The sequence below is a fragment of the Centruroides vittatus genome, unplaced genomic scaffold, assembly GCF_030686945.1.
Source record: "Centruroides vittatus isolate TY-2023 unplaced genomic scaffold, ASM3068694v2 contig_409, whole genome shotgun sequence".
NCBI lineage: Eukaryota > Metazoa > Arthropoda > Arachnida > Scorpiones > Buthidae > Centruroides > Centruroides vittatus.
The window spans coordinates 465,689-609,867 of NW_027122221.1; the positions used below are offsets into that span (position 1 = coordinate 465,689).

At 31.2% G+C, this 144,179-nt stretch overlaps 7 protein-coding genes across 12 annotated transcripts; 4 read left to right on the forward strand and 3 right to left on the reverse strand.

The window, feature by feature from the left end:
- The first annotated feature begins 7,053 nt into the window (after positions 1-7,053).
- Positions 7,054-58,118, forward strand: LOC136976603 (uncharacterized). 5 transcript variants are annotated; one of them, XM_067271937.1, is made up of 17 exons: positions 7,054-7,145; positions 21,306-21,486; positions 23,577-23,795; positions 23,875-24,125; positions 24,516-24,627; positions 30,157-30,331; positions 30,754-30,814; positions 34,193-34,328; positions 38,010-38,198; positions 41,376-41,504; positions 46,814-46,887; positions 48,621-48,714; positions 48,795-48,856; positions 48,935-49,061; positions 54,337-54,470; positions 57,514-57,684; positions 57,743-58,118. In XM_067271937.1, exons 2-17 carry the CDS (start codon positions 21,309-21,311, stop codon positions 57,998-58,000), a joined length of 2,370 nt encoding a protein of 789 aa, XP_067128038.1. In that variant the 5' UTR covers positions 7,054-7,145; positions 21,306-21,308; the 3' UTR covers positions 58,001-58,118. The 5 variants fall into 5 exon arrangements, with proteins under 5 accessions (XP_067128038.1, XP_067128037.1, XP_067128036.1 ...); XM_067271936.1 differs by lacking the exon at positions 7,054-7,145 and adding an exon at positions 12,571-12,617; XM_067271935.1 differs by lacking the exon at positions 7,054-7,145 and adding an exon at positions 15,093-15,167.
- Positions 58,119-62,710: 4,592 nt separating this feature from the next.
- Positions 62,711-102,657, reverse strand: PIG-S (phosphatidylinositol glycan anchor biosynthesis class S). Of its 2 annotated transcripts, XM_067271942.1 has the most exons (17): positions 102,558-102,631; positions 99,809-100,002; positions 99,057-99,132; positions 91,825-91,960; positions 89,866-90,052; positions 89,290-89,436; positions 84,406-84,515; positions 81,274-81,394; positions 78,021-78,082; positions 76,774-76,888; positions 75,877-75,966; positions 73,472-73,647; positions 69,014-69,064; positions 68,155-68,283; positions 66,563-66,665; positions 65,756-65,813; positions 62,711-62,877 (listed from the first exon to the last, which is right to left on the reverse strand). In XM_067271942.1, the coding sequence occupies exons 4-17, from the start codon at positions 91,936-91,938 to the stop codon at positions 62,757-62,759; spliced, it is 1,584 nt and encodes a 527-aa protein (XP_067128043.1). In that variant the 5' UTR covers positions 91,939-91,960; positions 99,057-99,132; positions 99,809-100,002; positions 102,558-102,631; the 3' UTR covers positions 62,711-62,756. The 2 variants fall into 2 exon arrangements, with proteins under 2 accessions (XP_067128043.1, XP_067128042.1); XM_067271941.1 differs by lacking the exon at positions 99,809-100,002 and having other exon boundaries at positions 102,558-102,657.
- LOC136976591 (uncharacterized) lies at positions 94,414-95,727 on the forward strand. Its single transcript, XM_067271919.1, has one exon. It carries the CDS (start codon positions 94,414-94,416, stop codon positions 95,725-95,727), a length of 1,314 nt encoding a protein of 437 aa, XP_067128020.1.
- Positions 102,658-104,088: 1,431 nt separating the features above from the next.
- Positions 104,089-104,881, forward strand: LOC136976606 (histone H2B). The gene has a single exon (XM_067271943.1). It carries the CDS (start codon positions 104,237-104,239, stop codon positions 104,609-104,611), a length of 375 nt encoding a protein of 124 aa, XP_067128044.1. The 5' UTR covers positions 104,089-104,236; the 3' UTR covers positions 104,612-104,881.
- An 18,611-nt stretch (positions 104,882-123,492) lies between these two features.
- On the reverse strand, positions 123,493-123,864 carry LOC136976592 (histone H2A-like). Its single transcript, XM_067271920.1, has one exon. It carries the CDS (start codon positions 123,862-123,864, stop codon positions 123,493-123,495), a length of 372 nt encoding a protein of 123 aa, XP_067128021.1.
- Positions 123,865-129,256: 5,392 nt separating this feature from the next.
- LOC136976593 (histone H3) lies at positions 129,257-129,667 on the reverse strand. The gene has a single exon (XM_067271922.1). It carries the CDS (start codon positions 129,665-129,667, stop codon positions 129,257-129,259), a length of 411 nt encoding a protein of 136 aa, XP_067128023.1.
- Positions 129,668-130,769: 1,102 nt separating this feature from the next.
- On the forward strand, positions 130,770-131,081 carry LOC136976594 (histone H4). Its single transcript, XM_067271923.1, has one exon. The coding sequence runs from the start codon at positions 130,770-130,772 to the stop codon at positions 131,079-131,081; it is 312 nt and encodes a 103-aa protein (XP_067128024.1).
- The last annotated feature ends 13,098 nt before the right edge of the window (positions 131,082-144,179 follow it).

The window sequence follows — 144,179 nt, forward strand, 5'->3', positions numbered from 1 at the left end:
GTATCGTCTTGTTTATCGTCTGTTTCACATATTTTTGTCTAGGTGGTGTTTTGTCGACTTAAAAAATTTTAATTATCGATGGTTTTTCCTTAATTTTTCATTTTCTGATTATTTTTTTATTTTATTTATATTTATGCAATAATATTACTATAATAAGTTCATTAATGCTATAATAAGTTTATTCAGCTATAATACGTTTTTTTTTTTTTAACTCTTTCCGCCCTGTGGGCACTAAGAGGGCCTCTTTTAGTAGGCCCATTATGGGTTCGGCCAGGCCCACAATAGGGCGACCGGGTGGTGAGGAACGGGGCCCGACATATCCGAACGGACCACCCCCCGAAAAATTCCTGGGGATTATTCGACCCGTTTGGATTCGATCCCGGGTCCCCCAGAGCGGTAGGCTACCACCTTTACCGCTCGGCCATCCGGCCGTCAGCTATAATATGTTAATGCATCATAAATATTCAAGTTATGATTTACAGTTCTGATATTTTATATATTTTTTTAATTTTTAATTTTTAATTATTTTTTAAATCTAAAATATCCGAAAATGTTACATCTATTGCTACTGGTAATCATATGTTTATTACGAAAATAAATAATCTTGTTTGATATAAAATGAATAAAGTATATTAGTTCATTATATTAGTTGAAAGCAGAATAAAGTTCAGATTTTAAACAAATGTTTGATATAATGTGCGATAATTTCACAACGAATAAACGTACTACATGCATAAATGTTATATCAAATTGTACAGAACAATATTGTACGTCGTATTGGCTCAGTGACAATAAGAATAAAGTAATTAGGCAATGTTAATTTTGACAAATAGTAACAAATTTTCAAGGCTGAATGTCAGATATCATATATTATTTTTTTTTTCTCATAAATTTTTCAAACAAACTTTATTGAAATATGTCGTATTTAAAACTAACTATATTGATAAATATATGTGATTTTTTTCATATGAATAAAATAATAATTTAATTTTTAGTGAATTTTTAAAATAATATTGCCTGATTCACCTATTTTGACCTTGGCCGTTTTACAAAATAAGGGGGCGTGGCAAACGGCAGGCTAAGGGTTAAGACTGCAAAAGGGACCTTTATTGAAGCCCCGAATACAAAAAAAAAAAAAAAAAAAAAAAAAAAAAAATATCCATCAAAGCTAAATCAGAAGGAAGATGCGAAGACGAAGGGCCGAATTTCGTCCGAAATGCCTTCCATGTCTATTTCTGACGTTGAACCAAGTAACGAAAGGAAATTCAATAAATCATCAGACAAAGTATCAGAAGATCAGAAGATAGAACTGACAATGGCCGCCAAAGATGGAAAATTTTGAAGAATTCGTACAAAAAGTATAATTTAAATAGACGTATAAAATCGAATAACAAAATAGACGTTATCAACAGGAAAGTTTTGAATAGAACAACAATAGAAAAGTCGTATCGTCCTCGACACAAAGATCACTGGAGAAACGACAACCGAAAAATGTAAAAAGACAATTCGAGGAAAAACAAATTTGAGTGTTAAACGTCTCACACTCGACCGTACTGGCAACGATATACCTCGCACTCGTAATGAAAGCGACAGAAAATCCAGAAGTTACGAAGAACAATTCGACTCAAAATATTCATGGATCATCAAACATCAAGTAGGCCTATCGATCTACACGATTGGTTGCTCGATAACGTTTATGACCACTGCTCTGATAATTATTATAATAAAATGGATTCTGTCACGCAAACATCAAGCTGAAACTTGGATATCGAGCGTTGCGTTATCAGAAATAAACAGAAGATTTTCCGAATCTTTTGGAGAGAAAAATGACATCGATTTGTTGAAACCATTTCTAAACACTCACGAGAACCTGGTATTCCAGAAAACGTTTTCTCGTCCAAACAAATATAAAGTTGATAAAGAAACTCGAATCAAAGAACATTCCATAACACACGACATTGATCAGTCGGCATTTTCTGAATATCCGATGAAAGTTACATCTGAAAACAAAATGAAGCCACGACAAACACAAAGCGAACAACTTTCTATCAGTTCGTATATTGTGGAATCAGGAATTACACCAAAGAAAGTTGCAGGAAGATCATAAACCACGTTCAATACTAAAAAATTCATGGAATTCAAATTGAAAAGATTAATAAACAAAGTTTTTCGAAACTAATAAATTGCGAATTAAAATGTAGTATTCCCACCGAAAGATTTTATATCAATTTAAAGAAGGATTTAAACAAATTTTCAAACTGTAGTTATTGTTTTAGTAATTTGATAACTTCTATTAAATAATTTCACAAATTTTGAAAATGTTATCACAGTATATACACGATTATCCAGAAGAAAACTCATTGAAAAACGAAAATCTATTAACATTTTTAAATTTAAACGGTAACAATTGATAAAGGAAATTTTAAAATGGGTTAGCCGCACGATGACAGTTCATCAGTCTTCAACATCATTGGCACAATCGGGTTTGTGTAAAGTTTTTTTCTCGATCAGTAGAATGATGTTTCTAAGTTCGTCAAATGGTGACGCTTTGTCTTCTATGGTCACAGTTCCACAACAGTTCTATTGGTCACAGTTCCACATAAATCCTTTGAATAGGGGAAAAAAGTGAAATCCTGCGCTAGTATCGACGAGGTTGTAAACAGACTAAGCGATACGTTGTCGGTTCTAAAGTACGATTTGTTAATTCTTTAAACGAAAATCCAATAATTATTTTAAGACTGGGTAATGGCTGATAGTTATTCCTGAATGTTAAAACCTCTAATTACTAAAGATGTGGTAAATATACCCACTTTTATGAGAGGAAAAGCACAGCTGAGCAGCAGTTTGTCATCTCGAGACAGAAAAATATCTAGTAAAAGAATACATATTGAACGTATTATAGGAATGGCTCGTACTGTACATATAAAATTTTGAGGCAACACATGCATCCGGCAGTAACCAAACTTGGCAGTGAAATTATATTTATATGTTTTATGTTATGCAATTTTAGACCATGGATTGTTGGCAGAGATTCTTAATTTGTTTCACTGTTAGTCTAGCTCTCTATTAATACCGTATATAATTTTTTTTTCCATTCTAGACCCTAGCCTAATTTAAGTTTTCCATCTATAGTATTTTTAAATTTTTGTCTGTTTATAAATTCTAAGATTAAGAATGTATACTATCATACACAGTAAGGTCTTCATTGTGGAACTTCAATTCAAAGTAATATAGTGGTTTTAAAATTTGTACTATAGTTGAATAAATACTTGTAAGCTAATAAAAGAATTTTAATCTTTAAAACAAAATCTCTTTTTATTATTTAAAAAAATTCACACTATACACCATTTAGAAAAATTTTACATAAACTCAAATTGTAAAATAACAATTAGCTCAATTATTTTATAAACTTAATGTTTATAAAACATTTTTTTTTAAAAAAGAACTGGCTTAATATGCTCATGGAAAAACATAATTAGTGTTTCAATCATGTCTGCAATGAATTTATTATCTCTTGGAATGATACAAACTTTGAAGTCACTTTTTGTGTAAATAAACAGATGAGCAACTTGTCTATTTGTCACTGCTAATTGTCCTTGGATTTGATGAAAATAATCATGATTCCGTTTTAAAGTAATTTTGTCATCAGTACATTCCAAATATGGTATCTTTAGCACATTCACAGGAAGTTTAAAATTGGAGTAAGGACATTTAACTTCTAATATTTTATCATCATCCACTAGCCCATCTGGACTTGCAGCTAAGAATGGGTATTTTGAATGAAGAAACATGTCACATTCTTTCACAGGAGTATTTACAAAAGAATATGTTTCAATTGCTTCTTTTTCATACCTTAAGCCGTGAGAAATTGCCTTACTTTTTATTGGCCTACTTGACAGTAATGAGCCACACAATTTTACTCTGTCTGTTGATTTTAATTTACAAACTTTTCCAAAGTTTGAAGATGTCAAATGCAACAAATGTTCCTTCTTCCAAACTGCACTTTTTCATTGTAATCTGGTCTCTTTTTCCAAATGTTTTATGTACTCCCTACTTGCTTCAGTTACATGTAAAGCACTTAAAAAACATTTCAGACATTGTGCTTTTGCAATAATCATGATCTGATTCTAAAGCCCTCATGTTTGCTGGTTGCCTTAATTGCAATATCGGTATTGCGCAACCACTTTGCATGTTCATTGCCAAATTAATAACAAAGTTTGTATAATCAGGGATTGTACTGCCAGATGGTCTGGGGTCAAATTTTATGTCTTCCAATAATTTTCTTTTCATTCCTCTCTTCTTAAATAAATGAAATGGAAGCTCACTAGCCTTAACTGGGGAACCTTTATGTTGGCGGGTAGGCTGATGGAATGTTTGCAGAACCTGTGTGCATGTTTTGTGACACTTATATGTGCCTGTTCTTCCATATTCTTCTATTGCCAATAGTGTTACACATACATGTTTGCAATACGCTTTAGGCCCTTTACCTGCTGTACATTCACATATTACATTTTCTATAACCCCATCATCTGTAATTACTAAATCTGTGTAAATCTGTTCCCCTTGATTAATTCAGATTTTACATTACCTTTAAAATATAAAAAAATGTTTCTCTTTTGTTCCTCTTATTATTAATAAGAATTCATTAAAATACATCTGCACAGCAGACAGTGGCATTCTTTGATCTGACATCTCCATGTAGGCATCAATTGTCTCTATAGTCAAAACTGGTATTTGTAAACTTGGAGAGAGATCCTTATATTCAGATGAATCAGGAAGTTTGAGTTCAGGAGAGCTATCACAGGATATAGAAAAATTATGAGTTTCCTGATTCCTCTCATATGCCAGTAACCTGAAAATTATTGTAAACAAGTTTAATAACTAGTTAAGATATGATCACCAATATTTTATTTAGTTTTTTCTGTCTCATTGACAGGAAAGGCAAAAATTATTATTATATATTATATTCTTACCTTAATATATTACATATAATATAAAAATAAACAGTATAAGGTAACTGAACAGTATTGACAAGCACCTAAATATGGCATATATATAGTGTATGCCAGATTTAGTAAAAGAAAATGGGCAAAAATTCACTTGTACAAAAAGTTTATTGGTGAAGAAATTAGTCTTATTGCATTAAATTATTGAAACAAGATGACTTGTGACCAATAAAAAAGACATTTTGATTATATTTATTTTAAATACTCCAAATATTGTTTTCTCTTGGTAAAAGATTAAGATATATATCTCTTATATTGTCTTAGAACTTCATAGAAAGTAGTTTTGTTTGTATTGATTGTTGTTCTAAATTACAGTGATAACCTATTGGTACAGTTAACATTTCAGATACTGATATAAATTGGTTATAATATATCAGGCTCAGTACATGACCATATTCCAAAGGAAAAAAAATTTATTTTAATTAAAGTTTTGACCTTATGTATTGGTTAGACAAATGTGAAAGGAATCAATGAGAACTTTACTGATCTTTAAATGTTTTTATAGACGAAAAATGTGCATTTTGTGAAATCTTATTCTTAAAACTTTCATCTACTGGTAAGTTACCTTATCATGTAATAGTTATAATGACTTGAAATTATAAATGTAATAATTAACGATAAAAATATAGATGTAGATTATTTTAACTTACCTTTCTATTAAATCGGCTTTTCTACCAGCTAACTTGGCATTGTACTTTTTTAATTCTTCCTTTAATTGTACCGTTGTTAACCTTCCTAAAAAATATTTTCGTTCTTCCTTTATTATAAAGTAAGCTATCCTTCGAACGGAACAGCTTGTTTACAACCGTATCGATATGCGCGACACCTATGTCACGTGATCACTTTTTTTCCCTATTGTTTTTTGCGTCGTCAACACCTAACATTTCCTGTGAATTTTCTCTATCGCCCGATCCAAGATGTCTTTTTGAAGGACGTGGTTTATATATGCTAGGAAGATCTTTTGTAAAAATGACAAATGACGTTCGGATTAAATCGAACGTTTTCGTTTTCCTCTAATTTATCGTCACTTTTTCTCTCGAATGAATATTGGATTGCAGAGTATATAATGGCCAAATTAAAATACTTATGTTGTCGGTATTGTAACCTTATTTGATTCTGTGGTAGGGCTTAGAAGATTGGTTGATTTGTCGACCGATTATTTAGATGAAAATAATCTGAAATTAAATCTGAATAAATCTACGGTTTTCATTTTCCGTAGGGGTGTTAAAAATTTAAAGGTGCATAAATGGAGGGATTTCCAATTGATGTTACTACTTCTCATTACAAATACTGTATTTAGGTGTTACTTTTTCGGCTAATTTCTGCGCCATTTAGTAAATATACTAAATGTACTAACTTTACTTAACGTATATTTACTACTTACGCGACCATTTCTGCGCCCCCAGGATCTACGCCCTGTGCCTGGGCACCGCTGGCACCGCCCTAGTTACGGCTCTGATCATACGTAAGGATTTATCACACCGAATAACCAATCTAACACATTTTAAAAATTCTTTATTCTTCTACCGTACACAATTTAAAGAATTTTTAAAATGTGTGAGATTGGTTATTCGGTGTGATAAACGCTTACGTAACCTTTGTAAATATAAATCAAATACTATAATATAATATACTAGAAGGATTATAAGTACGAAATAATTAATACTCTAATAATAATCTTAATCTTTTGCTGTTGTTATTTTTTGTCCGAGCAACGCCGGGCTCATCTGCTAGTTGTTTTCATATTCTAGTTTAGTAAAATAAAGGTGCACGGGTAACATTTTAATTTGTGAAACTTTCCTTTGAAGTACCGCGTTGTTTTAGTGGCGATTTAAAACCGTACTAACAGTTTTCACTCCGATATTTTGGCGTTAGACAACTATCAGACTTTTACAGCCAAATAAATCTCACTTTTAGCACACCCAATATATTTAAAAAGTTGGCATCAATATAAGTTCCTTTATCACCGAAGTTCAGTGTTATCGCAGTTTCCTCCCCTTTTCGCTTTCCGGTAGCTTATGATAATACTTAGATACATCGCGATTGACGACGTCATCTCGTCTTTCGTGAGGTCATTTTCGATCAGATAACAAAGGAAAATGTTTGTTTAGTAGATCAAGATTTTACGAAATTCGAATCGTAAGTAGAATTAGTAACTTAGATTTTTTAATAAGAAATTAAACAAATTAATATACAGCCTAATTATACGATACTGTACTAAGTATACGTTCTTTGATTTGTCTTGACAATTTAACACGCATCTACCTTTAAACGTGCGATAATTTGAATGATTAAATGAATGAGTATCGGTAATCATTCTTTAAATAAAATACAGCCTAGATTGTTTTTAAATTTTATTTTTAAATTCATCGTAATAATATATATAAAAATTTGTTGATTTTGTCGAAACCGTGTTGTGTTTGATTAGTGTGTACAGGCACGACTAACTAAATAAAGATTCAACTAGCCTAGTGTTGAAAAAATAAACGTCACTTCATCGTGCCTGTACACAATAATATATATAAAAATATATTAGGTCTATATACTTGCATTATATGTATTATTATATTATTAATTTAATAATAAATAAGTATTTAGTTTCCTGTATAAATTAAAAGACACAGTCGTTTCTAAAAATTCTTTAGACAATCACCATTTCCTTTCTTGTTCTAGAACAAACTGTTGACGACCAGACCTTTCTTTTGAGGCTACTTAGCCGTCCAGTTAGAAACGACTGTGTCTTTTAATTTATTCAGAAAAATTTAGAAGTATTTAGTTGTTTATAAATATCACGACAATTTTTTATATATACTGTACAGTAGACCTCGCTGCATCAGCTATCGATTTTTTTTAATTAACCACTCCGGTCATTGAAAATCCTCAAGAATTTCTCACGGGCGGTCTATCCTGGATATTTCGGGCCTCGTTTCTCGTCATCCAAACCCACGATCAAAGTTTCTTTCAGGAGTACAGGAACGTAATTTTGATTGAAGATTGAAAAAATATATCTAGATATATAATCGAGACGAGTTGATAATAATAATAATAATCAGCGCAGAGCCCAAACGGTTAGGAGTTGAAAGTTGAAATTTGGTACACAATTAAAGTACATTACGAGAACGCACACTAAGAAAAGATTTTTCGAAATTCCTCCCCACGGGGGAGAGGGACAGGATTAAGGCTTAACACATCCATCAAATGGAAGTGTTAAGTAACAATGGAAGTGTCAACAATGGAAGTGTTAAGAGAAAGCGACATGCAAAACGCAGATGCAGTTTTTTTCGTTTTTGCGGGAAATCGAACATATTTTTAGATCCATCTAAAAATTTTCTAATTCGTCTGGAAACAAGGAGACCCAATTCTTGCATTCTGTGAAAACGGGTAAGGTTGACTACAACGTAATAATCTTAATATTCGCTATCGTTACTTTTGTCCGAGCAATGCCGAGCCTACCTGCTAGTTTTATATATTTAGATTAAGAATTAATTAAATTAAATAACGAATTTAAAAAATTATATCTATCAAACTATGTAGCTTAATATATTTACAGATGTACAGGTACTTATATTTAAAAATTAACAAATGACACTGAACTATAAAATTGCCAAATATTTTTCTATAAACTCAAACAGCTTCTACATAATATAAAATCTTGCACTCGTTATCACCAATGACGTACTAGCAAGAATAATGCTATTGTAATGAACCGCCCTTTTATAATTAAAGGTAATAAACGAGTCGATGCACGATATTCCTTCCTATTCTTGTATCAGTAGTCGGACACGAGCTTCTAGCCTATATCGCCCCGTAGTAAAGTTTGATGTAATTGTCACGTAATAACAGCGTATGAACAGCGTCGTTACGCGGAAAATAATCCTTCCGGGAGGTCTTTTAAGGGTAACTGGTCCCTATTCGGGCGTTACGGACGTGGAGAAAACCCGGAAAACTTCACGTGGCCAGCCGTCCGTAGAGAGGAGAACCCACCACCCAACTCCCAGTGTTCGGAGAACGGAACCTCTCGGCCACCGACGGGTCTTTCTATTCCTGTTTCAAAGAAGTGTAGGCAGCGCCCTGTGTTGTTCTATGTAGTGCGCGACTTAGATGCCTAGCCTTTTTTTGTTATTTAATGAAACGTGCCGCTCTTTCACGATTGTTTCCTTGGGAATTAAGAATTGCAAATATTTTTTTTAGCTTTTACGCAAAAATAGTAAATACGAAATGTAAATTTCATGTAATTTTAACCAAAGAAAAACCGACAAACATAAATTTCGATTAATTAAGTATTGAACTTATAAGTATTTTGTTACTTTCACAACCAAAATGCCATTCTTTGGATTTCTCGGCCCGGACAAATGTCAAGAAAAATGCAGACGTAAATGTATGGACAGCCCTTTATCCTTTCTTTCTCGAATTTAGACGAAACTTAGATACCACTTCCTACAGAATGACGTCACGCTCGTTTCGTGTACCGTTTAGACGCGGCCGATGCGTAATAGCAACGATAACTCGCGACTCATTCCCACGTGGCGAAAAATGAATATTCTACAGAAAATGGAGAATTTACTTTCTGGTGGAGCGTCTAATTTACGGCATTAAAACGACGTTTAACGCGAGGATAAAGTACGGTCGTGGGATAAATTCTGACCAGATCGAAGCGACTTTAATGCACGAGGAAACGGAGGCAATTCGAAAGGATAAATACTTTTCTTCTGATCGAGCCATGCGTTTAACGACAGCATAAAAATAGCTCTTAAGAAGCTAGTAGAACGGACTAACGGGTAGCCTGGCGGTACAAAATCTGGTACAAAGTTCTCACGTACACGAGTGAGGGTTCGCGTCCGTCAGAAATTCGGTGACGAAAAGTTTCTTTCAGTTCCCCGTGAAAAAGTGAGCTCCGGTTGAGAATTTCCTTTTTATTATTATTATTTTATTTTTTACTTTTCTGGCTTTTATAACAGAACACGGGAAAGTATTGTAATCATCTCGAATTTTAATTTTCCTGGTTATTTTAAAGTAACATGGGTTATATTTCCGACCGTTATAATATATTATTGTGATCGTATCGTATTTGACTCTCCGGGGTTTCAGAATCGTGATGTTTGGACGTTTCTGAACTGAAAAAAGTCCAAAAACTCATCCCCGAAATATGTGTGTATGTGTTGTGTGTATTTCGTTTAATATATCGGGATCGGCACGGTAAATTTCTCACGGTAGGGGCGTATATAAGGGCATTGATGCTATTAAGTTTTGATTATGAAAGGCCGACGGGAAGAAGAAATAGAGGAATGTGTGTCGTACTTCGAAAGGGGTCGGACTTCACGAAGATTTTACTCGTTAGAAACATTTATACTTTTTAAATAAAACGCCTTTCTACCCTCAAGATTAAGCTTTTCGCCATTTTATAATTAAAACTATAAGGAAGATTTTGTAACAAGATCTGACGACAGATGGCGCCATACAAATTACGGTATTAGAGTACCTAGATATCTTTTTTTTTTTTTTTTTTTTTTTAACTCTTTCCGCCCTTTGGGCACTAAGAGGGCCTCTTTTAGTAGGCCCATTATGGGTTCGGCCAGGCCCACAATGGGGCGACCGGGTGGTGAGGGACGGGGCCCGATATATCCGAACGGACCACCCCCCGAAAAATTCCTGGGGATTATTCGACCCGTTCGGATTCGATCCCGGGTCCCCCAGAGCGGTAGGCTGCCACCTTTACCGCTCGGCCATCCGGCCGTCAGTACCTAGATATCAGAGTAGCGACACGCGAGTCATCGCCGCCATGTTCTGTCGACTGTCATCACGCGGTCTATGGGTTTACATTAAGAAATGACGATTTTTTTAGTTTAATAAAGCACTTTTACGAATAAAATGCTTTATTAAAGTAAAAAAAAATCGTCATTTCTTAATGTAAACTCATAGACCACGTGATGACAGTCGACAGAACATGCTCTTTATTGAGTTAAAGGGGCCTTAAACCACAAATAAAAAAAAATAAAAAAAAGTCGACAGAACATTAGCGGCGATGACTCGCGTGTCGCTATTCTGATATCTAGGTACTCTCTACGATATATTTTTAATTTTAATAAATCTAACTTTCTTTATTTTGATCTTTAAAGTCACACCTCGTCCTATACGCGAGATCGTCTTATATTCGAGTAAATAAGGTATGTACTGTACCTTACAACAAATTGATAGAAAGTAAAGCGACCGGAGCAATCTGAAGTTAATTCCAGTGACAACAGCTATTGGTGCGGAAGTTAGGGACAAAAGTTCAGTGATTTATCGGTGATGTTTCCAAAAATAACCGCAATATTACTACAAGAGTGAATAAGTTATCGTTCGCACCACAGACGGCGGAAAGGTTCAATTTTTAATTTTTGACCTTTATTACGGCAGAGCGTATCTTGTGATGTGGAAAGGTAAGTTTTACCCATTGACATTACCAGTTCTAAACCACACTCGTACCCAGCAAAATTCAATAAATAAAAAACTTAAACCAACACCTTAATGTTTGCTGAGAGATTTATTAAAATAACAAACGTTTTTGATCTAATCGATAGATCATCTTTAGGTTAAAAAGAATATTCCTTAAATGGAACACCAATTTCCTTTGGAACAAGAGTATTCCTTTGGAACACCAATTTGGTGTTCCATTTAAGGAATATTCTTTTTAACCTGAAGATGATCTATCGATTAGATCAAAAACGTTTGTTATTTTAATAAATCTCTCAGCAAACATTAAGGTGTTGGTTTAAGTTTTTTATTACCAGTTCTTTTGGAAAATTAATGTCTTAAGATTGCGAGTGAGCCTGTTTCGTATTACTCGAGTGTTTGAAAAGTTTAGTGTTTCAAATTATGTTATTATTTAAGGTTGGAAAACGCAGAATTTCTTAGCTAATGCTAATACAATGGCAAAAGCAGTATTGCTATTATATCGTTGCTTGGTATTTTTATTCATTAAAATAACGCTTTGGGACCGTTGATCTTCAAATGAATTTTCCTTTTTATCGTGCTATAAAATACAAAAAGAAATGCCGATTATATTCTGTGATCACTAGTAATTCGGTTTAATTCTTATGTTACACATACGTGACAGCGAGTAGCAAAATGTGCAAATAAAACGAACGCGAAAATGCTTTTTTGATAAGATATTTTACATTTGGCAGTGCACTGAGAGCACTGCCAAATGTTATTACCACTTTCTTTTTATCTCGTACTTAGTTGCAATGTTCTAACTACATAGTCATTTCTGATTTATAATATTCATTCCAAATATCTTATGTCAAAAATAAGAATGCGCTATGATAGCTCAAATCGAAAACTTTCACAGAATACTATCATTTTGCACATTTTGCACTTATTTGTTAGTACGGGTATTTTCAGAATTTCAGTGAAGACCTTATCCTATAATTTTCATTATTTTGATAAATAACTAAAAATATTATGAAAATTTTGACTATTTTAATATCTACATTTACTGCCGTTAATATTTATTATTATAAATATCTGTAAAAAATTTATAATAATGTTTACCAACGAATGTTTACTAAAAGAAACTGTCTACGATGGTTATGAAAAAAGGCCCACTTAATGCCAACAGGAGCAAAAGAGGTTTGCTTTTCCATGGTTATTGTAGGTTACCCACAATAAAGATCTCTCTACAGATGTTTACATCTGTAGAGAGATCCTTAGAGGAATACATGATTATAGATCTCTAATTATGCATGGAGTTAATTTACTAAAAGCTAAGTTCACATTTAGAATAACAAAATCTATAAATTATATAGTAATAGATTTTTCAGTTTATATGGTACTTTTCCACAAAAAATGACTTGCAAAACCGAGTTCCAGTTATTGTGTCATTTCCCGTTTCTTCACATAGTAAATATTGCTAAATGACAATTCATTAACGCATGTATAATTGTAAAACACAATTATTACATCTGGAAAATTCAAACGAATAAACATTTATTTGCTTTAAGACTAATCAAAACTATTTGAATAAGGGGATAACTTTTTTTTTTTTTTTTTTTTTTAACTCTTTCCGCCCTGTGGACACTAAGAGGGCCTCTTTTAGTAGGCCCATTATGGGTTCGGCCAGGCCCACAATGGGGCAACCGGGTGGTGAGGGACGGGGCCCGACATATCCGAACGGACCACCCCCCGAAAAATTCCTGGGGATTAACATTTATTTGCTTAAAGACTAATCAAAACTATTTGAATAAGGGGATAACAGAAAGTGAAGGTTATCAGTAAGCTTTTCTATTCTAGGAGATTCGGGTTCGAGTCCTAAGCTGAATGGTAAGGTATATGGTTCGATTGATTTTATTGATATACAGAGAATTGGATTGATGGGATATGTTAACGCGACACATGGGCGATCTGCCGAAGGAAGATGCATCCTGGGAGGACTTTTGCGGGAAGTTGGCTCCAATTTAGGTGTTTTTTTTTTTTACTCTTTCCGCACTGTGGGCACTAAGAGGACCTTTTTAAGCGAGCCCATTATGGATTCGGCCAGGCCCACAATGGGGCGACCGGATGGTTAGGAACGGGATCCGACGTATTCGGTCGGACCACCCCCCGAATAATTCCTGGGGATTTTTCGACCCTTCCCAGAGCGGTAGGCTGCCATCTTAACCACTCGGCCATAGGTGGGCAGCCGTGATTTGATATATTAAACTTTTAATTTTTATTAATCTTCAGATTTTATAAAATTGAAAATTATGTAATGTTGTCTCGCATGTCAGAACAACAGTGTTCTACATATAACTTTAAAGAATAAATACAACAGTTACGGTATCTTTTTCATAGTGTGAGGTTAGCCGATTGAGTGAAAAGACGTCACGACAATCGAGCGGTCAACACTGTCTTGTAGGAGTGGAAAGACTCACTGAGGCAGGTTTTCTATCTTAAACCTTTTATTAAATATAAAAATGGCGCTTACAACTACTTTTAAAATTCGGCGTAAGGACTATCCGAAGGGTGAACCAGTCCGTGAAATTGATCCGACGATCGTTTCTCTTCCGGCGAAGGTGATGTGAAAAGCGTCGGCCTCGGGGCGCACAGCACAACATGAAAGGATGATTTTCGTCGACGGGAAATACCTGGGCGAAACTTGCCGGGAGCGGATGTCGAAGACAAGTCCCGAAACATCGTTGAACAGCAGCAAAACTCCAGGAGCGGAGCGCACTGAACTAAGAATCAAGAATTCCGAATGTCCTTGAAACTCGCGGTTTTAAAAGTTTTTCATCCAATGTCGCCTCTGCATTGGTCTCTTATCGTCACCTGGTGACAATTGGAAACCCGATGGAGGGCGCGGGAGAGGTCAACGTCGCGACTGAATACGACTTTTCTCCAGCCGCGTCTTCCTCGACTTTAATCTTTTCTATTGTTTAAATAGTTTACAAAAAACTTCCATTGTTCAATCGAGACATTCAATTAATCCTATTCGCGTCTGAAAAAAAGATCTTTAATTTCTCGACCCGAACAGGGGACATTCGACCCCCATTCACAATAGCAATAGTAGTAAATTCTCTATGTAATATGATTGCATGAGCACCAAGCGATACGTTAAGATCAAAAGATACAAAAACAGAAAAAAAATTTTTTAAGTTATTCGCTTGACCGATTGTTGCATTTCAATTGTTTTTTTTCGGTTCCTTTACTTTTTCCATTATATGAATTAATATTCAAGAAAGTTTTTAGTTTAGTTTCACTCAGTTTTCAGAGCAGATTGGGCATTCAAATGAATCCCAGATTTACCATATTTAGTCCTGATTTTTTTTTTTTTTTTTTTTTATTCTTCCGTTTATTGAATTTACGAGCTATAATATTTTATGTATTAAAAAATACTTCGTCTTTGCATTGTTTTTAAAAAACACAAAATTACAAGTTAGAAGTCTTTAAAAATCTTTAATTTTAAAGAACTAAATATGGTGGCACCATACTACTATTGCGAAACCTGCCGGCATTTATCCGAACGAAAACACGACACTAGTGTATTTTCGTTGGTTTTATTTGTAAACGGCGCCGTTTTTAAAGACTTGATGTAATTATACAAACACGCAATATATGTGTATTTAAAACAAAAAGTGACATTACGACAAATAATTTTTTGCGAATAAAAAGATGGCAGATGACTTGGAACGAGAAAGAATCGAGGTGATCGAAAAATTGATTCTACATTCGTTTCGTATCTAAGACGAAATATTTATACATTAATATTGAATATTTCAGTAATTTATTAATCTGTAAATTAATTTTCTCTGTCGTGATGATGTGGTCTGTTTCATTTGTATCAACTTTGGTAAATCTCGGGCCACGTTTTCCGTTATTCAGCGTAGCGTCTGCTATCTGTTAGCGGACATTTAACTTGTTAGAAGGAACACAACAGCTAGTAAACACGGATCGCGTTTTCACAGCATCTGTTATAAATATTTTGAGTATTTGTTCGGAATCCGTTGTAAATTCCAATTCGAGGTTTTTCAAAAATGACTACGATGAGCCACGAGACTCATAATTAACAGCTGCCATTGATTCTAATAAAGAATATAGGGAAGATAGGTGGATACGTTCGTGACATCGTAGCTAGATACAGAGTGACGATATTTTCAAAAGCCATTTTCGTCTAACAAGAAGCACCGTCGAGGTGAGTGACAAAAGATATACTTATTTTGGTTTAATATATTTTACTTTTGTGCACGGATTATACGTGATTTGTCAGGCTGTAATTTCGTAGAATTGTAGACCTATATAAATTCCAGCCGTCGTCCGTCCGTCTTTCCTCTATCTCCAGAATGGAGTTAGACGGATGAAAGCCGAGACCGGACGGGGTGGGACGCCCCGACTGACTACGTACAAACTTTTCCTGCAAACCGGAAATCGCATTATTTCCGTTCAAAAATTTGCCCCGAAATGAGTTAGATAGACGACCGGCAGGACTCTATTGCTAACGGGAAAATTACGATACAAAAGGGCAAGACGCTACTAATTCGAGGTGGCAAGCGTATATTTTAAATTAAATAAATTAAAATTATGATTAAAAATTACACTTAGGCATTGTGACGACGTCACAATAAATAATTGCTTGTTAATAATAAATAATGGATTTTTCTTTCGTTTTTCAAAGCCGTAAAGTTTTACGGTTGTGGATTAATAACAGGATAAATTACTTTTATTTAATAAAATATTTTAGGTTTATATAGAGAAGACGTGCCATGAATAAAACATGCCTTTAATAATCCGGCAAATAAATATTAGCGACATAAAAACGTTTTTGACCGTTTTTAACCGTCCTCTTCGGTTAACGGTTTTATTCTTATTATGGTTATCTGGTATGTACTGTACATTATATGTAAGAAGACGTGCCATAATTCTTTCTTTTATTTTTAATTTTACAAACTGTGATTATAAAATATATAACTGTTAATTAGAAAAAATAACTAGTTAAAAAGTTTTAAAAATTTTATTTATTTTGTTAATGTGCCGAACTGTAAAGAACTGTGAGGGTGGGGGAATTTAAAACAAAAATTTAAGTAGGAATCCTGACATATTTCATACTGTTTTAAATTTTATAGATTTACATACTAAATTTTGTGTTATTTTTCCAGATTTTTCTATCTATGCTGTCACAGGAACCAGCAAGAAGAAAAACAAATTCCTAAGGAAACATCTGTTTTATTTTCTCTTGGTGTATGGGGAACCGGGAGAACTACCGTGGTGTATGTGACCACTTCAAGTTAGAGTTTGCTAGTGGCCGCAGAGAATTTACAAAATTCTGTACATTAATCTGTGCCTTGTCAAACTCGGTCGTTAGGATTCCACATTTGAGATTGAGAGGATAAGACGAGGATTCGAGAAACTTGGAGCGAAACCATTTCCGGGAACAATCGGTTGCATCGATGGCACCCATATTGCCTTTTCTGTGAATAAAGAAGAAAAAAATGATCATATAAATAGAAAAGGTTATCCTAACGTAGTCCGATAAGGCTGTATGTGATCGTGAGTTAAAAATTTTGGACATTTATGCAGGTTGGCCATGCTCTGCAAATGATACTAGAGTTTTTAGGAACAGTCCATTATTTAAAAATATGGAAGAGAGAGAGGATTTTATCCTTTCAGACTGCCGTATTCTTGATGACTGTACCTACCCATTAAATAATAAAATAATGACACCATATAAAAACAGTGGTCATTTAACAAGAAAGCAGAAGTTCTTCAATACAATTCTGAGTTCTACACGAGTCATAATATAACAAGCCGTTGCACGTCTGTTTGGATAATTTCGGAAGCTAATTTACATCTATGTACAAAGAAGGGAATTTGTTCCAGATGTGATTTTAGCTGCCTGCATTTTACATAATCTATGTATTATGCATAATGATTCTACACCTGATGTATACGATCAACTGTGTCGACGATTTCTCTTATTGTGTTTTCGTGCCATCTCGTCCTTCAGTTTTGTTATCATCATTATTTTTTAGGTACTATGGCCAAATTATGCCTTTTTCAAGTGTCAAAACAAACAAACAAAACATCTAAACCAGTGGTCTCAAACTCAAACATGGCAAAGGGCCATGTTTGAGTTTGAGTTGTACATGTATATTGGACATGGGCCATATTCAATATTACTTGGTAAACTGAAACGTACTGTAATTTTAAAAAAGGATTTTTTTTTGCTGGCCTTTACGACTTACGTAAATGGTTGGATGTTCAAATTTTTTGTGTTTTAATCCCTACGAGATGTTCTTTGTTTTTATTGATTTTAAGAAAGGAAATTGTCAAGGCTGCGGACCAGATACGAAGCTTTAACGGGCGTATCCTACTGGCGAGCTGCCAGTTTGCAACCCCTGATCTAAACAAACAAATTATACATCGATGTACTGTTTTCCAGGATGGACTGATGAGGGCTGTAGCTCAAAATGCATTTCTATTAAAACAATAAAAATTATTATCTGTTTAAAAAAAGTAGTTTTTCTTGTATGATAGATCTGTGAAGAAGATGATAATCAAATTATCAGAGAAATAATAGAGGTGTAGCTAGAGGTGAGTGGGGGAGGTGATCTGCCCCATGGTGGCATTTTTAGCATTCAAAAAATTTTTAATACTTTTTAATAACAAGAAGAGTAAAATTATCAACTATTCTGAGAGTTAACAATTACAAAAATTATATGACTTCATTGAAAAATGTTGTCTAAATAGATTTGATATGTATTATATATTTCCCGAATGAAAGTGGCAATTGACGGATGACCCCTGTTGGCTCAAACTGTAGCTATACCACTGACTACCTAAACAAATTATCATTATTTAGCATCATGGCTGTCAAAGAAGGCTGTTGATAAACAATAATGCTGTTCACTGGCAAGTAAACAAAACGTTCTTTGAGAAACAATATAAAAGTGATGATATAAAATACAGCCAAATAATAAGTATGGGGCAATTCAAATATTACCAGTATTATTAGCAAAATTTGCCTTTTTTTGATTCCCTCCTCATGATCATCAGTCATCAGAAATTGAGATATTCCCTCCTGCTAATTACATCATCAGGTGAGAAATTAACCATTTGGAAATAGACAAATTATTTTCATAAAATTTTGATGATTGGGGAGAAAAATAAATGATGGATGCAATCTAACATCAACAAAGAATTGCCTTTCCTCTCCATCATTAGCAATAGTCAGACACATGAATTCCCCTCCCCATAAACTGCTAGTAAAATTTTGTCCACTTATAATTGTCATCCTTGCAGTGCTACATTTTTTCCTGGTTGTGAAAATTTCAAATAATTTTTTTTTCTGTAAATCTTTCCCCATGAGCTGCATTATATGTGTATGAAGTTTCATGTGATTCAGTTCAGTAGAGCCAACTCCAGGCATGTCTGAGTACCGTCGGTTTAATTCTAACCACTTTATATTAGCTTAAGTGGGCATAAAATTGTTTTCTTTCATATGTCTTCTTTTGTGCAATTATTAGAGTAAAATGAAGTTTTTAACAATATAAGGCAAAAATAAACACACAACTTTATGAATTTTTTTAGCATTTATTTCATAGTTTAAATGAGTATGCTGGTTTAAATTATGCTGAGTATGTAGTTTAAATTAAAAGAAATATATAGATACGTTTAAATCAAGTTGTGTTTACATATTTATGTCTAATACATAGTATAAAGGACATTAAAAACAAAGATTAGAAAAACAATTAATGTAAATTATTATTGCAATAAACCACTTAACAGCCTTTATTTAGAAGTCAGTTTATTCATGGAAGAAAGGCTATCAAAAATATTTTATGAATGAACTAAAAATATTTATTTTTCAAATGAATTTTTTACACATTGAAAGTTCATACAAATATTTGTTAGTTTGTAAAATAACTAATGTTGCAGCCTGATTATGTAAGTGCAGAAAAAGAAATTTTTCAAAAATCATCTTTTATTAATAAGGATTTGCACAAAAGATTCTACTATCAATTTTTAATTTTTTGCTAAAAGCAAAACAGGTATACTTTGAAATAACTCAAAAAACTTCCTATAAATATTTCAATTGATATATTGTTGGATGAATGGTTGTTGCTTCTCAATGAAAAAGAAGTCTTTCAAATGTATAGTACTTGCAGTAAGAATTGACCATTATTGGGCTCAATTTATGAACCTAATAACATATCGGTAATTTGAAATATGAAAATATTTCAAAAATTTTGAGAGTTGCTCTAACATTGTTACATGGTATTGGGGGTAATGAGGATTTCCAATTTCTACACAAACTTTAATGTTTGTGTAGAAGTTGGACTTCAATAGGTGATTGTGTATTAATTCAGTAGGTGATTCAATAGAAATTGTGTATTAATGGACTTCAATGGATAAACATGTGTCTTACACCTTGTGAGATTTCCCACCCTGGCTGTGATGGAAGGACCAATGTGATTGAAAGGCTCCTCAGGGGGAAAAGGGTTGAGGGTAGTAGAGTTTCAAGAAGGGAGTGAGAGAGTGAAGTTTAGAGTGAGGAAGAAAGGGGGGCCTGCTACGAATAGCCAAGTGAAGAAAAAAAGGATCATAGAAGAATATTGAATGAAGGTACAAGGGACTAAATTAATAGTAGTAGCAAAATCGTCAAATCAGTTTCAAGTCCACAAGATAGAAAGGTAGTGGGGACTCAATTTCAACTTTTAAGCTCTACCATATTAATCTCTGGAACAAAAGAGGACTTTTCATACTATTGTCAGGCCTTTCATGTATTACACATGAAACTTTTTGTGCAAATGTGCATTTGTGTTATTTTGATGTGTTTGTACCTCCTTTGGGATAATTAATTGACTAATTAAATTTTCATGCTCTTACACTTTGACTCTGTCTTTGTCCTGTAATGCTCGAGAACAGTGGATTAACACCCACAGGTGACCAGATTATACTGTTCACTTGTTCCTTTTTGGCCCGTTGTCAAAATTAACAATTTTTGTTTTTGCATTCGATTTTGTTCTATTTCTATTTTCACACATGCATGTCATTAATGAATTTAATGTAAGTGCTTTAAACATTTGGAGCCAGAGTTAGTTATTGTAAGTAAAGAACTACCATCAATAACTTAAGCTACTTGTGTTAAATACAAGGAGTATTTAGATGATAAGATGAAGCATAGTTAAGAAGAAAGACAACAAATTAAAAGTGACAAAATGTTGTTAGAAAAAGATGAAGGAAAACTAAAGAATTTTAAAAATTCAGATGTATGTAGCCTACCATTACTAAAGCAAGGAATCAATACTCTAACATAAGTTGGAGGCAACTTAAGAAATTTGAGCAAGTGTATTGCAGAACATCAAAAGGACATGCAATACTGATTAAGAATGACAGCCATCTTGGCTTCAGATGAGAATTACAAACTGAAATGAAATAAAGTAAAACTTCTATTTTCATCACAATATCAACAAATTTTATTCTTAGCAGATATCATTGTATATAAAAACATCCAAAACATGCAATATTTCCATGTTTAAGATTTCAAATGTATGGAATCATGTTATTACTTTTAATTCAATAATTTACATTATTTATGAGTACAGTAAATTATCTTTGTAATTATTATTATATTTTTGACCTATTAAAATTTCACTAAGACTAGATACTCCTGGAAGATATTACATAACAAAAAATTTTAAATATATTCACAGAATTGGAAGAAATAATAAATGTCTTCATGTTTTGTCTTTGTTTATTTATTAATTAAAAAAATTTATCATAATTTTTTTATAACAAAGCCATTTTTACTATAAATCTGAAAATTAATATTATTTTACTTTACAGAAAATGGACAAAGAAACAAATTTTTCTATCAATAGAAAATCTACTGATGAAAAAATAGACATTAGTGAAGAAGATGAGAAATCAGATGTAAAATATGTGCTTCCTGTTATACGATTTTCGACAATTTTCAAAATTATTATAGTTATAGATTGGATTGTTTGCATTTGTCTTTGGCTTGCTGGTAAGATTTTTGTTAATAATAATGAAATTTTCAGTTTTTTAATGAATTGAATGAAGAAAATAATTTATTTGAAAATATACTCTAAATTTATTATATTTTATTTATTAATAGTAAATAAAACTAGTTATATATTTATAAACAAACAACTATACAAAAACCCGATACATTATAATAATAAAGCAAACTGCTGCCGTATGCCGTAATGTAGCCCGATGACATACGGCAGTGGTTGGTTTTATTAATTATATATTTGCATAATTAATTGAGATGCAACAATTTAAATTACACAAAATTGTCATTTTATAATCATCTTATTTTACATCATTTTACAATCATCTTATTTTACATCATTTTACAGTTTAAAAAGTATAGAAGAAACTAAATCATCGTCAATTTTATTACGTCCAATCGTCGGGAACAAAACAGTCTTCCTTCCCACCGACAACCTTTTATTATACTATTTGCTACATTCTGCAAAATTATGTAAAACAATTAAAACATTCACTGATGATAAGTCAATAATTAATTAAAGAAATACGTAATTATTTTAAAATAGCAGTTAATACTTTAACAATTTAAAAAATATGTCATTTTAATTTTTTTCAAATTTTAAAGATGAGTAAAATAAAATAATATTCATAAATCACGATGATAAATCTTTCTGAATTTACATTTAGGTGAAAAATTTATATCCATACGCACCTACATCATGCTATCTGCTATAATGTTTGAAAATTTTTTGATTCTATTTTAAGGTGGAATCACACATTTAGTATTTTCCAAATGCTGAGCAAACAGCATTACTGAGTAATGTGGATGATTTACTCGTGACTTCACTCGACAGATATTCAATACTCAATCTTCTTTACACACCGGAAATTCATACAAAAAATACACTTACATAAAAACCAGATAACTGGAGTGGTTAGTATTCGGGTCGCAAACGTTTTCGTAGCCTCGTCTAGGCTCTTCGAAATTCAACGATCGGCGTAGATTTATTACTACAAAGCCTGAAGAAGAGCCTAGACGAGGCTACGAAAACGTTTGCAACCCGAATACTAACCACTCCGGTTATCTGGTTTTTACGTAAGTGTATTTTTTGTAGATATTCAATATTTGCCATTTCCCATTCTTTATTAGTATAAATATAGTGTGCCAAATCAAAAGGAACAAATCTCAGATAAACATTCATAATTTCCACAACAAATCGATGCTTCACAAATAATCGCATGTGCTTGCCAAATGGTAAACACTTCGGCAAATACTTTGGTGAAAGGCAATTATTTGATAATTGGCAAATACAGAATGAGGCTGCTTTTATATACAGTACCAATATAATAAAAGATATTTGAAATGACTTTTTAAATTGAGATAATAAAGGGGTTTTTTTTTAATAAGTATACAAGCATTAAGTATACAAGTTTTTATTTTTATGTAACTCTACATTATTAAACTAAAGACTTTTGGAGAAATTAAACATAGCATTATTGAAGTAAGCAACTATATCATCTATTTTTTAGTTGATTGTAGTAGAGCTGGATTTATGTATAAGCTATAAGCTAAGTAAGCTATAGCTTAGCACCTCTTTCTATTTTTAAAAGACAATCTATACATATTGCCTATCAATTTTTTGGTACACTTAGTTCCAAAATTTTGCCAGATCAGTCAGGATCATGCAAAATAACAGAAAATCCTGGGTCACTAATTATATGCCTACTGTGTCTCTAAAGCACTTTGGACTACTAGAAAATTAAATTAAGCATATATTAAATTTGAACTGGTATTTACATTTGATACTGCTAATATTTACATGTTTACATGCTACAGTTAGGATTAAGTATATATAAAATAAGCTAAAAATTGCATAGAATAGATGGATTCCCAATAACTTCAATGTAGATTATCCAAATGAACATGTGCCTAATGCCATCTGTGGATGTTCAGTGAACAAATCTGATGATCAGAGAAATTTAAAGTGCCCACTTGTCTTATCTATCCGAATTAAAAGAGATGCTGGAAAATTAGTGGTAAAGCTGTATAAATATCTATTTAAGTTTAATAATAGTAATAATGTATTTTGTTTATTTCAGGTGGTCATGGGACATATTTTATTAAAAACATAACCAGCTTTCATTTCACACAATCGGTGCTTGATTTAGCCTTGATAAACACATTTCAAGCAATATTTCTTGTCGTGGCCATTGACTACTTAGAACATTTATATCTTCTGTTATTGGATAGCCCATTTAATGGAAGTTTACAGAAAAAGAAGAAAATTGTAGTTATTTTAATTATTTTTCTTTGTATAGGTAATTAAAATATATTTTAGTCTTTATAAATTTATTATTTTATATTAATGTATATTAATTATTTATCATTTATATTTAGGGTGTTTTGCTTATTCTGTTACTAAAGGAATTTGGCTTGGATTAAATTATTTTCGTTCTGCATCTTATGTTCTACCTCATATTAGTTATATTATTTTAATATATTGGACTGTAGTTTTATCTGTATGTAAATTAATAAGCATCAGTATTTATCCATTTAATTTGAGACATCTTGGAACTTTACGCAGAATTGTTACACCAAGAGATCCAAAACCGGTGACATTAAAACGATTATTTCTTCTTGTTAAACCAGTAAGTAATATGAAAATTTCATTTATGTATTATTAAATAATTTTCTTTCTCACTTTTAACTCCACTAAGTTAGTGCAATATATAATTCAGTTCAGTTATAATTCAGTTTAATTCAGTTATGTTAAATTTATCTATTAAAATCATATTTAACATAGATGCAAAATAAACTAATTTCTGCCTAAATATTAATTCTTCAAATGCTTTTCTGAAAAGTTAATTGTGTTTTTAGCAATTATAATTACTTTGATCTTTAGTACTAATGCTTGTAAGTTATACTAATAATATCCACTTTATAAATTATTTCAGTGTAAACATATTTGTAATATTATAATTTGTTTTTAACTTCTCTTGGTAGACAATTGAAATAAAATTATACATTATATATTTTAGGAAATGAATTTAATTTTTGCTGGTACTTTAGCATTATTAGTATCCAGTGGAACAACTACGATAGCTCCTTTCTATTTTGGAAAAATGATTGATGCTGCACAGAAATCTTTAGGTAAATATCAAATTTAATATTTGATGCATTTTTTTTACAATTATTCTTGAAACTGTTAAAATAATACATTGAATAAGAAATAATATAGAATATTTGTTGTTTGAATAAAATTAAATAAGTACCATTCTTTTGTTAATTTTGGTTAATATTTTAAATTTCTATAATTTGTAATGCTTTCCTATTGCAAATACAGTACTTAATTTGAATTTTCTTTTCTCTTAAATGGTATTCTTTGTTGAATGGAAAATTAAGTAGAACTAATGATACTGCTTTATGATGATACTGTAGATACCTTCATTAAATAATTCAGTGGTTATTTAAATAACAGTGATTATTTTAGTATGCTTAACGAAATACCATTTTTATTCACTTATCACGGCTTCAAATTTCTAGGTTGTCCTATACACGCAAGCGAAAGATTCTTTGCATTTTTGCAAATAATTTTTGTGAACCGTGTATTCACATTTTGTACCGGATGCTTACCCTCTTGTATTTAAAAACATAAGTATTTTATCTGAGTCGTTTGAATCGTTCTTGTATATTGTCAGGAGTGAAGATGAATAGCAATAGGAAAAGCAAAGCTTTTGAATTGAATTCTGGATTGAAATTCCAAAACCACACAGGAACATGATGTAAATTTTAATCTATTTCCACTTGAAAACAGATGATTATGTGGAAATCAGAATTAAGTCAAACTCATAAGTGTAATTGATGGAGAATTGATTCAACTGTTAAAAATTGCAAAAAAGGTTTCCGATTGTCCAGCTTTACATGAACAAATTATGCTGTCAATTTTACAAGATTATTTCTTAAAGTTTAAAATGCCAGTAATTTTTGCAGGACAATGTGTGCATTTATGTTCATTTGATATTTTACTTATGATTAAACGAAATTAGAATTGTATTAATAAATCTAATTTTCTTTATTTTGATCTTTAAAGTCACACCTCGTCCTATATGTGAGTAAATACGGTACATAGTGATAAGCAACTAAACTGTTTTTCAAATGTATTATTTCTCTATGAAGTATTCACAATTTCACATTAAAAACATTATACCCTGTTTGCACCGAGCATTTTAATCTAGATTGTGACCAAGATTGGCGACTATGCCTTGGCGCAACCTCCCTCGACCATTTCGATCTTGACTGAAACGAGGTTCAATCGTGATTGACTCAAGAGAGTTCTTGAAACTAGATCCAGTCATAAGAGCGATCTCACAATCCCACGCGCACGAGAAAATACAAGATGGTGGCAGAACATGTGCTGGGCTATCGACAGAGAAATAAAAAAGATACTGTATTTGGAGAGACGATGACATCTATCTATTATTAGATAAATGGCAAGAAAAAGTACTGTATTTATTTCTAACTAAAACTTCCATTTTGTTTGTTGGTGTTCGTGACTTACTGCATAGTTATGTCAGTTTTATCGTCGCGTGTAATCCAGATTGTAGGTAAATCGAGATCGAAGCGAGTCATGGATTGTGTGTGAACGTAGTATTACACTAAACATTATATATTCTTACATTTTATTAATAATATCAAAATTAAATTTGGAGATTTATTTGTGAATTATTAATGTGCTTTTCTTAATTATCACATGCACAATTTTGTTACCAAATTTTTCATATAATCAGAATATGGTTGATTGTTCCTTATTTAAAACAAAAATCTATTGTCTTTCTTTTCAATCAGGGCTATATTTAGTCACTTATTATTGGGAGGCATGGAGATCGATTTGTAGTACTCCTCCACTTATCGGTTGTTGTTCAGTTTAGTATGTATATATATATAGTATATATAATTTGTACATAGCTTTGCGTTAGTTTTATGTTCATTATTGTATCAGGTTTTTTTTTTTTTTTCGGTTTTGTGTTGTAGGTTGTGTTTGACACATGACCTTCTCTTTCCAAACCACCTTTTTAGAGGTGTGTGTGTAAAGGGGCTTGTAGATTGGTCGTAATAAGGTCACACGGGGACAGCACGAAAGGGGTATAAATAGAAGATCCAGGTGTGGAAGAGACTTTTTTTTGTTTGTTTGTCTTAGTTGGTGCTATTGTCAGGATATCAAAAAGACACGTGTGTAAGGAAGAAGGAAACCATCCGGAACATTGGAAAAAGGCAAAGGACTATAACCCAATTCCATCTGAGGTGGTTGAAGTAACAACAGAGTGAAAGGGATCAGAAAGGAAGTGGAAGTGTCTGAGGTATCGTCTTGAGAGTTATTTTTGTCTTCACGCGTGGTAACTGTCGGTTAGACATCCCCGTTCAAGTACAGAATTACTGTGAATTTATGGTTCTCATCAAACCTTCCTTGTTAATTAAAGTTTTGTGTAAACTTTGTTACATATCAACATAGGGGGACAGAGAGTGAAGGTACGCGTGCTATTTGTACTCGGAACATGTGAGAGAAAAGGAACTTCACAGAGGAGGTTGTATGAGTCCTCTGTTGCTAAGCATTTGTTAGTTCTAAATAAATCCATTTCTGTAAGCTGACTCATTGTTATTTGTGGACTAGTAGACCTAGGTCTAGCTCGATGGTCCCAATAGATTTTACCCCAACTGATAGCAGTACTTCATGCAAAGTATCAGTCAAGAAGGATGGCTCTCCTTATGCAATTTCTTCATCCCTCATGCTCCTTCTTTATATTTCTGAATTTCTTGTAATTCTGGAAAAAATTTTAAATGTATTTGGTTTTTTTCTTTTTTGTTTTGGTGGTGTGACTTTGCCAACTATTCAGTAAAATTTCTCACAATGGAGGAGCAAGATGACTCACAAACCCTACAGTTTTGCCCATTTTCAATACAGAAGCTCAGTTTCTATAAGTTCATCTTTTATATCAAGTTGTGACTTTTGTGTGTATTTTATAAAACAATTCAATAATTTAATTTTTTTTAAATAGATATACTACATATATATATATATACTGAATAAAGCTTTACATTAACACAATAAGCAACAATTTGTCCATTTATTTTTTGTTTAATATCTGTTTTATTACAAACATAAAATGATTTGGAGACTACAACATATTATTGTAATAAACTAAGAAAAAATTGTTATGTTGTAATTATAAATGAACATCCATTCTTCTAAAAATGGAAGTTTTAGATTATTGTCATTTACTCAGGCTTCTGTACATTAATAGGACTTATTATACTGGTGTAATTGATTAGACACAAAGAGGAAGCAGCAGTCAAAATTAAAACAGTATTTCTTAGATAAGACAGTAAAACAGATGAAAATGAATACTATTTTAATTTTGACTACTGCTTCTTCTTTGTGTCTAATTGATCATACCAGTATAATTATACTTAGTAGACAATAATAATTTAAAATAGTATTAAGGACATAGAGGCATAATTGATGGAAGTTTTAGCTTTACACACATATTTTTTACTATTAGCACAATTAGATTTACTTAAGAAACAAAATTTATTTAAACAAAATAAATAAGACTTTTTGAGCAGGAAGAAACACTCCATCACTGTAAATTCAAAGTTTGGCAAAGTATTTTAAAATAACTATTTTTTTTAGACTATATCTTAAATTTATAGTTATGGAGTAATTTTTCATGCTTGAAAATCTTTAAACATTTTTTTATATACTACTATTTTTATATACATTATTATAAAGAAATATAAAGTAATATAATTATAATTGGGACTAACACAAAACTCATATAGTAGTTCATTAATTCAGAACCCTCTAAAAACTAACTGATAATTGAATTTGTCCAATAATAATCTGGCATCCTAGTATACTGCACATTGTGGCTACACACTGTATTGTCTGCTTCTTACGTTTTTCTTGTTCTTTGTTCTTTTCATCTTCCAGGACTTTCTAATCTCCTTAATTCTTCTATCTTGGAGATGAGGGCCACTTCCTAGAATCACCAGCATAATATATACAAAGTTACCTGAGGACATAACGAGGTGAAGGAAGGCCACTTCTGAGCTGGTGCTCGAAGAGACAGGATGATGATAGAAGAGAGATGTTATAGTGTCCAGTGCCCGAGTAGACAGGTAAAGTAATAATTTTGAGCAGGAATCCGAGCCAAAGTTGGCATTCAATTTGACCAGTTGCAAGTTTTGAAGAAGCAGCTGACAATTTGGATACAAGATAAAACCCTCAGGCCCAAGGAAAAGAAGACGGAAGTGTGTATTGTGTGTAAGAAGTTTCCACATGGTCCCTCGTGACAACAGAAAGATGTTTGTGCGACCCGGGTACTTTTCTTCTGTCCTATCTGCCATCTTTGTTACTTCTCGCCTCCTATCTTCAATTTTCCTTTCTTTGTATTAGTTAGTATCATGGATTAGTGATAAGAAAATCTTTTTGTAATAAATATTCTCAATTTTTTGTACGAATCACAATATTTTTGTAATTATCTGGCCAATGGTCAGGTTTAAGATGACCTCTGGATAAACCACCCTAGAGTTGGAATCCATTTGAACCTGTATATAATTATATGACACATAAATAAATTTAATTTTCTAACATCTACTGCACATTGTTGGGTATTTGCCTTAGTCAGCTAATGGAGATGGTTTCTTACTTATCACAACGTTTGTAGCTTTTGTGAAACTTAAGTATACAGTGCATATCTGGAAAATAAATATATACACATGAATCATTGTGAATGTTGATTTTGTGCAATAATGTGTTTATTAACATTTTACCAGGCTTTTCAATCAATCTTAACAAAGTTAATTATGTACTATATCATCATTAGACTGATTAAAGTGCATTTGCTAATACAATGTCTGCAACATTTAGATTGCCTGTCACTTAGTAAATTTTTCAAAAATATAAAAACATTCAGTATCTGGCATTTTTGATAATCCAGCATAACTGGTCTGGATTAACAAATTTCTATTGTGTGTTAATGCTGGAAAAATTTATAATAGGTTCTAACTAAACTATATGATCGTGCTTATCTGTAAATAAAAGAAAATATAATATATTCATACATTATTATATTTTCATTTATTTAAAAATTAATTTAAAATTTAAATAGAATGATGCACATAATATTTTAACAAATATGATAAGAATTGTTATTATTATTATTATAGAAGTTTATTATTATCAAAAGTATTAATCATTAATATTTTTGATAATAATAAAGTTTTAATAATATATATGTTTTTAGAAGTTAAGACAATGAAGAAAATATACATTTTCAAGTCTATGTTTTATCCATTTTCACCAGCCACAGAAGTAACAGTTAAAAACACATGAAGAAAAACTTCACAAAAAGACAAACAATAAGTAGAAAAATCACATAGTTAAAACGATATCAACGTCAGCCTTTCTATGGAGGATCTGACGTTTTTACATTAAAAACAGAAGTATAATCTTCTTGCCATACCATCAAGTCCTTAACATACTTATAACTGGTCTGCCTCTCTAGTGGTGGTTCCGAGTATTCCAATTTCATTTACATATGTAACAATATATGTTATTACAATTATAACAATTAATGTAACAATATATGTTTTGGTTAATTACACTATTTTTATTTTCAGAAAAGTTAAATGAAACTGTTCTGATTTTATTAATGATATATCTAGTCGGAAGTATTGCATCAATGGTGAGATCATGGCTTTTTACACTTGCCGGTCAAAAGTTTGTAGCGCGACTTCGTAACACTTTATTTTCTGCTATGATAAATCAAGAAGTTGCATTTTTTGATACTAACAGGTATGTATTTGTTTTTCTTTTGTTCTATAAAAATAATTTAAAAATTTATTACTATTATTTGTTTAAGACTAATAATACTAATTGCTTTTTGCTTTTTTTTTTTGTTCAATTGCAATTGATGCAAGATTTTTGATCATTCAAATTGTTTTTCATTTTTTGGTATTTAGTTTTTCTTTTAGTAAAACTCAATACATCTTCCTTAATACTCTTTTTACTAATTTGATATTTTTTTCAATTTTGTAGATTAAATAAATGGAAACCTAAAATGAAAAATAATAGTAAAAAGTTTAATACCTTCTGCATTTACATTTTAAATAAAGAGATAATACAATATAAACAGCTATACATATTATGTTAATGGAGCATATACGTTGTTCTGTTTGTTATAGCAGATTAATTGAAATTCATATTTTGTATTTCAGAACAGGTGAATTGACAAATCGCTTATCATCTGACACACAAGTTATCCAGAATTGTGTCACAGTGAGTGATCTTTGATAAGATAGAATATGTTCATAGAAACCTTTTATATATATTCTATGTAACGTTTAATATTTCTTTACGTATTCTTGCCTGATATTTCAATTAAAAAAAGTCTTAAATTTTTAATATTCGTTTAATACTAACATGTGTTCATAATTTAATTTTGTAATACTACATTCAAAATGTTGAAACTTGTTTTCAAATTTATTCTGTTATATTTTATAAAATATTTTATTATTATTTGGTTTTAGACCAACTAAAATCAATTTCCCCCATTTTTTTTATTAATTTCAATTATTTTCAAGTTAACATTCATTATTATGTTTAATATAAATTCAATATTATAACACTGTTCTATTATTCCTTATCTATGTAACTTCTTTTTAACTTCAAAGTATAAAATGAGAACTTTTTTGTTTTATTTAATTTGTTTAAATAAGTTGTTCTATTTCATTGATATTTGATAGTTTTGAGAATTTATATATTTAATTGTCAGTTTGATTTGATTATGTTCTTTACACTTCTATTATAAATATTTTTATCTTCATATAATATTTTCACGTTATTTTCAATCAATATTACAACTACTCATTGTACAATATGTACAGTACAGTATATAGAACAATGACTGAATATGCTTAAAGTATTATTTTTATACTCTTTAAATCTTGTTTTGAATTTTCTCACTTTTTCTTTAATATAAAAAATATGTAACCATTTGTTGCATTCCAAAAATGTGTAAAATGCTATAAATCATTGTCTCCAAAGGATTAATTGACATTTTATCAACTCCCTCTTTTTTTTGCCAATATAGTTAATAATAATAAATAAATCTGGTGAGACTGTGTTAATTTAAACACCATTTTCATAGAAAAGGTCTAGTTAGTGTGCAGATTTATAACATCCTGAACTATCATATGTAACCCATTGGACTAATTTTTGATGAACGCTTTCAATCAACCCTTGAAAATCCCTTATTAACCATTTTAGGGACCCCTGTTAAAACCCATTATTTATTCATTCTGTATCATTAAAATTTGTTCATTGAAAGTTTAAATGTAAACTATCAAATCTCTCAAATATCAATAAAATAGAGGTTGAGTACATCGAATACTATAAATTATTTCCGATTTCTTTTAATATATTTCAAATAATAAAAATTATAATCTGTGATTTTTTTTTCCCATATTAAAATATTATATACAGTATAACCTCTGAATAGTGGACACCGTCGGGACCGAGAAGTTTATCTGCTATTCGGCAGTACATGCTGCTGATCATATTGTATTTTAACAAGGTCATTATAAAGTGAAGAATACAATGAATCACAAGAACATCAAATTTGCATTATGAATGTGAAAGTACCAAAAGTATACATAGAGTATATAATTAACATATATAAACAGTATATTATTTATCTTTTCAGCTGTAAAAATCACATTTTAATTGAATTCTAAATAGTAAACAGATTGAACAAGATAATTCAAATGGAACATAAAAATTACAATAAAATATAAAAGTTGATTTATTATTAATTCATCAAAAACGACCCGAGCAGAAGTAACGAAAAAGAAAAATGCAACTGTTATTATGAACAGAAGGGTGGATGAAGATCGGTTTAGGTGATGAGAGTTCAAATGTCGTGTTATGAAGGCAATCTGCTAGCCACTTCTAGGAGTAAGAAATGCATTCAGTATTTTTGCATTCATAATGTGGTTTATGATCTAAGACAGATCATAAACCACATTATGTCACTTAGATTCTAAATGACTAATAAAAATTAATGTATGGATTTGTCGGTTTTGTAGTTATCAAGTAGGTGTAATTTTTCAAACATTTTTGCTTTTTTCAATAAATGATTTATTAAAAATTACTTTAGCCACCACAGAACTGTTAAGAACATAAATTATGTCATAAATGCAAAAAAACTGAATATCTTCGTACATTTTAAAGTGGCAAATCACCTTTATAACAATCTTTGATCTTTCACCAAATAAACTCTGCTGTCTTAACCTAAAAACTGTTTCTTTTTCATTATTACTATACTACAGTTCTTGTTGAATGATTAAATAACTTCGAAAAGTTTATGGTTTCTTTGTACTGTAAACTTAATTCCAACAATAAGACAGAAGTTTAATAACATTAATATGTATGACAATAAATGGTGATTGACAGCTTAACCAGATTAGTATTTTCTAACACATAAAGAGTATTGTTTGATTTTTTACAACTTGCCCTCCTCCCCTGTTCCTATTTTAATCCAATCTTTATTCAACACATATGGTCAAAACTTGCCCTGTAAAAGATTATTTGATCTGATTCTTTGTTTTTGTTATAAAATACTTTGTACATAATTAATTATTTCATAATATTGAAGGTGGGACTGTGTGTTTTGTAAGTATAAACATCTACTGAACCCCAATGCTTAGTAAATTTACAGCAATTGTGGGTGTCTGTTTTTGTAAGGTAGGTTATGGATGATGATGTTCGTTATTAATAGCATGTTCTATTTAGAAGTAAATATTATAGATGTTTAAAGGTCTGGAGATTGTAAAAATGTCTGTTAAGTAGCGGTATCAGCTATTCGGGAGTGTCTGTTAATGTGGGTTTCACTGTATATTTATCTATTCATAAGTATATTATATATTTTTTATTTGGCTGTATTGATATGTGTTATTGTTAATTCAACCAGTTTTAGTCCTTTATTTAATGTTATTTATATAGATGTGTCAATAACATTAAATAAAATCTTTTTACCTGTGGTAATGGACTTTTGTGACACTATGTATATAAATGATGATGATAAAATCTATAGAGTTCTCAACAGTTCACAGGAAAAATACATCTAAGACACATATCCAGACAGAAACTTTATTTTACATAAATAGGACAGATGAATACTATCGAGTCCAATGCAAACAAACAAAGCATTGCTAATTGGGCCCATTAATTCATAAATATGTCCAGCCTTGCCTCAGGCTCTTGCAGTCCTCTTGCTACTTGAGCAACATCCAAAAATAAATCAATAAACAACAAAATCTTAATAAATAAATGATTTAAAATAATGTAGAAATACATAACAGTATAATTATTGAAAGAAAATTGATGCTTTTACTAATATTAAAAATTTTTTAAAATATTTAAATAAGCAAACATTACTGCTTGAAATGACTTGTACGTGAAAGCATTTCAAAAGCATAAAAGTGGGAGAAAATTCATTTCAAACAAAACATTTGCCTGTTAAAATATTTGATAAAGTTTTAATATAGCAAAAGTATTGATTTTCTTCCAAGTGAGATAAATAATTTATATAAATTGATTAAAATAAAGGTAATTTTAAATGACTTAATTTTCATTACTAAAAAATTTTTTTTCTAGGTAAATATATCCATGTTATCAAGAAATGTTTTTCTAGCAATAGGATCTATTATATTTATGTTTGTTCTTAGTTCTCGACTGACTGGAGTCTTATTAGCAATTATTCCTCTTGTATCTATAGGAATTGTAAAATATGGTAATTATTTTATTTTATCACATTTAAATATATTAAAGAAATAACTCATAATTCAACACACTAAAAACCTTTTTTTTGTGTGTCAGTATGAACAGCTTTAGATAAAAACTAACGTTTTCAACCAAAAACTTGGTCTTCATCAGGCTATTGACCAGTATAAAATTTGAAACTGGAATTCGAACAATGTGTTTAAAATTATTTTAAATTCCAAATTATTTAAAACTTGGAAACTAATTTTCAACGTACATGCTACTGAAGTGATAAAAATATTGTTACATTCCCACAAATAAATAATACGATGTATTTGCTGGTGTAGAAATGTTAGCAACGTGCTAGTGTTGTTCACACTTTTTTTCTCACAGCACCACCTCCGTGCATACAAAATATTGGCAGCATTTTTCGCATTAATACAGTTGCCAGCCAGGCCGGCTTTATATATTTCCAATGAAGGTGTTGAACCTGATCTGACATTTTTACCAATTTGGCCCTATGGAGGTTGGCTTGTATTTTGGGGTGTTTGCTTATAATTTTGATGTTTAAAAATATTGAGAAGCTTTCCGATTGATTGCTGACGTAATTGCCAAAATATTATTTGAAATTCCCCATGCTAATTACTGTTTTGAAATTTATCACTCAAATTTTATAATATTTATTTAAAATTGAATTACATATCATTTAGGACTTGAACTTCGATAAGTTCTGTACATTAATGGACAATACTTTGCTTTTCTGAAGTGTTTAATGATCAAATATATTAAGGTTATTAAGAATAAATTGTTAAAGATGTTACATCCATAATTATGATACGACGATAAAATGTTTATGCAAAATCTAGAAGAAAAAATCTAAGATTCCTAAAGGCAAAAAATTCTTTTGAAATTAAAAATGTTTTAAATAAATGTGCCATCGGTATATTGAACGTCGGGAATATAATAAAAAACAACTGTGACGACTTCAATTTGTTTTGAAAATGGCTAGGCTGAGCTGTCTCCAAAAATATGTCTGTGTTTATCCTGAAGCCAACACAAGGTGTCATCTTCTACTGCCTGTCTACAACTCGAACTATCAAAACATTCCAAGCATTGAATCTATATTTGTTGCTCTCTTTGATATTTGATGTATAAAACTCTGGAAGATCCAAGCTGTAATTCATTGCTCAAATGAAAACTGTAGAAGTATTTCACCCACTCCTCTGGTGGGTGAAATAATTCTACAATTTCCATTTCTTTGGCTCATGCTTTGTTTTATAAATTTTCAATTTAAAAAATTTTTTCCAAAATATATTGTGAATTTGACATTATTAATAAGAATTGAACTGAAAGAATAAATTATAACTTTATAAGTCTAAAAAAAGTACAGTTTCTGATGGATTTTTTTTATTTCCAAGTTGCAGTATGATAGTCAGAATCAGTCTGTTTAGCTTACATTTATTTTTTGACAGCTTTAATGATATTATTTTGAAAATGGATGAACTGTTTTATAGGCCAAATATCAATGTTTTAATGAAAAAATAGGACAGTTTTTCAATTGACTTGGAATAAGGACAGTTATGAAGAGCAGGAACACAATGAAATTTGAATTGAATCCATTAACAATAAGAAAGAAGATATGAGTATCTTATAATGATTAAAAGACATGTCAAAAAGCATTTTAGAATGAAAAAGCAATTAGGAAAGGCCCTCCACAAAAAATGCTAGCAAAGAAACTTTTGAACATATAATTTAACATGTTTTATTTTTACTGTTGCTCATGGGAACTAAGAAAGCTTTTCTGCATATTCATCAAAAATTTGGCCAGGACAAGGGAGATGGCTGAGTGATCAGAAATAGGGCTCAACGTATCCAGGAAAGACTGTCTATGAAAATTTCCTGGAATTTTTGCCTTTCTGGATTCAATCGTGTCTCCCAGAGTAGTAGACTGATGCCTTAACCAGCTCAATCATCCAGCCACCTAAATATTATATTGATAAGTCCATTCATATCATCTCATATTTATTCCTACTATTTTGCATAATTTCAATGTATAAAATATTTTGACTAGGGAGATTATTTACATATTTAAAGAGTTCTTTAAATAGAGCCATTCTTGACAGGTGATATCAGAAAGCTTTCTAATCTTTCAGAAATAATTAAATTGCAGAAAAATTATCATCTTGGACAAATTGATGAGATTATGATACAATTATCTCAATAATTGTATTTAAATTTTATTTTTTCAACATTTTCTTTATATTATTCAAATTTATTTCTCTAAAACTGTTGTTTTAGAGAAATTTAATTTGAAATTATCTGGATTCTGTCTAGTTTTATTGGAATTAAATGTTAATTTTTTTTTAGTGTTTTACCTGCGAACACATCTTTCAGTAGCCTGAAAACATTTAGGATAACTGTATAAAAAACTGTAAGGTTACTACCTGACAGTGGTCTGCCTTGCAGGGAAAGACAGATGTACTTGCCTTTCTCACAATCTGTCAGGATGATGCGAGAGGTTTGGACCATATGGGGTAGCAGTACTGGACACGGAGATTCACACTGACATGGATTAGCAGTGATACTTGCATTTAATGAGACAATGGTTATGCTTACAATAGGTACAGCGGAGAGTTTTGACAATTGTGACACAAAAGGAGAACTCGTTGCTGCCAAACTGTTTCTTTTGAGGATGTGCAGTTGAAGCATCAGTCTCATAGGTTGAGGAGCACCAGGGTGAAGACATCCCATCATATACTATTGGAAGATGCTTTTGATCACAGGAGAACAGTCTTTTTCAGACAACTACAGGAGGGTAATTCCTCGATGTCGGCTACCACGGATGATCTTCCGATCTCAACCACCAAGGATAATCTCAATCTCAACAACCTCGCATGTCCTTGAAAACCCAGGCCTTTATACAATTTTACCCCCAAAATTCTGACCTTTGGTTGGTCAAAACTGTTGGTTTCCCCCTTCCCCATTGGTCCCCATACTGTTGCCAGGGACGCAATTTGGATCGTAGGATGTTGACCACCCTCTATCACCCCCAGTATGGACCACTCTCCCTGAGGGTAGGATAATGCTCCTTCTCAAGCGATTGTCCTTTAAATTACCAAAAATGTGTTTTTCTTCTATCCTGGAGAGAATGCAGCTGTGTCTGCATGGTCCCAGCTCCATCCCTGAGGAAACATTTGCTTTTTTGCTTTTAACTCAGTGTTGGGTGACTGCAAAACTCCAATCAATGTCACTCTTATCTCCCCTGCAATCTACGACCAGAAATGTGACAATTAAATCTTACAGTATCCAATTTCTCCGCATCTCTGGCTCCATTCACAAAAACAAATCACCCGTTTATTTACGTTGATTTGACGGCCCATCTCCTGCATTGGCAGGTGAGGTCCAAGCCTCACAAAACTTTGAGTAAAAACTTTTTGAAATTAAAATGTTAATTAAAATTATTGTAATGTTTTGCTTGTAACTCACAGCAGAACTCTTCAGAAAACTGTTAGAACAGAAATAAAATCTTTGCATTGCCTGCATCTGCTTTTAAGTTAATATTTAAAAACATAATCTGTTAGTTATTTACAGAAAATTACAGTAATTAAAAAATAATAATTATTATTTTATATATATATTTTTTTATTAATTTATAAGTATTTTTTTAATTTAAAATAAATATTTTACTATAAAACTATAAAATTATATTTAGGTTCATATGTACAGAAAGTCAGAAAAGATTTCCAAGATGCTTTAGCTTCGGCAAGTACTGTGGCCGAGGAGAATCTCTCCAGTATACGAACAGTTAGAAGCTTTGCAGGAGAAGATAAAGCTAACAAATTATATTCTAAAGAAATAGATGTTAGTTATGGTTTGGGAAAGAAACTAGCCTTAGTTCAAGGTAATTATATTGTATATATTTTTTACTGTAATGCATACAATGACAGATATATTCACCTCCTTAAACATTCATAAACTATTAAGAACATTTAAAAACTGTATAGTTTTTAAATGTTTAAAACAAACTCTTTTCTATTAATATTTCTCATTATGTAGATATCAATATGATTACTACAATACAATCATTTTATCTAAAATATCATCAGGATCATATTTAAATTTATAATTTAGTAAGTCTTCAGATTTATTGAAAGCTTCGTCTTTCAGTGACGTTAGATTATTTTTTATGTTAAAAATATAATTATATTTATGCTTTTTTAGGACATCATAGTTGCATTTTAGGTGTGTAGCAAAATGCTGAAATGCTCAGATATGTTAACCAAAACTATTTTGCTTCTTTTTTTCCTATTTTAGACTTATTATGTATAAAACAGATATGATCAGTTTGAAAGTTTCATTTTCTAATTTCAATAATAAGTGCATAAATAGAAATGGTATTATATTTAAATTCTTAATTAAAACTGAATGAGAATTGTCAAAATTCTGTATGTAATGTAAATATATGAGAATTAAAGTATGAGAATTAAAATTACAACTTTGCTTTCTTCGGGAAGGACTTTTTAATTTTGAAGCCAGTAGCCTACAAAGAAAGGTCAGTCATCAGAAAAAATTGTATTCTGGAACACAAAGTGAATAAATGGTGGTTCCTTTTGGACAGACTTTGTCTTCGAATTTATTTTTACATAATTGCCATTCGACAAAATTCTACAATTAAAAAATTTAATTTAATAGGTATAAAGGATGGTAAGTGCCATAAGGAAAGTTTAGAGAAAATAGGAAAATTAAATGTCTGAAGAAGTTTTCTGCTTTATTTTCTTTAATCAGAATGTTGTTCATGTTAGTTCATACTTATGTGTAATATTTAAACTGAAATACATTGCTCTTTAGTTGTTAGCATGCATATAACATACTAATGGAAATGACGCTTATGACCTTTACCTCTGAACGCTTCATATATTTAATCCAGTGCCAATAAAATATCAGCGTAATAGGTTTAATTAGTTGAATCTATTACACTGATATTTAGAGTCACAATATGATGATAGTTATAGATCTTGATTGGGTTCAGAATAATGAAGCATACCTTGTATGGTTGTTTATTAAATTCTAAATTCTTATATCTAGAGTTTCTTAAAGTTTCTGATTCAAACTTAAATGGCTTGACTGATAATGTACCTATTTGAATCTGTTTGAAGTCAAGATGTTTTAGAATAATTAATTATCGAGTAAATATATTGTTGATTAATTATTTAAATTATTACAATGATGATGATATTGTCAAACTCCAATGTTAAATTCTTTCAGAATTAATTTCTGATCAGCTAAGAAACTATTCTACTTTAAGACTCTAGTATTTTTTGATTTATAAGTGCTTTAGTGCCCAACAAAGTTTATTTGTACAAACCATTTTTCCATTACCCAATAAACATTGAAATATCTTTGTGCTGTATTTTCACATACATAAAAGCATACTCTTATAGATGGGACATAATTGGGATTATATATAGAAAACTATCTGGAAAATTCACTATTGTTTAATTTTATAGTTGTCAGAAGCATTTTTTTCTTTTGGCTTTTTATTTTAATAATGATTACCATAGGGATGTTACTAAATAGTTACGGCATCAGAAAATTTACATTTAATTTACACTATATCGGCACAGCAGTGCAGTGCTTTTATAAGCTAAAACAAGTTGGTGCACATAAGAGTTTGCTCTTACCTGTTGGATATGCCATTATAAGCAAAAATTTTCAAATATAAGAGCATTCTCTTATTTGTGAAGAAATATGGCATATACAACAGTTTCTTATTTAACAAGTGCAAGCATGAAGTCGCTCATTAATTGAAAATTTCATTAAATGAATTTGTTACTTTATTAAAGTATGAGATAATTGGTTCCAGCTGATAGAAGTCCCTTAAAATTAATTAAAATATCTTACTGCAACTTGGAAAGCAAATTACATTACGTAATATCATTGGAAAATCTCTGGAGTGATTGATTTTTTAACTTTGTTGGTTACCTTTTGCTCTGTTGGGAACAAGACTAAACTGAACACCAATTCTTCAGCTCCTCCTCCTCTTTCACATTGGAAAAAATACATAATGAAGTAATAGTTAAAGTAATAAAATAGTTCAAAATCCAAATAATCAAATTAATTTCTTTTAATCAGATGTTTAACTAAAACTAATTTATTACCATGCACAACTGGATGCAAAATTCAAATAATAAATTTAATGTCCAACAAATAATTTAAAAATAAGCTATTTAGGTTACACATTCAAATTGAAGAGAATTTGAATGTGTAACCTGATAACAGCTGTTGAAAGTAGTTGAAAACATTGTTCACTTCTAAATTATTTGCTGGACATTAAAGGTTTAATATTATTCATAAAATAATATGAGAGTTTGTTCACTTAACTATTTGTTTGACTTTAAAAGAATCTTTAACAAATCGTGAGTTAAATTTGAAAAAATTTTGTGCATGTTACTCTCCCTTACCATTTAGCTGCCCCCACCATAGTCTGGCTGAACCCATGACGATCACAGGGAAAAAGAAAAACTATCCAAAAATATTGCCGAAAAGGATACAATGAAATACTGCTTGTTTAACATCACTGAAGATAACTTTATCATCCAATGCTTTTGGTTTTCCCACAGCCATCAATATTTAGAGAACTATTTCTGAAACACTGTTCAAACTTTGATATTCAATTTTAATATATTAACATTTGATAGACATTTGAAATTCCAATGTTCTATAAACATTGATCAAAACTGATGGCTGCATGAGAACCAAAAATGTTTTGTTGGTCGTACCGTTATCTTCTGTTGTCTTAAAACCTGTCACATCCTTACTTGACAGTGTCTAGTTCTATACATTGATAATATTATGGTTAAAATGTTCTATTATTGAATAAAGCATGAATTTTTTTTTAAATTTATTAAGCTCCTGTGTATTATTGTTATGAGCCAAATTTATTTTCTATTTTTTAAATGATCTTATTCATTTTAAAATTTGTTTTCCAAAAATGGAATTATAATTAATCCTATTTTTACAAATCATTATCATGATATTCAAAGCAAATTTAAATTTGTTTTAATTTATTTTTATTTAGGTGGCTTTGAAGGTGTTGTCGGATTCTTTTTTTTTGGAGCAATAGTAATAACTATGTGGTATGGTGGACATCTTCTTTATTCCTATACAAAGGGTGAATCGGCGGGAATTTCTCCTGGAGTACTTACATGTAATGCATTCTATTTATGACCTTGTTTTAATCATTAAGAATTCAAATTTTTATCTTTGTTTAAATATATCATATTTTCATATAATATAGTATATAAATGTGCTTTTCAAAGTTATATGTCTAACAGTAGCAAACTATAGTATGATGTTTTCTAGGATGTACATAAATGCATAGTATGCCCAATCTTTTAAGTTTATATTTTATTTTATTGTTTAAATTATTATTGTCCTACTTATCCGTAAATCTTTTCCTTTGTGTCATATTTTCTTACGTATGAGTAAGATAATATGACACAAACCCTATAAGAACATTTTCACAGGCTGCGCTCCTATATGAATAATAAAGTTCATATGTAATACTAACCCCCAGCAGATTGAAAAAATTTATCAATTTACTATCTCAGATAGTTTGAAAAATGCTGATATATATAATTTACAATTAAACAAAGATACAGGATGGTCCTGTATTACAATATTTTTATTATAATATATTATATATGTTACGAATCTATATTTATTGCAATACATCTTGAAAAATTAATAAACTAGAAATTAAGCATGACAAAATCCTTCATATTTCAGAATAGCATGCATTAATTTTTAGATGATTACGAAATGCTATTTTAAAATTACTGTATGGAATAAACAAAATAAGGAAAGCTTTACAATACTATAATGATGAGATATCAGGCAATAATATACTGTTAAAATAAAAGAAATATACTGTTTCAAATTAATATTAAATTATCAGAAAATAAGTCTTTTTCGTGAATAATTGAAACAGTTTTCAGTGGTAAATGACTATAATAATCATATAAATTTACAGACATCATCACCATCGTCTATATATATAAATGAGGATGTTTGTTTTGTTTGCTATACACTTCTAGACCTTTCGACCAATTGCTACAAAACTCGACAGTTATGTTCAAATACTTCTAACTTAGATAATGTCGTTCATCCCACCCCAAAATATTGATTGCATTTTTATAAATCAATTAATTTCTATCTACATTCGGTTTGCTGAGTTACACATAGTGGCAGAAAGTTAACAAAATAATGAACTAAATACAGTAGAGAGTTGTTTATCCGAAACGTCGGTTATCCGAACGCTTTCCAGTCGGACTGTGTCGTGCCGAATCGAACTTTTTTGATACTAGATTTACTTCTAAAGTATAATTTTTATGTTTTTATATTTTTCAATATATTTATTTTGTTTGTACAAAATAAAGAAATAATTTTTAATGATACGATAGCCTCGATTATTATTATAAAAATTTTCGTTAGGCTTAAAATTGACGAAAATTCAACAAGAAGTGACATGCAACGGAGAAAAATTTCAACATCGGACAGGTTAATATATTTTTTGTACATAATCGGTTATCTGAAAAATCAGTTATCCGAACAACCCTAGTCCCCAATTGATTCGGAAAAACGACTCTACTGTATAATTCTTACAAAGAATTTGTAAGAATTATATTCACTTAATTACTGGACAATGATATAACGTAAAATAGACACACAATATCATTACTGAGACAGGTAGCATATAGCACTTGCCTGTGTGGAATCAAAATTGTTTAAGCCTGTGAAAGTTTGTAAATAGTCTATACTGTCAGTATTTAATTTTCCATATCTAACAATTTGGTTTCTTTTTATTTCTGATAGGTATTTTCTTAATTCTAATAAGTGCCTCCAGTAGCCGAGTGGATAAACTCACCAAACACTAGTTAGTTAGTTAGTTAGTTAGTTAGTCGTGGGTTCAGGCATGGCCAATCGGCCAACCTCATAAAGCAAACTCTTGCCCTGCCCCGCCGAGTGGCATCACAGGGTTAGAAGAGACTATGCCTTAATCATGAGCTTGGTCTCATACCATTGGTAATCCTTGACATCTTTTAGTTGGACCGCCGGGTACTTCTTTCGGGCTCCCATCCGTTTTCTTAGGTCCAACGCTCTAACTTGGCATAACTTTTTATATATGCAGTCTATACTGCATTTTAGTATTGCTCTGTCGATAGCTCGTAAATATCGTATTTTACGGACTATAAGATGCACTTAATTTTTAAGCAATTTTTTAAAGAAATACCTATAAGATGCTACGGACTATAAGACGCACCTGAATTTTGGAGGCAATTTTTCGAAGAAAAAAGTGCGTCTTATAGTCCGTAAAATACGGTATATAGTAATTTAAACGTTCAGACTTAGTAACAGGCGATAGGGCATCCCTCCCTACAAGAGGTACCCTTCCCAGTGCGTCCACTGGGCTTATGGATCATGTAGGTCCATTATTTTAACCAACAATTCCTTTAATTTCTTTAAGTTTCCTTTACTTGCTGCTAGCGTTCTAAGTACTTGTTCAGGCAGCTTGGACCAGTCAACTTGGCCAGCCCCTCGGCGGAAATCCTCTGTAAGAGGACAGTCAAGTATGTAGTGTCTCGCGTCGGCCAACTACATGGAATTTTCCAAGTTTAAGATTAGTAACACCTAAATAGCATACAGCTTCCCATCAAACTCTTCCTGGATTCATTCCCCCGGCAGATCACTTGCATATCATGTTGCTGTAACCAAATAAACCAAACTAATTCCAATGAGCGATTATTTATTGTGACATCGTCACAATGTTAGGCTGCAGCTCTTTGTCACAATGTTCTCAATTCTTTTAGCAGTGTCTTGCCCCTGTACATCATATGTTTCCTGTTAGCAATAGAATCATGCCAGTTATATATTTAACTCTTTTCGGGGGGAATTTTTAAATTGAAGTAACGTGACTTTCAGTTTGCACCGGAAGTTCATCTATAGTTAATCAGGGCATCCTGTCCCTAAGCTTTCCATAGCCTATTCTCAACTTTCATCTATCTGACTCGGTTCTCAAGATTAAGGAAGGCCAATCATTCAGGCAAAATTTATAGACTACAATTTTTTCAAATTTTAGCCCAACAATTTTTCTATATACAAAATATTTACAAGAACATACTTCTCATATAGTTGATATAACCTGTTGCCAAAATATAAATACTTTATCATCACATAAAAACAATTAGTCTTGCATTTTTACAAGTTTTTTTTTTTTTTATTTAAACAAATTATATGAAGTCTTTCAGACGTTAAGATTAGCAACTTCGATCACACGTGGGGCCATCACAACCTGTCCAACATGAATCATTTTTCAAATAGTAATAGTACACCAGTATTAATTAGTAGTCGTTGACCATCCTCTCTTCTGGGAGGTCAATGACTAATTTTGGTCAAATTACTTCAATCATCTTCCACAACAATTCCTCTATCTATCGAGCCAGCATTATGGTGACATTCAAATAGGAAATTACATAATACAAGGCTACCGGCAAGTGCAAAATGTGTTTTATGTGATTTTCGAGGGTGCCAAATTTAAAATATTTGATCTGTTTTTCACAAAATTTGATTGGTTGGCAGATTATTGTTTGATATTCAGTCTTTGAATGGTACAGTTTCTTAGAGTTGACATTAGAAAAAAATATATCTGAAAAAATTTAAGATATATTTTCAATTGTTGTCTACTGACCGATGAAATTATGCCATTTCTTACCATCCAAGTATCACAATAAACATGACAATGATAGGCTGAAATAACCAAACTCTTTATATGGTTTTTATTTTAATGTTTATTATAGTATAGTATTTGATTTATATAGCCACAAAGATTATCTTATACAGTAGAGCAACGATTATCCGACTTAATTGGGGACTGGGGTTGGTCGGATAACTGAAAAGTCGGATAACCGAAAAGTATGAAAAAATACATTATTAGTATAGTGTATTAGGCCTGGTTTAAATACTAGCCTCTCTTTCATGGTCGAGCCAGTGCTGCCAGCTAAAACATGCAAAAATTTAACAAAAATAATATTAAAGTAGCCGAGACATAGCCAAATATTGTAGCGCCACATCACTAGCGGACATTTGAATTTGCCGACTAGAACGCGGTCGGTTAACCGATAAGTCGGTTAATCGGGGGTCGGATAATCGATGCTCTACTGTATAAGGATTTATCACACCAAGCACCCAATCTAACATATTTTAAAAATTTTTTGTTCTTCTACTGTACACAATTCAAAGAACTTTTAAAATGGTCACTCGGTGTGATAAACCACAGGGTTTATCACACCGAGTGACCATTTTAAAAATTGATATTGATTTATAAAACTTTAAAGGTTATCTTATGTAAGATAACCTTTGCAGTTATATAAATCAACATACACTAATGTAATATAACAGAAGGGTTAAAAGTATGAAATAATCTATTAGATTATATCATACTTCTAATCTTAATTTTTGGTGGTGTTATTTTTTGTCCAAGCAATGCCAGGTTCATCTGCTAGTTATTATATGTATATAAAATGTCACAATTAGAATAAATGATGATCATTTGAAAGCACAAAAACTAATTTATTAGCAAAGAAAAAAATAGCTAAATTATATTTGTTTTCATTTAAAAAAAAAAACTTTAACTCAAGAATAAGGAAATGGAAATCTGCTCTTTATAAAGTTTTGGAACAGAAATATATATAAATACAGTATTGGGAAAATGCATTGATATGTATTGTATGTATTTTGTATCAAACAAATCCATACAACTGTATATAGACATATTGTATTTGCTTCCCTTATATCATTTTTCTCTTAATGTATTTTCTTTTGTTTCTTAAGTTTTTATCTCTCTATGTCTAGCATTACACTTTATTATTTTCTTCTCATTCTCTCAACATTCAAATTAACTCAATACTGATATGCTGACTTGTTCAGACAGCTTACTTTACACTCTCTCAATACACTTTCATTTCTAAAAATGACCATACCCTGTTGCAATGCACAAATTTCTCAAATGGTGCATCTTGCAACGGTGATGACTTTTATGTTTGTTTCTTCTTCAATATCTATCCACATCTTACTACTGTATTAATCTAAATAAAGATAAACTAGCCACTGGGATAACCCAGCTGAATTAATCAAGATTTCTGGTACTGTACCTGATATTGGTATTTTACTTTCAACTATCCATGCCTGATGATGACTTGTTAACTAGCATTATTAAACTTCATCCATTGATAAAGGTGCATTGATTAATTCAACTTTAACTTAACATATATAGATAATTATATTCTGTAACTTTAGTCACCATTAACTACTCATTACTACTTAAGTATAGAATCTAACATGTAACAGTAGAAAAATTTTTTATTTTATATTATTATTCTAAATACAGATGCTTTATATGTAAATTTAATCTGAAATAATATTTTTACAAATTATATTTGGTTATTATTATTATTTCAGCCTTTCTTATTTATGGACTACAAATTGGAATGGCATTTGGAGTAATATCTTCACTGTTTGGAGATTTCATGCAGGTATTTTCCTTTATAATTTGTCTGTAACTATCGTAAAATAACATTAATTTTTAGAATAAGTTATTTTTATCTAATTAAAAATGTTATAAACACAGGAAGAGAGAAAAAATAAAAATTATTTCGTGCATAAAATAAAATAATTTTTTCATTTCATGTTTTATTTAATAAAAATACAGACTATATCATTAAGGAGTGTTGTCTTATCTTCTCAATACTCAGATTGTAACTGTGGTCCCAGTATGCATAGAATTATCCATCAGGTCAAAAATATTACAGTTACCTACCATAGATATATGGTAACTCTTTGTATACCAACTCAGAATTTTTGGATGAAACAGTGGCACAGCTAAGTAGTTGCAGGAACAAATGCCCTCCTATCATAAATTTTGTTCTGTTCGGCATCTAGCGTATTTACTCCCTTTACTCGCCTTCACACAAAACTAGGCTCTGTCACTGTTGGCAACTTGATGCTTTTTAGAACAATATCTGAAAAAATGTAGGCTATGGAGCCTTTGAGAGATGAGAGTGTCCATGGTTGAGTTAAGCCATATAACTGAAAATAGTATAGTTTTTATTTGAAGTCATTGCATTGTTTTTGAAGCTAAGACTAACAAGGAATATCACTTAAGTATCCTTCTCTGATTTTAATGATTTTATTTGTGTTGTAGAATTTCAGAAATTAAGCAAGATATATATATATATATAGATGTGATTTAACTGTTAATCTTTATTGATATAGTTGTGAAAAGAATCACTTTGATATGATTACATGCCTTACAGTGTGGAAGACATTGTCACTCTCGAGGTTTTTTATTTTTTTTTTGACAAATAAGCAAAAACGCTTAAACTTACTTTTGAACTGTTTTACAACATTCATGAGCCATTCAGTAAGTAAATGGAACACATTATTTTTCTTGGAGCAGGTTCATTTTATTCTAGTTTTAATACATCAACCTGTTCCCCAATTCTTTGGGTACAAAAACCTATTGTTTTACATAATCTTCAAGTCTAAACATTATGCCACCTAAATGTGAGAGCCTTCGCACAGTGTCATTCCATTGGTCTGTGTTTCGGCCAACTTCTCACTTTATCGATAACTTCCTGGTTGTTGCTGTAGCTCTTCCTGTGGACCAAAGAGATCTAAGTCTGAAGGCTGCAGGGTGGGTGAGGAAGGTCTGTCCATCGAAGATCTGTGATTCCCATTTGGGTGTGCAGACGTAAGTGTGGCCTCGTGTTGTCACGGAGGAAAATTTCGTTCAAATCTTAGTGGCAATGAACACACTAGAATTGTTTCTTCAACTTCCCAAAAATCTTAACAGGCTTTTGAGTTGATTTTAGTGAGTCAGTCAATAAGAATATCTCAAGTCCCCAGACTCTGGGGCTCTTATTGCAATATCTTTCACCCTGTACAAGGCATGGTACAGGTTGAAAGATGTTGCACTTTCATGTGCAATAGCCTTAATCCAAAATATAGAATTTTTCCAACAATAATTGGCTGAGAAGAAGAATGTGTTGCATTTATTTTTGAATGATCCTCATAAATAAATATATATATAGCCTCTGAAAACATTTTCCCCTCATAGAAAAGATATGCCTCTCTTAGTTTCTGATGTTCTATGTGTACATCATCAAAATCAGAGGACACAATGATGATGATCACTATTACTTGTTTATAGTTAAAAATATCTTACTTGGAATGGGAAACAGTAGAATTGACAAAGTTTATTTTAAAGGCAGTGGGTGCATCTTTCCGAATATTTGAGTTATTAGACCGTCGACCGATCATCCCCGTGAAAGGAGGGCGGACGTTAATCTCTCCCGAAGGAAGTATGGCAACTTTTAAAAGTTTTATGTAAATTTAAGTTATCCATATTAAAATAAATGTCTGTATCAATAAATATTTATAGAAGTTGAACTAAAAGATGTTTATTTTACTTACCCGAGTAGACCCGAATGCCCCGTTTTAAATGTAAGTTTGTCTTAACTTTAAATTAAAGCAGAATATGTTTGTCAAGAAAATAATTGTAGTAAATAATTTTTACTAAAGGGTATATCATTGACTCTAATTCCCGATAAAGTAATCGCTTTGGTGGGTCCTTCGGGAGGAGGAAAATCGACCATTGCCACTTTGATCGAAAGATTTTACGATCCCGATTCCGGAGCCGTTCTCTTTGGTAAGCTTTGTTCAGTTTGAAATTTTCTAAATAGAATTTTTTATTTACAATATTTAATTTTAATTAATTATAAAAGGTTTTGACTTTTTAAAACACTTTCTGCTCTGAGTGCATTAAAAGGATCTTTATTTGACTAAGCTCAAAATAGGTAACTGGATGGCAAAAAACAAAGTTTGATATATCATAGTGAAATAATACTCTGAGTTCATAAGGATCCAAATGAGGTCCTAAGAAATTTTCAGGAATATTTCAGCCTTGTTCCTCATCCTCCATCCACAGTCAAACCCACAATGGGCAAGACTTCAAGTGATGAAAATGTGGATGTTGTGTTGGCAGCTATTCTGCATAAACTGAGGTGCTCTGTGAACAAACAAGTAGCTGTTCTTGGCATCCATCCTTGGTTCATCAGATTACGTTGTTAAGTGAACCTACACCAACATATAAAGTTCAAATCATGCAGGAAATAATGGATTCAGATTTTTGAAAAAAAAAACAAATCTTACTGCAAGAAAATGCTGAAAGATTTTGTTTGCAATAGTGACTTAAGCAATGTTTTTTGGAACAATGAGGTCCACTTCCTCCTAAATGGAAACAAAACAGTCGTTATCATCTCTACGAAGCCCTAAAACTAATTATCAGAGACATTACACAATCCTAAAGTGATTGTTTGATGTGCAATATCCATGACAGGAATTCTGTCCATATTTCTTTGAGGATGGCTAGTTTGACCCCACTTAGTGTCAACAGTACATTTATTTTAAAATGATAAGAATTTTTCATACCAAAGCTTCATCAGCATCCTGCCTATAATACATATACCTGATTTAAGTAGGACAGAGCAAGAGTGTCAATGAGCACCGTTCAAGAAGTTATCTCAAAGTTCGGTGACATATTCCAGCCCCCAAGATCACCCGACCTTACTTCTATTGACTATTTCTTGTGAGACTACCTCAAGAGCAAAGTGTACATAAACTCCCCGAGCAATATTCAACAGCCAAAAGAAACAATATCCCAGTGTACATTTTTCGGCAGGTTGTCGGGAATACAAAGGTTAGATTGGAAGAGTGTTATTGCCAAGATGGATGACGTAATTTTTAAAACATGAAATCTGCATGTTCATTACAATATTTCACTAATAAAAAAAATTTTGCGATTTACTGAGAGAAGAAGCACCCCGGTCAAAGACACTTCAGTTGTTTATTTTAATTTTGCTCTGGTGTTTATCCTTTATACTTTAAAAAAAATTTTAATTATAATTTTTAAAAAATAAAACTCCAAATCTAAATTTATTCTGAGACACTATGTGCAGTACTAAGCTCATCCAGAAAGTGAGTATCGTTTAGGTATTAAAAAAGATTTGCAATTTGTTTTCATTTGTATTTTATTACAGAAAAATCTACATACCTTAAACTACTTTTTGACATATTCACCATGCAAATTAAGGCACGTGTCGTATCTTGGCACTAATTGCAACGTACCCACTTCGTAGAATTCGGCCGCCTGCGACCCGAACCGGTTCTGGACGTTTACCTTGATGTCTCATCGCCACTTTGCAAGTGGCGATGAGATCTACAGCTTACTGCAAGACATTGAAGAAGTTACGGCACACGATACAGAACAAAAGGCGTGGACTACCGACTTCTGTCATTGTGTTCGTGCACGACAACGCGCGACCGCATACCTTACGCATAACAACAGCGCTGCTTGATTCATTTTGCTGAGAACAATTCTGTCACCCTCCTTATAGTCTGGACCTAGCTCTATCCGACTTCCATTTGTTTTCTCATCTCGAGAAATTCCTTTGCAAGTGACAACGAGATCGAGATAAATGTCCAGAACCGGTTCGGGTCGCAGGCGGCCGAATTCTACGAAGCGGGTACGTTGCAATTAGTGCCAAGATACAACAAGTGCCTTAATTTGCATGGCGAATATGTCGAAAAGTAGTTTAAGGTACGTACATTTTTCTGTAATAAAATACAAATGAAAACAAATTGCATATATTTTTTAATACCAAAACGGTATTTACTTTCTGGATGAGATTAATGTTTTCACGCGTGGAAAGAATTTATTATATATAGCTGTCTAGAAGTCAGTTAACCATGATATACTTATGACTCATTTCTTTGGAAGCTATTTAAGTCATTGATAATTAATACAGCTATTCCAAACCAGTTTTAATCATTCTTAAAATATACTGTAGATATACACAGCAGTGTCTGCAAAACTGTGTGCCGTGAAAGATTTAAAAATGTAGGTAAAAGTGTGCAAAGACATCACAGGCTGTCTAAGAGCGAAAATAAAATTTTCAAAATCTATATTATATTTTAAGTCTTGATGAAAAACCGTTTTTGTTAATTAACAACAATTTTCAGCATTTTTAATTATGCATAATTTAATTATTAAATGATGCATAATGATAAAATTTAATATTAATTAATTATTTAAATACTATATATATTATGAAATGCATTAACTTAATTTTAAAAAAAGCACATTCTGATTCCGAAAACATTATTTTACCGGCCTTGGAGATCACCGTTGGCACAATGATTAGTGACAAAGCCGTCAAAGAAACTAAGACCATTCCTTTGTCGACCCACACGATTTCTCATAAATTTCAAGACATTTCGCGAGACCGACGATCGGCTCTGCAAACATTTTGCCGATGCAAAAAACGAACTCGAAAACTCGCGGGCCTTACAAATTGACAAAAGTAGAGACGTTGGCAACAAAGCTCAACTAATTACATTTCTGCAAATAATCAGAGGTGATAAAATCATAAGTCAGTTTTTCTTTTGCTGTGAATCGAAGGAAAGAACGAGAGATGTCTTTAACCCGGTAAACCAAAATGTCTTATTGAAAGGGATGCAATTGGCAAACTTGTATTAGCATTTGCATTGATGGTGCTCCATCTATGCTTGGTAAAAAAAAAGACTTTGTGGCTTATGTATTACAAAATAATTCACAAGTTAACATTGTAGGGGAAACCGGGATTAGTTGTGACAGTTTTTACTTAAAATTTTTTTATGAAAGTTTGACTTAACATAGAAATCTGTAAGTCTGCTGACAGGTCAAGCATTCTCTTAGCTATATATTGCACATTTTTGTACTTTTCTATGAATTTATTAACATTCCGAAATATTCAGTTTTCTGAAGAGTGCGACTTTGTAACAATGTACCCCTTAGTGGGGTAAGTTGTTACATTTACTTTTTTCATACCAACAAAACAGATTAATTGAAAATGTGAAAGTAAACATGATGTAAAGTTTAAAGAATATTTATTTTAAAAAACTTTCACAATGAAACACAGTTATACATATATATATATATAATAAGAGAAAAAGCCATTGCACCAATTCAGAACATGTTTCTTAAAACAAAATGTGCTCTTACAAAGCATAATGATTTTATTAATCACAGTCCATTGATATATCAGAAATACAGTGAATACAAACATAGTAAGAATCAGTCCCTCCGCAGCTCTCGTGTGTCCACTTTTTACACTCGGTGCATTGGATCCACTTTTCCCCAGAACTACTAAGAGAGAATGGTCCGAAACAGATCAAACAAAGACAATCTTCGTCATCGTTTTCTGAACTACAACCTGTTGGACTCTGGGCAATGAAATGCTGCTTAAAGTGGACACGTGGAAATATGAAGAGGGGAGGTACAGAATTGCCTATAGCATTTACTGCTACTTCAATCGTCAAAGTAGTTCCCTTTTCTGCGGGCATTGTTCTTCCTACTTTTTTTTGCTCTTCTCGGCTATGATTTTATTTGGTTTTTGAACTGTAGTTGCACCCATTTCATTCACATTCCAAACCTGGTGCCCTTCAAATCGATGACGTTGAAGAACATCTTGCAAATTGTCATAAAACTGTCAAACATTGTGAGCATTGTGTAAAGCGTGTTGCCCTAGGTAAATTCGTGGCCTCAGGAGTTCAAAGGGATAATTTGGGATGCCTTTTTAAGAATCTTGAAAGCCAGTCTTCTGTAGCTCGCTTTGTTTCATCCCAATTTTTCGGACAACTGACTTCACAGGCAACATCATATTCGTACGCAAGCATCCTTACATCAGTGGAAGATAAACCATAGTTAATTCTACTTGAATGAACAATATATTCGTCGAGTTTTCATTCTCGTTCATCTGAAAAAACTTGCCTGTGCCTAGTGTACCCAACCGAGTTGACAGATGGTGCAGAAGTATCGTTATTTTTTCCCACTCTTTTGATGTAGCGTTGGAGAGTCATAAAATTAATTTTATAAATATCAGCTGCTTTTCTAAGTGATAACTTCTTTTCTTCTACATCCTTTGCTGCAGCTTCGTAGATACTCACATCTGTAGAACCTCTAGTGGTTTTCCTTTTATGTGTTCGTAGCATTTTCTGAAATATAATAAAAAATACTAGCAAACAAATACATGGGGTAAGTTGTTACAATGTAACAACATGCCCCAATCGTTTTGTAACAACTTGCCCCGATTCCGCCATTTTGATTAAGTGGCGAAACATTCTTGAGCATTTCAAAATACTTATGCAATTACAACAAAATATTACACTATCGTATACTGTTAATAAGCATGTTAAACATTGGAAACTTATCACGCAATCATGTATTCAATAGTAGATGGGGATCACAATACAAAAAAATTACTTTTAGGTTGGAAAATGATACAAATGAAGATATCACAACACTAACAACTCCTCTTACCGCCAAATTTCACGTAGCATTAGAATGACATAAGTGTCAAATACCATGTTAATTAGTAAGTTCTGCCTCTTGCGTGTGCTCAGAAAACTTAAAATAACAACTAACCCCGGTCTCCCCTACATTGCACGATTCACTGTGAAGTTTTAGTGTCAAAATCTCTACCAGACAGTCCCCCGAAGACGACAGACAATGTCGTTAAAGTGGCGAATTACATAAAATCACATTCCCTTGTCCAGTGCGCCGTGAGGTAAAAAAGTTTGGCAGACACTGATATACAGTATAAAAGTCATTCAACAAGATAGTATTTTAGGAATGATTAAAACTGGTTTGGAATAGCTGTATTAATTATGAATGTTATAAACTTAGAACAGTAAATTATACCATATAATTTACTGTACTAAGTTTATTACATTCATATTACTGAAATGAGCACCTGTTTAATCAAGTTTTTAAGAATCTTTTTTTGAATATTAGACAAAATTCTTATTCATTTTGTGATCGAAATGAGTATTTATTTGAAAGATTAGTGATATTCATACTAATATTTGGTTACATTAACATTAAGACGACGAAGACATCAGAGAACTGGACCCAATCAACTTGAGACAACAGATTGCCAGAGTGGAACAGGAACCGGTCCTTTTCGCTTGTTCCATTTACGAAAATATATGTTACGGAAGAGATGCCTCGCTCGAAGAGGTAAGAATTATTTTTTCTTCGGATGGCCATATGGCCAAGTGATCGAGGCGGCAACTAACCGTTCTGGATACCCAGGAACAAATCCAGACAGTTTGAAAACCCCAGTAATTTTTTGAGAGGGTGATTCAGATGGATCACTCCCTCAAAAAAGTCTAGCCCCATCCCTCAACATCTGGATGCCCATTACGGGCTTCCTAAAAAGGCCCTCTTAGTGCCCACAGGGTGGAGCGAGTAAAAAATAATTTTTTCCCTTTAGTTATGAATATCGAAGACACAATTTTCCGAGTGTTGTGAACCAAACTATTTTCCTGGGTGTTCATACTCAGATTTGTGATGTTTAGAATCCAAGTGTCATATTGGCTTTAACTTGATTAGCTGTTCCCTTATGCTTCTCTTTCTAAAGTTTGTAAAAACACACACGTGATTTTTTTTGCACATCAATAAATGTAATATACAGTAAAACCTGGATTTAGCAGATAAAATTTCCAGTCCACATGTCATAAAACTCATTTTAAAATTAACAGGGTGTTAATTTTCACATATATATAATTAAATTAATAGGTTATTATTTCGACTTTGTAGTAAACAAGTATGCAATCTATCTCAGAACTATGGTGAGTACATATGCAATAATATATGTAGAAAACTTTTCTGTGAAATTAAACTTCTTGTACAGTATATACTTAATTTTAATCATACAAACATTTCTACAAAAGTAAAAACACAAAAATTTGACAAATTAGTTGGTTTTCTAAATGCATGTGTTAAACTTTCTTTATAATAAACTCTGGACACATACATACATACAAGAAAGACTTCGGCCATATACGAGGTGTTTAGCCGGCGGAAAAGAGGGTAAGGGGAAGAAGGAGGGAGAGGAGATAGATAGTAGAGAAAGGCAGGATTCCTCCGAACAGCATACATAAGGCTACAGTACCCTTTACGTTTGATGTTGGCATGCAGTTTTTAGGCTGCAAGGCCGTAGTCCCCCGAAGAGTCTAGAAGAAAACCCAAACGTAGCGAACACCAACGATTCAGTGCCGCCACGAATAGCTAAGGGTAGAAGTTAGTGCCAAGTGGGTGTTAGTAGGAAGACATTAGTATTAAGTAGTTATGAAACTGAGCACGAGCGCAAATCTAAATACTACTTGACAGCTAGACAGACAGCACGAAAAACAAACGAACACAACGACAAACTAGACGAGACGAACGGACCGACAAAAGACAAACAAACAAGACCCCAAATTTTTTTTTAAACATTAACTTACTCACTAACTAATCTCACCTACCATAACCAAGGACTAACCTAATCAGATGACTAAAGCTTACAAACCTTAATCTATTTTAACCTAACCTAGCATAAACTAACCAGAAAACAAACTAAGAGTCCCTAATCTAACTTGCAACTAGGACCAACTTAAACTAACCGAATTTAAACCGAAAAAGAAGACAGAAGATAAGAATTAAATACAAAGTCGAAAGGCAGCTATATACCGACAGTCTGGACACAGGCAAAAATACATAATGTCAAGAAATGAAATTTATTAACATTTTATTCAATTGGAATATTAAATAACGTCTTTCTGAAAATGATGGAAATGATCTTAAAGAAAAGTGAAGGGGACTTAGGTCGGGTGAATGAGGAGACCACTATGGACACAAACGATATGACCATCCTTTATGTCCACCGAGAGGTACCGGTTCAATTCTTTCGTCTTTTGAAAAAGCCATACTTAATCTGTAGAGGGAAAAACCATAGTTAGAGATTTCCTGTGGGTCCAGACTTTAGAGATAACCTGTATAATGGACTTTTGGCTTTAATGGACAACCCTCGCCCGAATTATTCCATTAAATCGGCGATTCTCGACCACTGTGCCGCAAGATTTTTGAAGTGTGCCGCACTGCGAATACCCATACGTAAGTAATGTCAGACAAGTAGTTCAATTAGTTTTACCTTCCTAGGGCACATTTGGAAATTGTAATCGGTATTACCAGCCAGTAGTTACCGAGGCGTTTAGAAAACTGCACCTAAATAACCAACTGCATTTAAAAATCACTGTTACGACATCACCGGTTGTCCTGCAGTACAGTACGTACCGAAGTAACCGCGCGTGCCGCCAAATTTTTAAATTATTAAAAGTGTACCGTGACGAAAAAAGGTCGAGAATCATTGCATTAAATCAAGATTTTACTGTACCCAATTTTACATTTATCAGGTTGTAAAGGTGAAATTTAGACATTCGGAAAAAAAACTTTGTCGTCGATAAACTCAACAACAATTACAGTTTAATCTTGTAGGTAATCACCGTCGATATCAATCACGTCTCACCATCTTTGCTGCAAACTTTCAAATCTGTGAACATAGAACGAGCCGGTTTTTCTTCGAAGAAAGTCTCGAGCGTCAAGTATTGGCAACACGGTTCTGCAGGGTGCAAAATAGATGATAGTAGGTTGGCACTAAGTTTGGATTGTCAGATAGATGAGGCAGAACCCCTCAGCTCGACTGGTCATTTCTATGCTGCACGTTGGACTTTTTTCCCAACAGTTCTTTGATCTTTACGTTGAAACAATCCAGTTGTTTACAGAAATTTTTCTTGACAGTAGTGTCTGTTGGAAGCAGCAGCTCCATTGTGATGATGCCAAACAAACATAAATCATCATCTTTTTCTGCATTATTGGCCCTTTGATATTTGCAACAGTTGGTTGACCTTTATTTACCCATAAACACTTTAACAAATGCTTTGCAGATGAGAATGTGAGCCTTTGTTGCATTCTGGCCACTTTTGAAGTGCTAGAACAGCAGCATGTGAATGTGTTCTTATGAAAGTTTCATACTGTCAGACATTGCTGATGGGTCTATTTCCAATGAAATGTGTGATGAAATGTCTTTTGGTTACCACATAAAGCATTCTAGAATTTTTTCTTCCAGTTGTTTCTAGAAAAAAATTTAAATTTGTATCAGATTGTAAAGTTAAGTGAAATTTAATGTTACAACCTGATACAAATCATTATCGTGAAGTAAAAAGTAAATACTGTTTTTCAGGTTAAAGCTATATCAAAAGAGGCCAATGCTCACGAATTCATCGAAACTTTTGAACAGGGATACGAAACCCTCGTGGGCGAGAGAGGAGTCAGATTGTCCGGAGGACAGAAACAGCGCGTGGCCATCGCTCGTGCTCTTCTTACCGACCCTAAAGTGCTCCTACTGGACGAAGTAAGTACGACATCTTCAAATTAACAAAGATTTGAATAAACGAAATACGACATTTCAGGCAACGAGCGCTCTGGACGCAGAAAGCGAGCATCTGGTGCAAGAAGCGATCGAGAGAGCAATGAAAGGGAGGTCGGTGTTGGTCATCGCCCATCGACTGTCTACCGTCAAGAATGCAGATGCCGTTTTGGTAATCGATCAGGGAAAGATAGTGGAAATGGGAACGCACAAACAGTTGTTGGATATGGACGGAATGTACAAAAAACTAGTGCTGAGGCAATTATCCATAAGTGGTACGGAGGATTCGAACGACGAATGATTTGTTTGCTTTATGCCGTTATACTCTACTTAAATGGTTTTAGAAAAAACCAATTTTAATTTAAGGGGATTTTTATTTATGAAAAGTTGTCATTCCTTAAAAATAGAGATATTTTTTCTGTAAAAGCATTAAGTATTTTTAGCATTTCTATCATATTCAATCATTAAAATTAGGGTTTTTATAATTCTTTCTGTCTTGGGGCAGTAAAAAGACACTTTAACACTCTTGTGACGAGTGTCACGTGATAGGAATTTGGAGTTATAGAAAACACGAAAGTTTGTGGTTGGCTAATTCTTTATTTTAAATGAAGAATTAGCCCATGATATGCCAGAATTAGCAAGTCCCAAAACATGACTATTTTTGTCATTTTATTTTAAAAAATACTATAGCTAAAAATGTCTACTTAATCTTTTCACATCTTCAGCCTCAACTAATATAAAGTTGATAATGTGACATAACCAGTATTTTAAGCATTTAATTGTTATATACTCAAAACACAGTAGTTCAAATTGTTAGCATATCTTCAATTACATCCAAGATCTCATTAAAGGTCGTGGCTGACAAACAATACCGGATGAATTATGTTTTCGTTAATAATGATCGTTTACAATCTAGATATTAATTAAATCCCAAAAAGTGATTACAGTAAGTGAATTCTACCGTAATAAATTAAGTCATTTACGTTCGACGACTTGTAATTTGTACATACCCGAATTGTCCGACGCAGACATTTTGTCGACATTTTCTCGACCGGAACGGTCGGGAACACAAAATCAAAAAAATATACGACAAAAGTGTGATCTTTAAAATATTCTGGAATAATATATTTACAGGAAATTTTTCTTATTAAAAATGCTTAATAATGTAAAATTCAAGTGTTTTTAACTGTTTATTAAAACAAATTAGAGATGATCTTAGATGAACATAATATCAAATTGCTTTGAATAACTGTTTAGTACTTTGGAATGCAGTTGAATAGAAAAAACTTTATAAATTTTATATTAGTTTTTTGAAAACATCAGGAATTTTTCCAAATAGGGTGTCCATTCAAAATCTCAAAAAATTTCCCATTTATAGTTATATTACAAAATGAACAATTCTAAACAGTTTTAATTTCTGTAAAGGTCGACGAAAAGCATTAATATACCGACGACAAACGGCACCGTCCCGAATACGTTACATCACGTCACTTATACACATCAACTTGGTTAAAGTGTAATAGTCGTAATTCAATTTTAAATCTAAATGGTACAGTATCACCAACTTTCGGACACAGTGCATTAGTCAAATGTCCAAAAACAAATAAAATATTTAATCAATCAAGCCAGGGATTTAGCAGATTAACTATCAAAGTAGGTTTTTCTTTTTAAATTATTTTACTTTGTTTTATAGTTCTTGTTTGTCCTTGGTGTTGTTTTGAAAGATGCACAGTCCAAATCACCTTCTAAATATTGGGATTTCTCCACACTTGTCCTAAACATCGTGGTAAAGAGAGAGACTCGACAGTCGTAACAAAAATAATGCGAAATTATTTATTCGGGGCTTAAAGCAGTCGTGGCAATAAAAAAAAGTGAGAAAAGAGAGTTCACACTGAAAAAAAGCTAAAAAAGCTAATAGTGTTAAAATGAACGAAAACGGGCGTTATTAAAAAAACACACAAACGAACACACATTTTGTATCAATAATATTGCATATATTAGATTGATTATTAAGTGGACTGATAAGATTAAATATGAAAATAGTTAGGCTGAGTTTATACTCCAGAAAAGTGACCAGTAAGACTGAATTAAGCCAGAATAGGCCCGCATTAGTTTTCATGTGCCCCGTACAGAATTCCCACCGTTACACAGCAAAGCAAATGGAATAATAACATAACTACCAGAATGTGTTTCCATATAACATGTCAAATTTCAAATGCCATTTATTTCAAGGTACATTTTTTGATTTCTTCATAAAAAAAATGTAATTAAAGAAGAAAAAAAAACAACTTCTGGCAGAATCGGGGGGTTGCATGTTCATTATATAGCAGGGGTGGGCAAGCAAAAGTGGGAGCCGAAATGTAGGTTTTGCAAAATGCATGGGAGCCGCAGTTCTGTACTTTTTTATTCTGTACTGCAGTTCTGTACCTGGATTTTATTATATAATATAGAACAAGTATTGAATTTTTTTAATAAACATATTTTCACAAAATTGTGGAAATAAAACTGTAAAAATAATAATAAAAAACAGAAATTAACACTTTCGGCAAGAGCCACATAAAATTCAAAAAGAGCCGCACGCGGCTCTCGGAGTCTCGTTTGCCCACGTCTGTTATATAGCAATACCACTAGTAATTGTGACCCAATCATTTATTTAATAATTTTATCAATATTTTTTAAATGATTAAAATTACAGCATTCATTACTGGTAATACTAGTCTCCAAATCTATTCCCCTGAATACAATAAAACAATTTGTTAGTCATTCGACCCACAACTGACAGAGAAGAGAGTTTATGAAAACAATGTAATTAAACATTTAGCAGTTTGTTGTCCTTCACAGTGGGGAACTGGCAGAGTCTATTATACAAAGCTTTCTACTACCCTCAAGTTGAAAAATAATACAATCCCATGAAATTTAACAAATCTGACATTAATAAGTAAATGATGAAATTATTTACAGAGAGTTGATATTTGATAAGTTTAGTTTTTTGCTCTTATAGATCAAATTACAGAAATTATAAATAAAAATCTCATTTTTTAAAAATTAAAATAATAAAATTTCGCTTACAAAAGATTGAGATGGAATGCACGCTTTTTATTTTTATAAATCGCTTTGTTTTATTAGACACAGATATTATTCCTATATAGATTTATTAATTATAATAAAATTACATTAAAATAACACTGTAATTAACATCTGAAATGAAAAAGTAATTGAATCGAGTCTCGCCTCCATATTAATTAACGCGCATTGGTGTAGCCAGAGTTTGTTATGGGGGCCTAGTAGAAGCTGTAATTTTCTGGGGAGGGGCAGCAGGTTAACTGGGGGGGCGTGCCCACCCGTGCCCCTTCCTGGCTACGCCCATGTTAACGCACCACAGTAATTAATTGATCACGTTGCATCAAATTAAATAATTTATAAAAATTGAAATAATAAATATGTTTATAAAATAATTGGCTGTATCTGTTTGCAATGATAATGTAAAACACACTGTACTTATAGTTTAGCATTTCCAATATTTAATTTATTTTTGAATTTTAAAATATAAGAAAAACAATTTTTTAAATAAAGTTTTATGCATCTATATCTGCAACTTTAGATAATACAAAGATATAAGAATCCATCAAAAAAGTTAATTAATAATAATTAAAATCAAGAAAAAATATGTTTTTTTCGAGGTAAGGAAACTTGTAAAAAGTCAGATACGCGATCACGTGATGCCAGTCTCCCCACTTTGCGTAACCAAATGGTCGAGGTTGAAATAAAACCCCAGCAGAAGTAAAAACAAACATCGGCGCGTGTATAGGACAATAAACTTGAATGGGAGCGAAGATGAGACATGACACCATGTAATTTATGCTAATTACTTTCTAATATTAAAATATTAAAATCTTCAATAAATTATAATTAAATTAATTTTTTGACTGAGTTTGACTAGAAGCATATCGAAAAGCTAGATTAAAGTGAAAATAGTGGTTTTTCGACGCTAAATATTTACAAATTAATTTTTTAAGTTGGTGCCGGATTGACCTCAGCTGTTCGAATGCGCACGTGCATGAAGAGTTTTATAGTTTGTCGAAATGGAAAATGAAGGACACCGTTAGAACGCAGAAAACCATGGTGCATGCCAAATATATAAGCACCCACTTAAAACCAAACTTTTGTCTTTGTCTAAAGATTGTCTCTACAGAAGTTATTAATATTTAGGATATTAGTTTAAAATCTTGTTTCCTGTTGTTTCTAAAATTCTAATTTCCTGGCACGAGATTCTCTTGATCTTTAATTTTACAGAGTGCTAGAAAGATACAAGCTTTGAAACGAGTGTCCTACAATGTTTTATTTAATAATAACAGTAGAAATCAAATTTATTATCGCTCAACAATTATTTTTTCGGTTTTTCTACGGTAGTCAAAAACGAGTAAATGTCATCGTTTAAGCTAAAGAATAGCAGGCGGTTGGGAAGAAGTTTGCTTAGCAACTTACTTCAGAAAGTATTGGGTTCTATACGATTTTCCATTGCTAAAACATGAGTTTCTACTGTTAGTATTAAATAAAATCTATTTCTTTCTTTTGTCCACTGCACTTAAATAAATACAAATGCTAAAAATAATGCTGTATAAAAATCACTCTTAACGCCGAACTAGAAGTGTACTTGACTTAATGCAGCGTGATTATATCAAAGCGCTGCGGAGATCGGTATTTCACAAGGATACAAGCAAAGAGAACCCACGTGCAAATTCCTACAGCATGTGCAGAGTATCAAGCTTTGGGAAGCTCCTCGTTTTGTTAGTCTATATAAATGTAGTACACTACGTGTGTATACGACAGTGCCTTAACATGTCGCGCACAGTCCATAAGGCATACGGGGAAGTGCTGGTTGCTATTTCGCTCCTGAGCGCATTTACGAAAAAAAAATTTTACATGGGAAGTGAAAAAAGCTAAAAAAGTGCATTTTTCTCAGAAAAAGCTAAAAAAGAGAGGAGCTATGAAAAAAAGCTAAAAAAGAGAGTCACTTTAAGCCCTGTTTATTTGAACCGAAAAATAAATAAATTACATCAGTCGTTCTTCTTCCTCTTCTGAGTCTTTCCTTCTCTGTCAAAGCAACGAGGCAGGAAACGTAGCGATAACAGCACCGGAATGCCCACCGGAAGAAACAAAGGAATGTAGATGGCATATCTGCAATAAAGACGTTTAAATGAAGTTATAAGATTTGACTGCGCAAAGTTTTTAGGCCAAACACATAAATATCTCAATATAGCACCTCTCTTGTAAAGTACCAACAAATACTGGTGACTGATCTTTCCTGTTTATATAGTTTTCTGTCAGTGCTATATCTAATTGTGTCACAAAGCATGGGAAGTGAAATTGTGTTAGATTTAAATGTGGCAAATTATTTTAATGAGCAACAAGCTCTGTCCTGGATACAGAAGTGTATTTACTTTTCTGTCCCTGTTTCTCTGCTTTGTGACACGATTAATGACATAGCATTGATGGAAATTAAATACAGACAAGTTAATATTTTGTGCTCGCTATTATACTCTTCATTCTAAATCGGTCGTGTTCCACAACTTTGTAATTAACATTTTATCTGCGTAGTGCATCATTTGAAACGGGAGTGCTAACTTCCGTATTTTACTGCTGGGACACTGCAAGCAGCCTCGTAGTGCACGGTCGCTTTACTATAATTATACGTTCGTAACTGCAGCTATCGGTGTTTATCGGTCGTGGGTGTAAAACAACTTGTAAATAGTGAGTTGGGGGCACTTGTATATGCTAGACTGTTTTTGGGGGAAATGCAGTAATTTTTGTTTTATAGAAAATTCAGTGTTTATTCAGTTTGCCTCATATGTAGCTTTATTGAAACCCATTCATTTTAAAAAATGTGATTTCTTTGATCATAGATAGTACAAAAGCTGGAAAACACCACAGAACTCATTGCAATGCCTGAGTACCCTCTAGTTGAAATTGAGGTTTCAGATTTTCTTTCCTTTTCCCTTTGTTTTGCATAACTTGGTATGTTTGTGTGAGGTTTTCAAACTTTGCTTTGAGGAGACATGATCAAGTGATATTAAAATCTTAGTCAAGCTTAGTCTTCTGTTCCTTTTATTGAATTACTTCAGATTGAGGTAGTGGAAATATTTGATTTAGTAGTCTGCTTGGAAATTAATGTCCTTGCAATTAAAAATGACATTTTAATTTCTTAAGTCTTCCATCTTAGAGAAAAATCATAGTACAGGAAATCCTTGTTAATTTGAAATTCCATTAGTTCGTAACTGTACTTTTGTCCCGGCCAGGGATATAGGGATCTATACGTTAAAGAATTCAGTTAGTTCGAAATATGGCTACTTCGTAATTCGAAGTGAAAATTCTGTCCAAACTGTGATACACGTATGCTGACTCGTTCGTTTAGATCAAAGTGCCTGCATGCTAAAAGAGAAAAACCGACCAAAAACAACTCTAATCTAGTCAATATGAGTTTGCTTTTACACTAACACATTTTCACGTGCCACCTTACTTATGGACTACCCCTTTTTTCTCTTATTTCATAAATACAGCTGGGTTTCAGGATTGCAAGATTTGACTACAAATAGCAGATTGAGATATTTGTAGGACTCTAGGCTATTACTTTTTGGGCCACTTTTTAAATAATTTGGGCTACATTTTGATGAATTCTGCTTTACTTTTTATAAAATCTATCTGGCAACTTGTGAGATTCTCACCAGACACATGCTGTTTACCTGCAGTTTATTTATATTATTATTATTAATTAATCAACGATAATAGTATTCTGTATAAGTAGCCGTATTCTGTTTGCTTAATAAATTACATCAGTTATGTGGCATTTGGTGTATTGTACATAAATATGTAAATCTCAAATAATTTTAAATTTGATAATTTGAAGTTGCAAATATTTCATCCCTGAATTTGAATTAACAAGGATTTCTTGTACTTGTCATTATGATCATCACTTGCAGTTACCAACTCTAATAACTCAAATAGAAACATGCTTGGACGACAACCTTTTTTCCTGTCAGAATATTGTGAGTTTTCTTGAAAGAGAAGTGGAAAAATTGCATACAATAAGGTTACAAAGGTGCACAAGCATAATCAAGAGTCATATCTCTGTTTAATGGATGTATTCAAAATTCATTTACACTGATGTCATGATAGCTGCCTTTCCCCAAGATTTTTCCAAACGTAAGTTTGTTGATTTTTCTCCTCAAATTTTACATTATGAACTGATTCCAAAATACCTTCAGAGATCTAAAAACCATACAATCTAGGGGTTGCAAACAATGAATTGTATGTGACTGTATAAGCTTATCATAAGAATGTTATTTTGTTACAAAACTTTGAAGTTTTTGTAATGAGTAGAGTCCATCTAACATTAGAACTGCCTTTTCTGGTGTCTCGTTTAACAAAATGCTTTAACCGGGTGACAAATAAGCGGTATTTCGTACATCCAGAATCAGATATTTCAATTATGCCTCGTGGTAGTAACAAAAGCTTGATTATTTACTATATAATGTTTCTAATGTAATAAAATTCTTGATTCCCATTGTAATAACTCAACCTAAAACTCACTTATATGAAATTGCTTTACAAAATTTACTTATACTTGATGAAACAAGATAATTATTTCCTAATTTTGTTGTGTTAATATGATAAATTTTGAGATGTGCATAACTTCCCCAACTCACTCTTATTGTTTGAGGTACCATATGATTCATTGCTAATTTCACAGGCAAACTGATACTAAATCAAAGTCCACTGTATATTTTTATACATGATTTCTGTTTCTTTCATGGATGATTAACTTCAAATTATTCATTTAGCAACACAAATGTGTTGCACATGCCAAGTGGTACAAACTTGTTCAGTGATTGCTCTTGTCAAATGATTTCCTACTAGGCAATATCTTGAATACCTTAGTCACAGAAATAAATGGCCAACCATACAAGATATTTAATTGTGCACATTACTCATTTATTAAATTGTAAATGATAACACAAATTTTTAAATTAAAAAATTTAGAAATATTGGATTGACTTACTTTTGATCGTCAGGAAAATATAGCAATGCCAAAAGGGATGGATCAAAAAAGGCTTCCTCTATAAAACAGTATTAAAATTATTTTAAGTTATATGATTATTTTCAAAAATGAAAGAGAAACATAAATACAAGGCTGCACAGAAAATAATGCAACAAGTATTTCTCTGGAATTTAAAAAAATAAAATGTAAATGAAAATACATTACATTGTTATCTCAATCTCGGGATACCACAAATTTTTTCTTCAAAAGTTTCTTTCAAATTTCTCACACCACCACCGTACAAGAATCTGTATGATTTTGAACTACTGCTTTGGAAATGATTTCGAATGGTTAAAATACAAAGTAAAGAGATAGTAAAAGATGCAATTTAGAAGTTTGAGGATGCATCATCTTCAAATGATGAAAAGACAATAGTCAAGCTGTAAAGTAGATGAGGCAGGACATTTGTTGAATTTTTGTGACAACTTCTCCAGTACACAAATTTATAGAAGTCTGTCACAATTTCATAGACAAGAAGCCATTTAAAATGCCAAAAGGAATCTTAATTAATATTCTTAGTTTAGAGGCTGCTCATAAACACTTTTTACAGACTTATGTACTGTACATAAATGTGAGACAGTTGAAACTATAGCAAGCAAAATAGTAATGACAGATATACATAGATATACATGTATACATTTCTAACCAAATTTGGTTAAGAAACAATGTATTGCATTACTTTCTTGATATCCCTCTCTCATTACCACTAGAGAAAAAATATTTTTATTTTACAATATTTTATATGGTAATTTAATAAAACATAATTACCTGATAACATAAAAGCATGTTTTGCTTGAAGGTAACTTTGTTCCAATCTACCATCCTTTAATGATGTCAAACTATCTTTTATAAAATCAACTGATGCATATACCTAAAAATATGAAACAATTTATAAATAATGCTAATTCAAAAAACAGTAATGGATTCCACAATACGTAACAAACTGCTTGATAGAAAATCTCAGGTATCAATTAGGGTTTATGGAGGATAATCTCCACACATTAAAAATATAAATGAGGATTCGGTAATGATAAATAATTAGTAATTATGAAGCCATTCTGAGTATAGTAGCTATAAAATTGTTTTATGATTTGGTATGAATATACATTATAATGAACTGGACAAGCTCTAAGTCACTTGCTCTTTTCAAAATATTGTATAAAATACCAAAAAAAAATTAGGATTATATTTGTTGCTAGATATCCTGAAATAGTTTTAATGTTCTGTCATTATGGTATACAGGTATCCCTTGCTTAATGCGGGATTTGATTAATGCACAAGATTAATTGAGGCAATATCTTCTTATATATGGCAGAAGTTTTCATTAATGCAGCTTTAACAGCTGTCTTTGTTTTTCTCAGCAAATAGAGTGTTAGTGATTTGCTATTTTTGTTTATTAAAAATAAAAATATTTGTTATTAACCAAAAATTTGTTCTAGCAGGTGGCAATTGTTTGGTTGAGTACTGAGGTACCACTGTACCTCACCAAGGAATTAATTAACCATGTTAATCAAGGGATACCTGTATTTCATTTACAGATACTATAACTCAAAGCCAAATGATTACTGGATTAAATCATGTTATATTACCACTACTAATAAAGCCTGATTTAATCCTGTAATAATTTGGCTTTAATATAATCATTGAGCTTATATATGTATACCATAACTTATTACTCTTATATTTAAAACATGGCTTTAAAGACTTAGTGTATAAAATGGTAGCATGAGCTGTATTTATTCGGGATTTTTTCGTTTGACTCAATTTCTATGTATAATAAAAACCATTCACAACTAAGAGTTATGTAAAAATTATATCTTTCTTAAATGAAATCTTTGAAGTTTCTTTCACAATTAAAACTATGAACACATAAACTAAGATTTACAGTAGAGACTCTTAAATCGGAACCTCAGTTATCGGCACGATTTTCAGTCGGACTGTGTCGTGGCCGAATCGAACGTTTTTGATACTAGAATTTACTTCTAAAGTATAATTTTCATGTTTTTATATTCTTCAATATATTTATTTTGTTTGTACAAAATGCAGAAATAATTTTTAACGATACGATAGCCTCGATTATTATAATAAAAGTTTTCGTTAGGCTTAAAATCGACGAAAATTCAACACGAAGCGACACGCAACGGAGAAAAATTTGAACATCGGACAGGTTAATATATTTTTTCGTACATAATCCGTAATCGGAACAAATCCCTAATCTGAACAACCCCAGTCCCCAATTGATTCCAATTTTCGGTTCACTACTGTATTTTTGAATCCAATAATTATGAAAATGAAAGATTTTCATAATTATTATAAATGATTTAATAACAAATTATTGACTAGAAAAATAAGAAACATGCCTTGTTTCCAACATCATCTCTTATCACAATATTGCTGATGGTCCCCAGAAGTTGTCCAAGAGAATAGAGAGAAGAGATGGCTACCGAAAGTTGTTCTTGGGTTCTTCTTCTTATTAAAAAATCGACTTCCTAATTTAGTAAAGTTGTTAATTATTATTAAGATATTTTATATGTTTAAAAAATTATACTAAACCAACTATATTTATATGAATATAAAAATTGTTATAACAAAAATATAAAATTACAAATTATAACTATCCCTAAACCACCCACCATATTTTAATAGAATTATCGTGGCTTTTTTTCAATCCATTATGGCTGTTGTAGGAGGAAGTTCAACATATACAGATTAAATCAACCACGAAAATTTCTAAAGCTGGAATTACTCGAGTGTGGAGCAATAGCCGATACTTTTACTGATGTAACCATCCAACCTCTTTGTATTTATCAATTTTTTTAAACTCAATATTCAAATATAAACAATTTTTAATCCAGTTTAAAAAATGCCTATTGACCTGAACTTATAATGATTTATTATCAGAATTTTAATTAGTGTGTAGCTAAGTTTTGTGTGTATTTCAACTTGTTTCAGAACATGCTAATTTTGATTACATTAGACAAGTGATGATAATCTGTAATTACACTAAACATATTTTACTGTATAAGTTACTAGATCATTATGGATATTTTTTCATTATTCAGATTTTAAAAAAGCTGTAGTTTAATGATTGCTACTTTATATTATAAATGATCAATTAATCAATTTTAAAAGAATTTGATATGTCTGTTTTACTAAATAAGAAAAATGAATATAACACACAACTGTATTAAAAGTAGAAAATAAAATTTTAATATTTACCCAATCTGTACAAACAGAACTTTGAATAACTCTAATTTTATCATCCTTAACCTGTAAATTAAAATTAAAAAGTGAAATTAATTTATTATAAAATCATATTAAATATATAATACACATAGATCACATTTTAAATTTTAAATTAAAAAAATTCACAAACAATAATTACAGACTAATCTCTTATTTTTGAGCTATGAAAATAATGTTTACTACATATATAATCTCTCTATTCACCGGAACTTGTAATAATAAAAGAAACCCTTCTAACCTTTTTTAACCGGTGTGGTTCTATTTTTAGAAACGCTTCGTTCTATTAGCAAACGTTTTCATAGCCCCTCCTGGGCTCTTCTTCAGGCTTCGTCGAATAGGCCGTTAACATTCGAAAATATTCAATTTAAATTTCTTTCCGGAATATTATCACGTGCGGCAGCTGGATATTTGTACTGCGCATGCTCGATGCTCCTCTCCTTTAAACGCTGTTTTCTAGGACAACCTGCCATGCGCTCGATAGGATCATTTCGTCCTTATGATTAATGCAGGTGTTACGTAATCCAGCCTTAAATATCTCTATGGCTTCTAGCCATTTCAATTGCTGTGGGTTATAGCTGGGTATAATGATTTTTGCCGCATGCAGGTCCGCTGTTATCTCCTCTTCCGACGCGTACGTCGCCAGGGCCGTGGTGTATCTACCGTGGTGTATGTCTGACTCGTGCTCCTTTAATCTCACTTTTAACGCACGTTTCGTGGAACCAATGTATGTTAATTGTCTATCGCACCTGTGATCTTCTAGTGGTATCATATATACTCCCGGAAGCCTGTCGGGGTTTGGTGGGTCTTTACTGTTGCTTAATATTCTGAAGAGAGTCTGACATCTTCTGTACACGATGTTAATTCCTTGACGGTTGGCCACGGTTTTGTAAATGGATTTCAGCACTGGATTGTATGTGATAGGTATCCTTTCATTTTCCTTCTGTGTGATATTCAATGGTTGTGCTGTTTGCTTATTTTCCTTTTGGGAGTTCTCATGTCTTCTAGACAACTTTTCAATGAGCGTTTTGCTGTATCCATGGCTTATAGCAATATTTTGGATATGATTGAGCTCCGTTTCGAGCGCCCAAAAGGAAAATAAGCAAACAGCACAACCATTGAATATCACACAGAAGGAAAATGAAAGGATACCTATCACATACAATCCAGTGCTGAAATCCATTTACAAAACCGTGGCCAACCGTCAAGGAATTAACATCGTGTACAGAAGATGTCAGACTCTCTTCAGAATATTAAGCAACAGTAAAGACCCACCAAACCCCGACAGGCTTCCGGGAGTATATATGATACCACTAGAAGATCACAGGTGCGATAGACAATTAACATACATTGGTTCCACGAAACGTGCGTTAAAAGTGAGATTAAAGGAGCACGAGTCAGACATACACCACGGTAGATACACCACGGCCCTGGCGACGTACGCGTCGGAAGAGGAGATAACAGCGGACCTGCATGCGGCAAAAATCATTATACCCAGCTATAACCCACAGCAATTGAAATGGCTAGAAGCCATAGAGATATTTAAGGCTGGATTACGTAACACCTGCATTAATCATAAGGACGAAATGATCCTATCGAGCGCATGGCAGGTTGTCATAGAAAACAACGTTTAAAGGAGAGGAGCATCGAGCATGCGCAGTACAAATTATCCAGCTGCCGCACGTGATAATATTCCGGAAAGAAATTTAAATTGAATATTTTCGAATGTTAACGGCCTATTCGACGAAGCCTGAAGAAGAGCCCAGGAGGGGCTATGAAAACGTTTGCTAATAGAACGAAGCGTTTCTAAAAATAGAACCACACCGGTTAAAAAAGGTTAGAAGGGTTTCTTTTATAATGTTTACTACCTTCAACAATAATTAAAATATTTGATATTAGAATGAAACTTGTAATAGATGCAAACTATTCTCACGCAGTCGTTAAACAGCATTAAAGAACTTCATTTTTAATTGCAGTGGCTAGAAATGCAAGGTTATTTGCCTTCTTGCCATCATATCATGCTTCAAATGAAAATTAACATGTATCTGCTTGAGCTAATAGGCAAAATTATCAGAAAATACAAATACAAGACTTCTAAATTCTGAAAAACATTTACTATCAGAATTCAAAGATCTTGAAAGACATCTAATACACTTCTTAACATAGTCTCTTGCCCCATTTGATATATTTGTCCCAGCACTGCACATGCTTAAAGATTCATGTCTCAAAATTGTGAGCCTGAGAGTCTGTATGTCCTGCTACACCTCTTTATTGGTATGAAACTGGAGTCCATCAAGATGTTTCTTCAGAAGAACAAAGATATGGTAAACATTCTGAGAAAGAGACAGCTTGTAAGATGGATACTGGAAAACATCCCACTCAAAACCTCTGCTGTGAAACAAGTTGTACACAAGGTAGTATTATCATGCAGAACCTCAGAATGATTACCATCTCAGTGGATTCTGGATTTATACTTTACATTGATAAAGAGCTGCAGAAATGAGTACAGGTATGGCAGCAAGCATAGGACCCACAATTTTATAAGAGTCACCTTTAAGCTTGCATAGTACTGGGAGAAATGCTTCAACTGGAACAGACTACGCTCGACGAGTAGTGCATTATGTTATTTAAACATTCATACTTAATTTTTCAATTTTAGAAACATTTTACAAAGTTTAATCATTCAATTATAAATTAATACAAAATTATTTTAAATTAGGGATATTTTGTTTTTTCATTTTTGACTCTTTCCTGGAAATACTTAGAAGGATATTTGAAAATTTTAAACTTTTTTTTCAGCTAAAGACTATATTTAATTGCCATTTTAATTTGATGCACATATATTTAAACTCTGATAGTAAATGTTTTCCAGAATTAGCAAGTCTTGTATTCATATTTTCTGATCATCTCTCATATGTCTGCTTTCAATGCAGCATATCTCTACTTTTATTATATATCAATTTTGATTCCAAGGGGATGTTGTAGAATCAATTTTGATAAAAATTAATTTGGCATTAAACTGTATAAAAATTATCATTATAATTAAATTTATGTAAATTTAAAACTGAAATTAAAATCTTACAGTGTCAAATTCAACTGTTATATAATATATTCTGTCTTATAATGTTAATTTTAAAATAATATGAATAAAATTAATATCTTATTCATACATATTTAATGTTGTGTTGAACTAAATACATATACAAATTAATATCTTATTCATTTATATACAGTCAAACCTGTTTTTATGCAGTCTTTTTTTGTGCGGTTTTTTTTTGTGTGATTTTTTATTTGTGCGGTATAGTCGGCGACTAGTCTCGTGTGTTTTGTCATGTCTCACGTTGACTTATTATAGCTAAATAAACTTATTATAGCAATATTATTTCATGAATATGCGAAAAATGAAATAATTTATTTTTTAAGTCAACAAAACACCACCCGGACAAAAATATGTAAAACAGACGATAGACAAAACGATGCAGTCAAGTGCTGACATCTGTTGTCAATAAATTCTACGTGTGTTTTAATTATGTTAATTAAACCTTCAAAGTACTTTCACATTCCTGAACCATTAAGATAAGATTCATTTCAAAGCGTAAATTGAAGGTAAATGTACTGTATTATTTACGTATTTTTTAAATCAGATTCCAAAAGGTTTGGTGAGATTCCAAGTAGCTGCCAAGCTTCGTCATGATTTCGTTTAAAAAAGCAATTCCTAGTTATTTTGTACGGTTTTGAGTTATTTTCTATGTGAGACTTATTTTATGCGGTTCCTATTGACTGCATAAAAAAAATATTTTTTTAATTGTGTTGCGAAAACTATTTTTTATAGCCACTCGTGAAGTTTCGTGCGATTTTTTATATGCGTTTTTTTTATGCGGTCCCTATCCACCGCATAAAAACAGGTTTGACTATATTTTATTCATACATAAATAAAAGAAAGAATGAAGGTCCTATCTATTACAGTTAATCCAATATAATGTGATGTACAAAGCCAAAGTAATCCAAAGGAAATAATACACCTCACAATGACAATCTACCATGCAATGAATCATTTGTAAATAATTATTTACAAGTAGTTGATTTCACTGCATACCTACATAACTTTTCAACTGGTCAAAAATTTAATGTCTACCTTTCTTGTTAAGTCACTAGAAAATGAAATAACAAATATCAAACAACTTTGCAATGACCGTCTGAAAGGATTTACATAAAATTCTTGTAAAATGTTTGACCTCATGAGCAATGGATTAGATTTTACTTTTTAATATTGTTATATATCAAAACAACAAAAAACCATCATCAATAATTGTAATTTATGAAATATTCTTATTTAACTTTATTTAAATCCATTTGTATTAAAATTTGCTAAATTATTATAATGTAATCAAATTTATAAAATAAAAATAAAAGGATAACCAAAATTAAACTTACAGGATTAGGAAGCCCAAGTAACAATTGTAGCTGTGATATAAATACTTCCATCACTTTTTTCATATCAATGTCAATCCTTCTAGGAAGAGTAGCATTTTCTTTTAATGGAGGTACATTATATATTAAAAATCCTCCCCAACGTGGTGATAAGAATGCATTTGTATCTACCTGAGATCCTATATATTAAAAAGAAAAATTTGTTTTACTTTAAAATTCAAACTTAAAATATTGTTTTACTGTTGAAGATATCCTACATGTTGTGTTGAACTAAATACAGAACTGTCAAAAAGTTCTGTTTTATATTTAAGTTATACAAATATTAAAACTATGCAGTAAATGATATTTGAGAGCCTAACTTTTGAAATTTGTTACGTATACTACTTTAAACTAGACTGTAATCCTATTTTCACCCAGAGGATGCCCTTTATCATACTGAAAATGGCTTCCCCTTTCAACAATACAAGCCAAAATCTATCACGTTTGATGTCACCTTGTCTACAACATAAATATAGGACCAAGTAGTAAAACATTGCTTCAAAATAAAAGCCTATTGTTTCTGAGAAAACAATATTTCACTTTTACTAATAACAACAACTTGTCAGAGAACATACAGTATAATCAATACTTTCAGCAGTCTAACAGGGTAATAACAGAACAAGAAATTACAAATTTCAATATAATTTAAAACAAACTTATTCTTTGATGTGTATGACTTGTAGAGTGCATATAATGTGAAAGAAATTAAAATATATTAAAAATAAATAAATATGTTTTCTTATATCAGTGGATGCATTTCCTGGTAAAGTGGCTTTAATACAACTGGCTAAGCAATATAACAATAGCTCATTTCATTTGAAACAGGCTACATCATTAGCCTGTTTATCCACATGTATTAAAGTTGCTTTATCAGGCAACATTTCCAACATATCAATCACTTTACTAAGTCTGTGACAATTCATTAAGAAAGAAAAGATTCAGTTATCATTCATTATAATTTTCAATTTAATGCATGCTGTAGTAAACAAATAAATATCATTAAATTAAATTTTTGCATAAGAAAATTATTTAGTAAATATTTGAAATAAGATAAGTAAAACATTTTTGTCACATTGTTATAAATTTTTTTTAATTAATATGGCAAAATGTAATAATGTTTATGTAATAAACATTTTTTGTACAACTGATAGAAATCCAATAACTGTTTTTGGAGATATTGAATTCTTGCAAAAGTTTAAAACATACAGTGATGTACTTGATTGCCTACTGTTCTCTCAATCAGTTGTATGTCCTTCGGAACTTAGCATAAAATTGCTATTTGAGCTTTTACACTTTGTTTTTACTACCTTAATTAGCCAAATTTTTTATATGTTTTAACAAAAATAATTTTATTTCTACAGTTTTACTTATTTTATCACACATTTTTAATAATTAGTTAGTCCAGCTGTCACTATAATTATTTTTAGTTTTTACTGATATACATACTAAAATAAGGACTGAAGAGGGGCATAGAACCCGAAATGCATATCCATTGTAAATTATAGAAAATAAATCTAATTTTACCATCAAAAGGAGTGTTCCTGTATGATTTGTTCTCAATAGCAACTTTATGCTAAGTTCCAAAGGACATACATACAGTGACGTGTTGTGTGATCTGTTTTTCAAATAATTGTCTGAAACTTGACACTATGTTCAAAATTCAATAAAGAAACTATTAAGTTGAGGAAACCAATAATTTTACTTAAGTAGCAATGTTTTCAGACCCATTTGGTTCGTCGTCAACTCTTCATATAAAACTTAAAACAAACTATAATTTTTTAATTTTGTTTTATATAAATTTTTATATGTAAATTTTGGATTTAAGTTAATCTAAAATCAACTATCAATTATAATTTGTTCTTTCTGTATGAAGAGCTGATGATGGACCAAATGGGATCAAAAATGTTACTTTTGAAATAACTATTGGTTTCCTTAATTTAGCAGTTTATTTATTGGATCTGTTTTTCATAATTTGTTGCATTTTAAAGTTTAATTACAAGAATGAAGTTAAGCATGTGCAGTATTAATAGTAATGTCAGATAATGGGGAATGAGATAATCTATAAATTACAGTTACCAATTTGTTTGCTTATAAATACAAGTAATTTAATTACATTTTGTTTCTGCTGTTTTCAACATTATTAATTTATAAATTAAGCAATGATTTTTTTTAACTTTTACAGAAATCAATAAGATTAATTATAGAGATTCTTCAGAAAATAAAAATATATAATAAAAAATATCAAAAATAAATATAAAATCAAAACTGCACATCACTCAACATTCAAGTAATTATAAGAATTTGGGTTTATCATAATTATGATAAATTATCATATTCAAAATTTACAATACTAAAATCTTTGTAATTACCTTTCTCATCATATATTTGAAGAGGAGATTGAGCTTGAGATGGTATGTAAATGACAAAGTTTAAAGATGGATTAACTGACACATGAGATCCTGAAAATATAATATAATTACGAAAGCAAATAACAATAAAATGTATATTTACATATAAAATAACAAATTGTAAATTAAATACATTATTTATATTTTATTTCATAAATTTATTATTTTTTTCTCATTCTTCATTCTTTCAAAAGTAGTATTCAATCTTTTATATCTTTGAAATAATTTTTTAGTAAATATTCTCTTCAATATCTACCTCATTTTTCTTTTGCCCATTGTATTGAATTTTATGTTTATTTCACACCCACCAGCTTCTGTGCATAACTTCCTATTCATGCAAAAAACCTGATAAGAACCAGATGTAAACTGTTGACTCTAGCAAACAATTTCATAATTCTATCAAAGCTTATAAAATCAAGTGATTTTGGGAATGGAAAGTAGTCTGTCCTTCCCAAGACTATTCTGAATATATGTACAAAGTTTCACAGGAATCTATTCAGCTCTTCTCACATGATACAGACATGAACAAACAGACAAGAAAAAATGTTATATATAATAATAATAATAATAGTAAAATGAAATGATTACAAATAATATTTTTATAATTGTAGTGTTCTCTCCAGGTCAGTTTTAGCTGGTTGATTGATCACCAATCACTTAAATACAATAAAATAAAAATTATTTTTTATGTTTTAAAGATAACGAGACTATGGATTATTATGCGATTCAATGTTATAATATAACTGATTTTTTTTTTTATTAACTAACATCCCAGTAGCAACCAGCTAATTTTGCAGGTCAGCCACCTAAGGGTTTTTTCTAGGAAAAACACTGAATCAAACTGATTAGTTCTCCTACCTAATTTTGCTTCAATTGGGTTAATGATAGATGGCAAATGATCAAATTCCAAAATATGTTCACCAGTCCGAGAATTAGTTTTCGTCTGAATATTTAAAAATGTCATGTAATGTAACTGAAAGTAAATAAATCTGGTTCAATAAAAACAAGCAACATTAAAATAATATTGCGAGAACACAAATAATTAATTCATTATGTACAATATTAAATTAAATTTATCTACATTACTGAAATAATATTTTAATGAAATTTTTAAAATAATTAAAATATCTGCCCTTTTTTTACTACTTATTTATTTGTATTTATTGTAAATAAAAAAGTATGAAATTTTTAAAATGTAATAATTAAATACTTAAACAAAATTATCAAATATGTGAATTATTATTTTTATTTTTTTACTCTTCACCTGTGTGCACCAAGAGGGTCTCTTTTCAGGTGCACTGCAGGTTTGGTCAGACTCATAATAGGGAGGCTGGGTTGTAAGAGATATGGCTTGACATATCAGGATGGAGCACCCTCTAAAAAATTCAAGTTTTTGATTTCCCAGATTTGATCCAGAGCCTCCACAATAGTGGGTTGATGCCTTAACAACCTCACTATCTAGTTGGCATATAAATTATTACATAAAGTTTAAAAACTTTCTAATCAAATACAAGTATCTTTTGACTTATGACAGAGACTATTAGTTCAGTTGCAAGTCAAATTTCACAAAGACATTAAGGATATACAAATATATAATAAAAATAAATTATATAAAAATTTGTAAACTATTTCAAGACAATCATCGTAATCATTATTTTTATCCATACTCTCTTTTGAAAATGAAACTGATTCTTCTTGAAGTTTATTAGCAAGTACAAAAATATTGATCAATCATTAATTGTTTTTTCATACAATCATGGAAAAAGTCTTAATCTTTTAAACATGTACTTCATGGGATAAAAGCTGAGAAGTACTTTCAGTTATTGATAGGAAAACCATGGTAAATATCTTTTTGCTTGCATGCTTTGAAGAATACAAAAAATAATAATAATAATAAATGCAGTAACAAATATTTAGATAATGCATTTTTAAATTTTAATGAATTATGTTTCTTTCAAAAGAAATGTAATTCATTAATTGGAACTTTATATTTAAATTGAGCACTAAAAACGTGCCTGAAATGTTTTAATATGAAAAGCATCTTAAAGGACTATTGGCACAAATATTATTATTATTAACATTTAAATTTTATTATGAATAAATACCTGACTATTAACATTGACATTTCCTAGAATTGATAATTTATCAAGAAATGGCTTGACATATTCTGAAATAATAAAAAGTCATTTAAGTTTTCTCCTCTTTTATATTTTGTTCTGTATTACATAATAAAAATTTTTTTAAATAATACAAAAGCACTCTTATCACTTGTACTATTAAAATAAATAATTAATTTGATTTATTTTATTTCTCTAAATATATTATGATTTATTAAAAATGTGATTGAAGTCATATTTATGTTATCAATAATAAAACACTTTATGAAGCTGAGAGTCTGTTATTACATTTATATTAATAACATATATAAATAACTGATTAACTAACTCAAATTACACAAATGAATCAAATAATTAACTAGCAACCTCGAGCAATTTTGTCATGTGATAAAATTGAGACAGAGCCAGTAAGAAAGAAAAGAGTTTTGCACCTGCTGAACATGGAAGAAGGATGCTTGCACCTAATGGTCATAGACTAGCAAACCATAAAGTTGTCATCACAGAGAAGTGATCCTTGCAGTGGCTGGTCATGGAGAAATGCTCCAATGGTAAAGCAATCTGCATTGATTGCTTTGTTCTTGTGTTTTTTGTTCATTTTTTCATCACATTACCATTGGATGCAGATAATGCTTTTTTTTTTATTTTTGTCTTCTAAATTCCATTAGGTGTGCTCAATTGTATCAGGGAGCTTGGACATTTCACTTTGGCATTATTGTATCTCAAAAACAAAGTCACAGATCCCTGTTTCTTATTATATTTTTGGATTCCTAATTGCAATTAATGGAAAATGGCAAAGTTTTATCAAAATCATTCAGTCGAATTTTTGAGTACTAATGCAATTTTTTAAGCCATATAGCAAAGACTTCACTAATGCTCCACCTCAAAAAAATAATTTCACTTTTATTATTCATTATTGATTAAAGCCATTTCTGTATAATTAACATTTTTCATCTTATGACAAAAATCCTACCCTGGTCTCATTCCATTCAGGCTTAAATCATTCATTTATAGTTAACTTGATCAATGTTTAGACTTTTCTGTTGTTAATAATGTCTTTCTTATGCTTCATTAATCTCTCCTTTAAAAGTCTTTTGTCACTCCTATATAGTATAGGCAGTCCTCTACTTACGAACATTCAACTTACAAACTTTCAAAGTTACGAACAAAGCCGACAGATGGCGGGTTAACATAAGCGTGAGTAAAGTACCTAGATATCAGAGTAGCGACACACGAGTCATCGTGCCATGTTCTGTCGATCGACTGTCATCACGTGGTCTATGGGTTTACATTAAGAAATAATGATTTCTTTAGTTTAATAAAGCATTTTATTTGTAAAAATGCTTTATTAAACTAAAGAAATCATTATTTCTTAATGTAAACCCATAGACCACGTGATGACAGTCGATCGACAGAACATGGCACGATGACTCGTGTGTCGCTACTCTGATATCTAGATACTCTAGGCGTGAGAGGTAGGTGAGAGGCTCTTAGTTTAGTTGAGTTTGGACTGTAGTCATATGTCAATCGTGTGTGGTGTTATTTGTTTACTATTAAAGTGCAGTTGGTTATTTTTTATATACAGCCAAGTTTTACGTTAAAAACATTTACAGTACATACATATGTACATTTGTAGTTGTTTTAAATGAGTAATTTTAATAAATAATGTACATGTGATTGATTTGAATTTATACTTCCCTTTAACAATCTTAATTCAACATTATTCAAGTAGCCTAAACATTACATAATTGTAAAAACAACGTTGTATTTGAGTTTTTACGCCAAACATCATCTTTTCGAGTTACGAACTTTTCGACTTGCGAACAACCGCTACGAATGGATTAAGTTCATAAGTAGAGGACTGCCTGTAGTGTGTTTCTAAATCATATTAAGGAATGACATATATTCCAATTTTTTACATTCTTTCCATGGGCTTCTATCATTTACATAATGTAGAAAATGAAACAATTATAGTGTTAATGGAAAACAACTTGTTGACCTCATTAAATTAGATTTTCCATACAAATTCACAGACCCTTAAAAATTTAATATCAAATTTGATCAGAAATAACTTTGATGAAGAAACAATACAAACTTACTTGATTTAACTGTTTAAATAGGAAATTTAATTTTGTAAACTATTATTTATCATAAGTACACTGCTCAAACTTTCAACTGAAGTTGAATGCCATTTGAAAATGTGGAATGAAAGCAAAATTAACAATAGCTCAAATTGAAAAAAAAATTTTTTTTTTTTCCGGAAAAAATTGGATAGGTTATTTTAGTAATATACTTGAAAGAAGAATTTATTAGAGACAGAAATAAATAAATCCAAAAATGGAAGAAAACTGACATTATATGCTTCAATAGAAAATTCACTATATGTAAAAATATTATCTACATGTACAGAATATGCTAAGGTAAAAACTGTTTCCAATATATTAAGGTACTTATATATGAATTACATTTATGTTTTATATATCATTTTGAAGTTTACTTAATTTAGTTGAGCTCTATTGCATCTATCTTATTGTTTCATTGCATTTTAAATAATCAGAAGCAAAAATATGCCCAATTTTGCTCTTTCCATAGTGGTGTCCCTCCCTGCCGTTCTGGCTGCTAAACTTACCTCATCCTCTACAAAAATACTTCTGAAAATAACTTCAATTTGACATTCTTTTATTGATTTCCAATTATTTTTTAATTTCATTTTATTACAGAAAAATTATTGTGAATTAAACTTTGCTCAAGAGAACTGACATCATTTCTTTCAATAAAATGACATCTAGGTGAGTAAGAAGTTTTCTTCAAGATGGTTTCTTTCTTGCCTTATGGGTAGGCCAGAAAGAAGCAAAAAAACTGTTCAACTAATCATCATTTGCTTACTTTGTATGCAGAAATGAATACCTAGCTGTGAAGGTATTTACATAAAAAATATATACATGTTGTATACCAAGAAATTTCCTTTATTTTCTCTATCTATTTTAACAATTTTTTCAGCAAATATTTTGCTAGGTGCAACTAGTTTATAACAGAGTAAGAAATCTTCAAACATCTTCATTTCTTCAGCTGTCATTGCATTTTTTAAAAATCTGAATTTTCCATTTAAATTTTAAGTTTGAAGATTGGTTGGAAGATTTTTTTTAATCAAAATCAAATTTGATTTAAACCAATTTTCTTGAATCCATAATTATCTTAAAAAGTATTTTAAAATTAAGAATTTGACTTAATACTTTAGACATACCATCTACAGCTTGAACAATATTCCAATGCACATCATCTATAGAGGGCTGAGGCACAATAAGATTAAAAGTAATGTCAAAAGTAGCTGTTGCACTTAATGATCTCATGCTTTCTTTGTCAGGCTATAAAATAATAGACAATAAATCACATTAACTTAACTCTCTTAAAAATTAAGAATTATAAACTCTTAAAAATCTTTTAAAACAACAAATTAATTTTTAAAGCATTTTAATTAAGTTACAACTTTCAATAATAAAGTTACTAGCTTCAAAGCCTTTAAGTAAAAATATGGAATAAACTTAATTTCAATTAAGCTACATAGTAAATCTATATCAATGGTTCCCAAAGTGGGCACTACTGCCCCAAGGATGGTGAGTAAATCTAGGGGGAGAAAAGAGATAAGGAAGTGGCAGGGGACACTGGAAGGAGAACAAACAATGACCATAGGCAAGGGTCACTGACAACCTTTCCCTTTCCTCTGTTAAAACAGGTAAGAAGAAACATTGTATTTAATGGTTTCCACCTATGGAGAACAATGTATGGTAAAGACAAAAAGTGTGAGGTTCATAGAAAAGCTTTTCTAAAAATATTTCCAAGCCTTTCTCACTCAAGGAAAAATGGGTTGGGGCATTGGGTATAAGTTTATGAAACCAAGGGGACAGTGGCTAAAAAGTTTGAGAATCACTGATCTAGATAATTAATAACAATAATTCTGAAATTTATATTTTATAATTTATAGCAACATAATACCAACAATAACTTCAATAGGTTCCAGAAATAATTAGTCTATATTCCAAATACTTTTATAAAGCTAATCTGTTTAATGGCTACTATGAATAGAATAAAATACTATACAAGTATAATCTCTCCTTTCATATTTAATCTTAGCTCCATACATTTTTAACTCTGCAAGTGAATGCCAAATAACGTTCCTAATAATTTATAATTACTTGTGTAACTCAGTTGTTCAAAACTGTTCATAATACAATATTACACAAAATTAAAAATTTCATTACTGTTGTATTTATGAAAATTTTATATTATTCAATTATAAACATCAAAGTTTTTACCTCTTAAAAATTCAGTTGTCTAAATTAAATTATTACATGTCAATTTTTATTTAACACTTTCCAAACATTTCTATCTTCCAATTTCATCTAAATTCAATTGTCCATTCAAAATTTTATATATTTTATTAATGGCTTTTATTTTTAAACTGAAGTAATAGAATCTATAAACACATTATTATAATAAGCCAGTTAAATTATGTGCAAATATAAAACTGAAAATTTTCAAAGTCAAATTTTAGATACCAGTAGAGTTAATTAATGATTTAAAAATTTGAATTAAAGTGTGTAATCATATAATTTAATTTTAACTTGTCAAAAGTTATACTAAAATTGAATCTAATTGATATTATGAAATTATATATATATATAATATAATAATAATATAATATATATATATATATATATATATAATATATACAGGCAGCATTTTTATCTGCATTAGATTAAGCTGAAGACTAAAACAAACAACAAATTTATTTTAAAACTCAACATTCTGTGAAAAATAGTTCTAAAATTGGAAACCAGTTTCTTTTCTTTTCTTTAAACCTGAAGCAGACCTCAAGTGAGGCCAAAAACATTTGTTTTTTCTGGAGTTTAAAAAGTACCGGATATGAAGGTTCAAACAACCTTTAATTCAACAATTATAATTAATTGCATTGCTGGATTAATTAATTAAATATTTTCTTCTTATGGAATAAAATTGTTTTAAAAAGTAATAAAACATTACATGCGCACACACACACACACACACCATATTTCCTCATTTAAATCTCAATCTTTGAATAATCCCTGGGAATAAAAGTGATGTTAAAAATAAACTGCAGTCTCAAATACAGCCCAAGTTGAAAAGCATGGAAAACATGTTGAAGTATTGCACTATATGGAATAAAATAGCTTAGAGAGACAGGTAAGAAACTGAACTAAAATTCGACTTCTTCTAATTGTCTAGAGTAGAATAGCACTTTCCATTCTAAAGCTCACAGAAACATTTTTCCTGTTAATTATAAATACTGTCAAATATTAAACATAAGAAAGATACAATTGAGTTCATAAGTTGAGATCTTATCAGCTAAAGGATAATTAGTAAATTCTAATTGGAGACAGTGAGTCTGAATCAGAAAATGGTTGTCAAGATCCTTATTCTGACCATAACATTAAAAAAGACAGAAATGACAATGGAACAACTGAATCGGGTTAATTAAGAAAATTAATTACAGTAGAGCGTCGATAAGTGGAACGTCGGTAAGTGGAATGGCCGGAAAGTGGAACGATTTTCAGTCGGACTGTGTCGTGCCAAATCGAATGTTTTTGATACTAAATTTACTTCTAAAGTATAATTTTCATGTTTTTTATATTCTTTAATATATTTATTTTGTTTGTACAAAATGCAAAAATAATTTTTAACGATACGATAGCCTCGATGATTATTATAAAAATTTTCGTTAGGCTTAAAATCGACGAAAATTCAACGCGAAGCGACACGCAACGGAGAAAAATTCAACAGGAAGCGATACGCAACGGAGAAAAATTTGAACATCGGACAGGTTAATGTATTTTTTCGTACAAAGTCGGAAACTGGAACAAATCATTAACTGGAAGGACCCCAGTCCCCAATTGGTTCCACTTATCAACGCTCTACTGTATTTCCAATGTAGCTGTAACTTATAAATACACTCAACAAACAGTTTTGACAGTTTCGAAAATGTGTAAATAATTTAGATATTTCAATTTTTACTAATTCATCTCCTGTTGCAATGTATCTCCAACCTTGATTCAAAAACCACAGAACTTGAAACAAACCCCAGCAGATACATAAATTTTAAAAATAAACTCCCAGGATTTAATCAAGCAAATACAGTATTTAATATACTTATAATATCTGTTACATTATAAAGATTCATATTTCTTTCATAAACTTTTACATTACTAAATCCACTAAACTTGATTTTTGTTTCCACTGTAAATAATATAAACATTACATCTATTACATTTGCAATTTAATATTGATTTTATTGAATTTTAATATGATAAATTATTATTTCTAATATTTTGAATTTCATTACCTGTTTCCGTTCTTTATTTTCAGTAGATATGAAAACTGTTTTTAAAATGTCATCTTTTACTAAGACATTCTTCAACAGTTTAGAGATGTCAGCAGCCAATTTTTCTTCTTCTAATAAATAATCATGAAAATATTTAATTTCTAATATTTAACTTTAAATTAGATCAATTATGTCAATTAAATTTTTTTTATATTGAAAATACGAAAATTCATCATCAAATTTATACCCTAAATATTTATAAATTTATTTCATATTTAATATAATTACTGTAAGGCTGCCGACTTCCAGGGGAAAACAGTTAATCACGCGTCAGGAAAACCTAGGGTCGAATACGTATGTGGGTGGTGGCAGTAGGAGACAAAGATGACAAGTGTCTTACACAAAACCGTTTATTCTAACTACTAAATTAACTTACATAGTATTGGTACAAATTGCGATCTAGATCGACTCTTGGGGTGATAGAGATCTCCGGTTGTCGGTAGTCGGATGCGGTCCGTCTTCCAAAGACGCGTGCCCGGGGCTGGGATGACGAACTGTCTATTGTACTGGACGTGTGGCCTGGACGGGGGTCACCAGCTGGCTGATGTAGGTTCTGGCGTCTATGAGGTAACACTGGTCCAGAGGAGAACTGCCGCACTTCTTCCAAGAACGACGGAAGGAGGGTCCACTCGTTGACCTTGCGACTCGGGAGCTTTATAGGAGTTTCCCCCCTGAATTTCACCCTTTTGATTGGTTCTATTCTTCCTCTCCCTTACCCCGATTGGTCATTTCTTTTGTTTCTATGCGACCGGAGACCGATCTGGGTTGGGAGAGTTCCGAGAGGTGTTGACGGAGTCTTTAAAGTTTGTGCTCGTATATTCCGTCGTTATGGCCCTCTCTTTGACGTTTTTGACCTCACGCGGTCCGCCAGATGCTTCGGTGGCCATTTACCCCCCTCTGTTTCCCGTTTCCGACACTCGTACACGAGCACCTGGACAAAGCTCCCTCTCTCTCGGTTGACATCCCCTCGGTCGTTCATTATCGTGTCGCATTTGTTTTAGGATAAGTTTGGGAGAGTTTCTCTCGCGTCTGGTTTACATCACCAACATGTGTTCCTGACACGATTTGACTCTTGAAACTTCCCGACTTCGGAACTTTATAATTATTCACCATTTTTACGCGTTTTTGCGATCCCTACATTACAAAACAGTCTGTGGATTTATCTGCATGGACATTCTGCATATAATCATATATTTAAAATTTTTGTCTTGTTTATAATTTACCCTTAAAATATTTTAATTTATAAATATTTTATTATTTTGTTAAATTAATTGTTTTTATAGTTTATCATTAAAACCATTATATTCATTAGATATTCTAAATTTTAATGATTTAAAAAGCAGATTCCATCTGCATAATCAATTTATAAACTAATTTATTAACAAAAACAACTTCAGTGAGATCAAAAAATCTGTTTAATTAAATAGAAGGCATTTTGATAACTATGATTTATAACAGTGATTCTTAACCTGGGTTTGACCGAACCCCTGGGGTTCGGCGAGTCAGTCTCAGGGGTTCGGCGGAGGTCAACCACCTGACGTCATCGTGACGTAGAAACCGTATTGGTTTCGAAAACTAATGCTACATAACGTGTGTTCTATTGGGAAACTAACTTCTCTTACTCTCTAACTTCTACTACTCTCTAACTGAAACGAAGTGAAGAGGTTCCAATCGAATACACGTATAAATGACCTGCAAGACGGTCAAGCACACACCCGACTCATACGTTCGTGATGACATGCCCCACTCAGCTATCATTGGCTGCGGGTGATCACGCAACATCGCTTGACCTTTCTATGCTGCAGGAAATTTGGTGTGCCCAGTATTCGAATTGTGACTGTCGTGATTGTACGTCGTGTGATTTCTTTTTTAATATTTTAATCCCTTCATACTATGTCGAGCAAAAAAAGAAAGTGGTCGGACGAATATGTACAATATGGATTCACATGTATAACGGAACGTGATGGGAGTCAGCGTCCTTGTTGCATGATTTGCAATGCCAAGTTGAGCAATTCTAGTCTAGCACCAGCAAAACTAAGAGAACACTTCTTTAATCTGCATGGAAATTACAAAAATACAACACTCACTGAATTCAAGGTGAAGAGGGCCAGATTTGATGAAAAGGGTAGTCTGCCTGTCCTCGGCTTTGTACTCATCGATAAACCGATCCTTACAGCATCGTACAAAGTCGCTTACCTTATCGCAAAACAGGGCAAACCACACAATATTGGTGAAAAACTCATAAAACCAGCCGTGTTGAAGATGGCAATAATCATGCTGGGTAGTGCGGATGAAGTTAAGTTATCCCAAATTCCTCTTTCAAATGACACCATCAGTGACAGAATAGATGACATGAGCAAAGATATCTTGGTCCAAGTAGTTGCAGATCTAATTTCAAGCCCAGCAAAATTCAGCCTTCAACTCGATGAAACTACAGACGTTTCCAGTCTAAGTCAGCTTGCAGTATTTGTGCGCTATGTGAAAGACAACGTTATAAAGGAAGATTTTTTATTATGTAAGCCTCTTACAACAACAACTAAGGCAGCCGATGTAAAGAAATTTGTGGATGACTTCTTCAAAGAAAATAATCTTTCGTGGGATATGGTTTCTGCAGTTTGTTCGGACGGAGCTCCGGCCATGCTGGGAAGAAAGTCTGGTTTTGGTGCACTAGTGAAAGCCGATGCACCACACATCGTTGTTACACATTGTATTCTACACAGGCATGCGTTGGCAACAAAAACCATGCCTCCAAAACTGGCAGAAGTCTTAAAAATTGTAGTGGAATGCGTGAACTATGTGCGAAATAGTGCTGTGAGGCACCACATCTTCAAGGAGTTGTGTAAAGAAATGGGGTCTGAATTCGAGGTACTTCTGTACCATTCAAACGTTCGGTGGTTATCCCGGGGATAGGTTCTGAATCGTGTTTTTGCCCTACGTGAGGAATTAGCCCTGTTTTTGCAAGAGCACCAACATGGTCACGCAGATTGCTTCAAAAATTCTGAATTTATTCTCATGCTTGCACACATGGCTGATATCTTCGCAGCTCTCAATCATCTAAATCAACAGATGCAGGGTGGTGGTGTCAACATCATCAAAGCGGAAGAAGCCCTGAAGGCGTTTCAAAAAAAGCTACCGTTGTGGAAACGACGAATAGAAAACGGTAACTTTGCAAACTTTACCCTGCTGGACGAATGTGTAAATAAGAATTATGATGTGCCTGGAATCGGAGATATTTCTATATCGGGGGAACTGAAGCACGCAATTTCCATGCACTTAGACGAGCTTGCAAAGTCTCTTGAAGGGTACTTCCCTTCAAGAGAGTTATATCCAGCATGGGTGAGGCAGCCGTTTACGTTTGATGTTGAGAAAACAGATGTCAATGATACATACCTGGATGAAATCATTGAAATTCAGCAGAGCCAGGTTCAACAGCAACTCTTCAAAACAACAACACTCTCATCGTTTTGGTGCCACCAAATAGTAACATACTCTGCTATTGCAAAGAAAGCTCTGGAGATTTTGATACCGTTTGTGACAACATATCTTTGCGAGCAATCCTTTTCGAGGATGCTGGACATTAAAACAAAGAAAAGGAACAGACTTAGTTGTGAAAATGACATGCGAGTGGCACTTTCCAAGGTAAAGCCTCGCATTTCCGAACTGGTGTCTAAAAGGCAACAGCAGCAGTTACACTGATTTTAAATTTTGTTCTTTGTTCTTAATGTTTTGTTCTATAATGGTTTTGTTTATTTTGTGGACCAATAAAATATATACCTATGTTTTGAATTTGAAAAATTATATTTTATTTTTCCAATTAAAAGGGGTTCGGTGAATGCTCATATGAAACTGGTGGGGTTCAGTACCTCTAGCAAGGTTAAGAACCACTGATTTATAACAACTCAATCAGCTACAAAAAAAAATCATGTGAGTAAAATGTTGCATTTTAGTATAAGAAAGTTCAATTCTAAGATAAAAAAAAAGAATTTTAATAACTCATATTATTGAAAATTCCTATATAAATGCAAGAATTCATAAAAATTATTAATAAAAGTGGTAGACATTATAAAATATTAATTCAAACAATCTATTAATTAAAATTTTTGTTTATTTTCTAATACACTATTTGAAATGGCTAAGGTAAAGTTTTTTGTTTCTGTCTATGATATGATTTTCTATCTACATGCTTATTGTAATTGAACATTATAAATATGAACTTGAGTAAATGTCTTGTCTACTACTACAATAGTAGAAGACATGTTATGCATAGCATGTATATATTGAGCAATCTGTATTGAAATATCAGGCATTATCTACAATTACTATGCCAAGAGAGTTTTATTTATTGGACTCAAACTTGATAAAAAGCATAGTTTACTCAATACAACCAATTTGAACCAACTTATTTGTCTCAATGACTAAATGAGAAAAAACAACATTTTTATTAAGATGAAATATTTAAAATTTAATTTTCTTCTAATTGTTATTTTTAGTAGTTTTTAATGTTTAATTTTCATTGTTTGTCAGGATTATCAGAATTTATGGATATTTAGCATCAAAAATATGACAAATATAAACCTCTAAAAACCCAATTTTTTGATTAAAGCCAAACAATTGCTGAACATTTAATTATTAATAACTGCATTAATATAGCCCAATATAACCCAATGATCATTTTGCTTTAATAGCAACAAAACTTTTTAACAGTTTTATTTATTACTAATTTAAATTTATCACTGAACAAAAACATTAACTTATTGTTAACATTACCACTGATATTTATCTTAAATTCAATTATTTCCAGATAAATATTTATATATATATATATATGAAGTAAAAGGAACAAACCTGCATATTTATTGACACAAAAACTGGTGCGATGAACATCTACTAATGTTTCAAAAATTCCAAGATGTGATTTCTCAGATAAAATAAATATCTGTAAACTTCCAATACCAGGTTCCATTCCATTCTGATATACATTTTTGCTAAATTCTTAAAAAATTAAATATAGACATTATTAAAATTTATGTAATATATACGTGTTTCTTTCATGTTTAATTTACCCCCCTGTAACAAGGATATTCCTTATTACAATAAAGATTAATTGATTGATTGATTGATTGATTGAAATTTATGTAATATATCAAATTTTAAAATTAGTAGAATAATGTATTTATATACAGGGTAGTCCATTTATAATGTTATCGGGAAGGAAATATCTTGAAAAATATGCATCCTACAAAACAAAATGTTCCCGACCAAATTTGTTTGATATCAAGAGGAACACAAGACTATATGGCCAGCCACAGTCTCAGAGAATAAATATAAAATTTAGTATTTAAACTTACTTTATATTCAAATTACAATGTTTAATAATCTAATAATAAAAAATATTTTTAATTATTAAAGATGAAAACCTACCTGAAATGGACTGGCATTCGTTTAAAATATTTTCTTCTTCTTTTGATATATCTCTCAGAGTTAAATGATATTTAACTTTTAATTGGTTTCCACTGTCAGAATTAGCCTCTATTAAACTTTGTTTTAATCTTATTTGAGCTATTGATTTGTCGGCAATAATTAATGTTACTGGAACAGAATGGACAACCTGAAGATTAGGAATGCTCATTAAAATTTAATTTTATAGTTTTTTTTATTAAAGAATACTTATCATGAAATCAACTTTCTATTATTTTTCATTTAAAGCAAAAAAAATCATTCCTTAATCATCAAATCATAATAAACAGACTCAAATACAAAACTCAATATATGACAGATAAACCATCCAGATTCATTGACACTTGGTCATAGAATAACAGAATAAAGTAATAAAATCAAATAAATTAGTATACAAATTAAAGTTTAATTTATTTGATGTAGAAACTGTTATTCTAAAACCAGTTGATGAACAACTGAAATAGTTTTAAAATGTTTCTGTTAAATAAAAATTATGGTTTATATAAGCATGATTCTATGTGACTTGTTAAACATTTTGAAGGATTGCTACAGAATTTAAGAAGTCAAACTTATATTATTTTTGATTAAACATTTTTCAAGATACTTCATATCTCATTACCAAGTCAAACACTTAAACAGTTTCAAACATTAAACAAATAAATACATCCCAAGAACTGGTAACAGATTCAAACATAGATCTCATTTAACTTAAAAATGTTGTTAAAAATTAAAAATTAAAATAAGACAAAACATTAACTAAATAATAATGTCACAAAAAATAAAAATAAAATTGCTAATCTTAATTAATACAAATTACAACAGATTAATGTTCAAATTTGGAGAGTACAAAACTGCTCAAAGAATAAACACCCAACAAATAAATTGAAAATTTCTTTTTTAAAAATTTGTAAATAGGCTGCATCGTACATAACATAAATAGTCTTTGAATAAATTGTTTTTATTGAACATTGTTCCAAAAATAATTTTTGAAGTTATTTTACTACTCAAACTAAAACTTATCTAATTCAAATCTTTTGTTTGTCCCTTTATCTTCAAATTAACCAAGTTTGACTGTTTAATCTTGTTCCAATTCTCCTTAAGGACTTCTTAGAGCATCCTTGTACTCAGACAGTACACTACCCCTAATCTCAACAAAGGCTAAAGACTTTGTAATCTAGGACCGTAAGTAAACCACTGTTGGGTCTCAATTCACTTAGTGGCTTAAATCACTTCTGGGTTCTTAATGACCATTTTCTACTAAGCATAAAAAATATTTAATTGAAGGTAAAATACATTTGACTCCTTGATTTGTATAGCAATCTTTCAAAATACAGTGCATAAATGATATAATCAATAGTTATAAAAAAGAAATTCTTAAGCATTTTAATCAACCTACTGTTATGACAATAAAATAATACAATTAAAATTTATTGAGAAAAATATGGACCTCAATCTGTTTCTTATGACTTATTATTACTTTTAAAGAATTGCTCTAAAAATTAATTTAATGCATAAATTGATATAAATAAATAACGACTAACCCGTTACAAAGCTATACATCCACAAGAGCCGAATTATCAGGCTAGAGTTGGCTATAATAAATAAATAATTAATAAGACAATTTTGCACTAGAGCTTGGCGTTAGGCGCCATCTCTTACTAAACTTAATAATTATAATTAAATAAATAATTTTTAATAATTTGGAACTGGAGGAAAAGAAATCGGCCCGAAGCGGGACTCGAACCCGCAACTTCTGCTATCCGTTATTAAGTTTAGTAAGAGATGGCGCCTAACGCCAAGCTCTAGTGCCAAATTGTCTTATTAATTATTTATTTATTATAGCCAACTCTAGCCCGATAATTCGGCTCTTGTGGATGTATAGCATAAATTGATATTGGAAAAAATTATTTCATAATGATTTACCTCTAAAAATGGCAATTTTTCAATTTCACTGTATGGTAAAGTGACTCTATATACTTCAGTTGTTTTCCACCAAAGAGGAACTCCAATTATTACAAATACGAAAAAAATACCCATATTGCATATATGGATGAAGCATCTATTAAATTGACAGTTTATATATTATTTTAATTTATTTTAATATTTTAAAATTATCAAAAAATAATCAATATTTATACAATATAATTAGTCATTACATAATAAATTTTTAAACTTTAAAATTATAATTATCAATAGATTATTTACTTTAAACCATATTAGACAAATACTTAACACTATGATTTGATAAGAAAAATATTTAATTTCTTATTAATAGATTATTATTTCGGTGATAAATTCTACTAATTAATATGTTAGTTTAGTTTTCACAATAACATTCAAACATTATTATGAAAAATAATAATTTAAAATGCATTTAGTTAATTTCATAATACAGGTATGCACTGTTTAACAACAACAATAAATTCTGAGAAATAAGTCGTTAAGCAAGCATTATAGAATGTACAAGCAACACAACTATGAAATTCCAGCAATATTCAATTTAACAAAACTAACATTTTCAGCCATGTTTTAAAGGTCATCCTTGAGTACACCCTTTAGAATAAATGAATAGAACATAATTCAAAACAAAAGAATGTTCTATATTTTGAATTATTTTCTATTAATTTATTATATAGTATATAAATGAAGATGACCTTTATAATGTGGTCAAAAACATTAGCTTTGTTAAACTGAATTCTGCTGAAATTTTGTGGTTGTGTTGCACATTCAATTTGTTTCTAGTTTTGATTTAGTTACATCATAGAATGTATTAATACAAAAACTAAACCAGCACCTGATCACTCGCTGAGAGATATTTATTCTTAACACAAACGTTTTCAATCCAATCAATGGATCATCATCAGGTAAATTAGAACATTACAAAAAATAGAACAACAAGTTCAAAATACAAAAAATATAACTGCTAACCAATATGTAACTAACAGCACAATAACGTTTCTAAATATCAACAAATTAATAAAAATGCTGCTAAAATTAAAAATAAAATATTAATATATAACAAACAAATAGTGTATACAAAATATTAATACCTCTGCCTTAATAAACAAATTAATAACACTAAATATTAACACTGCTTAATAAGCTGTACAGAGTTTTTCATTTAACTATACATATTAATAAAGCTACTGCTCTTATTTGAAGTTTATAACTGCAAACTTCCATGCGGAAAGGAAGTCCCTCGGCATCTCTTGCGTTGATGCAATTCCCTTTAAGCTTGCTTTTATAGATTTCTAATTTTTCGGCCGTTCTTGCCAAGGTCGGGGAGTGTATTTGTTTCAGTATATCTGCTTCATTCCATCTTACTATTGAGCCTTCCGCTTGTGCCATTTGTGACAATACTGTGGCATTAGAACCTTTTCTAACATCATATCTGTGCTCTTTTATCCTTACCCCTAGATTTCTAGTAGTAACCCCAACATAATCTTTACTTATTCCTAACATCTGATTCTCGTATGGAATCCTATAAACGCCGGACCTATCCTCTTTCTTAATTAACCCTTTATCATTTCTAAGAATTCTGTACAGATTCGGAGCTCTTTTTAAGATTATCCTTGTATCCTTTATATGTGCGATTTCTTTCATAATGCTTCCTAAGCGCTTGTTGTACGTAAATTTCGTGTATGTAGATGGACCACGCCCACGACCAGGTACTGCATCGGTACTAACTTCTAATTTATTGATAATCCCCTTTAAAACATTCCTCTTGTAGCCCAATGCTTCTGCTACCTGCGTGATTCTTTCTATTTCTGCATCCCTGTCTATAATACTTTCGCAGTATAAAAAAGCCCTCCTAACTAACGCTCTAAACGCTGCTAATTTATATTTATAGGGATCGTTAGAGCCAGCCGGAATATAAAGTGGGCTATGAGTTGGTTTAATAAATACCCCGGTAGATATACGTCCCTCTCTAAACATAACCTTAATGTCCAAAAAATGTATCATAACAGAGCTTTTTTGCTCTAGTTTTAAGCTTAGGCCATCTTCATTATCATTGATCTTGTCAATAAATCTAGCAATTAATCGATTGCTTTTCCAAATTATGAATATATCATCGACATACCTTTTGTAGTATACGATGCTGTTCTTGAAACTACGCAAAACTTTAACCTCGAGCCTACTAACAACAAGCTCACATAATAGCCCAGAAATTGGGCTTCCCATAGGGACCCCTCGGCATTGCTTGTACGTTTGTCCTTCAAACGCAAAGAAGGACTCGCAGCAAACGAGATTAACCATCTCTACCAACTCATTTCTATGATGTGCTAAAGCAGGGTTTACTCTGGTCAAATAATCCAAAAGTGCTTCTACACAAGATTCAATCTTGATAGAAGGGAACAAATTTTCGTAATCCAATACAGTCCCAACTTCGTCATCAATATTTGCCTTTGCTAAGACTCATAAGGAGGCAAAAAAATCAGACCTATTGTGGAAAAACGAAAAGCGCCTACGTTCCTCCTTGAAAAAAGGTTGCATGAGTATATCTCCTCCAAGATGGAAAGCAATGAATTGGTGGCTAAGGATCCGGTAACAGTGGTCAAAGAACTACAAGAGGTTTACTTAGTTGATGACGAAGTTGGGACTGTATTGGATTACGAAAATTTGTTCCCTTCTATCAAGATTGAATCTTGTGTAGAAGCACTTTTGGATTATTTGACCAGAGTAAACCCTGCTTTAGCACATCATAGAAATGAGTTGGTAGAGATGGTTAATCTCGTTTGCTGCGAGTCCTTCTTTGCGTTTGAAGGACAAACGTACAAGCAATGCCGAGGGGTCCCTATGGGAAGCCCAATTTCTGGGCTATTATGTGAGCTTGTTGTTAGTAGGCTCGAGGTTAAAGTTTTGCGTAGTTTCAAGAACAGCATCGTATACTACAAAAGGTATGTCGATGATATATTCATAATTTGGAAAAGCAATCGATTAATTGCTAGATTTATTGACAAGATCAATGATAATGAAGATGGCCTAAGCTTAAAACTAGAGCAAAAAAGCTCTGTTATGATACATTTTTTGGACATTAAGGTTATGTTTAGAGAGGGACGTATATCTACCGGGGTATTTATTAAACCAACTCATAGCCCACTTTATATTCCGGCTGGCTCTAACGATCCCTATAAATATAAATTAGCAGCGTTTAGAGCGTTAGTTAGGAGGGCTTTTTTATACTGCGAAAGTGTTATAGACAGGGATGCAGAAATAGAAAGAATCACGCAGGTAGCAGAAGCATTGGGCTACAAGAGGAATGTTTTAAAGGGGATTATCAATAAATTAGAAGTTAGTACCGATGCAGTACCTGGTCGTGGGCGTGGTCCATCTACATACACGAAATTTACGTACAACAAGCGCTTAGGAAGCATTATGAAAGAAATCGCACATATAAAGGATACAAGGATAATCTTAAAAAGAGCTCCGAATCTGTACAGAATTCTTAGAAATGATAAAGGGTTAATTAAGAAAGAGGATAGGTCCGGCGTTTATAGGATTCCATACGAGAATCAGATGTTAGGAATAAGTAAAGATTATGTTGGGGTTACTACTAGAAATCTAGGGGTAAGGATAAAAGAGCACAGATATGATGTTAGAAAAGGTTCTAATGCCACAGTATTGTCACAAATGGCACAAGCGGAAGGCTCAATAGTAAGATGGAATGAAGCAGATATACTGAAACAAATACACTCCCCGACCTTGGCAAGAACGGCCGAAAAATTAGAAATCTATAAAAGCAAGCTTAAAGGGAATTGCATCAACGCAAGAGATGCCGAGGGACTTCCTTTCGCATGGAAGTTTGCAGTTATAAACTTCAAATAAGAGCAGTAGCTTTATTAATATGTATAGTTAAATGAAAAACTCTGTACAGCTTATTAAGCAGTGTTAATATTTAGTGTTATTAATTTGTTTATTAAGGCAGAGGTATTAATATTTTGTATACACTATTTGTTTGTTATATATTAATATTTTATTTTTAATTTTAGCAGCATTTTTATTAATTTGTTGATATTTAGAAACGTTATTGTGCTGTTAGTTACATATTGGTTAGCCGTTATATTTTTTGTATTTTGAACTTGTTGTTCTATTTTTTGTAATGTTCTAATTTACCTGATGATGATCCATTGATTGGATTGAAAACGTTTGTGTTAAGAATAAATATCTCTCAGCGAGTGATCAGGTGCTGGTTTAGTTTTTGTATTATTTTCTGCTGAGCACGCTATAGGTTGTTTAGAATGTATTAATACTTAGACAAACCTTATATAGTATAGTCTACTAATAATAGGCTATTTATAACACAACTGTAACACAATGATAAGTATTTATATATAAGTATTTATTAATCCAAACATAAATAAGGTGTAGGTTGCTAAAAAATTTTCAGCTCATTATAATCTCACGAGATATCCATCATATATGTAAGTCCATCTTTAAGCAGAAAATCTATAAGCAGCACATACCTGTAAAGCTATGTTGATGATGATTTAATTAATATTAACAGTTTAATACTGTGTATATTATGATTATAAAGCTATCTCTGAGATATTATTCAAAAAATAAATTTTGCTTCATTGTTCAGTAAGACAAATATTTAAAATAATTTTAAATATTTGTCTTACTTTATGAAACATATAATTATTACCTATTTAATTCTACTTAATTAACGTATATCTCGGCAGATAAGACGAGGTATAAATTTTCGTCAAAGTTTTATAGTTTTAGCTTAAATCTGTCCTATAGGACGACCCCCAAACTATCAACGGCCTAGGTCAGCGATCATCATCTGAACAATAATACTGTATAGCATATACGGAATTATGTCCCATTTGTAATTTTTCAAATGAACAAATTTATTTTCTTGCATCTGGCAGCAGTTCCTTGCGATTGTTGCAAGCATTCGCACAGATTCGGCATTCGGGTAATGACTTTGACTATTCACAAAAACGTCGTACGGGCTATTCTATTTTGTGCACATACCCTACTCTCTACTAGTAAATAATTATGGTTTGTCCGTATTTTTATAATAGTTTTAATTTATATAAATTTCAATCTAATTTTTTGTATCTGTTCTATAAGACGACCCCGGATTTTGGGAGCCTTTTTTTAAGATTCAACTATCGTCTTATCTGCTGAGATATATGGTAAGTAAATATAATTAAATAATCAAATTCAATTTTTAAAACTTCTTGTAAATGAGAGTAAAACTAAATATTGGTAATTTAAAAAAAAATAATAATATTTGAAAAAGATATGATGAAAAAACTGGTCATTACTGGTTACATTCATCATCATCAGTCACAAAATATGAATATTAGAAATCTAATGGCAATCAATTTTATTTCATAAATTATCTAGTGATATATTGTTAATTTCTGTGTGTAATATCAAACATCCTGTGAAAAGAAAATGGCTTCATAGAACAAGTTTGGAATTATAACTTACTGAAATAAAAATTTAAAGAATGTAATTTTGCATTAAAACTTGTTTTAATGCATAATCTAAAACAATTTGAAACTAATATATTTCAAATTTATAAACAAATATGCCATCATTAATATAAAATTATAAAAGAGAAAATTTTTCATATTAAATTTTATTTATTCTGGACATACAGTATCTGCCTAATTTTTAATGATTAACATAGTTTTAATGTTTTAATTCATTATTTCTTTATGTAGACTAAATAATATTAATTATTATTTTAGTCTTTAATGCTTTTATTCTTTGAAATTTTCAATGCTTAATATGCATTATTTCTTTGATACTAAGATCCCTTTGACTGTAATATAAATACAAAACTAAAAGTTCACAAATATTTATTTAATTCATAAAAGCAGAAATTTATAAATTTATCCAACACAGAATCATTTGTAATTTTTATTTTAATTGAAACACTAAATAAATGAAAGCATATATTTATTTATAACCTGAAGCCCTATTTCCATGCTCTTTTGAATAAATAATATATTTTTGTTTAGTGTTGCATCATAATTTAATCTTTTTAAAAACATTTAACTGGTAAATAGATTCAAAACATTAGTTGAATTCGACATCTATAGTGTTAATGATTAGAAATAAAGTAATTTAGCTATAGGTAGACATTTAGGTCACCATTTGATTGTTAAAATTAGCCTTGTTACAGATTGATAAATAATCTAGCAATTCATTCAGCATATCTAATACAAGGTGACCATCCATCCCCAATTTCCGGAACCCCCATTTTTGAACCTCTGTCCCCAGCAAGGAAGTGTCTCCGGTTTTGTCCCCAGAATGGAGTCTTGTCCCTGTTTCTCCTGTTTTTCTTTTGCTTCCTTGTGGTTACTGTAATATTGTCACTGTCACAATTTTTTCGCCAGAGGACGTGTCTAATGTCTTTGGCATTGCCGGGTAATTTTTTTTTAATGAAATAACCAATTTTTTTGAGAAAATGCCGAAAAAGAGTAAAATTTTAAAACAAAAATAAGCAATTATTTATTGTGACATTGTCACAATGCTGGGCTGCAATTTTTTGTCACAGTGTTCTCAGTTTTTTAGTACTTTCTTTCATACTTTTCCTGTTAGCAATAGAGTCATGTCAGTCAGGTATCTAACTCCTTTTCAAGAGAAAATTTTGAATTGAAATAATGTGACTTCCAATCCAAAGAGGAAGTTCATATATGGTTAATCGGAGTCTCCTGTCCATAAGATTTTCATATCTATTCTCAACTTTCATTTATCTAACTCTGTTTTCAAGATTAAGGAAGGGCAGATAGATGGACAACAGTGGAAAATTATAGATATAACAATTTTTTCAAATTGCAGCCCAACCAAAAAATATAGTTAAAATGTGCCAAAAGTTATAGCTATGAACCTAACTGGAGAAAAATATGATTGAAGCAAATGAGCTGAATCAAAATTAAAATGTTTAGATCTCAGTCATGTGTACGTATAGAACCCATTTGACAGTACTTATACATGTGGACTGCTACTGTGTACCCTAAAAAGTGATGAGTGACATATGTCCCCAGATTGGCCCAAAAAAAAAAAATTTGGTCACCCTATCTAATAGAATCAGGTTGATGTTTGTCAAAAAAATATACATTTTAGAATTAAGGAAATAAAGTATTTGTATTTAATTTCAAAACAGAATTTTATTTAAAAAACATTCATACCTCTAATGTTTTTATCATCTTCATAAAATCGTTCTTCTTTACTCATTATGAGTTCTCATTTATTTTATTTCCAAATCTATATTTAAACAAAGTAATAATTTAATTATTTAAATATTATACCATATTACTAATTAAATTTGCATTATATAGTCAATCTCTTATTTACATAAGGATTATATTCCACAGAATTAAATAAAAGTCAAATTTTATCAAAATCAAAATTTCATTAAGTACTTATGTGACACTAACAATTACATGCATTGAATTTGACTAAAGCAGAAAAGAAACGTTTGATGACCACGTAATCAATACTTTTATCTAATAAAATGAAAAAACTTATTAAAGTGTACTTTAAAATCAAATTGAGGTTAAGGCTCAAAACAAAAAAATGAAGACAAGTGCTAATACAAACAAACACTTTATAATTAAAAATATAAAAAGAAAAGATAAGTAGCATAATTTTATTAACAGAGTGCTGATCAATGCCTACAACAGCATTTTTTAAGATTTTTTCTATGTGTGTACCAGCCAACAAAAATTAACATAAAGTCAAATTTATGTATGTAGAGTGGTAGTATTTGATTTTTCACAACTGTATTAGTTTGCTATATAAGCAAACTTATTGTTAATATACTTTATGTTAAATTTACTGGTAATGTTAGCTACGTCATGCATTTTATAAAGTTCTGTTTTTTTTTTTAAATATTAATAATCTTGTATTATATTATATGAATATAATAAATTATACATACATTAGAATCTTGGTAATCTGGTCATTTGCTAGTCCGGTAATCTGACACCAGTTGACTCTCGGATATTATTGACATTGCTGCCAATTGTACAAGTTCCCCGCTACTTCAGTTTGCACTAAATTTGAATACCTTCTCCTAAGCCAGGGATGGGGAACCTGCGGCCTTTTGGGCCAACAAGTGCGGCCTTCTGCGGCCTGTGACGTAAATGTTGATATATATTTTTTAAGACCTTTATTTTTTTTTAATAGTTATTATACGTAAATTTACAATACACACACACATATATAGACAGTCTTTCTTTTATTACATAGCTTTCAAATTACTTAGCAGCCTAAGCCTAGGAATAAAATGACAAAAAAAAATTTCAATGCAATGAATTGTACAAGGGACGATGAATTGTACAAGAGACAATGAATTGTAATGTGGCCTTCACGAACAAAAAGGTTCTCCACCCCTGTCCTAAGCTGACCCAATTGATGGATAAGCTTCGATTGTAATAAACAACAAATAAAACCTTGCCCATAGGGGGGATTATCGTAACCAAAAATTACCAATGATAATAAACATACATAAGAGAAATTGATGAGGGACTTAGTTTAAAATAATTTTGAGAAAAGAGAAAAGTGTCTTATATTATACCTCAATCTTTTTAAGAAATTTGTAAGTTCTGTTTAATAAAGAATTGTTTTGAAAGTCAACATAGCATTTCCTAAGTTTGAAAGCAGAAGATTAAAACTGAAAATTGTTTTAGTTAATAATTAAACATTCTGTTAATATATTTTAACTTTTGATTTTAAAATTATAGTTTTCAAACAGACTACAGGCAGTCCTCTACTTACGAACATTCGACTTACGAACATTCAAAGTTACGAACAAAGCCAATAGATGGCAGGTTAAAGTGCAGTTGGTTATTTTTTATGTACAGTCAAGTTTATTTTTGAAGTTTTACGTTAAAACATTTACAGTACAAACATATGTACATTTGTAGTTGTTTTAAATGAGTAATTTTAATAAATAATGTACTGTACATGTGATTGATATGAATTTATACTTCCCTTTAACAATCTTAATTCAACATTTGGAACCTGAGGAAGACCGAGTTAACGGTCGAAAACGTTTGTTTTCAATTGCTATTACTGGTTTTTAAAAGGTTGTTGTACGTGTGATTGATTTGAATTTATACTTCTTCTTAACAACCTTAATTCAACATTATTCAAGTAGCCTAAACATTACATAATTGTAAAAACAACGTTGTATTTGAGTTTTTGAGCCAAACATCGTCTTTTCGAGTTACGAACTTTTCGACTTGCGAACGACCGCTACGAACGGATTAAGTTCGTAAGTAGAGGACTGTATAAATATTTGAAAATTTCAGTTTAATTTAGAATTTAAAACATTTAATGGTAACACAGCTTTCAATGGAAAAGGATATGGATTGATTTATATGGATCTTCACTACTATTACAAAACATAGGCAGAAGTAGCCTATGTAGGATTTGCAAGACTCTAAGCAAAATTTATTTTTTGAGACTCATTAAAAGAGTGATAAAAGCAGAGGCTAGATTTATTTAGATCTACAATAATATGAACACTTTTAATATAGAAACAGACAGTAAAACAGAAAGAATAAAATAATACAAATGTGTACAATAGTTCAGCAATAAATTGGAAAATTCAATAGATGTAAAGAAATTCACCAACAAAACTGCTCTCCAGCTTTTAACAGCACCGAATTCACCAATTACAGAGTATAGCTCTGTAATATCTCTTTCAATGGATCAAAAATAAAGTTTCTCAACACATTGTCAACCAAAGTAGTTCCAAATTGTTTTTAATTTTGAAAATAATCATGCCGTAGACGAAACAGATACCGGTACAGTTACATTTTCAATAATTACCGATTTGACAATTTAAATACTAAAATAAGCTACCAAATTTGTAAAATCCTACACTTTCCCTTTTTTACCTTTACGTAGGGCACCTCAGAACGCAGCCATCAAAAAAACAAAAATAAAGGACAAACTGCATCCTTTCTCGCTTCAATAAAGAACAAGAACAGTTTAGCTGAAATACAAGATTGTCATTTGATAGAGGATGTCCAGCGACCCTAGATTTATTAGGTTTATACTTATTAAGACTTACTTGCCATCAAACATTAAAATTTTTTGTTCGTTTACTGCCGGAATTAGCATTTAGGTGCAAATTTTTGTGTTTAGTTATTAAGCATATGTGTTAATTCTTTCAGAGAAATGTCAAAAGAAATACATATGTACACAGTATATGTTTGTTTGTTTAGTTAAGTTACGGCAATGCAACACTCAAGCGATCTGCCTAAGGAGAATGCCTTCCGGGAGGTCTTTTTTTAACGGGTAACAGACCCCTATTCGGGCGCTACAGACCGGAAAACTCCACGTGGCCAGCCCGTCCCAGCCGGGCACAAACCCTCGACCAAACTCCCGGCGTTCGAGGAACGGAACCAGTGGATCCACAGTGTGTGCTTCGTGTATGTACAAATGTACGTGTATGCACGTTTGTTGTGTGCATACACACACCTGCACTTGTCTATGTATGTGTATTTGTATCGCTATGTATTCAAAAACAGATTTATATTGATTTAACAAGCTTATATGCATAGCATACACAAAAATTAGTAGCAATATCATATCATTAGCAAATATAACTTAAATTATATAAATCCCAGCTCTTTATTCTTCCACTTTTAATAAAAAGGTGTTAAACTTTAACTTACAGAAATTACTTAATATTATTACACGTCGTACGAAAAAAAATTTCATATGTCACTCATACATGGAAAAAGCACTTAGTACAGACGACTTCCTCCTCCGTAATATCGATTCTGATTACCAGATGGCGCCTTTTACTTCCTGTTTTATAAAAATATCGAATATTTCGATTACCTGCGATCGAATCGATTTATCTTCTCTTAACAGAAAAAAATAAAATAAAATAAATAAAAATTACACCGGAATTTCTTTAGTTTAAGAGTTATAAATAAAAATGACGAATCTTAAAAGTCGTGTAATAGTATTTTTAAGTTTTAATTTTTTTCTAATCATAAATTAATTTAAATTTATTTTTAGAATATCGCAGATTAAATAAATCTTCGCATATAATAATAATAATATTCTAAATATTATAAGAAATACCGTATCTAAATTTTGATAAACAACATCAAATGATGGTAACTTGTAAGATCGATACGATCCAACCTGTGACAAATAAATTGTATTTATCTATTCGATTCAGCTGCTTCTTCGTTGAATATTGTAATTTGTAATTTATTATAATCATTTTTTTCTGTATTTATTGTAATTTATTTAGTTATCTATTAGATTTTGCCGGAAGAGCGTATTAAGCCACTGCTCCAGGATAAAAAGTAAATAAATAAATATACAGTAAATGAAGACGAGACAATCTTGGCCGATGAATAATATACAAATAAAAAATTCTGCGTAAATGTAAGAGACCCGCACAACCTATCAATTAAGGGAAGAAGTAACTGTAGAGCTGATAGAGAATGTTCGTTATCAATTTTCACAAATATATTGGGAAATTTAGAAAGAAACCTGTTTACCAAATTCAATCACCATTAATCTTAGGATGTAAGAAATAATATAAAATGTTTTCGCATACTGAAAATAGATTCGAAATAGTGAAAAATAATAATTTACGTATCATTGTGAAAATATTTAATTCTGTTACATTCTAGGATTAGATAATCACTTATTTTTTATTGCAGTTTTTTTAAATGATTATCTGCATTTAAACTTCCTTTCGTATACGATATTTTCAACGTTTACTTTCCACCATTTTATTGAAAAATATTGTAAATATTATTGTAGAATTTTCATTATTTTTCCCGAATTTAATTCCATTCTTCTCTTGACGCGTGTTATACTTAAATTAATAAAATTTGATTATATAAAATTGTTTTAACGTATTAATTTTTTTTTATTTTCCGCGTATTTATCTTAATAGAATTGTCGATTTTAATTCTTTTACACCGTATAAAAATATATATTATTTTATTAACTTTGAATAATAGTAAAATTGACACGTTGACAAAAACATGCCGATTGATTAAAGCTGTTACAATAGTTCATCGCCCGAATATTTTTTTTTATCTTGATTGGTGAATCATCTACCAATGATAGCGGTAGTTGTACATTCTCAAACCGCTCCCTCATTGGCTTACGCGTTAACCAATAGGAGACGTTATTTAAAATTATATGTCTTTACTCTCATTGGTTAGACGTTATCCAATAATAGATGTTCCCTCGAACGAATCGATAGTGTTTCATTGTGTTTTCAATTGAATCCGTACGTTGTTGTATGACTAGTGCCGAAGATCCGCAGCATCCATTTCTCTACGAATCAATTTGAAAGTATCTCGTTGTTTTCGCCAAGATGCCACCAGCACCGAGCGGCAAAGCTGTGAAGAAAGCAGGAAAAGCACAGAAAAATGTCCGCGCGGGAGATAAGAAGAAGAAAAGGAAGAGGAGGAAGGAGAGTTTCAGTATTTATATCTACAAAGTTTTGAAACAAGTTCATCCGGATACTGGTATTTCGAGTAAAGCCATGTCTATAATGAACAGTTTCGTCAATGATATATTCGAAAGAATTGCAGCCGAAGCTTCTCGCCTGGCTCATTACAATAAACGATCGACTATCACAAGTCGAGAAATCCAGACAGCGGTTCGTCTCCTGCTTCCTGGAGAGTTGGCCAAACATGCAGTCTCCGAGGGTACCAAAGCCGTAACTAAATATACCAGCTCTAAATAAATCGGAAAACTAACGGCCCCTTTTCGGGGTTAAAAAGTTCTCGTAAACTGTAGTCTTTTATATGATCTCATTTTAAATGTAAGTCAAAAAAAAGTGTTCGAAATTTTATATTTGTGAAATTAATCTACAGTGCAATTGTCTCAAATTATTATATTGAAAGTTGTATGTGGTATTTGTAAAGTGTCCTTTTTTTAAAAAATTTTAATATATATATATACACATTAAATGTGTAGTTATTTTATAAAAATAAATGACTTTTAGAATGCAAAATGTCTTTCATTTCTATTATTAATGGAACGGTTTCAATTCATTTCTTCAATTTTATTAAGATATTAAAAGCGGTAATAATGAAAAAAACATAGCAAAATTCATCTGAAATAATTTTATTAAAATTGCATAAGCTACTATAAAATACTTCTAAAGAATTTATTTTGCAATACATTACAACTTTTCATTATTTTTCTTCTCGCTTCAATTTGTTTTAGATTCCAACAAAAATATTTTTAAACTTTACCATTTTATATTATTTTGTGACAGTTCGTCAACGTACGTTTTAATTCGTGAAAAAATGTACTCTAACGTTTAAAAATTCTTTAAATTATATAAGCAATTTCTTAAAAAATTTTAATCGCTAAGTCGTGGACGTTTAAAGATGCAAATTAAATCCACAAAGAAAAAAAAATCGTACGTTTGGACTCGAGATGATAACCCAGTTATTAATTTAGTATTAAACTATCATTTAAAAATAGTTGAAGATGATAATTAATTAGATGGATTTTATATGATAATTATCCTGTATTTTACAGTTCAATGACAAAATTTTAATAATTTCAGGATTACCTCCTATTTTATCTTCTGATAAAATAAAAATATTAAGAATTTTAAATTATTAGTGTATATTATTTCATGCAGAACTATTCTGCTTTTCAATCTTAAAATCCTGTACAATGAGATGTGCTCTAGTTTAAATATAATTTGTATAAGTTTAAATAATGTTTACTATTTTTTTCTTTTTTCTATCATTCTGTTGCCAAGTTTGATGCTATTGCATTTGTTTAAAAAAATTACTTTAGTTATATAGAGTTATCTAATTCTTTTTTATATTCAACAGTTTTATATGGATTTTTCCATTAATATCTACAATTTTAATATTCTGCTTTCACTATCATGTTCTTATTGTTTTAAAATACTGTATAATGTAGGATATTGCTAGAGACTGCAGTTCAACCTATATTTTTAAGATATTTGTTTATTCTTTAAGTTATAATTTCATGTAATAGTAATCTGTGATCCACTACAAAGCTTGAAAAAGTTTATTATTTATCACATTAAATAAAACTAATCAAACTTGAAAATGCATACCTAATTAATTGGAAAGTTTATTCTAAGATTATTACAAACAAACAATTAATTTTACTTGTGAATTTTTTAACATTTGAAATTTTTACCTTTACGGTTTAAAATTTTATCCGAAGCCTAATATGGGATTTTTGCTAAAATGCAAAAATTACATTAATACAAATTATTTGCAAAATATAAATAAAATTTTTCAAAAATAATATTCTCGCTTCTAAAAGCTCAAATGGTGGATGTAACTTAAATTATTTTCAGTTTATTTACCATAAAAATATTTTTACTTGGTTTTTGAGACTACCGTTAGGAGTCAAAAAATTGTAATTTAATGGATGCTGGTTAATATGTGAAGAACATCTAACTCAATAACCTAAAAATCTGAAAAATTGTCATTTTATTTTAAATTAATTGCTTTAAAAATATTGGGAGAAATAATACAATCACCTTCAATATTAAATAAATTTTCTCTACAAAACATGCTATAAAACTATTTTAGATATTTTTCAAAGGTTAATCTAGCTACATTTGAATTGAAATATCTAAGTTACTTAAAATATAATCTGAGGAACAAAAGCTGTCATATTCTTAATTTTTTTTTTAGCTTTTTTTAATTTGAAAATTTAGTAATTGAAAATCAAAATGTAAAATTTAAAAATAGTAAAAATTTGTCTTTTCGTCACTCTTGAAATTATGCAATTTAAAAATGAAGGGCAATAATAATGATGAGATGCTTTGTCAAATAAACAAAAGAACGTCACAAAATGACAATAGCTTTACCAGCAGTTTTTACTGGGTGTGCAGTATTATACACAATATTTAATACATTAATTAAAAATAATTTACAATCAAACAAATTATTCCAGCAATTAAAATTTGTGAGGAATTTAAGGTGGTGTTTTTATAAGTTCTTTCTCCAGTTTTGTAATTTATTTTAAAAATAATTTTAACAAATGCCTTTATTCTTTGAATATTTTTGTCATGTGTTCCTTGAAGGAGGTTTGTTGTTCTAAAATTTGCAAATTTTAAATTATCTATTTATTTCATACTGTAAAATAAGTAAATTATTATATAATTTGCTTTCCCACTTATCTTTTGAGATAAGCAGAGAAACATACATTAAGAAAATACTTGTAAACAAGATATTTCAGATATAGGCCTGTTGGAGACACCAAAAAATCTTTTTCAATTAAATCGATCAAGCGTAAGGTAAATGCTATATATGTTAGAACAGTACTTTTTCAATTGTTCTTTTACTTAAATTAGGATTGGTTTACTTTGATTAGGACTGGTACTGTACATTATACAATTTGGGTTTGTTAAATATCATGCAACAAAAAATTAACAATAATAAAAAGAATAATTAATCTTTGCAGCCTACAGCAAGTAATAAATTAAAAGTAAATTTCAAAATAGAAAATAAAGTTAATTTACAGCAGCACATTATAAAAATTTGTAGGACATTTGGCATGAAAAAATGGCACAACAATTGTGAATCATTATTTAGGAACACGACTACTTTATCAGAATTAGCTCATTGAAACCGGAATGAAGTGAAAATTCCAAACAGCAGAAGAAAATATAATTAACCTGAGAAATGAACAAATGGATCTTAATATATTGATACATCAAGAGAGCATTTTTTAAATTAATGCACTTGAACTTTAAATTTATATGAACACGTTCGAAGCATTGAAACGAGCAGTTCTGAAATTATCTTTTCATTACAATTTAATTTTGTGTGTTTGAAGTGAAATATTTCTTTCCATCATTGCATGATGCTATAAATCATAAGAGATGCATTCATTTTGTCAGCATAATATATACTTTTACACAAACTTGCATAATTTCTGTATTTTTTTGTAATGGGAAGTTTAAAATGAATCAAATTGATGTAACAGTATATATTATTCTGACAAAACAAATTACCTATAATATTAGTCTTATTGCATTCAATGTTATAACATTAAACTCTCCAAATTAATTTGTAGTAAATAATAATCATGTTTTAACACTATAAAACTATGGTGATTTTGATTACAGAATGATTTAGGCTATGTTTTTTTTTATTCTGACCGTCTTTTGAAACTAGATTACTCAATTATTTATTCCAATTTACACATTATTAATTTTAGAATAAAGTAATCTCTATATTAACTTTATCATTTAATATAATTTAAATTTTTCACAACACTTAAGATTTTTAATAAATAAAATAGGCCTAAACACCAATCCATTTATGTCTTGTATTACTATTTTAAATCATTATTGTATTTTTGCTTCATAAGATGAACCTTTATATTAGAAACATTATGTTTTTCACATCAATTTTGCAGGGGAAAAAAATAATCTTTACGATATAAGATAAATTCGGCTTACGGGTTGCGTCGTAATTTTCAGATAAATTTTAGGTATAAAAAAGTGCACTTTACAAGATAAAAAATACAATATTGCTCTCACGTTATTTATCAAAATTGAAAACCTATTTGAAATTAAAAATTAAAGCCAATTTTTAATTCCTAAAAACTTATTTTAAACGTCTTAAAATTGCATAAAAATATAATTTTTATAACAATAAAGTATCTTAGATATTATAATCTCATTAAAATATGCAATTTCTAAAATTATACCTAACATATTTGAGTTACCAATATTTTCTTCTATTAATGAGAAAATGATAAACTAACAAAACAAATATTGATATGATTTGTTTAAATTATTCTCAATTCTAATTATTTAAGTTACACGTATTGTAATCAAATGTGGCTTTAACATAGATGTCTGAATAAGTGATAGTTCGGGACAAGGTGGAATTCCATCTCATCCTGAAAATAATTAAGCAAATAAATGTCATAATCTATCATAACTAAAATCTTAATAAGATTATGGTAATAATTCCATATTCTAAAGATGAAAATACAGTAATTTTGCTTTAGAAACTTAGAATTGAAAGAGTAAAGTAGATTACACCTATTTTGACATTCTTTATTATCATTTTTATTATAAACTGATAAAAACAATGACATTGTGAACTAATGTCGCTGATTGACAATTATAACTTAATAAATCTTCAAAGTAAGAGAAACGTCCACTAAACAGACATTATTTTTAATTAATAGTTTTACTATTTCTTCTTAATATTGAAAATTATATCCTTATATTGCTTTCAATGCAACTATCATGATATGATGGTTGCATTAAAAGCAAGCAGGCAGACTCTGATATACAATGCCAGAGTTTGCTTACTTGAGTTAATTCATTTGGTAGCCTTTGACAGTCTAAATCAATGATGCTCAAATTGTGTTTGCTGAAACACTAAGGTTCTGTTTCAATTCTTCATTGCTTAGAATCTGTAAAGATTTTAGAATAAATTTTTATTTTTATTATTTTCACTAAAAATATTAAAAAATAAAAATTTCTAAATTGTATCTTGTCTAATTTTATAAAGTTTTACTATTTAGGAAATAAAAACAGGTTTTTCACAATTTTTTTCAGGATTTGAGTGACTACTGAGTGTGTCAGTGGATGGCAATTTGCCCAGGGTCCTGCACAGATGACAGGACTTCTCCTGAATATGATAAATACAGGACTGTGGACTAACTCATGAACCTAGGTGTTATGCAACCCATTTCTGGGTGGGTAGCACCTAAGTTATGGTGCAGAACAGAGCTTCAAGGATATCTTGGCAACCTCCTAGAGTAAAGTTAGTACTTTACCCCGGTAAGCAGGCTCTACTGGATCATTATTTACCTGCAGTTTCTATCTACGGTGGGTGATTGGTTAACAAACAGTTCAGACTGCAAACAAATCGGACAACAAACGCTCGCAAAAGATTTTAATGTTCAAAGAACAAACACATGTTTGGACACCTCACGGGACAAACACAAGAAGCAATGTAAAATAGTGAATACTGATTGGTCTTCCCTTGTCTGCAGGTGATAGAAAATTCAAAACATTTTGCAGTGCAGAAGACATCGACATTGACATTCAACCCGATACTGATCAGATAGTATTCCTCCAAACTTTAAAATTCTTCCTTGTAATTCCAGTCTTTTGTTTACCTTTCTGACAGAAAGAATTTTTTATAGTCTTCATGAGATTGTCAGGCACAGTTTTGCATTGGTTTTTATTTTTGAAAGGTGAGAGTTTATGTCCCATTAGATATTTGTTAATGTTTTAACACCAAATTTTGAATTCTTTTCAGGTCTCACATTTAAATATTGTTTTTGTGCACTAATTGATTTCTGTTCTTTGAACTTATGTAAGTGCTTTTCTGAACTTTTTATTTATAAAAGGAGACTGATAACATTATGGACCTAAAAAGAGTGATGTGTCGAGAACTGTGCTCACCATAGGAACCAAGCAAGAGATAATAGCCAAGATAGAGAGTGGGCAGAAAATGTCTAATGTTGCTCGATAGTATGGCTTGAACAGATCTACAATAGGCACAATCTTAGCTAAGAAAGATATAATCAAGAAGTTCCAGCAGCTAAAGGAGTAACAAAAATCACACCTGAGAAACAAAGATGTGTGATCCATGAAAAAATGGAGATGTAATTAGTATGATTTATCATTCAAGAGAAAGCTAGAGTAATTTTTGGAGAACTGAAGAAACAAACTCTGTATTCGTCACATTAGGAGACAGAATTCAAGAACAATGACATTAAAATCATTTTGGAAAGAAAAATTTGATATTCTTGTAGCTATCCGGCTTATTCAAAAGGCGTGGTCAGAAGTCATTCAATGACAGTTAAATTCTGCTTGACGAAAGCTGTGTCCCTCCTGCATTCAGGGAGACTGAGATTATGTCCCTGAATTTATGGATGAAATTGTGAGCACTGCTAGAGATCTCAAATTGGAGGTGAATGAAAAATGACATCAAAGAACTCATAATGGAACCCGAAACTGATCTAACGATAGAAGAACTCCAAGAACTCTCGAATGAAGAACCAAGAATCTCAGCGAGATGTGTTTTCTTCTGAAAAACAGGAAAATGAAAGAGGACCAATGCTGATATCTGCTATTAAAGATCTTTCGAAGAAGTGGGAGGATGTCAGAATAACAGTCTTAGGATGGCATCCAAACCAGGTTTAGGATAATAGGCTTGGGAATCTGTACAATGACAATGTTATTAATTACTTCTGAAAAATCCCGAAGAAGAGAGAAAAGCAATTGACATTGGACAGATTCTTTAACACCCCACAAATGGGAAAAAAACATGATTGATAAAAATGCAAGACTGTATGCATATATTATTATTATTACAAATAAATAAACATAATAAGAAAGTATACAGTTTTTTATTTATTTTTTGGATTCTCCAAAACGAATTAATCAAATTCCCATAAAAATCTATAGTAAATCGATAATCAGTTAACAAATAATTCAGGTAGCAAACATGATCTTGGAACGGATTATATTCGTTAACCAATCACCCATTGTGTAGATAAAAAAAGATAGCAATAACCTTTTTTCCACTACAGGAAGATTTCCAAAATTTAGATTCAGGAAAAATGGAATTTGTGACTAAAGTGTTGGAAAAGACCTTTGACACCCAGGAAACAATAGCTAATGTTTCAACCAAGTCTGGAAAATCTGAACTTATAGATATTGAGGCCACAACAAATAAGATGGACTAAATTAAGCTGAAAAAGTGTTTATCTGGGCTCAGAATAAGTAATTGATCAGTGAGAAGGAGATGACAGCTGGGACTTCAGAGAAGAGACCCAAAAAGCCCAGGAAACCAGTTCAGAGGAAATAGGACACTGGTAGGAATGAACCATGTCTTTCTATCTTTAGTGCCCTGGGGAGGTACAGACTCCTAAGCAGACTTCTAAAACAATGAGAGTTCAGAGTACAGTACACCATAATCTGGTAGGCCTGAGAACACTTATATTGATGAGCAAAAGCTCATCAATATAAATGTTCTCAGAGATGCTGACAATTGTATGTAATTGAATGCCTCAATGAGATGCTGACAATTGTAAAGACGGCAGTTATTCTGGAGTGTATCCAGATCAGAAGCTGAATGAAGAGGAACTTCAGGACTTTCGTTAACAGGCAACATAGACAGACTGCCTCAGTTCCTCAGAGTCCTCAGTTCAAATACTGTGAGTTGGAAACAGGTACTTTTATTATTGTCTATGCAGATAAATCTAGCAGAAAATAGCTTACACAGACCGTTGAGAGGATGAGCCCATGCAATGGCAATAATCTTATTGTAAATGAAGCAAGAAAACTTGTTAGAACTTCACCTGGATTGCCAAATGTATTTGATAAGCTAATACAGAGGAGATTCTGAGGAAAGTTAAGGTCCATAATGGAGGACTTAATACCAAAGAATGAACCTTTATAAAGAAAAAGAAGGAAGCAACCGGAGGACAGACCATCGTACTTCGGGTTCTTAAGTACAATGGTTTTGTGGAAAGGTTCCAATGAGAATGATGTAGATTTTATATTGGAACTTTTCCAGATTCAAGCTAAAATCTTGTATAAACCTAACAGAGAACCTGCACTTGGGTTAAGGGTGGTACAAGCCAACCTTTAACATAGCAAGGCTGCCTCTGCTAACCTCAGCAAATTTCTTTGCTTAGCAGCTGTCCATAAATTACATCTATATTGTCTTAAAATTTTTACTCCCACCCCCTCTTGTCCCAGTTTGTCCAAGTTTCTGTGACCCCCTCCCCTCTTCCAATGTCTATCAAAGCTCGATTCTGCTTGAAACCTTTATCACTTTATGAATGATAGATACCATAAGTAGAAATGAAATATACAAACAATTTGAAATAAATATAATAAAATGTATTGTAAGTTCGCCGAAATGGGGGGAGTTTTTATTCCCAACCGTCGGGATGGCTAAGGGCTATTCGCATGTGGGTGGCGGTTTTGAGGAGGCAGAAAAACAAGCGTTTCACATAGAAACCGTTTATTTTAGTCGTAAATGCTTACATAAATTTAGCAATGGTCCTTGAGTTCAGAGCTTTAGGTTGTTTTCGGTTTCGGTCTGGTCCTACGCTGGAGGGGCCTCGTAGCAACGTCGAGTTAAAAGTTCGAAATTCTGAAGAGACAGTGCACAAAAGATGAACGGAAACACTACTATTGGAGGTAAATGAACACAACAGGTAGTCTAGAGGAAGCTCTTCTGTCCTTGACATCGGAGGCTTTATAATTTTCTCGGGAACGAATCATTGCTAATTGGCTAACTCTTCTCCTCCTTGCTTCCCAATTGGTTTCCCACCTGTCTCCAGGTGTAAATGGAGCTTCGTTAGGTCGCAGGAAAGGTCGACAAGAGAAGGTTTATCCGACACCGTCTTTTAGACTATGATCGCGTTTAATTGTTGACTATGACACCTACGCTCATTTTGATATTTTTTTCTTTCTAGTTTCGTTTTGCTTTCTAAACTGCGTCTTAAATTTTTAATATTTTTCTTTCTAAATTTTCTTTACCTAAAATTTTGTTTTTTCCCGTTACTCTTTATGAGCGTCGACATCAAAGTCCGGTGTCGCCGACTCGACACTTATAAAAGTTATAATCTTAGGGTTTGACTTAACAAACTTGTACATATCCCTTTTGGGGCTATTTCCGGGCCTCACAGTATAAACTATATAAAATTTAATATTTTGTAATGTTATATAAAATTTAATGTAATGGTTAAGACAAGTCGGACATAGGGGAAGGGAGGACATCCACTGAAGCTCAACCTTCCCCTCCCCTTGTCCAATTTTGTTCAAATTGTCTTAACCCACTTCGTCCTTCCAGCATGGACACCATTTATGGACAGTCCCTTAGGATATAAACATTATCCTGATTCAAGAACCTGGGACTGAAGGAAGAAAAATTCAGAGGTTTAAACAATTCAGGAGGTAAAAATTATTATATGATTATTCATAGACTCGACAGATTTTCACAATGTGACAGAAGCACTCCTCACTCCCCCATTATAATTCAACATACTTAAGTTGCATGCAACACAAGATATAGTAATAACAACGAAAAACAATATGCACACTAAAAGAATAGTTAGCCACTAACTGACTCAAGGTACTGTACATGGAACCTTGTCTTTACTCTTATTTGATAGTAGGAGTGGAAGGTGGTAGGGGTGCATTGGAGTGGAAAGGGGGAACTTTACAGTAGTGCAGCCACCATGCTGGTGCTTGACCCAAGGTCAAGCAATGCTATAGGCACCTTTCTTGGCTTATGGTGCTTCCAAAAGTTGCTCCTCTGTATTTCTAAATACTCTCTGTACGAACTGTTAAAGAGCAATGTAGTGTGATGTTCATAACGACAAGTATGTAGACCAGCAAGCAGAATAGTACAATAAATACTCGACAGACTTCCCGAAACAAAGTATTTTATTTTTGCTTATGAACAGGTTCTTTAGGATCCCAACTCCACAAATACTTTCTTTGCACAAAGGTGCTAAGTACTGGCTTAACAAACAAAATATATTAGCACGACAACTATACGTGGGCTGAAACTTACAACTAATACTTATACTACTTATAACTAAGGAATAGAAAGGGTAGACACCACTTTGAACTTTTCCCTGAGACTTTAGTCATTGCCTTTTTTGTAGATTTTTGTCCAGTACTAATTTAGTATCTTCTTTCACAGTTACCATCAGGAATTCTTTATAAATCTCTCGACTCCTTGCAGTCTCCAGTCGTCCTACTTGCGACCTGGAGCACTACCTTCTCATGTCTGTTCTCCTCAAGAGCTCAACCAAGAATGTCCTGTCCAATTCTTTCACCCACTCCAGGGCCTTATCTGATCTTTTGTTCTTCCGGTTTCTCTGAATCCTCAATCAACAATTGATACCTTGTTTGATTGTTTTCACTTCACCCATTGTCTGTCCATTTCCCAGACAGTCTCCCAGGAAGACAAACCACAGATCATTGATGATGAGAAATCAACTGGATCGTCCAACCAGAATACTCTCGAGGAAGAACCTCCCAGGATGGAGAACGGGACAGGATACAGGAATAAGGAACTTTATGAACCAACACCAGAAATCATTGAAAACTCCTCACCGGGTGAAGAGAACCTTCCCAAAACCCGTACAGGGCAGACCGGTACAAATCCCAAGACGGTACCAGCGGTAAAAGAAAAGGGGGAGATGTAATATATGTTGATAATTTAAATTAACATTAAATGTAATTGTGTAGGTGCCGAGGTGGCAACATGGGTCGAAACGGTTGGAAAGGGTGTGGCGAAAATGAACAGCAATGTTGTAGCTCGAGAGAACCAGCTGGATGTACAAGTGTTTAGATGTATTAATAGAGTTATTCGTATTATATTATTTGGTCAGTTGAGTCATTTATAATATAAAACAATTGTTCAGAGATCCTAAAAGAACAAACTGGGACAAGTTGTTGGAATCAATGATTGAACATCAAGTCTAACACAAGTACCAGAGGGAACTTGTCCCAGTTTGAAAAACTTCTGAGAAGGATTCCTTCAAAGCTCAGGGACAAATATGACCTAAAAATAACTGTTTTTTCTGCTGTCCATTATAGACTCAAATCATAATAACTGTCCATTGCTGTCAAGAAGACAGGAGGAATTGTTCTTTGTGAATTCAAAAATTTGCAAAACATAGAAAATTAGTATGGAAGCTTTTTATGGAAGTTAAGCTAACAGGTAAAGAGAGGTTTTTAAGAACTCTCTTAGAGAATAGCAAATATGTGAGGAAAGCAAAAAGAAAATCTTGGAGAAAGTTGTTTGAAACAGTGGAAAGTAATAGAAGAATTTTGACTCCAAAAAATTCTCCAATTATGGTAGCTATACTGGCTCTGTAGGCAAACAATTCTGATGGCTAAACTAAATCAGGGTGGGAGGTGTTGGGATACATTAATTCAGCATTAATTGCATCAATTTCCTGATGCAAAACAGATCAGACTAAATCCTCATTGTATTGGTCTTTGGTAGGAAAGAGAAAAGGAAATGGCAGTTCTCTTGTTCAGTTATTAACTATGATAATATTAATTAAATCGGCTATACAGTCATTTGAACCATGTATCTCTTGGATCAGAAAATATTTTGTCAGTAATGGTGCAGAGAGCAGTAGGTGTTCAGAGATTTATAGGACAAAACTGGCATTGGGCTATATTCCAAACTCTTGACAGAAAACTAAGTAGTTTTATAGACAAGCTTGAGAAAAAAATTTCATAACCATTCTAATGCTTTTACACCAATTAGCTTGTGTCTTTTCTCATAAAAATAGTAGAAAAGATAATTGATAAACATATTAGAGGGATGATAGCAATAAAGTCATTGCATAGGAATAAATTTACTTATCAATTAAGTAAATATACAAAGTTTATACTATGTCAATTGGTATGTATAATTAAAAAGACTCTGTAGTCTAAAAATCCAGCAGTGAGTTGCTTAACTTTCCTGGCAACATTTAAAACATTTAAATGTGTAAAATACCATCTAATATGATATTTTATTATTAAAAACTTTTTATATTTTAAATTATAAAATGGCAAAAAAGCTTAATTTTGAGGGCAAGAATGAGTTTTATAAAAAACTGTAAATGCTAAAAGTGAGTAAAATAGTCATTAAGTCCACTACTCGAGATGACACACGACTCCCCCACCCCATTGACCTTTAACCACCAAAATTTAATAGCATCAATCCCTTTAATACATAAACCTTACTGCAAAATTTCAGAAATTTTTGACAAAAAGGACAGGAGTTATTAAGCATCAAACAGGTGAATAAAATTGTGCCACCCATCCATCCAAACACCCATCGACTGCATCGTCCTAGAGTCGTCAAGATGTTCAGGGAACTGGCCATTCGCTACCCAGGGACACTCCTTCAAAATGGGACTATCTTGGAAAGGAGAGGAAGATCCAGAGGCTGCTGCAAATGTAGAACTTCCAAGATTGCAGAAATATTGTAAGCTTCTTTCCTGTCAAATAAACGGTTTCTTGTAACCGTAGAGTCTGTCTCAGTGCCGATCGCTCACATACGATCCTTTGCAACCGCTCGACCCTCCTGACATAGTTTGCACCCTGTTGGCAACCTTACACATACATATATAAAAAAATCTGCAAATTTTTTTGCATTTCTCAATGTTTAAAGGTCCCAAGTCCAAAAATATAAAAATCTTGGGTGGGGTAATTTTTTAACCGATCTCCATACTTTCCCTCTGATATATATAACAGAGCCAAGAAAGTAAAAAAATTGCTTTGGCACCCTTTCTTCATTTTGAAGGTACATTTAATAACACCCTTAATACCATAGCAGTTGTTGATAGGGAAAGAGAAACTGACATCATCATCTGCAAATAGATCAATTCCATGCTGGATAACAGGATAACTATAGTCTTTTAGGAAGCCATTGAGGTTAGATCCAGCAGGAATTGTCCCTGCTTCTGTGTAACCTGGTGGTTGATGACCTGAATATTGGTGAAACTCAATGAATGTGGCTTTTTTACTCAAGGTTATGCTGATGACTTGGTGATTATTATCTCTGGTAAGTACCCAGGATTAATTACAGAACTCTTACGAAAGACTACAGGTATCTAGAGAAGGGTCTGAGAGTTAATCCTTGAAAGATTAATCTGGGCCATTCATATGTAAGAAGGATATACATTTTACTGCTCCAGTTCTTCTGTTGCAAGGGCTATTAATATTGTGAGAGAGATTAAATACCTAGGAAAGACAGGGGGATTAAAGCTAAAGATGGTACTATATATTAGTACCATGGTCATAAGATCCGTGGTTACATATTCTTTGACTGTGTGGTGGAAAAAGATAGAATAAGGATCTAGACAGACCAAACTAAGGAGTATTCAGAGATTGGTCTGTCTTGGTAGTGCAAGTGCTATGACCACTACACTTTGGAAATGTATAATTAACTCCTCAAAACTGGATATAATTAATAAATAAAACAAACTTCCTGGAAATTGGTTTTAGTTATTTTGCTTTGGAAGTCATCCTGAATCTGACCCATCTTCATATTTCATTAACGGTGAGGCAAGGATGATTGCTTAAAGGCTTAAGTGTCTTAAAACTTTGATGGGTTTGTTGTGTGGAAGATAGTCACATGATGATTACATCTACGGTAAAAATGATATAATCCTAATGCTACAGACATAATAGGGGCTAAATACATCTCTGCTCAACCATTTAAGATTGTTTTTCCAAAAAACTACAGTGCAATGATGCAAAGATTAATGTAAAGAGTGGAGATTTGGTCTCATTTACAGATAATTCTATGACTAATAATCGGGTATAGCCCACAGATTGAAATTTCTCAAAGTATATTTGTTTTTATTACTGTGATTCAAGCTGACATTTACTCTATTATGCACTATCTTAAAGAAAATGTGGAGAAAGCTTATGCAAATAAGAGGATATTCTCTGACAATCAATCAGCCATTAAGCCAGGGATGGGCAACCTTTTTCTATGTAAGGGCTGCATTTAGTTCAAAAGTTTTGAACTAACATGGGCTGCATATAAGAGAAAAGAGGAAAAAAATGTCAATGTCGATAAATCACAACTATTTATTAATATATGATTATAAATTAGCATAAGTATACTTAATTTAGCTTCTGGAACTGGTGTAAATGTAATATTTTTATGAATTTTTGCCACATACTTCCTTAAGCTGGGAAATTCATATATTTATTCATATGTTATATGACGCAAGCTGCAAAAAATATTAATGCGGACCACATGCAGCCTGAGGGCTGCGGGTTGCCCACCCTGCATTAAGCAGTGGCAGATCAAGTACTTGGAGGGCCCCAAGCACACCCTAGTTTTGAGGCCCACTTGTTCTAAGTAATTCTATCAAATCAATTTCCTTAAAAGTAAATCTCTAAAAGTCTAGATGAAAATGGTATCTGTACCTGAGGTTCATAGAATGTATCTATGTATCAAACATGAACTTCTTGCACCTGTGCAATGATCCACCATTGCCATTAAAGCAATTAATTCCACTCAGGTTAAATCTAGAAAGGTGTAAAATTGTAAAATCCTTCTTAATGAACTAACTTACAGCAATAATCAAACATCTTTACTACACCCGATACATGTAAAGCTATACACCAACCAATATTATTAGTATTATAGCCGTTTTTCGCCCGATTATATTCGGCTTTGGTTGGTGTATAACTTACAGCAACAAAGTTACTATATTATAAATGACTCAACTGACCAGATAACACAGATAACTTTATTAAACATAAACAGAACAATTGTACATCTCTGGCTCCCTACAACATGTCTGTTGTTTTTGCACCACAACCCTTTCAATCTATGTTGCCACCTCGACACATACACAGTTAAATTTAACATTCAATTACAATTTAAATCTAAACATACCGGTATATTACAATTACTTCGGTGTGGGTGCCAGGACATTATGGAATAAAATGAAGTGAGAATGTGAACAGACTTGCTAAACAAGCTGCATCCTAACTTATGACTGGCCAGAAACTTTGTTATCACAAGTATATATTAAAAAACTGAAATTCTAAGGAAACTACTGTGGAATAGAATAAGACCATACAACAAACATTCAAAGTTAATGGTTAAAGAAGTCTTGATGAAATTAACATGTGACTTCTTAGTTATATAGGAATAGGTTGATTTTCTGACAAGGTATTATCTATATAAACATCTGTACAGAATGGACAACTATAAAGGAGGACCACTTTGTCAGAAATGTGGTATGATGGATGAAACTACCAACCATATTCTCTTTGACTGTGGGTGATATTACTTTGCATAAGATAGATATATTGCTTGTATAATCTCAAGCGCAGTACCCAGTAGCGTAGTGTAGTGGGGGTGGCAGGGGCGGCACTTATAGGGGGCAGCGAAATTTCACAATAAATAATATCTTGTAAAACTACCTAAATAAGGGGGCGGCGAAATTTTTCTCCGCCCCGGGCGGCTGACACCCACGCTACGCCACTGGCAGTACCTAACCGAAGATAGAATGCTTTGCATTCTATCTTCGGTTAGGTACTGCGCTTGATTCTCAAGCTAACCTCAAGTTAGGTACTGCTGTATAATCTCAAGCTAACCTAACCCAAGATAGAATGATTTGCATTCTATCTTGGGTTAGGTTAGCTTGAGCTTAGATTATATAGCAAGAACCTGTATAAAGACTCATACTTTGTTTATTAAGTACATTTTTAAACAGGGAATAAGGGCTTATTGGGAGTGCAATATACCAGTAAGTGTCAGCACCAGAAGCTGCAAGAGCCTCCAATCCCATAAACAGAATGACATTTTTTTATTCTTTTGGTACTGTAAAAATAACACCAAGGCATGAGACTTCTATACATGTAACACAGTGACTATACATATATTATAAAAACCAACCCTTTATTTTGAATACTGTCCTTTAGAATTTTTCAATTTCATATTCCATGGCTCCATCAGCTGTCAATTACTTGACCTATGAGTTGTGAGGTGTTTCATTTAACATAGCAATTACCATAAGGCATGGCAAATGAAAGATGTCATTATCTTTCATTTTCTTCAAAAAATATTGTAACTATAATCAAAATTTCCATGTAAATTTTATATTTTATCTTTATTAAATAAAGTAAATATTTATCTGTTTCTGAATTTTCTAAAGAAAATGATAATTTTTTGAAGGCAAACTGTAATACAGAAAGAATTAAGCATATCATTTAGACTTTTACTATTTCCACACACAATTCTTCATTATTTAGAATGTAGAATGTATTATCATTGTCGACCTGAATCTTGAATAAAAAAAAACATCAACAAACTAGCGTCAAAGATACTTAGAAAGAAAAACAGTTACATTAGATTAGGAAAACTAAATTGATATGAAGAAAAATAAATTAAATAACTTCAAGCAATATTTAAATAAATAGATGCAAAATAACTATATAAAGTGAGTAGTGAACAGGTAGAGATAATGAAATAAAACAATTCCAAAACAAGCCTGTAGGAAAGAAATTTTATAAATCAAGAATGATGATTTTTCAACAGGTATGAGATTAAAATTCATTAATCTTAATAAGTAAAATAGATTTAAATCTCTGAACTTTTATTTCAGCAGTTCATTTAATGTTATAATATTCTCAGTTTTTTTTTTAATTGGATCTCATATTTCTTTTTTTTAATGAGATTTCTAGATTTTTATCACTACTATGTTGGTTTTATTTTTGTAATTAGAAACTGCTCTTAAGAGTTCATTATTATTAGAAATATATGAAAAATACATAAAAAAGCTTTTAATACTGTATAAGCTAGTACTGTTCTGTATATGTTAATGCAGTACAGTTCTTTTTTAAAAATTCATTACTTCTATTTATCTATCTTAATAGATTCAAGACTATATATTCACATAAATATATTGCATGTGGAACAAACAAAAATTTATATCTGAATTACTATCACAGGATTATATTTTAATATCTGTCACAACTCCTTTAGATAATAAGAAACAGAAATATATTTAAGAATGTAATTATATCAAGAAGGAACGTTTAAAATTTGTCTCTACTGGAATATATTTTAAAACTATAAAACTAACTCTAATATTAAATTAGCTCTTTATTTAAAAAATAATAAAATCAATAGTTATAAATTTTGTATTAGCTTCATCAGAATTACCAGTATATATTGTAGCTTTTCTAACTCACTGAAAACTTCACAAAATTTAACACAGTATCAACAATACATATACTGACACAGAAAAAAATACAAAACCTGAAACCTAAAAATATACATGCATAAGAACTTTTACCTTTATTACTTAGGAATCATTGGTTGGAACCATATGCAGAACTTTCTCTGTTTCATTTTTATGAATTTATTACATGTAGATCAATCAGAATGTTAATTATTGGAGATAAAATGTAATAAAAAATATATACAGAAGTACCATTAAACTAATGTGACTCGAGTTTTATAGATACCGTATTTTACGGACTATAAGACGCACTTTTTTCTTCGAAAACTTGCCTCCAAAATTCGGGTGCATCTTATAGTCCGTAGCGTCTTGTAGGTATTTTTTTTAGAAATTGCTTAAAAATTATAGTGCGTCTTACAGTCCGTAAAATACGGTACATTTTTGAAGTTATTGTTGTACAGACTCATAAAAGCTATAAAATTATCATAAAATGGATAAAAAAATCTTGTATATTTTACATAATTATTGAATTAATCAGAAGTTTTTTTCACTCATTGCAGACAATTGAGGATCTACTATATCATTACTATGATATATCAATACTATTACTACTACTGTAGATAAGATCACAGAATTATAGGCAACAACAAGCACAAAATTAAATTGTAGATTTTGTATGTAAATCATCCCATTGTATAATTTTCATATGATTTAGTGCTATAAAAACAAAGATAAAATAATCAGGACATCTCAATTATCAACAAGAATGTTATCAAAAACAGTTGTTTGAAGTCAGTCATTCTAATTTTCATCACTTCGTGTCCTTTATAGAACCGATAAAAAATTTCTTTAAATAAATACTTACGGATAATATACATTTATTCAATTAGAGAATTTTCATTACTTTTCCCAAATCTAAATGTAATTAAATCACTCATTTTCAACTCAAACATCAAATTTTTAATAATTTATTCAAATGAATATTAAATTCTTACCTAATCAAAATACTTGTTTTTATAATACACGTCAAGAATCAACTCTCCACTAAATCTACTGAGCAATGGAATTGTTGAATTAACAGAGGACCTTGTCAAAATTTGGAATGATTTCATGACAGGCAAGTTCAACCTTGATTTAGCAGAAAATTGGATTGTTGCCTACAGTAGAAACAAAAATGTTTTTGTAGTGTGTGACAACTGTTATAATTCATTTTAGAACTTTCTAAACTGCAAAATAAAGTTTAACTTGGAACCTTGTTGATCTATTTCATATTCTTAACACAGTCCTATCTCAAGAATAAAAAAATGTTTGCATGTTATGAAAGCTAACTCAGACAAAAGATCTTTGGTAAGGATATCACAAAGGTTGACCTATGTTCAGCCAACAATATTGCTGTAAAATGTAACAATTTAGTGATTTTTACTAGACTTAATCATTGTAATAAATGTGCAGAACAAATATGCAAACTTAATGTTTGTGTTAATTCTATAAAATTCAATTTCAGGAGTGGATTGAATGATATCAGCATCAACATAGCTTTTGTTGCTAAATATATAAGAAAATTGTACAAATAAAACTTTACTGTTTAAAATATTTTAATACAGTATAAAAAGCATAATGTACAGCAAAACAAATTTGGAATGGAGTTATGACACATTTAGGTAAAGTTAGAAACTTCAAGTCATGTGACAACTTAAAAAATTAATAGCCATGAACATTTGTTAACATTCTATCCAATATATATATATACACAGGACATGAAAGTGTTTAACTTCCCTATTTAAGTTGTCACTAATACAATTTAGAAAACATCTAAAAAACAATACAATTTGACAAGCTCTTTACTAAAAAATTTTGGCCCTGAAAAGGGCCTTTGTTAAAAGAGGAGACTGTTTAACTCTTCTCAGTCTTCTTGGGCAACAAGACAGCTTGAATGTTAGGAAGGACACCACCTTGAGCAATTGTCACACCAGAAAGAAGTTTATTTAATTCTTCGTCATTTCTCACTGCCAACTGCAAGTGTCGGGGAATTATTCTCGTTTTCTTGTTATCTCTAGCAGCATTTCCAGCCAATTCCAAAACTTCAGCAGCTAAATATTCTAACACAGCTGCTAGGTACACCGGAGCACCAGCTCCTACTCTCTCGGCATAGTTACCTTTTCTCAAAAGACGATGGATTCTGCCGACAGGAAACTGCAAGCCAGCTCTGCTAGAACGAGTTTTGCTCTTTCCCTTTACTTTACCACCCTTTCCACGACCAGACATTTTGCGAGTTCAAAAGTTTACCACGTACAATACTTAAAAACTGGATGAATAACAACCATAATAACGAGTCAGGGTTTTTATAGCTGGAAAACAAATGGCACGTCCTTATTGGCTAAACCGGTAGCCAATAAGATGAGAGATTGAGAATTTTCAATCCTAACTCTTATTGGATACTTAATTGACGAATCTAGTTAATCATTATATCTAATATCCAATAAGATTAATTTAAAATAAAAAGTCACTTATTTTTAAATTTTGAATTAAGTCATTTTTTGGTTTTTACTTTTCATTTCTGTAGAAATTGTATTTTAGCGTATGAGATGTTAGAACTACATATTGAGTGGTCGCAATCGATTTTCAGTTGATGAAATTTTAAACGAAATTGTATATTTTTTGATCGTATCATTATGAAAATTACATAAATCAAGATTGTTTGATTAAAATTGTATTGTTTAGTATTTACACTTTGTTTTTATATAAAATATTTGAAAAGAATGAATTCCTTTGTTCGTATCACATAAACTGATTACAGCTGGAGAATAATTTAGTAAACGTGCTTGTTCCTAGCTTAGTATGATGAAAATGCTGTCTAATTTAAAACTAAATACATTACAACCAACTATAACACGAAAAAATATAAATTTCCATTAATATTTTCCTAAATGCTTAAAAATATAATGACTCATAACTAAGGCGAGGCTTCTAGCACTAAAACTTCGTTATAACGATCATATAAATTATAATTTTTTAAGTATATGGTATTTATTTTCGTATCTACATAACCTAACCTTACTTAAAACAAAGGCCTCTACATTTAAAAATTGTCTTTACGTGTATTATTTAACTTTAGTCACATTAGTTTTCATTGAATACTCTTAAGAATCCAAACTCATTCTCTTAAGCCATTTCAGATTATTCTTTGTTTTCTAAGGAAATATGATCACTAATTGTGTCTACATTCCCATTTTAATTTTTTAAATTATTTTCTACCATCATATTCTTTTGTATTGTGAAGAAATGAAATAAGTTTCACTTTTTTATTCTTTTAAACATATTCTCTTGTAGAGAGAGAAATCAATAATTTGAGTATTTGAAATGTTTTGTTACACATTACATGATGCAATGTTTATAGTATTAAAAGTGATTGTACAAATAATTCTATTCTATTGTCTTTGAATATAATAATTTAGCCCAGAATTCACTGTCAGAGTCTAAAACTCTTCAATTTTTCTTTAAATGTCTGTTCAATGTTTTATTTGTTTCTGGGGCTATCTTTGTAAAAATCTTCCAAAGATCTTTAATAATCAATTTTTGCAGCGATTCTACTTGAATTTTTTTGTAGTAAAATTGTAATTAATTATTCAATAAAAAGGATGAACTAGTCATTATAGTTTCTCAGCTGAGTTAATCAATCCACCTTCAAGTAGGGAGAATTAGACTCAACTGTCCACACTTAAAGATGGCCCATAAACTGCATTGAAAACATTATTTAAACTTCACCCACTGTTAAAGCTGCATCGATTAATTCAGTAATTAATTAAAATTTCAAACTTTTTTATCAAACAACAGTAGTTTCATGTTTATACAGTAGGCTATATTGATTGCATTTAAAACTGGATTAAAAATTATTAATGTAATATACTATTAGGTTGCTCCAACAATGTTGACAGCTGTACATTATTTTGAAGCTTTGTCTTGTGGTTTATAATTGTAAACATTTAATATAAGCATATAACAACTTCCTTGAAATAATAAAAATATGATAAATATATAGTATATAGCTCTGTTCACATTATTTTTAATTACCTGGATTTTAGTATTTTCATTATTTTCTTAGCTTATATTTTGCATGGTTACATTATGACTAAAAATAAACGAAAATATAAAAACTGTCTACTGGCGTTACTGGTAAATATGTTTAATTAATGACTACGTGCACTTTTGACACCATATAATCTTCTTCGGGTGACATGTTGGATGGAATGTTATAAATCTAGAGATAGAACACATTTTCAAATTGCTCTTTGTGAACAAGCATGGAATACAAAAAGCCTCCATCACCAGTATGTTCCTGTTTTTATCTCATTATATTAAGACTACACTACGGATACGGCTATTCCAATATTAAAAAGTTTGAGATGCTGGTAGGTTCTCATTTTATTGTTATAATCACAGATAAAATAGGAGCATTAGAACTTAAAATGTTAAACCCTTGTGTTAAAAAAAGGAAAATTAAAAGATTTTCAGTGTGAACCATCACAGAATGTGGTTTCTACAGATATCTATGATGTGAGATTGCTATAATTATACACTTAATAAAAGAAGAAATCAGGTTCTTTCCAGAAATCCAGATCCAAGTTTTATATAAATATATTAAGAATTCTTTCTGTTCAAACTGTCCAAAAAGATGTCTAATGGACTTAAACAATAAATTTTGATATATCTTTAGTTATTGAAAAATTTGGATATAGAATACATTTTACATATATTATTTTAGATGGATGTATAGAATAAGGCAGTATAACATATGGGCGAGCTACAAAGATGGTGGTGCCTCCTGGAAGATTTTTATGGAAAACTGGTCCTATTTAGGTGTTAGACATATGAAGAAAACTCCATGTAGCTAGTCCTTTAACAAGCATGAATTTGCAATCAACTACCAGTGTTCAGTGCTTTTACCCACTTTACTGGTCATTTTAATCCACAATTACTTTCACAATCCCAATTTTAAAATTTGATATTTACTTTATACTTAACAGTATTTATATTTGAATTTTACAATAATTAAACTAGTACTGGAAAGATAAACTATTAAAAAACAAAAACCGTAATGTTTCCAGCAATAAAAACCATTTAATAATAAAAACGTTATTATTAAATGGTTTTTATTGCTGGAAACATTACGGTTTTTGTTTTTTAATATTTGAATTTTACATTTGAAACATGTAAACGGATTTTAGTTAAATAAAAATCATTCAAAGAGTAAACACAGCAGTATATTAATATTTATATTATCTGCCACAACATTAAAATCTTGACAATTTTCTGTAAATAAAATCATATTGTTTATCTAGTCTTTTCATTCAAAGTAGTTTAAGTAAATTTTATTACTCTCATTATTAGCATCTTAGAAATTTAATATATAAAAAAAAATTATTCTGTATATTCTTTCAAAGTTTCATAAGTTCCATATTCTAAACAAGAAATCTCCAAAACATTATTAATCAGAATTTTGTTTTTAAACATTTAAAGTTTATTAAAAACACCTTTCATACTTTTTCTAGCAACTTTTAATTAAATGAACTAATGCTCTCAGATACAGTATTTTGAATAGCCTTCCCTAGATTTATCATAGTTACGAACGTCGAAAGGCTTTAATTTACAAAGACCCGACTAATGGTTATTTGAGATTATTTTTTGATAACGTGGTGCATGTTGTAAACATTGTTATTAAGGTAACTATAAAAAATTATATTAAAAATATTAGCATAGCATTGCAAATATATGAATGGAATTAAAAGTTTGGAGTTACAGAATTTGTATTTTATCAAAATTTATACAGAAATTAATGTAAACAAGAAAAACCATATGTAATAAAGTTTGGAAAATCAAAATTGATTAGCTATAAATTGTTTATTTACATGAATAAAGATACAGTTTAGAAAGATTGGAATTAAGCTCACTCTAATATTAAGCACTTAATAATTAATTCTTACCTTTCCGGGTAAAAAAGGTTAGAAGGGTTTCTTTTATTATTACAAGTTCCGGTGAATAGAGAGATTATATTCTTACCTTTCCTCTTAAGAATTTCACTTTGCAATTTTAAAACAAACACTAAAATATTTTTATTCAGATAATTAGCTGGATGAAATTCATATGGATTCATATATTGGATGTTTCATATGACATAATTAAAAATACAAGATGAAATCTGAAAATAGCTACAACTAAAAAATGCTAGACAAATGGTTTGGACAAGTAACAGACAATTCTAATATGCATCCCCGGGGCTTCGACAGCTTTATTTTCGTTTTCTGCCCGGTGCCATCACGCAACCCTAATTAAGCCGATATTCCCGATAAAAGCCATTCAAACTAAACTTGACCAGTAAAGATGAGAATAACCTACATATTGTTAGTAGTACACACTATTTCAGTACGTAGTGTATTGGTGGTTAAGGATTGTGTTATTCAGCATAACAGACTTAAATACAGAAAGTCCATAGTTGCAGGGGTCTGCATCCAAAACACATTCACCACTGGTGAGAATGAAAAGGCTGAAAGTTGTAAGACCCCAACAGATTTAAATGTTACAAAACAGTGAAACAAACCACAAAACAAAAATTTATGAAAAAACTATTTTCGTTAAACTTCTATTTCAGTTGCAACAAGTTAAAATACATTCTCGATAAATTCTGGTCTACCATTAAATAATTTTTAATGAAACCACTCATTTTCTTGTACTTAAAATATTAGCATTCCAAATGTTTTCCCAAGTAACATTTATTTTAGAAGTTAACTATAGTGTGAACAAATTTTTCATTATATGCTTAAAAAAACCTTAAAATACCTTAGAAAATCATATGCAAAGTTGGTCTTTAAAATACCAAATTGTAAATCTGAAATGTTTTAAGTCTAAAAATCTTGTTTGCTTAAAGTCATGTTTTTTAAATATTTGTCTATGCCAACAGAGCAGTGGTTCTCAACCTTTGAGGTCACTGAACACAATTCATATATTTGTTACACAGAACATCACAATCAACATATTCAAAAATTGATAAGCAATTCCATGTTTACTAATCTCAGGAAAAGATTTAGCAATAAAATGTATTACATAAGACAAGGAAGTCTTTATGGCAATTTAATTTTTGTGGAACACTGGTCTCAAGAACTGTGTTGTTGACTTTAAAAAAAAAAAAAATCAATGACCATTTAACATTTGATTCCAGTTACAGTACCAGTATGGGATCACTGAAATAGTTAAGCACACAATTATAAAAACCCCATTTATACAAGAATCAAATCTTTTGTAAGTTTATTTAAATTTACAAAATTTTTAAACAGGACCACTTTATTTACATTTAGAGTGGAATAAGATTCTAAAAATATTTGAATGTATAAAATTCATTTAAAATAATTTAAAAAGTTGACTATAAATTAAAATTTTGTAAGAAAGTTTTGTATAACTGAAATACTCTTTCCCAGTCTTCTATTAAGATTAAACATCAAAATCAGTGGAAATTCTTAATGCCACTGGCATAGACATTTCTAGGAATCAAGTTCAAATTATCACAAAAATCACTCACTCAATTGTTTAGATTTTGTACTTTTCGACACTCTTTACCAAAACGTTTGGCCCTGAAAAGGGCCTTTTCCATTAAATAGAAGACAAATTAAGCTCTTTCTCCACGGATTCGTCTAGCAAGCTGAATATCCTTGGGCATAATGGTAACTCTCTTGGCGTGGATAGCGCACAGATTGGTGTCTTCAAAAAGCCCAACCAAGTAAGCTTCGCTAGCCTCTTGAAGAGCCATAACGGCGGAACTCTGAAATCGCAAGTCTGTTTTGAAATCTTGAGCAATTTCACGCACCAAACGCTGGAAAGGAAGCTTTCTGATCAACAATTCGGTCGACTTCTGATAACGACGAATCTCTCTCAAAGCTACCGTACCCGGTCGGTAACGGTGAGGTTTTTTCACTCCTCCGGTAGCAGGAGCGCTCTTACGAGCAGCTTTGGTTGCCAATTGTTTTCGCGGAGCCTTCCCTCCGGTAGATTTACGAGCGGTTTGTTTTGTACGAGCCATAACTTACACGACGGAACGACAAAGAAAAGTCAGGACACGACAGAGTCGGAAATGTCGAATTTGGCGCCAAATCCTGCTTTTATAGACAATCCGGCTTCGAGCTTCGATTCTATTGGTGGATGAAAATGGCGAGCGTTGATTGGCTACCGTTGAAATGTTTCAATCCGTAAATCTAAAATGGTTTCAAAATTTAAATATAACTCACACAAAGGAAATATTGAATGAATTTCTTAATGAATGATATTTATCTTTTATTATCAACCGAAAGCTTAATTTAACGTTAAATTACACACGAGTCATTTATTTTTATAGAGGCCTATTTATGTTTAATTATATAATGTAATTTAATATAACGTTTGAAGGATTATTTAAATTATCAATTTATATTAATTAATATTTAGTAATTCAAATATCAATGATTTTTCGACAAATAAAATCTTTATTAATGGATCTCCTGTGAGAATTAATCAACTTATAATCATTTCCAGATAACATTCACAGACAAAATTCGGTTAGATTTTCGAAGAGTTTTTTGTATTTTTCGTTCGTTTCGCTATTATATTTATTCTCTTCACGTTTTTATCGATTACCGTTACGCATCGCGATCGAAACACGTTACATCGCATCACTTCACTACAGATCACGTGACTAGGTCACGACTATCCGTTTGAATTTATCTCTATGATTTTGAATTAATCCGACAAAATATATTTATAAAAACGATTTCAAACGAAAATTTATGTTTATTAATATTTTTTAAAGGAATTATTAAAATACTATATAATTTCATATGTATTTTAGATTTGCTACAATAATAATATTAGTTTTATTTATTATTAAAATCAATTATTTTACATCATATAAATTAAACTCCAGGATATAAACGGATTATGTCATTGGCTGGAAATAACGTCATGAAACGAACGACGTCATTGGCTTATTTACTTCGTTTTTTGCCAGTGACGTATGGGAAAAAATCGATACGCTTTCTTTCGTTTCATTGGACAAACGTTTTTAGCTTTCGAGCAGGTCCGCTCTCGGCTATAAATAAAAATGCCGTAACGTGTTTGGTTATTTACAAAGAACTGCGTGATCGGAAAAAATGTCTGGCCGTGGAAAAGGAGGCAAAGGACTGGGTAAAGGAGGTGCCAAACGTCACCGTAAAGTTTTAAGAGATAACATCCAGGGAATTACAAAACCCGCCATTCGTCGATTGGCACGTCGTGGAGGAGTCAAGCGTATATCCGGTTTGATTTACGAAGAGACTCGCGGAGTATTAAAGGTTTTTCTGGAAAATGTCATCAGGGATGCTGTCACTTACACTGAACACGCTAAGAGGAAGACCGTCACTGCTATGGACGTGGTGTACGCTTTGAAACGTCAGGGAAGGACACTCTACGGTTTTGGCGGCTAGAACGCCCTATTTGCTTTACAAAAAGGCAAAGGCCCTTTTCAGGGCCAAAAATTTTTGATGGGGAGTAGTCGATTGTATTTAATTTCCCTTTTTACTCCCATCACGATCGGTTTTAATATTGAGTGTTTACTTACACACTTTAGAAATGATAATTGGGGGGGAGGTATTCGACTGAGTCAGTTGCATTGTCTTTAATAGAGAATTTGAACTTTTGGAAAAAAAAATTGTCAAATTTAAGTGTTAATCTGGAATTTTTAAGACGTATTTTGCAGATTTTGTAAAGTGACCATTTGTTTCTTTGTACTGTACTTTCAATTAAAAATTGCTTCTTATTTAGTATTTAACATTCACTATTTGCATCAATTAAAATATTAAAGTTTGTGTAAATGTCAAAGCTCAATTGTATTAATTGTAATTTTTAAGTGAAAATCTAAATGTTTTGTCAAAGATGTTTAAATGCTGTTAATTTAAATATTTTTACCCAAAACAATTTTTGAAATTAAAAATGAGATCTTTAAAGTTTTGTATTTACATTTATTACATTTCTACATTAAGAATAATAAATGCATAAGTTTGCTTTCATTTATTTTAAACTTTGTAATATTTGGTGTTTCTAGAATAATTTTTTAACTAGAAGGATGCATGATTGGAACAATATTCTCAACAAATGAATATGAAATCATTACTGTTAACCATGAGTTTCATTTTCAACTAAATCTTGTAAAGTCGTGTTTCGAATTCGATAAATCTGTTTTTATAATGTATTATTTCCTACTGGTGGTAGTATAAATAAAGCAACCCATCACTGAAAGTTAGTAATTGATCCCAGAGGTTTGTGTCTGACTAACAAGCTGGCCATGTGTTTTCTGCATTTTTTTCACATGTAATACATAAGTTGGGACTATTTTCACATAGTTTTTCCAGGAGACAGCTCCCCTTTGCAGGTTGCCTTATTTTATCCCACCAAGCATTATTATTAAAAATTGATGTTAGAATAAAATTGTATAAATTAAACAAGAAATTCTTAATTTTGTGAGACGAACATTTGATATAAAGGTTAAATTTCTCAAATTATTTCGGGCAATATACTGTAATCGGTTAAGCGAAGAGATAATTCTTATAAATGAATAGCTTAAATTTTAAAAAATTTCTGACATTCTACAAATTTACAATAACAATGTTTTATTTAAATTAAATTTGTGAACTCCAATAAAAGTTAAGATATTGGAATGTTATTCATTGTTTATCTAATTTGAATACCAATTAGCTTCTCAAAATTCAATATTAATGTTTATAAATACAATGCTAAAAGTATCTATATCATTAAAAGAGCTCAGCAATTAAACAACTATAATAGAACACCTTAATTTTGCTGAGAAACATATATTTTAATCACAAACGTTTTCAACCTGATTAACAGGTCATCCTCAGGTCTACAAAACGATAATGGAACATAAACGTTCCATGTATAGAATATAAATATTTAAATCAAAAATTTAGAACAAGAATTTAAAAAATATACCATAGAAACGGAATAAAACATAAAATTAAAATATATAAGAGAATAAATAAAAATAAAGATAAAGTAAAAAAATTATAACTAATAGTTTTCCAATAACTAATTCTAGCATGAGTTTTCAGTGAACTTTTTAATCATGTATTTCCATGCCGACGACAGGCTCTCAGCATCCCTCGCATTCAAACATCCTTCCCGTAGTCTACTCTTATATATTTCATCTTCTATCAATGACAGCAGAGAAGATTGAAATATATAAGAGTAGACTACGGGAAGGATGTTTGAATGCGAGGGATGCTGAGAGCCTGTCGTCGGCATGGAAATACATGATTAAAAAGTTCACTGAAAACTCATGCTAGAATTAGTTATTGGAAAACTATTAGTTATAATTTTTTTACTTTATCTTTATTTTTATTTATTCTCTTATATATTTTAATTTTATGTTTTATTCCGTTTCTATGGTATATTTTTTAAATTCTTGTTCTAAATTTTTGATTTAAATATTTATATTCTATACATGGAACGTTTATGTTCCATTATCGTTTTGTAGACCTGAGGATGACCTGTTAATCAGGTTGAAAACGTTTGTGATTAAAATATATGTTTCTCAGCAAAATTAAGGTGTTCTATTATAGCTAAAAGTATCTTTTATATACTGTATTATCTTGAGCATACCACTGTTAGATATCTTAATCCCAATGGAATATTGATCAATAGTATGAGAGAGGGAGATGATGTAGCTAGTTCAGTGCTCTGGTTTTTCTATTCTTGAACAGATAATTCAAAAATATCAGCCTATATAAAGATTGAAAGCAGAACTGGCTGCATATTTTGCAACCACAAGGTAAAATATAAATACAGAGCATTTTTGAGTCACCAGTGGCTGTTTAACCAAACATATCACATTGTTTATAGGAGTTTTGTACAAATGGACAAACTATAAACCCAAGAAGCTGGCTTTGATTAAAAGAAAAATATATCTAACAACACTGTCTTGTAGTATTTACATTAATGTTAACATATGCTTGGGACTAGAGCTCATATAAATGTATAAATTCTTTATTTAAAGTTATAAATATTCTTTTAAATAAATATTTTTATAAGCATCTCTAAACAGACCTAATAATTTTTAAATTTTGGTGTCATCTATGATCTTTTATAATCAAATATCAATCTAAATGTTGAATGATTTATGCAGAATAGTCCTAACAAAAATGAAATGGCTTTTGAAACAACTAACATATTATTTTTGGTGTATTAAAGAATCAATTTTCTCAAATATTAAGAATGAAAAAATATCTTTGTTATAGATTAATGTTTGAGAAGTGCACAAACCAGTTAAATTATAGTTAAATAGGCTCTTGTGCCAAAATCAATAACTATGAGAGTAAGCTGTACCAGGCTTTTGCTAAATGGTAAATAAATATACAATGTGTAACTGTAGATTATATGCTGTAAACCTGTATAAAAGTGTTACACAAATGCTAATTTTCAATACTTTTGTGCTTTGTTTTCCCAAATTTTTGTTCCAATCTCTTTTAGAAACTAGAAAACATATTTGAAATAAAATTGTAAAATTACCAACTAAAAAAAACAACCAACTTGTGGTGTAGCCAGATATTGTGTTTGTTAAAAGCTGACAAGTTACAATAGTCATACATATTATTCTATTTTATTACAACAAAATGTTAAAAAAACACCAAAATATTAATTGTGTCAATATTACAATTAAGTAAGTTAAATTTAAATTGAATATTCTATCATTTGTAGAGAAAAAGATTTTTGTTTACTGCTTTCAATTTTAAATTTTTAACCTTCCTCGACTACGCGCAATTAAACAAAAAGATAATACCTAGAATTTTTTAATTTTAACCGAGCCGCATTTTAGGGAGGAGGCCCAACGTATCCGATTCGATTCGTAGCACAAACATTTCCGTGCCCGTCTGGATTCAAACTCAAATCACTTAAAGCGGTAGTTTTACGGCTTCTGCCGTCGATTTCCGAGGATATTTATAACCACTTTAAACCTACAGTTATAAGTAAATTCAAAAGAGTGATTATGCTTCGTTCATAGATATTTTTAATTATAGATTAATAAATATTTGTCAAGCAATTTTTTATTGACATATAAATTCATATTATTTAATAACTTGAAGATTGTGGGATATTAAAACATTTCTATTTTTGTATTTTTGCTTGTTTATAATTAGAAGCTAGATATTGCCATATTTGAAAACATTTCTTGTTTAACAAATTATAGTACTGTATTTACAAAGCATTTTGGTTTCTAGTCAGATTTGCCACACGCCCAGGATTAATCCGGACAGTTCGAGAACTGCCTAGAATTCCAAAATCATCGATACCTAGACACGGTTATCCGCTTTCGGTATTTGACAAGTGCTATTCGAGTTGCTTATAGATTGCTTTGATAAGATAAAGCAATACGAGTGCAATCTGTCAACTACCATGCCTGACAGGAGGACTTTCTACAAGGAACAAGCCCCTACTTAGGTGTTGTATACCATCTCCTCCTATAAAAGTTGTTGATAAAGAATTATAATTAGATTGTATCCATGTAGTAGATAGTAAAGCGTGATTAATTCTATGTTCACTATAAACGGATAAGCCAGAATGCCAAATAACGTAGTAATTATACTCCGGAGAGATACTTCCTTACGTAACAATACAAAACACTCGTTTTACAAATGCACATTGTCAGTAGCGCCATCTGTCGGAACGAAATGAAATAAACTTAAATTTTAGAATATTTCTTTCGCCATAATAAATGCTAATTTTTATATTTTTCAACACGAGTAAATAAGATTCTAGTTAAAAAGTTAAAAACACCTTTAAAAATGCGTTTACAGAGTATTAAAGTTTTTATTTTGCGATTTACTGGCCGCTTTTTATGTTTTTTTTTTTTTTTTTTTTTTTTTTTTTTTTTTTTTTTTTTTTTCTTTTTTCGCGAACAGGGGTTCTTTTTGTTTGTTTTTTTTTTTCTTTTTTTTTTTTTTTCTTTTTTTTTTTTTTTTTTTTTTTTTTTTTTTTATTTTTTCTTTTTTCTTTTTTTTTTTGTTTTTTTTGTTTTTTTTTTTTTGTGACTCTTTTTTCACCTCTTTCTTTTTTTTTTTCCCTTTTTTGTTTTTATTTTTGTTTTTTATTTATTTTTTTTTTTTTCTTTTTTTTTTTTTCTTTTGCTTTTTTTTTTTTTTTTTTCCTTTTTTTTCTATTTTTCTTTTTTTTTTTTTTTTTTTTTTCTTTTTTTTTTATTCTTTTTCTCTTTTTTTTCTTTTTTTTTTTCTTTTTTTTTATATCTTTTTTTTTTTTTTTTTTTTTTTTTTTTTTTTTTCTCTTTTTTTTTTTTTCTTTTCTTTTTTTCTTTTTTTCCCTTTTTTTGTGTTTTTTTTGATTTTTTTTTTTTTTTTTTTTTTTTTTATTTCTTTTTCTTTTTTTTTTCTTTTTTTTTTTTTTGTTTTTTCTTTCTTTTATTTTTTTTGTTTTTTTTCTTTACTTTTTATTTTTTTATTTTTTTTTATTCTAGTTAAAAAGTTAAAAACACCTTTAAAAATGCGTTTACAGAGTATTAAAGTTTTTAATATAAAGCATCATAAAACGAAACAAATTGTAGGAATACTTCGTAATATAAATAAACAATCATAATTTGATTTTTATATATATTACCAAATAAGGAAATAGCCATTTTTACATAGAAATTTCTAGGCGAATTAAATGTCCTATAAACCTGGTGACAGAAACTGATGGTTTTCGATTCATCATAAGAAAGGACGTAATAAATATAAAATATAATATTTAATAAAGTGGATGTAAATTAGGTGAATAAAGTTATAGTCGTTGAAACCTTTGGATGTTACAAGTGTTGTATTGAAATTCACAAACTTACTTGGAAGGTTTACAGAGAAAAGAAAGATTCTTTTAAGGGTGTACTATAGATTACTCCCTATGGAATTTCAGGACTTTGATTATATATTTGAACTCAGGGGACCGAGTCGAGTTCAACGGTACCCTATTTTTGGACCGGAGACGAAAAATAAAAAAGTTATCACACTTTTTTCCGGCGATCGCGCGATGATAGGGAGTCGCGTCGCTCTCCGCTAAGTCGGCCTCGCTATCGCGATCGGGAGTCGCGTGCTTGCCGTTAAAATTGCCTTTAGTAGACGTTTTCCCCTTTTTTTACTTTGTTCAAGAACTACCATGAATCGATCACTAGTTTAGCACATGGCGGCGTGTGGTGGCTCCCGTACGAGAGGTCAGTCGGGAGCACGAACAGTGGGAACAGCCGCCATGTTTGCGATCGCGCGATGATCGGAAGTCGCGTCGCTCTCTCCGCTCTCGTATCGCGTGTTTACCCTCCAGAAGATGACCGTAGTCCGACGTCACGGTTTGCAGACTTTACCGCAAGATGGCAATACTAACAACTATGGTGCCGTCTGCATGAGAGCATTAAAAAAGTATGGTAACTTAAAAAGTGTGATAACTTTTTTATTTTTCGTCTCCGGTCCAAAAATAGGGAACCGTTGAACTCGTCTCGGTCCCCCGAGTTCAAATATATAATCAAAGTCCTGAAATTCCATAGGGAGTAATCTATAGTACACCCAATAAGGAAGTTCAATATAATTACCCCTGTTATTAGATTCAATAAATTCCCTACGCCCTCTAAATGCCAATTCTCGCTTTGAGAAAAAACATATAACATCTATTAATCGTAATTATCTTGTTATAATTTTCAATATTTATTTTATATCGTCTACCAATGTTAAATTCTATTCCGCTTCGATTTCCAAATTGCTTCAATTTTACGAAAGAATCGTCATTCGTCATAAATTTTATCGTCAAAGTGTCAAAATCTTTTTGTCGACGTATTTATATTTAATTTAGGCATCGGTCTTTCTTTTTTAATAATGTTTTCTTTTTCGTTATACGGTCTCGAGCCAAAACTTTTTTAGAGTAAATTTTTGAATCACTAGCCACGATATAAGGGCTAAAATTAAAATTATAAAATAAAAACTTACTCGGTAAAACAAAATGTGTGACGAATATACATACCTAGTACAAAAAATTCTTCAATCGTACGAATATACTTTTAAAGAAACTTATAATTAAATATAACTTTGTGAAGAAACGTACATAAAAATAACAAAATATTCTTTACTTTTTAAATCTTAAAACACGCCACTTAGTGAAATAGCTCCCTACGAGTGGCTAACGAATGAAATCGGAGACGATCCGGGTAGGTGTGTGCGTGCCAAATCCCGAGGGTGCCGATACCGGTCGATGTCGAATGCCTCTTTTGTCGCATCACTAGTATATCTCAAAGGACGCGACGGGGTTGTTGTAGATTTTAAACGTTTCTCACCATAGCTGTAAAAATCTAAATATGTCAAACTTAACAGATTGTCCGTCGTTCGTTTTCTAACTAATTCGTTTTAGAACAGAGTGTCCACGGAAATTTCCAAAATTTACAACTTTTCGGTCACTCTCGTCGAACTGGAAAAATTTCTGTCTTTATTACATCTAATATTACGAAGAGATCAGACCCCACTGTACTCGGCAAGAGATCGGTTCGGTTAAGCTTCTGTTTAAGTAAAATTTCGGCTCTTTTGTCTGGGTTTTATATATGTTTCTAATTCCCTAATCGCTTAATTATTTAACTACTACTTAAGTAGAAATAAGTCGAAACCGGTTACTTTGTACTTGGATATCTGTAGTCTTGGGAAAACAGTGGAAAGACAAATTTTTATGACAACGGATATATAAATCGTAAATTTAAGGAAAATAAATTCTAGAGCTTTTTTTTGTACCATTGTACGTCTCATTCATTAAATTTGGTTGTAAATGATGCTGCCAAAGTAACAGTTAATTTTTAACACTACTAGAATTGTACACGTTTTTTCTGCATCCCCTTACAGATGGGACGTACTAAATCGTAATATCACCGGTTTAACATTGAAATCCGCAAGTAATATAAGATGGGACAGCGGAATAAACGCAGAATAAATATATCAAATATTTTAATGGATTTGGTTGGCGCGATAATCTCAAGAGAAGAGTTGATACAACATTGTGTGATAATGATTCGCTCTTGGAGGAAAATGCTACCTCAACTTAAGTGGAAGTATAACAAATGTCTTTCTCTACTAGTAATATTATACTTATTGCTTATTTCTGGAATAGAACCTAACCCAGGACCTTTGTCTAGATCTCCTCAACGTGGCGGCCACACAGATATGCAAAAGAAGGGGCGTGGGAGGCCGCGCAGTGTCATTCCTAAAGCTACAGAAAAAATAAGTATATCTGGAACTAATTCCAGTCAAGAAATTCTGCCTGAAGAACAGGAGTATGATAGAGAGGAATTAAACGATGGGAGAACTCCAAAAATACAAGACTACTTTCATACCGCACAAGGAGCAGACACTCCAACAGCAGAAGAACAAAAATATTCGCTGAAATCCATATACGATTTGATTCAAGAAAAATTCAATCAATTAAACACCGAGTTACAAAATATCAAATCAGAAGTTAATAATCTGAAAGAAGAAAACAGAGTTTAACAATTGGAATCCAAAAGAGTAGCACAAGAATTGGAAGAAATGGATTCAATAATTAAGGATAATTCCCACACAAAAGGTGAGCTAGAATTTGAAATAGATCAATTATTAAATGAAAAAACGAACAAAAATATAGTAATTATTAATTTTCCGTTTGAAACTCCGGAATATCTAAAAGAAATCGAACAATTTATATCAAGAGAACTAGGGATAACAAATAGTTCAATAGATAGTATAATTAAACTAACTAATAATTGTGACGATCGGGATATTGTGAACTTTATCATTTATATGTACCTTTATAATCTTTTAACTATATTTTATACAAACTCTACATTTTATACAAAAACGGAACGAAATAGACCAAAAAGGGTTAGTTAAACGGGAAATCAACTGATAAATTCTGTTGATAAGAACAGTTTAAACTCGATTCCCACGAGTTGAGTTCCTTGTTAAGATGAGTCAAATTTCGGTGACACGACTACGTCACCAATAATTTTATTGGTCCAAGAAGATCATCTCTTCTGACGAAATCAAAGAAGGGCCTGCAAACTCCCTCCCCATATAAAAAGGGAGCACGATGAGTAAGACGAAGAAGTTGTTACTGACCGTGTGTTTGTGCGCTCAAAAGGATAGTTACCTGTCGCCGCCGATCCTCCCTCATCATCTATATTCAAGCCGAACTGTCATCGTTACACTTCCTATCTGAACAACTATTACCTGTTAGTGGACAGAGTCATTACCGACGATCTACTACAAGATCATCTATTCTTAGTCCGAACGCCTACAACGGTCTATAAGGATATCATCGATTATTACATCGACATCCGACTACATATCTTAAGGTATTTATCCTACACGCGAATATTTGTAAGCTCTCTCTCTCTCTCTCTCTCTAATCCGCGTAGAATTTATGTTCGCGAATCGTGAGCCATGTACCTTATCACGTGTCTCTCTGTAAAGTAATCGCTTGTATCTAATTAGTCCTATGGAAAAAATAAACGGGTATATTTTTATATATAAATCTCTGGGTGCGTTCTTTCCGTCATCCTCTCCACTCGCTTCATTCCGGGTCTAACCCATACGTAACCGCTCGCGCAATTGATTTTCTGTATCAATCTAAAAGATACAGTGGTGTCATCCTGACGTGGTATCAAAGAGATACCGGCCCTATGGTCACATAATGAATACAAGCCTATGGTGAAAATAGTTCTATCCTCAACATATGACAGAAATTTAATACTTAAAGAATTCTGGTCTAAGAGAGCAAAAATCAATTTAGACAAACATAAAAAAATTATATTCAAAACAGATCTCTGTAGAAGATCGAGATTGAGGAGAAAAAATTTGATACCAATATTTCAACAAGAAAAAGCCAAAGGCATTAAAATAACAATGAGAGATGATTATTATATAAAGGGAGAGAATATCTATACATACGATCTCTACTTACAAAAAGCGATACGTGTAAGGAGTTTTTTAGGCCTAAATTAAAGGGTCAATCAAATAAATATATAAAAAAATCCTTCATTTCTACGAATGATCAAAGAACAGAAGATTCTATAAACCTAGTAATACTAGAAAATAATAACCAACAAGGACATAGAATAGAGCTGACAAACTTAGTAGTTGGACTACCATTAGAAGAAGGTGAATATACAAAAAGGTATAATTACAAAATTCGTTTTGGATTCTGGAATATACAAGGTATCCAAAGAAAGCTATACACAGATACATTTTATAAATACTTGAATTCCAATACAGTTATTGGGTTGTCTGAAACTTGGTTGATCCAGCTAAAAATAGAAGATAAAACTTATTTAGAACGAACCTTCTTAGTATTGGAAAGTAAAGGTCAAAGAAATAGTAAATTCGGTCGACCTTTTGGAGGACGCTTATTGTTAATTAATAAAAATCTAGGTAAATTGAGATTTTGGATTACTGATAACAATTACATCCTAGCCGAATTAGAACTCTGTCAACATCTAAGTTCACGCTGGAGAGAAACACGTATAGGAATTATACTCGTATATCTCCCACCAAATTCCGATAAAAAGAGAACCTTAGTAGAAATTCAAAATAAGATAATACAAAGAACTAATATTACAGATTTGTGGATAATTGGGGGCGATGCTAATAGTCGAATAGGTGAAGCAATGGATACAAAAAACAAAAATAACAATGGAATTATTGACAATATCAGAATGTCTAAAGATAAAGTAAGTAACTTAGGAGGAAAATCATTACTAGAATTTGTACAAGATAATAATCTATATATTTTGAATGGACGACTCCCAAGCGACTGTCCTGCGGAATATACTTACCTGTCTAGCTTAGGCAAATCTGTGATTGACTATATAATTTGTTCGGAAACTGCCCTAAATATGATTAAGGAATTTAGAGTCTTGAATATCGATATGTCAGACCACTTCCCTGTACAACTAGAATTCAATGGAGCCCCATACGAAAACAGGGAAGAGCAAACTCAAAAAAATAATCGAACCTATAGAAGAGAGACGAAAAGAAGTTTTAATCTGAAAAAATTCAAAAATGAATTCAACAATCAATTGCTGATGATACAATATAAAGAAAGTAATATAACGGCTGTGCAGAAATATGATAAATTAGTAAATATAATAGACCAATTTCGATACAAAACCTCTTGGAACATTAATAGAACACATCCCAAACAAATTTGGTTTGATAAGAGTTGTTACTTACATAAGATTAAAAAACAACGTAGCTTACAATATTTTAGAAAAATAAACTCTGAGTCAACATTGAAAGAATATATAAGAAACAAAAAAATATATCAAAACCTAATTAAAGCCAAAAAGAAGAAATATTATTCTGAGATGAGTGATCAATTATTAAAAGCTAAAGATACAAAAAAATTTTGGAATATTATTAAACAAGTCAGAAATAAAACACAAACTCCTGAGCCTAAATGCTATGTAACGTATGATAATTGGCAACAATACTTTGAGGAATTTTCCATTTCCTACAAAAATAAATGCAATGTGCAGAGTATACCACACTTAACTGTTACGACTGAACCACTAACAGAAATATTTAATGAAGAAAATTTACACAGGTGTATCAATAAAATAAGAGAGAGAACCGCTCCAGGTGCCGATTCCATCACCAACGCGATAATCAAAAACTTTTCGATCGAAGGAATTCATCTATTGGCTAATCTATACAATAATTTCTATAATACGGGTACAATACCTAGAGATTGGAATAAAATCATCTTCCAAATGATATTTAAAAAAGGTGAAAGAAGCTGTCCAGCCAACTATCGACCTATCGCTCTTTTGTCTGGGTTTCGCAAACTGTTTACAGCAGTACTAACAGAAAAGTTTAACGAGTGGACAGAGAATAATAAACTACTTAATTATACACAGTTTGCCTTTACAAAAAACGGAGGCACCCAAGTTGCATTATTTTCATTGACGACACTAATCCAATTACAATTATATAAAAAAAGACAAAAAGTCTTTGCTTTGTTTTTGGACATTGAAAAAGCATATGACTCAGTGGTTATTGCAGTATTACTAGAGAAGTTAAGCAAAAATGGAGCAGATACACGTATGATTAGAATAATCGATCAATTGTTCGGACACTACGAAGTAATCATTAAACAATTTGATAAGAAATGGCCAGAATTACAAGTGGATAGAGGTCTTCTTCAAGGTGACCCTTGGTCTCCACATCTTTTTAACTATTTCCTAGCAGACATAAATGAATGTTTTGAGAAAGAAGATGATGGATTTTATATAGACGGCCAAGTAATCCACTCTATAGCATATGCGGATGATATCGTACTAGTCGCACCCACAGCAGCAGGTCTTCGAAGAAAAATTAGAAATATACAAAAATATTTCGATATATTAAAATTAAGCATCAATCCAAGAAAATCCTCAGTCATGATATTTCGTAATGGATCCAAACTTGCAAAAAAAGCACATCATTCTCGATGAACAAAGTACAATTAGAGATAGTACAAGAGATAAAATTTTTGGGAATTATACTGACCCCCACAATAACTTTTGAAAAGCAATATAAAAAAGTCGTTCACAAATCAAATTGTCTGATTAATAATATGGTGAAACTTTGTACACATATTAAGCTTAAAAATATATTTAGTCATTTTAGACTGTTTACCTCTATAATTTTTAATGCGATATCCTACGCCTCACCAATTTGGAGTCTAACAAATTATAAGAAACTTGAATCCATTCAAAATAAGTTTATTCGAAAAATTTTTACATTGGAATACAATATTGCTGGTTACGCTCTTAGAATCGAACTCAGCAGATTTAGATTGGCTCCTTTCTTTGTCAAAAGATTTGTTAATTTTCTATATAAGATCAGAGACAATGACAACCTTCCAACAAAACTATTATATTTGCTGTATAAAAAAATGTGTCAAAAACCCCAAAAAAATACCTGGATTAGTCAAATGAAGAATATAATCAATGAATACGGAGTTTCTATAGCTCCATTACTAGAAAATTCAGAAATTAGCGACTTTATAAGGAAACAACTAATACATAATGCACTAGAAATCTCATTAGCTCAAGATATCGAAGAAATACATAAGAGAAGAGAGCCTAAATGGTATAAAATATTGCTAAATTACCCCTTCAATAATAACTATATGTTATCTAATATGTCGTTTACAGTCAAGAAGTTTTTCATTCAACTGAGATTAAATAGCAATATGGTTTTAATTAATAATAGAATCTATGAAATTTCCAAAAGTAGCTGCCCAAGATGTCAAGAATTATTCACTAAGTATCACGTTTTCTGTGGATGTAAAAAAGGCTACGAACTAAGAATTAAAATGGATTTAAACCAATTAAATTTCATCACAGAAGAAAATCAAATGTATCGTTTCTTCCAAGGTGCAAATACTGCTATGATTTATAAATTATATAATTATACAAAAACCTTTTGTAATCAATCCTAAAAGGGTGAATGAATTTGAATTGACCTGAACATTGTATATAA

Coding starts and splice junctions, on each gene's coding strand:
- LOC136976592 (XM_067271920.1), bottom strand. CDS start 123,864: ATGTCTGGTCGTGGAAAGGGTGGTAAAGTAAAGGGAAAGAGCAAAACT.
- LOC136976593 (XM_067271922.1), bottom strand. CDS start 129,667: ATGGCTCGTACAAAACAAACCGCTCGTAAATCTACCGGAGGGAAGGCT.
- LOC136976594 (XM_067271923.1), top strand. CDS start 130,770: ATGTCTGGCCGTGGAAAAGGAGGCAAAGGACTGGGTAAAGGAGGTGCC.
- LOC136976591 (XM_067271919.1), top strand. CDS start 94,414: ATGGAAAGCAATGAATTGGTGGCTAAGGATCCGGTAACAGTGGTCAAA.
- LOC136976606 (XM_067271943.1), top strand. CDS start 104,237: ATGCCACCAGCACCGAGCGGCAAAGCTGTGAAGAAAGCAGGAAAAGCA.
- PIG-S (XM_067271941.1), bottom strand. CDS start 91,938: ATGGGTATTTTTTTCGTATTTGTAATAATTGGAGTTCCTCTTTGGTGG. Junction 81,395..84,405: donor AAAATAAAGAACGGAAACAG/GTAATGAAATTC, acceptor ATTATTTTATAG/CCTGACAAAGAAAGCATGAG. Junction 68,284..69,013: donor GTTCTGTTTGTACAGATTGG/GTAAATATTAAA, acceptor TTACTAAATTAG/GAAGTCGATTTTTTAATAAG.
- LOC136976603 (XM_067271935.1), top strand. CDS start 15,135: ATGGCAGATGACTTGGAACGAGAAAGAATCGAG. Junction 23,796..23,874: donor AATTATTTTTCTTTGTATAG/GTAATTAAAATA, acceptor ATTTATATTTAG/GGTGTTTTGCTTATTCTGTT. Junction 57,685..57,742: donor AAGTGCTCCTACTGGACGAA/GTAAGTACGACA, acceptor ACGACATTTCAG/GCAACGAGCGCTCTGGACGC.